This window comes from Pelecanus crispus, chromosome 2, assembly GCF_030463565.1.
Source record: "Pelecanus crispus isolate bPelCri1 chromosome 2, bPelCri1.pri, whole genome shotgun sequence".
NCBI lineage: Eukaryota > Metazoa > Chordata > Aves > Pelecaniformes > Pelecanidae > Pelecanus > Pelecanus crispus.
The window spans coordinates 97,041,398-97,185,576 of record NC_134644.1 but is presented as its reverse complement, the minus strand read 5'-3'; the positions used below and the strand labels follow the sequence as shown (position 1 = coordinate 97,185,576).

General features: G+C 40.3%; 3 protein-coding genes and 1 pseudogene across 3 annotated transcripts; 1 reads left to right on the top strand and 3 right to left on the bottom strand.

Annotated features, from left to right (window-relative positions):
* Nucleotides 1-6,452: 6,452 nt before the first annotated feature.
* Nucleotides 6,453-24,230, bottom strand: SPMIP7 (sperm microtubule inner protein 7). The gene is given in 8 exon segments (XM_075705034.1): nucleotides 6,453-6,576; nucleotides 10,190-10,297; nucleotides 21,026-21,133; nucleotides 21,665-21,706; nucleotides 22,745-22,814; nucleotides 23,271-23,407; nucleotides 24,063-24,136; nucleotides 24,225-24,230. Coding segments are annotated over 8 exon segments (669 nt in total).
* Nucleotides 24,231-29,815: 5,585 nt separating this feature from the next.
* Nucleotides 29,816-30,328, bottom strand: LOC142592878 (protein SPMIP7-like; annotated as a pseudogene).
* Nucleotides 30,329-38,466: 8,138 nt separating this feature from the next.
* On the top strand, nucleotides 38,467-64,308 carry ZPBP (zona pellucida binding protein). Its single transcript, XM_075706254.1, is given in 10 exon segments — nucleotides 38,467-38,505; nucleotides 39,171-39,246; nucleotides 43,272-43,400; nucleotides 49,352-49,495; nucleotides 51,371-51,589; nucleotides 54,283-54,359; nucleotides 56,018-56,187; nucleotides 61,907-61,920; nucleotides 64,224-64,259; nucleotides 64,262-64,308. Coding segments are annotated over 10 exon segments (951 nt in total).
* A 9,013-nt stretch (nucleotides 64,309-73,321) lies between these two features.
* On the bottom strand, nucleotides 73,322-133,090 carry VWC2 (von Willebrand factor C domain containing 2). The gene is made up of 3 exons (XM_075706078.1): nucleotides 132,377-133,090; nucleotides 125,507-125,636; nucleotides 73,322-73,473 (listed from the first exon to the last, which is right to left on the bottom strand). Exons 1-3 carry the CDS (start codon nucleotides 133,088-133,090, stop codon nucleotides 73,322-73,324), a joined length of 996 nt encoding a protein of 331 aa, XP_075562193.1.
* Nucleotides 133,091-144,179: the final 11,089 nt, after the last annotated feature.

The window sequence follows — 144,179 nt, the reverse complement described above, 5'->3', positions numbered from 1 at the left end:
CGTGCCTGGTTGACTGGACTGGACTTCTTTCCAGTCTTGGGTAGGCGTTTTATCCTGAATTGACTGGCAGTTACTGGTGAACTGAAAATGATAGAAATTTTATTAGTAATTTTATTTACCAGCAATTTTATTAGCTGAAAGTTTTACTTTCATCCTGTGCAGAATACATTGGACATTCTTTCTTCAAAAAGCATAGAGGTCCTGTAAGAAACTTAGTTCATTTTTTAAGGAGAAAGTCTAAGAATTCTTTTTTTAACTAAAAGTAATGGACTCACTGAATACTCAAAGGTTCTTGTTGAAGGAAATGCCTGGATTTAATAGATACATCCTTGCTTTACTGAAAAGCTGCAATATTTGCGTATTGTTAGACTCCCTATCAGCAACAAAACAGTTAACTAGTTTAAGTGATGTTAAGTGAGTGATCCATAGGTGTTTTAATGGTCATTGATATAAACAAGAAGGTTTACACCACAGGATTCAGCAAGGTGTATGCTGTTCCAAAATTGAGAGCCAGCAATGTGCTTGTGCCCAGCTTTGTCTGTAAGAACTTTGTTATGTAGGGATAATTTCTTGAATCAAAGGGTGTCCTGGTTTCGGCTGGGATAGAGTTAATTTTCTTCCTAGTAGCAGGCACAGTGCTGTGTTTTGGATTTAGTAGGAGAAGAATGTTGATAACACGCTGATGTTTTTAGTTGTTGCTGAGTACTGCTTATGCTAGTCAAGGACTTTTCAGCTTCCCATGCTCTGCCAGGTGCACAAGAAACTGGGAGGGGGCACAGCCAGAATAGCTGATGCAAACTGACCAAAGGGCTATTCCATACCATATGACGTCATGCTCAGTATATACACTGGGGCAGGTTGGCCGGGGAGTAGCGATCGCTGCTCGGGAGCTGTCTGGGTATCGGTCAGCGGGTGGTGAGCAATTGCATTGTGCATCACTTGCTTTGTACATTATTATTGTTATTATCATTATTATCTTGTTATTCTTATCATTACTATTTTACTTTCTTTCAATTATTAAACTGTTCTTATCTCAACCCAGGAGTGTTTCTCACTCTTACTCCTCCGATTCTCTCCCCCATCCCATCGGGGTAGGGGGAGTGAGCGAGCGGCTGCATGGTGCTGAGTTGCTGGCTGGGGCTAAACCATGACAAAGGGCCACATCAAAGATGAGAGAAGCTGCACAAATGTAATTTTATTAATGTGAATAGTTCCATTGAATTCCTTCACACTGCTACTTGTTTGGTTTAGATCTTTATTACGAAGTCCTGGAAATTTCATTTTGTGTTCCCACTGTGAGAACGCTTAAGAAATTCATAGCAAAATCCTAAATTAATGAGTGTATACATCATTTACTCATACAGATTTGTTTCATGCAGAGTGACAACAAGGAGCCATACAATGCTTTTTATCTAAAGATGGAACCTGATTATTATCTTTTTAATGGTAGCAGAGATAGGACACTGTCAGAGGTTTGTAGTATAAGCCATTTTGAAAAGAACACCACTTACAGTGCTCTAATGTTACCCAGCTGCTGAGTTGGTGATGCTCCAAAGTTGCACATGCAAGCAAACAAAACCACCAGTAAGTGGAACGTGGGTGCCTAAAGACCTTTGACATTTAGGGCGTACATGTCATAAATATACTACCTATTTTCATTACTAGACTAAGTAATGAGAACACAGAAGCAGCAATGGCTTTGTCAGGTCCCATATGCAACTATATTTAGGCCTGATTTCTATTGCTCTGAGAAACCCCCAAAGAAAATCAAATTTAGTAAATGAGGGGATGATTTGGGTGGATATTTTCCTTCTCAGCCTTTACTAAGGCACATTTCCTCCGGCTGATCTCAGAGCTGCTGTTTTCCGGAGAAGACACGAGGCAGTCTTGACTTCTTGCCGTCATTCAGTGTCACACAGCAGTATTTGCAATGGAACGGGTGTCCTCACTCCTTCCTAAAAAGCCAGCAATTATATTTTCTAAGTACAAATGGACCATGGATGAGATTATAAGCAGCTGTCCTGCCTCAGCACAAGATAGGTCAGTATTTTGGGAACAATATCCTCTGCGATGGCTAGATAATACACTTTGTAGGGTTGCTTTGTATTCCCACACACTGGGGAAAACAGAGAGTCCTGTTCTAAAGTGTGAGACAAGGATATCGAGTCCCACATAGCTGGTGAGGGGACAAAAAGCAGTGGCTGAGAGATGCTGAGACCCGAAACAAGGAGCTTTTAGCCACCAGTGGAAGGGAATACCCCACTTAAACATCGTTTTCTCCTCTACTCTGCCAAAGTTCTCCAGGTAAATCATACTTTATCTCTCAAATAATTTCTGAAAGCAGCACAAATTACCTGCTTGGTCATGACGTTTTTCTATTTTTAATTGTATTTTATTAAATGAAAAGCATTTCCATCTACAGCGAAACAAAACAAAGTTTCCAGTTATTATATGCTTTAGGTTTCCGTCTCCTCTATAAGCACCTTATTTTCTCCAGTCATTTTCAAGATTTCAGGCTAGGATCACCACAGCCTCTTATATCACATTATTTTCCTACCATGAAGTTGTTTATGTGTATTGTTTACCCAACAGACATTTCTCTTTCACTTGGTATATTCATTACTAAATAATTCTGTGAGAAGATACAGGCCACTGATTCTTTGCAATTTGCATCCCCATACTCTAAGCTTTGTTGAAAGCAAAGCTTTTTGGTCCTCTTGCTTTGGAAGTACATTAATATTTCTATGACCTTTACTAGATGGCAGATGAGAAGCATTAGGAATAAAATAACAAACAAACCAAAGGAAACCAATTTTTTAAAATGTGTATTTCTAAAAGGAGCAAGAGGGAAAAGAATCTTGTCTAAAAAAATATGAACTTTAGCTAGAGTTATGATAATTGTTCTGTTGTAGCCTATTTTTCCATGTCAAAATATTTCTTTATGATCAATCCATTCAACATAATGCAAAAATGTATTTGAAGGGGTTTAGTAGTTATGCATACAAAAAATATATAGGTATTATTTAGAGATATTTAGAAAGAAATAGAATAGTTTAAGACATGTTTATTTACTGTGTACATTGAAGTGATCATATTAAAAGCACGGTCACTATGCTAACAACTACTTTACACAAAATGACTTCAAATCACTTAACTTCCAAAGCCTGCTGCTTATAAAGAGAAATTCTGCGAAACAAGCTGCAAATGTGAACTTTTGTGTGGTGTAAATGCTCTGCTTTAGAAGACTACACTTTCAGAAGCCTTTAGAAGACTGTAGAAGGAAAACCAGCTAAATTCTACCCAGGAAACCATTTCTCTCACGGCAGCATTGTTTTTCAGTGGTTTTACTACACACCGGAAGCCAACTCTGTTCCTGTTCATCTAGGTGTCGATGCCATAACTCAAAGGAACAGATCCAAAAATGATTTTTAGTGACTTGAAATTTGACTGCTTTATGAACACCGTGTACAGATTAACAACACCTATGATTCAGCAAGGCGTTTAAGAGATGGAAAGCAGAAGTTGTCCCATGAACTAAAGTGTTTGTTCGGTGGTTTCCAAATGGAGGCAAAACTGAGATTCTTTAATAGCAACCCTCTTTCATATACTTTATTATATACTTTATATCATATGCCACAGTATCAAGTGGAAGGATATTCTAGGGTTTTTTTTGTTTCTATTTAGGATAGAGTGGAAGAGTCAGAAAATTTAAAAATAGCAATAACTAGTTCACCATACCACAAATCACATGAATCTAGAAGGGTTCAGATTAAATCAAGTGGTGCTATTTATAGGATTGACATGATGGCAAGAGTCCCCTTCTGTCTTTACTACCAAAAGCAATGCTATTGCAGCCAGCAGAAACAGGAATAGGCCTCATTTTGTATGTCACATACCTATTTTTTAATTATTACTTTTGTAAGTTCTTCTGTCTCAGTACATGAAATTTTCTCTCCTTGAGGTTTCAAGGAATACTATCTTAAAATTTTAGGATCAAAATACTGATTTGTTAAAATCATAAGAACTTCTTCATGGGAAAAACAGTTTGAAAATATGCTTTTTGTTATTTTAATTAGTTTATTTTAAATGAAATGAGGGACTTTATAGTTTGGATACAAGCATTTCCCTTCCTTCTGCTCTTCAAGCCCAAGAGCTTGTTGCTCTTTGTTCAAGTTTTCAGAGAAACTGAAAGTAACCAGAAACTGACTTTAAAAAATACCTTTCCTCCCCACTGCTTATTTGTTTATAAATTTCCTCAGCTTGATCTAGCAGTATGGAGAAGTGGAAATCATCCTTACAATTTTTTTTACAATTTTGATTTATCTAGAGGATTTCTAACACACAGCTGTCACTCATTAGATGTAGAGATTTTTGCTCTTATCTGTAAAGTCAGAGAAAACTATGCTGAGTTATCCAGCTGAGAACCTGCCCCATTTTAAATGTAGCTTCCATCTCCTTAGATTATTGTGCTTTAATTATGCCATGTGTAAAATGTTTTTATACATAAAGCATCCAATCTGAAATTACTCAAGCGATGGCATCTGTCTTTGCAGTCAGTGTTCTCAGCCCACTGCTGGTTTAAAATGTAATCAGTTTTCATCTGCTAGTTTGAATGGAATTTAAGTTGCTGTAGAAGATAGAGCCTGTGACACTGCATTGCATTGCACAAAGGCAGTTCCTACATTCTTACCCAAAGTCAGATCACTCTCTCTGCACTGCAGAGTTGGGGCTCTGAAAGATTTAACCGGCATCCTTCTCAAGCATATAACAACACAGCCTTTGTAACCAGTAACAAATTTGCAAATATTTTTATATGGTACTTAATAATTCAATGGGACATAATAAGCCAAATTCGCAAAAGAGACTATGTTTTCATCTCAAATATTCACTGACTTGTATACATGTGCAGCTCCAAAACGGACAGGCACAAAAGGTAAAGGCAGGTTGCATCCTTCCTGTACCTGCACATAGGCTTTAATTTTGCACGTGTACCCGTTAGTTCCAATTTAATGCATACAGAGAAACTGATTAGATCTCTCTTAAAAAATCAGGTGTCATTGTTTTGTGCATGATGAAAATACAGAGAGCTAAAAGTGATATAGTTTCTATGTTAGGTCAGACATTTCAAGAACTGGAATATTTCCGCTCCACTTTAGGATAGACAATCTTCTACAGTCTTATTAGAGAAATGGTATACCTTCGTGTCAGTGCTTGTCTTGCTTAGCTGTCATCTCACATTCCCTAGGGGCTTGTATATCTTGTATGACTGAGATTTGCACAGCAGCATCAAGGATTTGGATGCTCAGTTCCCATTATTGCTGCTGAGGATCTAACCCCTTTGTTGAGGGATGTTAGTTTTTTCTGGGGATTTGCTGTCTTCTGGCTCTGTGGTTTATATTCCCTACCTTTCAGTATTTCCCATGAGTCTTCAGTCTGCTCTTGAAAAGGCCTTTCACCATGTCTGCATTTTACAATCCTCCACAGAAAGCCCTTAAGTGGATATGGAAAAGCTATTTCTTATAAATGTGTTACACACATATGTACCTCAAAAGCATACTGGAGAAATGCAAGCAGGAGAGGTAACAGAGCACCAATATAGATGATTTGGGTAATACAACTCACCAGAGACCTCAGGGCAGAAACTTCTGAGCAAGCTGCCAGGCTGTCCAAATTAGAATAAACTATTTGGGCTATTTTGGTCCCTGGAGCACAGTAGAACTCCCTGAACTACAAATTCGCATTTGGTTGTCTCTTTCTCAGGGATGCAACTTCCTCGTGATGTCTACACCAACACCAGAAAATAAAACAGTGCTGAGACAAAGGCTTATGTACTGGCCCTCCATCTTCCCCATTTAACTCTTTTCAGTTTAAGCATAAGAGAATTTAAGCAAGGGTGCAAGCCACACAGTCTTAATTAGCCTCCAGACCAGAGAACATAACCTGGCTCCTTTTATTCACTACTACACACAGAGCCAGTACAAGCAAAGATTAAAATATCACTCTGTGACATTTAACCATCTTTGCAAGGCATGTTTAGGACAGCTGGTGAGAAGGGCTGCTGCTCTGTAATGATTTCTTAGTTAATAATACATTTACATATGTGTGTCTGCATGAGTGTGTGTGTATACATATACACACAAAACATTTATGTCAATGGATGGAACAGCTACAGCATTGTTTTCTACCTTAGTTAACAAGGCAATCCAGTACAGAGAGCAAGTCTCAAGGCTTTGACTTATGACTCCTCTTGTTTTTAATATGGTTTTAACTGTCAACACTAGTAAGTCATAAATATGAGAATAATGTAATAAGGACTACCACAAACACACAATTCTATGTTATTTTATTTTTGTTCCGTATTTAAAGTATCCACACATCTTCACACATTTCTTTCCTCCTCACTGTCAGACACTGAGGCTCTCAGTTATGCAGGTAAAAAGGACTGACACTTTCTAAACTAGAATAGTTTCTCGTTCTCTCTTGCTGAAAGAATTCTGAGGACTAACTGGAGTCACCATTTGAGCAAAAGTTCCCTGGTGATTATACCGAGACGAACTTCTGTGTTTTGCTATGTATCTGCAGTCACAAAAACTCAGAGAAGAAAAGGCTTTTAAAACGTGTTCTCATATGGCTAAATATTTCCTCTTCTTCCCTCTCACTGCATTCTTCATAAACAGTTATGCCCATTGGCCTCAGAGAATATTAGTAATTTGCAATATGCCATAGTATTAAAATTAGCCCCCTTAAGAGCAATGGTGACAAATCTTCCTCAGTGTTTTAAATCCTACTTTCTGGATAGATGTAACATGCTGAAAGATAGATCCCTACAGCAGCCAAGAAAGGTGTGTTCTGCCTCTTTTCAGCCTTTCTTGGACACGCACAGTTGCTTCACAACTAACCTGCACACTGTGGCAAATTGCCATGAGCATGCTGAATGCATTCAAACACATAAGGCCCTGTGTTGCCTGGAAGGCTAACTGGTGATGCTGGAGGTTTGGCTTCCAAGCCTAGAAAAAACACTTTGCTGGCACCATGACATGCCTGCTCTAGATGCCCAGTCCTCGTGGTATAGAATACTGGGATGGGGATTAGGAAATATGCTAGGGATTGTCTGGGAGGGAACAATTTATGCTAGCCTTCTGATATTCTTCTAATCTTTTAGAGGAAGAGACACTATAATCTTATACCTAGAACCTAAGTTGGTGTAGCTCCTCTGTTGCAAAACACCTAATCAAAAGCAGGGCTGATACAGAGCTGACCACAGAGTCTTATGTTCACTCACTCTCCAAACAAAAAATAGTTTCTTCTGACCTAAAGATCCCTTTGAAATCTCCAAAGCAACGTGCTGAAAAGGTGCAATCTGTCTCTCTAAAATCCAACTAAATCCAGCACTACCTTGTAGTAACTATGGCAAGGCAAACACATTTCCATACAACTCATGGTGTAAATGGGTAGCAATGGACAGTTCATTTAAACACAAAACAAAATGACACAGAAAGCATTTCCTCCTATGCAAAAGCTAAATAATGCTGCCAGAATTTAATTGCACTTAAAGGACTTCGAAACCTAATTTTCTGACTTCACCTTGAGATTATCTGGAAATAAAAATAGAGTAAAAATACATCAATAAAGCTTGACATATAAAAATACTATTCATATTCGAAGATGAAGAAACCATATTTCTTCTGTTCTATACCCTATACAATCTTGTTGAGTTCAGAGTGCTTAAAACAGGTATAAAGGATTTTGCCCCACATACTGTAGAAGCTCCATGCAATAGAAATACAGTGCAGAAGTGGTTGCATGCTGCCTGGTCTATCTGATATTGCTGATACTTTTGACAGGAACATTTATTAGACCATGTTAGCAGTAGACAAGAGACTCCCTCTGATACCCATAATTGTCTTCAGGAGACTGACCATATATTGTAGACATGTCAAATAAAGCAGCTATAAAAACATCCACTACATGCAATCACTTGCTACTTTCTGAGAAGTTATTATAGTCATGGCTTGAGAATGATCAAAGAGAGAAAAAAAGGGCTCACCATTTTAAAAACAGTTAAGTATGAGATCATGTCCTACATGAAAAGCAGGTGGAGGTGAATTGGGGTAGTCTGACCCCAAATTCCAGGAATAACCTCTCTTCACCTCTCCACTACAGTCTAGCTTGACCTGTGACCACTGAAATCAGCAGGATTTTTATCATTTATTTTACAAAGGGAAGGAATCAAATGTCAAACACCTCTCTTTTCTGGGCATCACTAACTAATGTTGGGGGCAGATTCCCAGCATCCCTAATAGTTTTACACAGCAGTTTCATAGAGGGCTATGATCCTCCATCTTAGGTCAGTGAACACTATCTTACTCCACAAGTAGCCCCAGTGAAAGTAAAATAGGACTGTTACAATTTTGCAACCAGTGGTTAGACCCCTAGGGGAATGCACCACTCAGCTCAGAAAAAGGGTAGCAAAACCTGGTGTACAAAGTCTGAGTATGATTATGCTTGCTATCTGTTTCCTACACATCCTTCTTCAAAAAAGTCAGACAATTCTGTCCCAGTTCTGGAAAGTCTCCAGTAGCACAGAATGAGAACCCTGTTCTTGCTATCCACTAAAAACTATGAAAATTCATCCACTATGAACTATATCCACAGTAACACCTGTAGAAAGTAAAAGGAAGTAGCAGATATGTCTTCCTTTCCTAGATCACAGTGGCGCCTGTCTTTTTGCTCTTGAAATCGGGTGTCTGTCTGAAGTCTGTCAATGATCTTTGCTAAGATGCATTTGCCTTTTTATTTGTCTGTGACATTTACAAGCAAGTTAGTCTTGCATCAGGCTGCTCCAAGTTCAGCTTTATTAGCCTATTGAGACTGTTGCGTATTTTCATTCCCTGTCAACAGCAAACTGTGACTACAGGTGGCTGCCTATTTTCTAAGTATAACCACAAGAGAAAAAGAGCAGAGGTGAATGGATGGAGGGCAGCAGAAATGGAAGGCGGTGCATTTTGCACAACGATGAAACACTTGACAAGGTGAATTCTTTAAAAGCCAGGCAGCTCCCTAAAGCTCCTCAAGCCTTTTCTGGATACTTTTCACTGGCAGTGCTGAAAAAGAAGTGTGATGTGTTGTGAACAGAATTCTAAGGCCAATTAAACAGTTTAATGGAAGATAAATTTCTCAGGAAAATGTGGAAACTTGGGATAGTGTCACCATGTCCTAGATAATTATGGATAACAAAAACTCAGAATCACCATGTCCTAGATAATTATGGATAACAAAAACTCAGAATCTAAAGCACAAAATCATAAATGAGAGGGAAAACAAATAGTTATTAAGCTATTCTGAAGCTTATTAGTTATTAAGCTATTCTGGGAGAAAGGCTAGGTTGGTCCTTTGGCAATGTCAGAAGCTCTTTGTGCTAACAAAAGGAAAACAGTTTTTCAGCTGTTCTGAGGTATCTAGCTCTTTTGAAACCAACAAGAGTGAGACACCTAAATACTTATATTGGCCCATAGTTTTAACAAGCTTTTCATGGAAGAGCAAGGGAGAATAAAGATTATTAACTCACTTCATGAGGTAGCCACAATAGTGATGTGGGGCTATGATGATTTCATAGTCACAGGGTCCTGGGCTGCATCGGTATGGGGCATGGCATGATTTTGCCTCTCTGCCTTCTGAGTAAACCCATCCATTTTTAACAACTACTTTTCTACAGCAAATATCCATTTCATAAGTCTGCCAACACCACTTTGGAAACACACCACCACACATTTTTCTTTTGGGAATTTTTAACTTTGACGTTTGTGGGCCTCTTTCAGAACACACACAGATCAATCAATCAATCAAAAAAAAAAAAAAAAAAGTCATTTAAGCCATGACTTAGTGACCATAGCTAAAGAAAAAATTTCTCAGTGTAGAAATAATTCACATTTAGAAATCATGATTTACCTCAGTGTTAAGGTACCTTCCCAATACATACCTCATGATGTTCCAGAAAAATTCTAAAACCTCAAAAGGATTTCAGATTAGCATGACAATAATGTGGTGGGATCCAACCCAAACTGCTCTGTATTTTTTAAGCCAATGGAATGCCATGCTTACCATTTAATTGTTCTTTAACTGAATAAATGCAATTAGGATTTTCCCTGTAATCTTTCTGAACAAGCTGAGAAATATACCTCATACCTACCCACGCATTCATGCAATTATTGATGGGCTTGTTGATGGAAGATTAGAATTTGCCGGGTGGGTTGCTGACCAATGAACCTTGCCAGTGTATCCAGGGATATTTGGAGTGCTAAAGGAAAAAGTTAAAGGGGAGGTGGGGGGTGGAGAAAGAGTAAATTAAATGACTATAGGCTTGAAATACGACTTACAGGTCAGTTTTAAAATAGCTAGTGTTTATCAAAGATGGATGGGGTAAAAACTCTTCATAATATAATGAGTAGTCCTTAGAATGTATGAACTGGCATAGCTTCTTTAAGATCAGTGAAACAACTTTATGATGATCTAGCTGATGATCTGACCCAAAATCTTTGGTTAGACATGGCAAAAGTGAGTTCTTTAGTGACTTTTTTTTCCCCATTTGCTTAGGTTGAATATCTGTATAAAATTCATGATTACAAACAACATTTAACCTCAAAGAACAAATGGGTCATGTGGTTTGCAAAGAGCACAAAAAGCAACAAAATATTCTTTACAAATGTGATACAGATTTAGCTCATATTTAGGTTCCAGCTTCAAACACGGAATTTAGGTAGCAGGCTTTAGGCCAATGGGTGTGATTTCTCATGGCCTAAACTACAAATGGTTTCCTAAATGATTCTAAAGTTCTCTAATTTTCCCCTAGAATTTATTAAGAATGTATTTACATGTATATTTAATATTATTAACATTGCTTAGACACATCAGCTGAAATTCTAGCTCGAGTACACCAGCGGACTGAGACAGTATGTGCCACACCTTGGAAAACTAAAGCCTTTTTTTAATTCTGATGCTAAGTTTTAATGTGAAATTCAAAAAGAAAGTTCCTTAAAGAGGTGGAGGAAAGAATTCTACTTATCTGAGGTAGCACAACAGAAAATTTTGATAGCAATTGCTGCAAGATGAAGCAGAGATGAACAAAATTAAAGAAGAAAAAAGGTATTAATATGAAGTCAGAGAGATAATCCACAAAGTTTAAAAATAAAACAATCTAAACCCCCAATATGGCAGCTTTTTTACAGCATGAAATTATTCAGAAAGTATCATCAGTACTGTTCTATACTGACAGAACAAAATAGGACACTACTGAATCATATATGTATCCAGACTGCCCATACACATGGAGGTAAAAGCTCATGAGAAGCCATTTCATCCACTGAATCAACTAAGTACTTGGCATTGTTAACCTTGCCGGCATTAGTCCTTTGTGGGTCTTCAGACCGCATGAAAGATAACAGTGCCTCCTTTAAAATAATCTCTGAGGTATTTTTTGGTTCCCCTGTACTCTGGGTAAAAATAAACAGTTCCTTTAATTATGAAGTGCATAGAGCTATTAGTTTCAGTACAGCTGATCAGCTACTTCTCCGCAACTCCGTTCAGCACAGGATACAAAAGTGGACATATGTGTGAGGTGTCGTTTATCAGAAAATTCTTTCACTTGTGTACCAGGAAACTTGGCTCTGAAATTCCTCACCAGAATAGCAGAGGTAATGACAAAAGGCTGTGTCTAACTACCACAGTTATAACAAAGCACTGTGGGTGAACTATACTTGCCACAGGAGCATTGGTCATGTATGTTGTAGTCTTTGTACCCATAATTAGCAGAAAGACCATCTAGTTCTTTGTCTTATTTTGGAATAGCCTTGCACTAACCCATACATTCATATACTGCTTTATTCCCTGGGCTATGCTCCAGTACGTGACCCTGCAGAGAAGATGGCTTTGTAGAATCAGTACACGAGTTTTGTAGCACTTGGGAAGCTGTTACCTATAGGGAATTGCCAAGTTGTTGGCTGAGCAAGTAACAGATCTGCTCTCTGTCTTGATAGCAGCCATGCAGGGGTAGCAAGTAGGCCTGAACATGTAATACAGCAGTGGAACATATTTTCAGAATTGGACAAAATGGCTTGCAGACAAATTTGCTTTTTCATGTCAAAGAAGACAATTATCAGGCTATGTGCAGATGAAGTAACTCTGTGTAGAAAACTTCACCTGCACACGCAGGGATCCCACTGAGGGACACAATGGACCTTGGGTGGGTGTGAGTATAAGCACATGCATTCAGCCAAAACTGAAATGTGATATCACTTTGAAGAAGTCAGTCAGACTATGAACAGAGTTTTATTACCCTGCTGATGTGTGACATACCAAGATACATCTCTCACATATAATAAAGAAATTTCATTGACTTTCTTGAAATTGTACGAGTGTTACAGAGAAGAGAAGGAGATCACAACAAGAAGCCCTGTATTAACTTGCAACATTTTATAAGCCTATTTGGAGTTAACTCACATAATAACTGTACAATTGTGGAGATATTAAAATACATTATGCGCTGTGAGGCATCTGATTTATAAAATCTTCTGACCTTTAAAACTTGCAAAACTAGAAGAAAAGAGAAAAGCATCATAAATGGCTAAACATTATCCAAAAATCAAGCCTGGGGGATGACCCAAGATGAAGATTTGTTCTAGACTGTCTGTTAGAAAGGACTGACAGAAGTTGGTATATTCATAACATGTGGGAAGGATATAGCTCTGAAAGAGAAGATGGGCAGAGAGAAGCTGAAAGTACGAGGATAGTAAGAAAGCTTATGCTGCAGTAAAGCAGCTGCTGTCCTGGGAACCTGCAAAGAAGATGCAAAAATGTGCTGCGGTTATGTATGTGATAAAGCAGAAGAAACTGAGGTTAAAAAAACACCCCTTTGGTTTTTTGTTTTTGGATCATGCTGTCTAGCTCTCATGTGTTTTCTCTAATGAGCTGCTAAACCATATTGTTGCTGCCAAAGAAAACAACTAAGTGCCAAGCTACCACTGGGCAACATACAAAACTCCTCTGTGGTTATGCTGTCGTCATCAAGCTTTCTTACTGTAACCATGACATCTCTCCTGTTCATATGCTTCCTTGTTATCATGCTAGCAGCTCTTAGTCCCAACAATAAGAAACCTACAGTGTTGACAGTTGAATCTGTGCAAGCTCTAAGATTTTCAAATGGAATGTAGTGATTCTGAGTGCCTCTGCTTTGGTGTGCCTCTGTTTCGTATGTCCATCTCGGGATGTCTTTGAAGATTTTTATTTCCTGGTAGTGTTCAGAAAAAACAGTGTGGACTTAATTTATTTGGCTACCCATACTGGCATTTAGAGCTATTTGACACACCTTAAAGTATCTGAAATAACCCTGTATAGCACAGGACCTGCCGGAGACCCATACTGTTCTGAAGCAGCAGCTGAAAGTGATGCTCTAGGGTGTCTCCAGGGCATTGGATGCCCAGGTTTGCCATGTAAATTCCATGTCAGCTGTTTTTATGGAAGCAAAAACAAGGTTCCCACAAGTAATTTCTAATTCTTGAGAACCTTGGATCAAGCACTTCAGATTGAGCAACTGAGGTATCCAAGTTTTTTGTGCAAAAATTCTGTCTAGTGAAAGCAATCCGGTAGATTCTTACCTTGCACTTATGAGCAAAGAGTTCCTAATATCTTACTCTTTTTTAGAAACACTGTTGTATAAATCTCATAGAACTAAATCAGCAGATTAAATCATTAACTAGCTCTTCTGGTTACTGCAATTATAAAACAGGCCTCTCAGGTCTCACTCACAGAACATAAGACTTGCAACTGGCTTCCACCTCAAATTCCCTTCCAGGAAGACTGACATGTCACACGTTCGTGGCCCTTCTTTTACTCCATGATCCTATTTGCCAAGCAGAATAACCTGTGGTAAAAATGCCTCAGATGTGAATCTATGTCAGGAAACTCAATGCATACAGTCTCTTGTGTTGGGGAAGAATATACCTGAGAGAACTTGTGAAGTCTAAACAAGATGCTACAGGCAGAATGAAGAATGGGACTGACAGGATTTTTGAACAGAGCATTTGGGGTTGCATTTTATACCCTTCTCCCTCAGCCAACAAAGCAGGATAGGGGATGGGTATTTACAAATGGATTTGGGGTTTCTAAAAGGATAAAACCATCAAAATGGCAATTCCCCAGAAATAATTTTAATCATGTTGAACTAGAACATTTTGTTTCTACAATTTCAAACAGTTTTATTCCGCTTTCAACCTTTTCAACCCCCTTTTTTAGTAGGGGGTAATATTTTTTCAGAATCAAGAAAGCACTTCAAGCCAACAATAAAATCTCATTTGGAAAAAGTCAAAGTAGGATATTTCAGCATCTCCTTCAACCCCCTGAATGACTCAAACTGGAAAATCACTAAAAAGGCATACATGGTGGACAAGCTGTCAGTTTCTGAAGAAAAGATACATTGTGGGAAACCTCTTAGGCAGCCCATGAAAATGACTATGCAAGGTGCATAGGGTCCTGTCCCCAGCTAATTGTGGCCTGTGAGGTTTCTGTGGTAACTTGAAATGATAAGGGATGCATGCACACAGTCAGTTGGAAGCTGACTACACTGAAGAAATATGACTGAAGTCACTACAGATACACTGATGTGATAGTAGCATTTTGTCCAATGTGCTTGAGAAACCAAGAATAAAGGGCAGTTTCAGAGAACAGCTTTGTGCAAGAATTGCAGGATTTGAAAGACTTAGGACTTTGTCTTCTGAGAAACTGTATGTATTAAGTTCCCATTTCAATCAACTGCTTCCAGAAATGGATTTTGGTCAGATCCTGTCCTCTTTCTGGCACAGACAACTGTGGCCTTAGACAAGACACTTCAGCCTCCTCAGTCTTCATCTTTCAAAAACTTTCAAAAACTAATACTATAATCTACTTTACCAGTGTTATGGCAATTAATTAGTTGATGCTTCAGAAGTGCTGCTAAGTAAACACTTTGTTAGAATGCATAGTAGTTAGTATTGTGTAAGCACTGCCCTCTACTGAGTATTATGACAGCTGATGAATTACGAGCAGCAAGTTTTAAAATGCTAATGACTGCCAGATTTTGACTTAATTCTGGAGGCAGAGGCTTTTAATGTGGAACAAGAAAACATAATCTCTGTCTAACTCCTTTTGTCAAATTTCAAGAGGTAGGTTGCAACAAGTACCACAGTGAGAAATCAGGAAGTTGCTGTGCTATAATACAAAAGACACACAAAAGAGAAAAGCATGAGGCAAACATAATGCTTGATTGATATGAATTGTTGCTGTGTATGCTGGGATGCACTAAGTGTGCTACACTATTACTACACCAAGTACCGCTAACTCACTGAGGGTGTAAGGGAGTTCTAACAATGCCAAGGAGGAGAGTTATTTGTGTCTGTCAGACAGAGCATTTACCAGAGACCTGCCCATGAATGCTACAGAGGAAATCCCCATCACCAGCGTGGGAGGCTTTTTTTCCATTGACCCTTAAAACACCTGCAGAACTAAAATACCACATAAAGCATAACCTTGTTTCAGCAGCTGATTGGGGAAGAGGTCAAGTAAGGAAAAAGCTGGTGACTAGGGGTGGAGGAGAATGATACAAAATTACATACCTATAAAGATGTTTAAAAAAAAGAGAACAGCAGATGATTTTGTGGGGAATCCATATGATGCAGTAAAACCAGTTTCTGTACAGTTTTCAAAATTATTAGGTTCAAAATGCACTTCTGAATAAGAAAGAGATTTTTTTCAAAGTAGTTGTTAATAACAAGAAATAATGAATTGCATCATTACTTATTTTCACTTATTAATAACATGGAGCGTCTCAAAAGTGCCCAGAGAATTTGGCAGTCTGAGCCTTCCTGGAAGTCACTGTAGCGATGCTGCAGAGTTTCGTCCTCTGTGTAACTTGCCTAAGGGAGCTGAAAATACTCCTCGGAATTGAGACTGTCCTCCTCTTCCTTCATACACATTTGGTTTGGAGCAGCAGTTACACACAGGGGATCAGATTTTTTAGAAGTGCTCAGCACCTAAAAGTTTCATTGTGGTGTTTGTGGCCAGATTTTCACAGGAGCTTAGCAATCAACGTGCGCCCAGAATGTGAGCTCTTTCAGAATTCTGGTTTTCATGTGTGGTTGCCAAGCTATTTTTGAAAGCCTGGCTGGCTGCACAAAACATACTCTTTAGCTCTCAGTTGCTTCCCTACCTAGTATATGGTTAGCTATGTGACATATAAAACCAAATGCAGTATTCATCTTCCACAAATAAATAAATATTATAAGCAAATAATTCATAATCAAATCAGTAAGAAACAAAGAAAAAATAACCAAGGAAAACAAAATCGCAGAGGTCTCAGTTCTGCAAAATATATGAACAGATACTCAGTTCTATCCCTCTTCAGGATATCTTGCTAAGCAGATACCCTTAACTCATTGATTCCAATGGCATTTACACTTCATGGGTTTGAAAGAAAAGAAAGCAAATACAGGAAGAGAGTTTAAAGTAGGCAGACAAGTAGAGAAAGTAGGGAAAAAAACCCACAAGAAAAAGAAACTACGCACAAAAAATCAGTAAAATAAAAAATACAACAGAAGTCACTCAATCCACTGGACAATTGTCATCCAGTACACCTAACAAAATTACAAAAGCAACATACGATGAAAATACAAAAATGCACCAGGGCATTCATTTTGGAACCTCGCTAGTTAGTGGCATAAAAAGATGTGATTCAAGACTACAACTCCTGTGCTCTGACAATGTAGTCCACTTGATGGAGCACTGAGTTGTAAAACAGATTATGGTAGGTTTTATAAAAGATTTTTGGAGATCTGTAGGTGAAAAAGGGCTGCATTAGAAAGAGATTTTCAGAGTGCTTTTTCACAACAACTTCCTAATTTTTTGACTGGCTCTTCTTTTTAAAAAATTTGTATGTTGCCCTTGGCAAAGAAATGATAGAAGATTCCAGCTTTGAGGCATGCATTGCAATATAACCATGGATGAAAGAGAGGAACAAGTTCATCCTAAAGCAGATTCACGAGTGCATACACAAACCAAAGATATTAAGATCGATGCTACATTCCAGGGCTGGAACAGACCTCAAAAGATGATGTAATTGATCCCTTCCCCCCAAGACAGGCTTAATGAAAGCCTGGAAAAGAATGAGGGGAACTGAATTACCATCCAGGATCTTTGGTCAAGTGTGAAGATGAAGAGTCTGACCTGAGGAAAGCACTTCCACAGCTCCCTTAGAGAAATGCCCACTGATCATCCTAGACTGTCACCAGATCATGAACATAGTTTTGATTAATAAGTTCAGATTCATAAATTTAGCACTTCTAGATGAGTCACAAAACTTATGACATGGTTTTTTACCTGTGATGAAGGGTCCTACAGCTATTCCATGTCTGAACCACAGAGAAAAACTGGATTAAAAATTACTTAGATTCCTAAGTCTTCACTTGTGTCTCAGCCTAACTTTTAAGGATTAAGGCCATAATTTTGTGCTAATTATACTTCTTAAAACCAAGTTTCAGCAAAGCACCATTTCAATAGCTTAAAGCTCAGAGCTTGGTAAAAAACAAGACACAGGCTAGGGCTCGGGATACATGAAGTTTCATTCCTAACAGGGCTACAGATTCGCAATGGGATTTGGCAAACTACTTAATCCCACTGCACCTGGATTCCCACCTGTAAAACTTCCAAATTGCACGGTAAGGACTTCAGAGTATTATCTAGAGTGCTGGGTATATGCACAGCAGCTTTTCACAATGCTGATCTTATACTAGAGGCTTTTAGGCTCAACTGCAGCATAAGTCATGACTTTTATCTTTTTTCTAATTCCTTAAGAAAAAAGAAGAAAAACAGAAGATGGTTTCCTGTTCTGCCAAAAGGAAGAGAGGGTGGGCGCAAGGGTAACATACAAAACATGCCCAGGTTCACCACTCTTCCTGTTTGTCTCTGCAAAATTACATGACAGATGACTCTTAGCTAGTTTCAGCTTTGCTAATAATTTGAATGGCAACCACTTTCTTGCATGGTCTGGGGAAGAATAGTGTCTCACTCTGGAGTAATGCCTGAGTGCTGATGCTGTGCCCAAGTGCTAGAGGCAGGAAGTGCAACTGCTAGTCCATGAACGAGTGAAAGTGACTATCTACAAAGAGATTTTTACATTTTACAGACTTACAAAGCATATTTAGGCTTCTAAATCCAAAGCATGTATCTAACTTCTCAATGATTTTGGTGGGAGTGTAGCAGCTTTAATACCTTTACACATCTTTCCAGAATTACTGGCAAACACACAAAGTGAAAAAAAAAAATTATACGGATCACTTTTATGTCTTCTTTCTGACTTTCTTCTTTCTTCTGCTTACATTCATAGCAAACTTGATGTCTGACAATCAGAGAGAATAAATACATTTTATGAGGAACTTAATAGAATTTTTCAGGTGGAATTGAGTTTTTCACATCTTTGAGATGTCAGAATCTTTTAGGTCTCAGAGATCTTGGTCTCCTTGTTGCCAGAAATCAATGAAACCCTCAATGGCCTCACTCTCTAAAACCCAGGAAAATGACATGGAGAATACCAGAGGAGGTAATACAGAACCTGTTGCTGAAACTTATATATCCACCATGATACCATATGCTGCAAATAGTTTCAGACAAGATGTCTGTCTGCAGCACAGTGTACACAGCTTCTGTTCTGCAAAGCTCTACAGCAACAGCAGTATGACATGGCAGAACTAAGGATTAATAGCTCTGCTAACTTCCCTTCAAATTCAGAAATTTCTGTTCAGCACTATGTTGTATGCTATGTGTGCTGTATTTTTAAAGCACATTTCTCAATAGTAGTTTTATAGTATTTTATATTCTAATTCAAGCAGAAGTTACAAGTTAGATGAAGGCTGTGAGAAATCAGATGACTTGTGCAAGAGGTGAGATAAAACAATCAGAACGGTACATTATGCACATAAGAGCTCGACATTAATAGGCTTGGTTGCAGTAATATGAGTCAAATTTGACCATCGTACAATGCTTAGCACCTTATTTTGCCTGTGAACCTACTGCTGTAGTGAGTAAGGCTGTGTGAAGAATGATGTGCCGTTCCTCACAAGTGTGGCAGCATGTGATGCATTACAAAAGAATATGAATTCTCCCTGAAACGGATGTAAGAAACAGAAATGAACAGACTTAAGGTGGAGCTCAAAAATACCAGCTACTTCTAAGGCAGCTCCCAGCAACTAGGAATGTTTAGGACATACTTTGCCCTATGGGAATAAGGCCCAGCATTATGCCTTTTCTTCAGAACAGAGAGGGAAATATTTTTACAGTTTCTCTCACTCTGCTTCGCCCAACAAAGTATCCCTTCTGTAGTTTCCTCACAGATGTGGACTGTGCAAGACCACTGAAAGGACAGAAAGGAAAGGCCTATACAAAGAGAAAATCTGATTAAGTAAACAGAACAGACTCTTTCCTCTTTTGTTTTACCATTTTTAGTTCTTACCATTACATTGCTACTTGTACCATTCTACTTGCTCAAAAGTTTGCAAATAAATGCTTAATACCAGCTCAAGCTGCTAAGGAGAACTTTAGGAAAGGTGTAAAGTGAAAACCTTTGCATGTCAAAGTTCGTGCTCTAGCTAAAAGTCAGGAGGTGTTCCTAATGGCATTCAGGGAGCTTTTGCAAACTCAAAGGCCATCTAGTGGCTAAAGTAAAAAATCACACAGTTTTAACAGCAATATTCAAGTCACAGTACCAATCAAAGAATGGCACATGTACTTTTACCCAACAGACCTGTTATTAATACTAAAGAACAGGAAGCGTTTGAAGTATGAAAGTATGTCATAGTTTGAAAATAAACATAGTTTTTTTGGAAGGACTGTATTCAGAATGACATCAGCAGAAATTCCTGGTGATGCTAAGCTCAGAACCTTCTCTTCCATGTCCTCCCCACTTGAGCCTTGAATGTAACACAAATCTATTTTCTGCTGCTGAGCATTTACAGGAATGCCTGTGTTAGGTAGTGTCAGCATCTTTAGGAGCTATGAGTCGAATGTTTTGGGGTATGATCTAGCAGATGAGCTCAGGCTACCTTCACATGCAGCCTTTCTCAATTGATAAAAAGGGCAAGGTGCCTGCTGAGTTCTTAAAACTTGGTTGTGGAATTAGTCTAGCAAGCTTAACAGCAGGAGGGAGAGTATACTCTGATTTTCATCCCAGCCTAGGTCAGAGTCTGCTGATCATGAAGAGTTCATTATACCAAGACAGTATATTGCATTGGCGTTACCACAGGCAGCTTTTAATTCCCAAGATGGGCACAACTAAGGGTAGCTTTTGGTCCGACAGTCAGTTATGGTCAGTCCATTATGACCATTCTGTACTAGATTGATGGCAGGGTCACTTGGGCCACAGAGCAACCCCTGGATGGAAAAAAACCGTAATGAACATTTCTGGTTGAAAAGCGTGGTGCATGGTGTTAGGAGCATAATTTCCCTAAAACTATAACACTAATGTGATACGATAAAGAATCAGGCTTTAATGTTCTATGACAAATTCATACTTAGTCAAAACAGGTTGCATTTAAGCTTACCATAACACAAGTAGATGGATAAAATCTGTTATACCATCATCTCAGTAGACATCTCTCTGCTCATTTTGTATCAGCTTCCTTGACGAATTTTGTATATGTAGGCTGAATGATCCCTTAGATTCATACAGACCTACACTGACCACTGTAGGCAGTTACCACTGTAGGTCATTTACTACTGACTCAGTTATTAGAAAGGACTCTTCAAGTTCAACCTTGAATCTGAAAGTCCACTGTGCTTCCTGTGTTAACAGTCCTCATTCAAATTATTAGTAAGAATAAGGAGCGCCCCCCCCCGCAGTTTTTTTTCATTCTTTTGGCCCAAGACCAGATCTTTAACTGTTTTTTCCCCTTTCCCAAGTAACAAGAACTCAAGAAGCAGTATCAAAATCATGCTAATAGGAGAAACATACTGCGCAGTGTTTGTGTAGCAAGGCTTTGAAGTTTGCACAGAGTTAAGTGGGATTAAATCTACTTTGGCATTGTCAATGTTTTCAAAATTTACTGCACCAACACAGCCACTGTTTGGATAGAAAGGAAATCAAAGATATGTACATTATTCATAAGACAGCTGGTGGAGGCAGCTGAACTATATACTTCATGCTCCAAAATTGTAGTTAGTTATTAAAATGGTCCACAAGAAAAAACACGGAGCTGAACTGCCCTGTGTGCTTGGCACGTCCCAAGGTGAAAACAATCATCTGCTGAACTTGCAGCACATAACAAATGACAGCTCTAGTACATATGTGCAGAGAGGAGGCTTGGGAAGAATGGGAATAAGATAGAAATGTGTCATCTCTTGTCCTTTTGGCTATGCCCATAATCAGACTGGGATAGTCTTCCAAAGAGGACATAATAGATCCTGATTTCTAGTTTACAGGTAAAAGGCTAGAGTCACCCTCAAGCACGTGCTCTCCCTTGGCACCAGAAAACACCTTAAGATTAGATAACGTAGGCCATCTAAAACTCTTGCTTCAGAAAATGAGAGATGGATTGCTTGGGCTTCATCAAAAATGTAGAAAGTAGAAACAACCCAGGGACATTGTACTTACGTATGCAAAGGGATATGACAGGTTCGAGAACTTCGGCTTACACTGTTGAAGACAAAACAGATCAATCACCTTTTTTTCACCAGACAGAATATTCTGATAAAATATTTATGAGGTCTCAAAAGAGAGGTGGTGACAAATCAAGGTTTTGCTCTTGGAATGATGCAATGCTCATTTGAATTTGGTAGAAGACTGTGGTAAATTATTAGACTGGCATATACACTAAATGACCCAGTTCAGCAGGCAGAATCTTATCTTTTAATATTTCATTATCAGATACTGGGACTTCAATTTCCTAGGATAGTATAAGCAAGCATTCTTTAAAAATGAACTACTTCTCTTCTTGTAACACTTCTCTCATTCAATTCTTGAGAACATGGGAAAACTTATCAGGTCTGAATTTCTCTCTTGGTCTGTCCCTGGAAGCTGCTCTCCCTGACCATGTCTATATTCCTTTGAAATAGCAACATTCAAGAAACCATAATGATAGTGTTTTCTATCCCCCTTCCACTCTGCAGAGGTACCTGTCTCTCCCATGGTATGCCTGTGCCCAGTAGCACACCTACCCATTGAGTTTGCCCAAGAAAACCTGCTGGCTCATGGCCTGGAAAGGAGGCAAGTTCTAGCTTTCCTGTCTTGCTTTGACCAACCTTTCCTTCCCTGTCTCTACCTGGCTCTTATCTGAGCCCTTCTGAACCTCTTGTCACCCTTTACTGGGCTCATCTAAAATGCTCCACTCTGACATTGTTTTGGATTCTACAGACAGCAGATAAAACCTTGAGTCTGTACATGTGTATGATTACCATGTTTTCATAAATGTCATGTCTCATTGAAAATATCAGTTGTATGCAGTCATGACAAGCATTCACTTTATAGATTTCTTCTGTTCTGCTTTTTATATTTAACTCTCTCACAGGAGAAGCATGTTAGAGTATGCTTTTCATATAGCTATTGATTAAGCATCTTAACTTCTCTAGTTATAGAATGCTGCTGAGTTTAGTCTTCTGAAATAATTAACTGTATGCAAGCTTCACAAAGGAAGTGTTCAGAGGACCCCAATATTCACAAAAAAATGAAACTTCCAAATCAACAGGTCTCTGTGGAGAGGTAAAAGTTCTTGTCTGAAATCTGTCCCAGAAGCCTCCAACAACCTAAAATCATAATTAGATGCTTCTTGTAAGGCAACATTAGCTAACTAATTTGGCTTAATAGATTTTCATGCACCAGTCGGAACCAATTGCAGGACTGAATTTTAGTTTAGTAAAAATAATAATTATTACAGTTAATAATCACAAGTAAACTAACTTAATGTGAGATTTGTTATGCTACAGCATCATTCCTATCAACCAATTTTTCATCAATATCCTTATCCTCTTTTGGTACTGTGCATGCATATATTCTTCTGTACCAATTTACAGGGGAGGGGGAAGGAAAAATATGAAATCATTTCAAGCAATTACTGGGTGTGCTGATGACCTTAAATGCTCACTTGGTTCTGTTTTTATTTGAAAACACTGCTGCAGGTTTATGTGTATGACCTACACAAAATTTAGGCTACATTTCATTAGCAAAACCTAAAACCAGTTGGCAAGAAATTGTTCACTGGTTTGGCTTATTTCAGGTTCAGGATAGTATCTCCTTTTTGTGAAACACTGGGAAACAGGATCAGCCAACACTTCCACTGTCGATTCTACAGGCTGGATTTTGGAAGGTAAAATATTATCCCAAGGAACTTCTTCATAAGCTCTAGATCAACAATAAAAAAGAAGAGAAAAAAGTTTCCATATAATCATTAGTGAATGACATGGGTAGCTAGATAATAAGGAATTATGTGACAAAGAAGGATGTAGAAAATAACAAAGGTGTATATTTCTAGCTTAAAGGGAAATTAAAAGCCTGGAATTATATGTTGCTTGTTGGGGAACAACTAGTTATGGTACAGTTTCACAGGCTTATCTTCTTTAAAAATTTCTCACTCACTAATTGAAAGAGGTAGTTTATATTCCAATAAGCTTACAGTGATGATGGGGTTTATTTTGTCTAAATTTGAATAATCAGTTAAGTGAGACGAGACATAAATAGAGATTAGACACCAGTCATATCAAGCCTGTGACAGGCGTTGAAGACAGATGTATAGAATGCCCTTTTGGAAACTCCAGTTACTCTTCACTGCCTATAGAGGAAGTGCAGAAGAAAGGCACAGACTGGATGCAAGCTTTTAGATAACTAAAGTTCATGAGATGAATGCTATGCTAAATGCTGTTAAAACACCAGAAGTTCTGAGTGATAGAAAAATTGTAGTCTTATATGTCCTGCTACCTAAAGATGCATAGTAGCAAAAAGATGAAAAAATGAAGCAGAGCAGAAGCAAAAACTGTCTTTAAAAGAAACGTTGTCTCACTTTTGAGTATTTGACTTGTAGAAACAGTCCCTTGCTTTTTCTTCTCTCCACCTTGCAGAAGGATCCCTTGATTCCTAAAAGAAATCAAATACATGGCAGAAAGCAATGCTATCAACATGTATGATACTATGATTGCTTGTTTAAAGAGTGAACTGTATGTACCTGCATTTTCCTAGCTTACTATCTTGTTTTGCATCAGAATGTGAAACATGCAATTTCACATACTTCACCAGCCAGCACTGGAGATCAAGAATGGATCTATTTCTTAGGAGTTTTACTCAGGAAGGAAAATTTAATATAGTGCATACAAGTTTAAAAACTAATACAATGCCCTTGCCTCTCTAGTTCTCAGGAATGTAGCTTTCTATTTGTTATATTATTTATAAAATGGCATAGCAAACACACTTTGCAGTCCCTCACACATGCCTGATGTATTTGTATAATGTTCATTGCTACAAACTGTGTTCCTCAGGGTTCAATTCTAGGGCCAGTTCTGTTCAATATATTCATCAACTATCTGGATGCAGGAGCTGAATGCATCATTAGCAAGTTTGCTGATGATACCAAACTGGGAGGTGCTGTTGACTGTCTTGAGGGACAAGATGCCTTGCAGAGGGATCTAGATAGATTGGAGCATTGGGCAGTGATTAGTGGGATGAAATTTAACAAGTCCAAATGCCACATTGTGCACCTAGGACGGAGTAATACCAGGCACAAGTATAAACTGGGAGAGGAGTGGCTGGAGAGCAGCCCTGCAGAAAGGGATCTGGGGGTGCTGGTCAACAGCAGGTTCATTACGAGTCAGCAATGTGCCTTGGCAGCCAAGAGGGCAAACCACATCCTGGGGTGCATCAAACACAGCATCACCAGCCGGTCAAAAGAGGTGATCATCCCGCTGTATTCAGTGTTGGTGCGGCCTCACCTTGAGTACTGTGCGCAGTTCTGGGCCCCACCATTTAAGAAGGATGTGAGGGTACTTGCATGCATCCAGAGGAGGGCAACAAAGCTGGTGAAGGGGCTGGAAGGAATGTCCTATGAGGAGCGGCTAAGGACTTTGGGCTTGTCTAGTTTGGAGAAGAGGAGGCTGAGGGGTGACCTCCTTGCTGTCTACAGCTTCCTGAGAAGGGAAGTGGAGAGGGAGGTGATGAGCTCTTCTCCCTGGCATCCAGTGATAGGATGCATGGGAACAGTTCAAAGCTGCACTAGGGGAGGTTTAAACTGGACATTAGGAAGCATTTCTTTGCTGAGAGGGTGGTCAAACACTGGAACGGGCTTCCTAGAGAGGTGGTCAATGCCTGTCAGTGTTGAAGAGGCATTTGGACAATGCCCTTAACAACATGCTTTAACTTGGTCAGCCCTGAAGCAGTCAGGCAATTGGACTAGATGATCATTGTAGGTCCCTTCTGACCAAAATATTCTATTCTATTCTATTCTATTCTATTCTATTCTATTCTATTCTATTCTATTCTATTCTATTCTATTCTATTCTATTCTATTCTATTCTAATTTCTAACTATTTAAGCATTTGCAACACTTAAAGGACTATGAACAGTCTCATCAGTGTAGGATGAAGGATGCCATTACATTTTCAGTATGGGAAAGACTTAATTAGACTTGCCCTATGGAATCACTGATGTATTTTGATTTACTTATTTGTGACTTGCACCAAATAAGGCAGTGCCAAAGTATTAAATATATGAGCATTTGTACCAAGTATGAGGTTTTGGTATCTTTTGTACATTCTGGTATTTTTGCTCTAACTCTGTCTCCAGTTACATATAACTGACTGACATTGGTAGTATCAGTCTCACATTACAGTCTTAAATGCCTTAACCAGAGTAACAGTACAAAAAATGAAAATTATTGCAGTAATGGCCACCTTTAAACCCTGATCATGCTAACATACAGCTACCTGAAATATAGCCCTTATTTCAATATAATTAGATGAAGAAATGAAAAAGCCTGATTTCACTACAGTACTGTGATCACTGCCAGAAGTATGTTAAATGGAAAGCAGACTAGAAACAAAATTATTTAAATATGTTTTCTGTCATTCCAAGAAGAGCACCAGACACTTGCCTTGTGATTGGTGGTATCCATACAAAATACAAAAATATGGTTTTGGTCAGGTAGAACACAAGCAACTTTTACTGGAGTTCTTCAACCTGAAAGAAAGGGCTTCCTATTGTGTTAATCAATTTGCAGCAGTCCTTATTGTTTTAAACTGGATGAAAACAACTCATGGCTTCTCATAAAAATTGATGCACCAATGTTCAATTACCTCTTACCACTCTGAATTACAAACTTTCACAAAAATACATTAAATTACATGGAAGATGAAAGTAAGCAATAAATAATATCACAACATATGTTGGTACGGTTTGGCCTACTTCACATATTGTCATGTACAGTACTAACTGTATAAAGGGAAGTATCCAAATTAGCAAACATAATAATAAAAGCTTGTTAATGCAACCCAAACTAGTAATTGCATATTGCATTTCTACAGTTACACAATCTTTGACAACCTGAAAGCAATAAACAAGCTATTCCATAAGCAGTAGGTGACTGATTTCCTAAAGTTATTTCTCCTTCATCCTCCCAACTTCACATTCCAATAATTTGAGCTCTCCCTGACTGGGTCAGGCTTACCCACCAAGAGGCCATATCCTGCAGTTACTGTAGAGTCACATATCTACTGATTGGTGAGCCAGTACACACATGCTGACAACCAAGTGAGCTGCTGCCAAATAGAAAGATGTTATAATGCCTGAGTTTCAGCTCCCTCAAGAGGAACACTCATTTTTGTCTTTCCTCTCCCCAGACTTCAACCTTTAAAAATCTTGCAGGCATGCAATTATCCTTGAGAGATGAATGAAAAACAACTTATCTCCTTAGGGAATCAGGATAAAACCCACAAAATAATCCTATAAATAAGGTAAGGGATATGTATGAGAGTATCATTCAAACTGCTGTGCCATTAAATAGCATTATGCTTTTTGGTGACTTTGGGAAAGATGTATTACTAAATATACAAAGACTAACAGTTGAAAACCACTGTGCAGGATGCAAAATTAGGTCTTGCAGAACTAATCACTCTGACAAAGTTTAAAAGAAAAATCACAGCTTTCAGTAAAAGAGACTAAGTTTAGTATCCTAATGCTATATGTAGGTACTGAAATAATACAACCTGGTTTTTAAAAGAGCTTATTGTTCATTGTGCTATAACTTTAAGTTGCTGCTTTTGAAAAGCTTGACAGAATTCGTGGATCTTTACACTATGAAGAGCTTTTAAACTGAATCACTCTCAAATTATAACAATTCTTTTGGAAAGTGTCTCTTAAACAGGTCACGTGTTTGCAGTAAAGATGGTGGCTGCATCTTCATTGCCTCAGCTTTGTGTAAACTTTAAATGCTATCTGCAAATATACAACTTTCACTCATATGGGAATGCTTCCATTAAGTTTTAGGTCTGAAATGTTGTAATTATTTAATACATATGTATGTACTAGTGCCCTCTACAGTAAAGAGGTAGATGCCTCAACTATATCCATCCATACAACCTAGTAGTTCCATAAAAATAGTCTTCCTCTGGTTCATCGATTAAAGAGCTAAAGGTTACAACTGTTACTCCTTGTGTTGTATGTGTAAAACACTCATGTCAGCTGCAAAGTCCTTAGGAGGACATGTATATAATTTTACATATGCTTTGATAATTGTACATACGCATTTCGTGAGACCTCTGCTTTTGCACTGTATACTGTAATTTGCCATCTTGACACTACGGGCCTGGATGATTAATCTTCTAACATTTACTTCTCCTTTTGCTTTCAGTGGAAAGATCTAGCGTAGAAATGGCAATAATTTTTTCTTTAAGTCAACTTTCTGGAGGTTTCAATGCCCCTAATGATTTGCTCAATCCACAGGACTGAAAATGCCACGATCTGTTCTTGTCCAAGTTGGGAACTCAGTGTCTTGGCCTTATCACTTTTAACTAATGACAAGCTTAATGATACTATCAGTTTCAGTTTATTACTTAAACTAATCTCCTAATCTGACAAAGCAGGATCCAATGACGGATAATGAATTTAGGGAATTTCTGGTTTGGATTCTGAGTCAGAAACTGAAGATGTACACATTCACACTTCTAAGCCGTTTCCCAGAAGCCGTGCAAGCCAGAACATATTTTTGTTCTGTTTTTAAAGGAAAAAGTGAGATTCTTATGTCACTACATAAAGACATATGCAGAGAGGTTTCACAAAACCAGAAGTCTCACAAGCTTCACTGCACCTCACTGTCGTTCGAAAACTGTGCACTGTTTTTGACCTGCTATATTTTAAAATTAGTAGGAGTAGGACTTGATGACAATCAGTTTCAGATTTTTGTCTGTGTTCATTTCAGGTGTGTCTCTATCTGCCAGAGTATCTCTACTCTGTCTCCCCTTTTCTCTGCGTTGGAAAAATTAATGTTCAGATAGAATTGCATCTCTCAAATCTTCTTTCCCCTTCACTTTTCCAGAGGCTTTCAGAAAAAAACAGTTGATCAGTTCTGATTTGTGTCTGAGGTCTAATTTCATATGTAAATGGAGAGCATGGTAACTGACAAATAAGAGTGAAAATTATATGGGATGAGCAGGAAAAAAAAGGAAAATTATGGAGTCTATTTTTTATCCTCTGTGGTTTCTTGGGTTCTTTTGGGTTCTGTTATATGACTGCAGTAAGCTTAAAGTGCTTTAAGATGCAAAGTTCAAAGACAGAAACAAGGAACCAAATACATTGCCTGTATTTATAGCACATAGAGATTTTATGGTGACAATAACACGGATAAAGTATAGCTAACTGTGAAGCGAGAGTGTTACCGCTGTAGAGTAAAATGGAACAAGGAGCTTATTTACATTTCTTTACCATGTTCTAAGAAATGCCTCCCCCCACCTATAAGCAAGTTGCCTGAGTCCTCATAAAAATTTGTTCTAGCTGTAATGAGCATTTCTCTAAGAAAATCATTGGAATTGGCTTAATCTTTATAAAAATTCAACCATATTGCTTACTGTTAATTATGTCTGCCTTTAGAAGCCCTTTCTGCTTTTCAGAATTTTCATCAGAAAATTCTGAATATTAACAACCAACCCAATTTTGCTTCACGTTAAAAAGAGTGAATTTCCATTTTGATGCTGTAATCAATACAAAATGATCAGACCCAACTTTATGTGTAACACATTGCTATAAAATAAGAGGGTAATATGTACTTTGACTAATATGTAATGTCAGTCCTAAAGAACTCCTGTTCTCCGATCAGCTAGACACTGGAATAGGTCTTTAAATGCACTGCACTGCAACTTGTCAGGAAACACTAAAAGACACAGAAATATCCAGGGGATTTCCTGACTCTGGAGTGGTTTGTTATTTTGGTTTACATTAAAACGGGTGCTCACTAGGACTATCATATATAACGTCACAATTTACCTAAATAGATTTTTTTAGAACATTACTTGCCTTCCAAGATTTTTATTTTTTATTTAGCATTAGAATGCTTGTAGAATTTGCTGACTGGTAGCTCTTTGCTACAGCAGGGACAATGAATCATACACTCTACTGCAGTTATTATATTCAGTTCAAATATCCAGGGCAAATATATTTTACGAGGTTGCTCTTTCAGGACCTTGGGGATGGAGTTTAGAAACTAATTGCATTTATTTGTTAAGCATCACCAATTTCTTTGGTGATTAAGAAATAAAAATAGTAGTTTGCTTTACCTCAGAGCCGTGCCCTGACAGAAGCAGCTGACACAGACCCGGAGTTCCATATTCTGTCCTGGCTGATTTCCTCCAGGAGGATCATCTGCCTCCAGTGGGCAGGCTGGCCTCTCTTTCCTGTGATGGGGACCCGCTGGTGAGGTTTTCAGTCACTGTAGTCCACCAGGGATTCAATAGCTCTTCCAGCACTGGGCTGCAGGTCAGCACCTGCTCCTCGACTCACTAAACCTGAGCAGGGATCCACTAAAGGCACATCATCCCTGTGTGGGAATAAAGGGTAACTCGGCTCTACGGGAGAGGTGAATGGATTGAATTTAAGGAAAGAATTACTGTTTTTCTCTTCAAAGCTGGCAAAGCCATGTCTGTTCTCAGGACCTCTCGCAACAGGCACGCACATCTTCTTTAACAGACTTCAATACTGTTGGTGATCCATCTTGTGAACTGGTTCAAGTGACAAGGCAGACTTTTTAAAGCCACTTGCCTGCCTTTCAGCTCCATGGGAAACCACGGGCATTCTCTTCTATCGTCCTTATGTGGCACTAAACTTAAAAGACTCCACTTGCTCCTGTTTCTCCAAGTTTCTGAAGTCCTAGCCAACAAACTGCAGTAAAACTACAGGTCATCCTCCAGAAGATCAGTACATAGAAACCATAAAGAGCAAGGCAGTGGTTTAAGTAGTGAATTCTTTCCTGAAAAGAGATTTATCAAGTATGGTACAAAAAGAACAGAGCCATTGAATGAGCAGAGAGGTTTTTTGTTGCTTGGTAACGATGGAAACCACCTCACAATGAAATGTCTCCTGGTGTGAAATATGGTTCATGCGTACCACAGTAATCTAGTCCTTCAAGTGGATACACATAGCAACTTGAAATGGCACTACCAATTACTTATTCATCTAGTAGAGGCAAAATTAAGAAGTTTTCAATCTTAGTAAGTATTATATGGTGTTTTCATTGAAGTATTTTAAAATAAGCTGTTCTGTTGGCATCTAGATCACAAATATGAATAAAACTGAAACACAGATTTAACACAAGCGAAATTTATCAAACACAACCGCACATAAAAGCAAATCCAGAAAACTTACAATTATTATTTGGAATAAGTAAATCATATTGACACCAGCGTTTTCCACGCAGCTTAATTTCCTCCAGAGTTTTGCCATTTGTTCTATCAGGTTGGCAAATCCATTGATGTCTCAGGTCAGAATACGCAGCACTCATTTCCTAATCCCAAGCTTGACGGTCTTCATTTAGCAATCTGAACAAAAGCAGTCTGATTTATAGAGGTCCTCTCTGCATGAATTCAGTGCCATCTGCAAAGGTCTGGCACTTCGGAAAAATCAAACTACATTTAATTGGAGAGCTCAATTCACACTATGGGGGCCTTTATTTTGTGGCCTTGTCAGGAAAAATTAGGGCACAGAGTCTGATCATTCTTTCGTTAGTCTCACACAGATGTAACTTCCTAACTTGCTCTTGATTAACACGAAATCAGAAATGGGCCTAACATTTATTACAGTACAGGTTTATAGTAACACAAAGTTGTGTTCCATAATGCAGAATCATGTTGGGTTTTTTTTGGAGTAGTTTGCTGATGAAGCAGAAAAAAAAATAAATAAAGCTACTTTATTAAGACAGCTTTCATAGATAGGTCACAAGAACTAAAATGGGTAAAAAGTGACAGCTGAGAACATTGTATATGCAGTGCGAGCATTGTAAGGCTAAGCCAACACTATGAAAACACAGAACTCTCTGTCTGACATATCTTGTGTCCACTTTCTATCATACCTGTACATTGAAGTTGGTGAAAAGATGCTTCCAAAATTTGACGTCTGCCAGTAACAAGCCTTTAAAATGCCACACTAGTGTCTATATTTACTGATACTCAGTAACCTCCATACCAAATATAACCAGTTTTACGCTAGAAATAACATCCAGTGTTGCAGACTGACCTTCTTCCCCACTGCTTACCCTTTCCTGGAAAGCTTTAGAAAGAGACGGCAGGAGAGGCAAAGACATTGGACCCAGGTAAGACACAGGATGGAAGACATTGCAAGGATGACTCATGGTTTGTTGCATTCATTTTGCAGAGTGAAATGCAATTAAAGCTTTATCTTGGATTTTGTTGACAGGGATTCTGTCCAGATTATCCTGGGAAGTAAATTTGCCAAGTAAGGCTGAATTATTTCTACTGTCAGTTTTCAGAAGTGGTCTGTGCCTTAGGGAAGCACATGGATGAGCTGGTCATACGCCTAAGCTAGTCCTCTTTACTAGATGTCTGCCTTTTGTTTTGCCTCAGGATTCCCGTGGAGCGGTCTTCTTGGTTCTTTGATGTAAACAGCTATTTTTCTCCTCTGGCACAGTAAAAACATACCAAATTTTCCAATAGAGTGAAATTTTCCTGCCAGACTTCATTTGCTTCCCAGATAACTCATTTTCTCCCCCTCCATTCTGTCAAAAAATCCCTTCTCTATCCTACTACAAATTTAATACTCTTATGCCACAGAAACCTGCAAATGTCCTGGGATTCCCGACGCTTTCTTAAACGCCTTTTTGTAGCAGGGCAACGAAGACTGAGCAGCACAGCTGTAAATGCTCTCAACAGTGACTGGATCAGCACAGTCCTTTGGTTTTGCAATGGAAACTTCCTTGCTCTCCTTTTTTTTTTTTTTTTTTTTTTTTTTTTTTTGTTTAAGGAACAACTGCAGTGAGAATGAAGCAAGTCCACTGTACGTTTGGCCACCCCCAGGTGCAGTGCGCACCAGCGCAGGCCTGGCTGTTTCAAAGGAGCTGCCCCTGGAGCGGAGGCGCGGGCGCCTTAGGGGATTGACACCAATTATGTACCCCCCGGCGGCTGGACGATGGACGACGGAGCCGCATCGGCGGCAGATGTTTCCCCGGGGTTTGAGGATGTGAAAGCCTCCCTCCCCCCGCCGCCCCTTTCGCCAGAGACGCAAGCGCAGAGCTTGGCGCTGCGGCTGGGAAAGCCCCGCCGCCGACTTCCCCGCGGCGGCTCAGGGCAGGGAAGGCCGGAGGGCGGCGGGGCCGCCTCCACCCTCAGGGCGCCGCGCCGGCCTCGCGCGCCTCCCCCGCCGGCCGTTGGGGCCGGCTAACGGCTGCCGCGCGCCCGAGCGGTGGGAAGGGGCGCCGGGCCCTCGGGCGATGCGGGGCGCGGAGCATGGCGGGGCGCCGGGCAGCGGCCGCCGCCGGCCGCCTCCAGGCCCGCCTCCTCCTCCTCCTCCTCCTGCTCGTCCTGCTGCGGCACCGCCCGCAGGTAGCGTCCCGGGCGGTGGGGTCCGGCGGCCGCCGCCGTGGTGCCACTCGCCCCAGGCCGGTGACACCCGGGGCCTCGGCCAGGTGCCCGGATGGCAGGGGCGAGCCCCTTCCCTGCAAGGCCTGGATGCGCAGCTCAGGAAAGGCGGTGCTGGCAGCTCCAAAACCTCGCTGTCTCTGGTCCCTGCCCTGCCTGGAGCGTCGGGTGTGAATTTTACAGGCTTTCCTGAGTTCACGCCTTGCCTATGCCTTTGTCATAGTATCATAGAATCGTTTAGGTTGGAAAAGACCCTTGAGATCATTGAGTCCAACCGTTAACCTAGCAATGCCAAGTCTACCACTAAACCACGTCCCTAAGCACCACATCCACGTATCTTTTAAATGTCTCCAGGGATGGTGACTCAACCACTTCCCTCAGCAACCTGTTCCAGGGCTTGACAGCCCTTCCAGTGAAAAAGTTTTTCCTAATACCCAATCTAAACCTCCCCTGGCGCAACTTGAGGCCATTTCCTCTGGTCCTATCACTTTTTACTTGGGAGAAGAGCCCAACACCCACCTCACTGCAACCTCCTTTCAGGTAGTTGTAGAGAGCGATAAGGTCTCCCCTCAGCCTCCTCTTCTCCAGGCTAAACAACCCCAGTTCCCTCAGCCGCTCCTCATAGGACTTGCCTTCATGCATTTGTTTACACTGTTCTCCAAAAGCAGATGCACGTGTCACTATATATGTGACCTTCTTTACAGCCTAGTAGTTTTAAGTTTGTGTTGGTATCTGGGGTGTGATGTTCCATAGTACAGGAGCTGTGCCCTTGAACATCCAGCTTTCCCCTGTGGGTTTTGTTAAGCACCTGTCACTGCTTTTGCCTGCCTACACCCACCATATACACCAGTGGGATTAAACTTACTTTCCTCATGTGGAGGTGGGGATGGATGCAGGAAAGCTCAAGGATTATCTAAGTAATCTTTTTTTCCTCAAAAATGATCAGTAAGTGTTGGGGAGAGCAGTGTTTCTCCTTCCTGTGTATCAAAGAAGCTGCATGCCTGAGGGGGTCTAACACCACCTGCGAGTTGCATGGGCCATGAGTAGGTGGTAACTTTGGTACTCAGCTAAAAGAGCTGCATCACTCCGCATCACTTTGTTGAAGGCTCTGAGGTACAGAAATAGTTATGTGGTAGGATACAGATCTGGTGTGCTGATGTTGTATCCACTGTGTGCATAACTGCAGCTGTCACGTATTGGGAAATTCAGTTGTATGGCCTCTCAACTCTAAGACTGGGAATGGCCTGAAATGACAGTCTCTAATTCCTAGTGAAGTTTTGAAATTTGACTGTAGTAAATCACTTAGGCTTTCTGATAGTATTAATTTATATTATTTAATTTATACATTAGTGTGCATATGTGTCAGATCTTCTTATTCCATGAACTGGTTATGATCGAGTTTCACCAATTCCTTTAGAAAGTCAAGGTCTTTTCCAGGAGCAAGATCAGAGGTGAAGTTCAAAGTTCTTCTACTCTCTGGCAAAAAATGGAAACCCATGTGTAGTATTTCAGTATATATTCACTGTAACCTTGCTGTCATAGTACTTCTTCTGTCTTTGGTTTTAGTAGGCATAATAGACATTGTCAACTCAAAAAAGACATTGTCAACTCAAAAAAGACACATTTCAATTTTATTGCACTGGAGTGTTATTTATATAGTCTGACTTCAGACTGAGGTAAAGAATACGAACGTTTTTCTTTCAAGATTTTTCATTTTGTTTTTTGTTTACTAATGCTGACAGTTTTTGCTTATGTGTTTTTCCTTAAGTGAATAATTAAACTTTTTGAGGACAATGTGGAGCATGTTTCTTCAAATGGCTTAATTACATCTGACTTTTCTGAGTCATCTGAAGGAAGTTTCCATCTTACTGAAAAGATACATAATTTTAAACTTTAGCTTGAAATATGATAAAGAAAAAAGTTTCCTTTTAAACTTATGAAATGTGTTAGTGGTGTAATTGTCAGAAAGGAAATATGAAGGCCTACTTGAAAAACATAATATGGTTCATATCTTGCAGGCTTTTTGTCAAAAGGGTTACTTAACTGAGAGATTAGAAACTGAAGTTTGGTTTCTCCTATATGACTTTCATATGACTAGTAACAGAAATGGTAATATTTCTGCACAGCACTTACCATCAATAGGCAGCTTAGAAATGCCAGCTGTAATTAAAATACTTGGATATAGAAAAACACTTGACTATTAGCATGATTGAGCAAAAATAACTTAAGTAAGTAGTGTTGCTATTTATACACTCCTTTGGTGCAGAAATCTCTTTACAAAAATTATCTGAAATCGTAATTACTTTGAAAAAACTTTTAGCAATTACCATAACTTAAATAAATCTTTTCCTATTGCTTCATAGAATTTTCGTTTCTTAATAAATGGATTGAAACTATGCCAATTGAACATTCTGGTTAACACGGTATTTTATTAATTAATAAATTGATTGTTTATTTAAGGCTTATTTTAAACTCTGCTTCCTGCCACTGCAATTTTCAGACCAAATTTAGTTTTCTGATGAATTATTTTGAAGATGATGAATTTTGCAACTGCAATGTTCATTTTAAGGCTAAAAGATTCAGAATAAAATATTTTATGAAATAGTAGAATATGCTTTCTGCAAAACTTTAAGTGGGTGAATGGCATTCCCTTTCAACTCAATGGGCATAAGAATGAATGCTGATTCGGTCTGCACTAACCTGCCCGGATTCCTCCCTTGGGCAGGAGGTGGGAAGGGACCCCTTTTTACCTGGCACTGTTGTAACTCCCTCCGACCAGGGAGGAGCAGGAGGGGTTGTTTGTCTGTGCAGGTACAATCCACCTGCTACTTCTCATCTCAAATCGAGACTCTTCCCCCTGTAGGCAGAACCCTTTAGAAATACATGAGCTCAATTTCTCGCAGCATTAGGGTAGAATTTATACATCTGCCAAGTAGATTTTAAATGCATCAAACGGGGTGTTAGCATTTTACACTTAAATTTAACTCTCTGCAGGATCTTGGGCCTGTTTTGGTGATATAAATTAGTAATAAAGCTGCTGAATTTAAATCCATCAGATTTTAAAGTCACCCAATGAATCCTCAAGTAACATAGCTGCTTTGTATGACAAATGTATCCTTGAATTCCAGTCTTCGGGAATGGCTCTTTAGGCAGCTTGGAAGTTTGAATCACCCTGGACTTGGGGATGAATTACCCTAAACTTCCATGTGTCTGATAGTGATGTAAAACTATTTTTCTTCATCTGTGTTATTCTGCAAAAGAACTGTTTTTCACACCTTGTATTACACCCGTAAGAAGTACAAGACAATGAGGCATCAGACCTTCTGTATTTCTATTGCTTTGGCCTGCTTAAGAATTAAGAAACTTAATTGGGGGAATTAATTCAGAAATCTCACTTATTTTTTCTCAAAAATGAGTGAAACTTAGCTTTTCTCATTGCTTGTTAAGTGCAGGTTCAAACTGAAGGGATGGAATAATATATTTAATGACCTTAAAATGCAGTTCCTTTGTCCTTTATTAGTTTTGTTGCTCTTTCTGTGGGACCTAATGACCTCTTGATACTTTTTTTTTTCTATTAAAAGATGCTTTTTAACCTGATCATATGCACTCTTAAAATATAGAGTGAGAATTGGAAGATCATTTTTGCTAGTAACTGCTGCAGGAAGTGACATTTAAATTCCAGGTGATTAGGAGGAGAGCAAAAGAATTCAAGCAGGAAACCTGAAAAAAAGCTTGAAAAAAATTTAAAAGGAGTGTAGAAAGTGAAGGAAAGAGTGTACAAGGGTTGGGATTCATATGCGGACAGAAACATTTACTGTCTGAAATGGCTGCTATGCAAATGAAACTTGTATACACATGAAAGAGCATTTAAGCTGACTTTCTCAAAATCTAGCATACACTGTCATTGAAGATACCAAAAAAGTAATTCCAGAAGTTTTAGATTATCTTCCTTCAGTAACCATATTGCTTCCACTTTTTCTAGGTCTTTTAAAATAAACAGTTCAAGAGCTCCATCTTTGGGTTTAAATTATTATTGTAAAAAAAATATTACTTTCCTTTTGCATTGATTAAGTAGTGCCTAAACATCCCATAAAGTTATGTACATCTGCTCATATCTTGTCAGTTTGCAATGCTTAACTTTTATAGATGCATTTGTTCAGTTGCCTTCTCATAAACTTTGAATACTTTGTGTATAAGATTCTTGTTTTCAGTTTTTCTCTCATTAATTTGTTTTTGGTGGATTATGTTTTCCCTTTCCAATTATGATACATAAATCAACTTGACAGTTCATAAAATATTTATGGATCCTGTGGACAGATAATAGTGGCAGAAATAATTTTAAAACAGGTTGTTTTTCAGGTAGGATTTATAATTCACTATAAACTAGTATGTTTTTATTAAAATCAAAGCATATGCTGATTTTTGTCAATAGAGAATCTGATCATGTTCTTTGGGGAGCTGAATTTTAGTGAAAAATTAGTTTTGTTTCTGCCAGTGCAGCAGAATTCTAAAAGACCTAATGTAAATATTCCAGTGAGAAAATTTGAATCCATTTTATTTTTCAGTAAAAACTCTCCAATCCTTCTAGGAGGTCTTTGGGGAAAATGAAGTTATATGAAAAATTTTGCTCCTCAAACAAAGTTGTGGAAGTGGTATACAATGAAGAAATATTGTGAAGTAAATTAAACTGTTAATCACAGAAATCCATCATATATGAGACTACTCTTATGATTATCTTCTCTCATTTTTTTTTCTCAAGCAAGGTTTTATTGCTTCCAACTTCTAAGTATTTTCAGAGGCGTACTCTGCTTACATCCTGAAATGACAAGTACAAGCAATTCTTTTAAATTACCTTGATTATCTTGTCCTGATAGTTGAAGAATCTGCCTTGCTTCTGTTTTCCAGAACAACACTGTAGAGAAGTACAATTACCATTTTTATAATAGATGGGGTGAATTGATAATTTCCCATTATTGTTTAAATCATGACAAATCAAAACAAAGCTGAGACTTGACCCCACTCTCATTGCCCCCAACAAATGCCTTAATCTATAACTGGTTTACCAGAGTATTTATTGTTGCTTTTAGTTTTTGAATATTGAACCTGAGTTAGCAACAAGCACTGATACGGTGCCACATAATTATTCTGCCCATCTGCATACAATAATTGCTACTGGTGATATGTTCAGTATTTTATTGCTGTCTTTTGTATTCAAGGCTTTCAGTTCCTTTGTTATATGCTTTCTTTCCCAGATTCCTCGAAAGAATTGGAAATCACAGGCATACCTTAACTCCCAATAGCCCACGTTCTTTCCGAGCAGGAGGTGGAGACAAAGAACACAAAATGCTGAGCGGTCTCATAGTCATCTTTCTCCTGGCTTCAGTTCTGTATCTCTGGAAACTCTGTAAAAGAAACTCAGATCTGACTTGTACTAGAATAACCACCTGAAAGATACTTCAGTTTTCTTTCAGAAGCCTTGTATGTCTTGCAAAGCTTTGCAAACATTATGAACGTGGTTTTAATTTCTGTTTAAAATAGAAGAAATGCAAATTAAAATAGCCATAAAATACCTTATTTTTCTTTTCATGGGGAAGTTAAGAAAATCACAATCATGACAGAACCCCAGCTCATTACTTCATTAATGGTCAGTATACACATTGATTGACATCCTGACAGAGGGTATAGTAATAACACAGCTAAATTTTACCCTTATTTTGGACAGTGCCTATCCCCATTATCCCCATTTTGGATGGTCTTAATTAAAATGTGACAGTTGTTTTGTAAAAGATTAATATATTTCAAACTAAATTCAAACTTAAGTGCTGTTTAGAATAAGGATGCTGTTTCTATATCAGGCCTTTTTCATTGTTTTTTGTTGCCTTAATGAGAGTCATGGATTGTATAACACGTTAGGCAAGTTTTAACTAAATATCCGCTGATGAATAAGTCTATTAAAGGGTGTAGATTAACCTAAAGGATGCTGCTTGCTTTTTCAGATAAATTAAATAGTTGTATTAATGTCATTGTTTTATCTTTTAATAGTTCAGCCCTCAAAGAGATTTTTAAGAAGTGCAGGGCTAAGACACAATAGCTTAAAAATTGTGGGATCTGTCGTATTTCGAGGTATTTTTCTTTAAACATAATGTAACATATTTTAGTGAAAATATTGTTTTTACCAAGAAAAGGCCCTTCTTTATCATATGCCTTGTTGTTGAATTGTTTTAAATGGATTTAGGCAGTTTAATTAATTACAGTTCTGTACTGACTTATGTATACTTAATAGGCTATCCCACAGCATATATTTCCATCACTGGAATTTATTTTTCAGGGTTTTTTTTAATTCTTACTCATAACTTTTATGAAACCAAGATAATTATTTTCTGTAACTATTATAAATATAACAATTTTCTGTGTAGTCTTCCACCTGGCTGTAGGACTCTTGCTCCGAAATGCTGCTTTCTTGCATGGTAGGTGTCCCGATTTAATCTTACTTGTTATGTACACAGAACCTGGGACTCCAAATTTATGTTATATTCTACAACAACAATTAAGAAGAGATAAGAATTAATTGCTTTCTAAGTTAAATCCATCTAACTCCAGAATATAATGTTATCACTTTCTCTTCTCATTAAACAAAACAATTATTGGAAAATCTGAAAATTAAATTAAAGACCAGGCTGTTCTTCATTGCCATATATTTACTCATGTTGCTTTTTCTCTAAATGCATGTTGCTGGCTTCATTTCAATAATACTCTTCCCCACAGTTTTCTCTGTGTCTGTTTTTCAGTTATAGCTTTATTAGTAGCATATTCCCAGGGCTCTGTTTTGGGGCCAGCCTTGTTTAATATCTTTATCGTTGATCTGGATGAGGGAATTGAGTGCACCCTCAGTAAGTTTGCAGACGACACCAAACTGGGTGGGAGTGTCGATCTGCTGGAGGGTAGGATGGCCCTGCAGAGGGACCTGGACAGGCTGGATCGATGGGCCAAGGCCAACTGTATAAGGTTTAACAAGGCCAAGTGCCGGGTCCTGCACTTCGGTCACAACAACCCCATGCAAGGCTACAGGCTTGGGGAGGAGTGGCTGGAAAGCTGCCTGGCCGAAAAGGACCTGGGGGTGTTGGTAGACAGCCGGCTGAACATGAGCCAGCAGTGTGCCCAGGTGGCCAAGAAGGCCAACAGCATCCTGGCTTGTATCAGGAATGGTGTGGCCAGCAGGAGCAGCGAAGTGATTGTTCCCCTGTACTCGGCACTGGTGAGGCCGCACCTGGAATACTGTGTCCAGTTTTGGGCCCCTCAGTACAAGAAAGACATTGAGGTGCTGGAGCGTGTTCAGAGAAGGGCAAGGAAGCTGGTGAAGGGTCTGGAGCACAGGCCTTATGAGGAGTGGCTGAGGGAACTGGGGTTGTTTAGCCTGGAGAAGAGGAGGCTGAGGGGAGACCTTATCGCTCTCTACAACTACCTGAAAGGAGGTTGTGGTGAGTTGGGTGTTGGTCTCTTCTCCCAGGTAGTTAGCGATAGGACGAGAGGAATGGGCTCAAGCTATGCCAGGGGAGGTTTCGGTTGGAAATTAGGAAAAATTTCTTTACGGAAAGGGTGTTCAAGCATTGGAACAGGCTGCCCAGAGAGGTGGTGGAGTCACCATCCCTGGAAGTGTTCAAAAAACATGTAGATGTGGCACTTCGGGACATGGTTTAGTCTAGTCTACCCTTAATTGTTTTAGTGTGGACTTGATAGTGTAGGTTAATGGTTGGACTGGATGATCTTAAAGGTCTTTTCCAACCTAAACGATTCTATGATTCTATAATATCTAGAAGTGATACTTCTGTTTGGGGGAATGCTAAAAGACAACATTTTTTGACCTTTTTTTTGGTACAAATTCTTAGACATATCAATTTTTATCCAAAGGGGAAACAATTCTGGGAAATAATTTGTTTTTAAAGGTTTCTCTTAGTAGTTTAACTTATTATTTAGCATTAATGTTAAATAATGGCTCTGAGTGGTCCTTTTTCTCTCTTCTGATTCTGACTCACGTCTGTAAACATGGCTACTACTTGAATGGCACAGGCCAATTTGAAAGTTAGAAGGCAAGATTAAAATGTTTTGTACCAACTCTGTTTCTAAACAATTTTAGTATTAATAAAGAATGTTTCCACCTTCTCTGGGACATACCATTGTGAATATACTAGACTTGGCTCCAGTGTTCTTTTGAGATGCTGGGCAACTTCTCTGTTTTGAGGGGGGGTTTCACCGAAATTTGGTTAAATACAATGCTACACTATTGAAATCCTGCAGTTTTAAAATGCCTCTTTTTTGGATCTCTATCTAAGGCAAATATTTTTTTTAATGGAGAGAATATGAACAAATAAGAAAAATAGCAAAGAACTTTTAAATTAAAAGAGTAAGACTTTATTTTGAAAGAAGAAGAATAAGGTTATACCTGGTAAATAATTTTTTAGCTATTATTTTCTATCAGATGCCCTTCTGTTATATTATTCCTATGATATATATTTCCAAAACTGTCATGGAAATTTACAGTGGTGGGACAGAATTTACTGTCTTGGCAGGTTATGATAATAATGACACCATAATTTTGTGGCTTCTTTTAAATATTGCTACAAGACAGAACAAAGCAACCTTGAGGAAATAAAAAACAAAATGTGAAGTGGGAGAGATATGCAATGTATACAATTTTGCCCCAACAGACTATTACTAAAGCCAGTCGGTTAGTAAATTTTGAGAAAAAGTATTAAGGATTTGCAATGGAAAAGGACTAATCATATCGGCAGTTGCATTAACATGTAGAATTCATATTAATTTTCATGCTTCGGGATTAAAAACTGAAATACCACCTGCAAATGACATTTATTTCCATGATATAGTATTGTACAATTGAAAATATATACTTTGGTGTTTTCTGCAATATAAGCTAATGTAAAAAACCTATTATTAGCTGGGATGGACATACCTCCTGATCTTAAGACTATCAAAATTCTGAAGTTATTCTTATGTATTAAATGTTATATCTAAGTCTTTATTCTGTTTAAACAACTTAATACTGTAATGTGAATGTAAGTGGCTTTTCATTTTTTAATGAAAGCGAACAATCATACTTGGAGAGGAGAGAAAACTGTGGTGGCATTACCACCAGTTGCCACAATGGAGAAGTGAAAACTGTTTTTCTGAGCATTAATCCCTTCCTGCAACAAATACTTAAACTGTTTTCCAGTTGCAGGGAATCTGAAATAGTTAATGGTAAGATAACATTGTGGTAATTTGCTTATTTGATTCAGTTTTAATTATTAGTCAGATTCTCCAAATCACAAATGTAGTAGCTGCAATATTTTATACCAGTTGTAGCTTTTCAGTGGCATTAGGATAGCCTGATACAGAGCATGGTATATTCAAGTTTATACCTCACTAGAGCATAAATATCTAGCAGTCCTTGCTTCCCAGAATGTCAGTGGGAAGGGAAATAAAACAAATTGTATACACTGAAATCCTGCATATTATGGAAGTGATTATGACTACACCAATGGTAGTTTTTAGAAACAGCCGAAGATCTAGAAGCACCTGTATGCTACAAATTGTGTACAAGACATGCACACCTGCTTTACCATGGGAGATGACTAAGTAAATCCTTACTTAGTTTGCTTCCTATCTCGTTATGTCTGAATGCAACAATAGGCAGCTCACCATTTAGTGAGCTACAACACTAAACCTTTTTTAAGCAAATACATCGTGCAGTGGTAAAAGGCAATTTCTAATAGAACGGAAACAGCAAGCTTTCAAGCCTGAGTATCCTGCAACTTCACCCTGTGTGTGTGTGTTGGAGACCAATTGAGACAGAATGCTGCAGAAGCCCATGCTTGTGAGAACCTACTAAGTGACGTACTCCATTCAGGAGGATGTTACAGTGCACTGTGGTGCTTGCTTACACAACCAGATAAGCCAAGAACTAGAAAGAATTCTTTTAATTTTATTTTCCAGTGAAAACAATCCTGGTCTCTATTTTGTATTTCATTTTGATAGTAGAGATAACAGAACCAGTCCCAAAATTAGAACTCTGTTCAAGGGCATTGCTGAACCACTGTCTTGAAATGTTAGGATACCATTGATAAATACTTGATGCTGATGATAATTTTCAGTTAAAGTTTATGTCAAGCTGCGTCACAACAGTCCACATATTCTATATTGTCTTACAAATCACCTGTGAAACTTAGAACTGATTGATCCAATGTTCCAGTGGAACAGACCAGGTGGTGGTCTGTCTTCAGGTAAGGATTTATTTTCTTACAAATCCCCCAGCCCTTTTCCCTTTCCCCTTGCCCCTCCCCCTACCCCCCCAAAGCAGCATGAGGGTTATAAAGGTGGGAATGTAAATGGAGAAGTAATATCTTTCCAAGTCTGAGCAAGGAACCTGAGTTCTGTTTTTTTGTTTCCTTCTGTGTGTGTCTTACCCTTTAGTGTAATTTCATTTTTAAAAAGGACAATAAGCATTGTGATGAATTTATAAACTTGTTCAACCTCTTGTTTTAGTTTATAATTTAGTTTATTCATCCTTTTACAATGGCAGTGGTTCCAAATCCTATTTGCTTTCCTCTTAGTCTATGCTGCTGTCTATCAGAACTCTGTCCTTGGTCTTATATTTTCAAGTAACTTTTCCTGTTATACAATCTGAAATACCATTTACACCGTTGTGATTCATCATTCTTAATCCTCCTTCATAATGCCAATGCCAACCTTCATAGTAGAACATTTCACATTTATATGACATCTAACACTACACTGTGTTTTTGCTCTGAATCTGATAACAGACTTTACCCTTAGAAAGAATTTTTAGCATTCTTTGCCTCAAAGTGGTATAGGTGGTTTTGCTTATACTTAAGCCTGTGGGCTATGTCATTTTACAGAAAACTGTTAATCTCCCTTGGGATGGATATATTCTGGTTAGCTGAGTGTCCTGCATTGTAACTGATACATTTTGATGCCCAGTCTGTGATGCATGACAGACATAGTGTCAGGTATATTGTCATGTGTTTAAGTACTGAGCTTAATCTGATCAGACAGAAGACAACCTCCTGATTCACAATTAGCAAAAATTGCCTGTTTCACTCCTCTGTCTTCTGTTTACTCAAACTGCAGTTTCAACAGTGGAGAACAGAAAAGCATGGAGACCTCAGACTTCTTCCAGTTGACTGGTTTAAATCTCTTTGGGCAGATTGCTTCAGTAGTATCCCAAGTTGCTATATCAAGCTTGGTTCACTAGCAAAAAAGCTATCGTGGCAGAGGTTCTTGGCTCTGTGGCAACTTCAGGTGTACTAGAATCAACAGCAGACAGGCAAAAAACATTTCAGTAAGAGAAAACTTGTGTTTTCCTCACATAATTTTCTATAGGGATGAGAGATGTTTTAGAAAAATTATTTTAAAAAAGCAGTAATGAAAGGACTTCAGCTTCAGCCACCACAATTTTGGGTCATTACCACAAAGATACTTCTTAGTCTCCTAGGGCTGTTGTGACATTCATTTTTTTTTGACTCACAGAAAAGAAAGTATAAACAGACAAAAAGCTATTTAAAGTTTCTAGCTCATGAAATGTTTGCTGTGTAAAAGAATTTGATCATTTGGCCTCCTTAGAACAGGTGTAAGCCTCTCTAAGTAGTAAAAATTATCTGGTTTTTAGTGTGACTAGTTATTCTTCTAATATCTATCATAACAAATCTCCATAACAGTGGGAAATTAGGGTTCATAAACCTTGCTTGATACACTATTTCACGCTTTTTCAGTGTAGTTGTACGAAAGAATCCTTTCAGTGGAAATGTAGAATTGTGAATCGAGTTTTAGGAAAGACTAACAAAATACTGCTTCTTGGAACGCTTCAAAGTAAATGCAATTATTTAAGCATAAAATCTGTAGGAAGAGAGCCTATCTTTCATTGTACTATCTGTCATAGTTAGAAAAATCGGAGTCTCTTTCAGGCACACCAACCCTTGACACATACCCTAGGAAGGTGTTTTGTGCCCCAAAAGTCTGTCTAGCTATATACATCAAACATCATGACTAAAACATGAGTTTTAGTCATCTAAAACATCATGAGTAAAAAACATACTAAAACATCATGAGTAAAAGCTCACTAAGAGCAGTAAACACTTTTCTTTCTGTAGCTGTTAAAAAACAGTTCTGTTTTTTGAACAAGCAGCTTTCTTCACAGATAGTTCCAGTCCACTTATGGGCAGTTGAGAAAGTAATGAAAAATTAAATACTGCACAAAATGAAATTTAAAATCATTACAACTTTAAAATTAGCAAGTCATTTTTCTTCACTTAGCACAGTGACTCTTTTGTACTGAGATCTGGAAATTGTACTTTGAAATTTTTAAACAACTGTTGGGCTAGTTGAGAATAGGAGTTTTTCAAAATACATTTTAAGTGGAGGAAAAAACTTTAAAATAATTGATTTTTATGTTCTGGATCTTAAACTTTTACTGCACAAACCAGCATTTTTGATGGTGTTCTGAACAGCTAAATAGAACAAAAAAGAGAAAGCATTTCGGTCTTTATTTCCAAATGCAGACATTGGAATAGGCCTGTTCTAGTTTGGTGAAAATGAACCTGGGAATTTGGATTTACAGGAAATCTGCTTCTTTTCATACACATTGCCACCTAATATATGCACAGAAAGAGTATTTGTGTGAGAAGATTGTGACTATTTTTCACAGGACTGAAAAAAGTGTGTACTATATTTTTGTAAAATAAAGGAACTGACAAATTAAATACTGGACTCAGCCTCTCCACTACAGGCTAAACCCCAGTTATTCTAAAACCTACTATTGGTATATCAAACAGTTCCCCTGTGGAGAGGGAAAGAAAGAGAGTGAGACTAAATATGAAGCTGCCTTTAGTAGATGTGTATATCTGTATACTCATGCTATCCTTATAACTGATACATGACTTACATACGTTTTCCTGACAGATTGTCAGAGTCCTGTCTGGACTACAAAAAAGAGTATGTTTTGTTCCTAAGAAACTTTTCAGATGAACTCAAGTTTATTATATACCATGTTAGCTTTTGTTTCTGTACGTGTATAATTCATCACTGAATTTACCTATTTGGACATCTTTAGATATTGCATATTTAATTTTGAACATGCTCAGCAGTTTAATCTGAAGATTAGAATTTATGATCTGGATTGATAGCTGTTTCTAAATGTCTGAAAATTCTGTTTCTGAAAAGTCCATTGGCCTGATTCTGCTGTCATTTACTTTTGTTCTTAATATATAAATTCAAAATACAGAAGTTGCTCTACTGTAAAACTGGTCTGAATAAGACATGGGTGGGAGGATGGGGAGCAACTATTTTTTGCACTGAAAGAACTGGAAGGAGAACTAATCTGTTGGTTTTAAGGTTAGTAAACAGAGAAACTAAAATATAGGAACACTTAGTTTTAAATATAATTATACAAGGGTATGGAAAGTTAAGGGATTTAGTCTCCGTAACATAATTCTCATAGGAATATCTCTGTTTTGCATCCTTCTAATTCCTGAAGATCCTGGAAAATGGTCTAGCTTCCTCTCTTAGCATGAATTAAAAAAGAACTTCTGTTTTAAATCATGCCAGTTTTCACTGACTCCAGGGAACCTCTGAACTTGATCACATTGCTTTTTTGTCCATCATGCATGTGAAATGCCTCCTGTGTAATAGAGGCCTATTAAATCATATAATGTAATTCACATCACAAAATGTTATGTGAAATCCTGCTCGCCTGTCTTACTGAACCTGCTGCATAGGAATAACATGGAAAAAATATTAGATTTAAGAAAAGGGTGAATAGCTTAATCACTTTCAAAATTTCATTTTAAAGCTAACAGTCTCTTTTGTGAACCCAAATTCATCTGAGTAGGCAGCATTCATCCAGATAATTCCATGGAGCAAGACATTTTAAATGTGGTTTCTTTTATAAAATTAGGACACTCCCCCCCCCCCCGCCCCCCGCCCCAACATGACAGGATCCTGATTTCGTGATCCAAAAGGACATTCTTTACACACAGACATACCATTAAAATAATTAATTGTTACTATGTAAACATTCTGATCTTTTCTGATATATGAAGCATTCACTGTTCAAGGTAGGATAAAATTCTATAATAAACTCAGTGACTCAATCCATCAGAAGAACACTTTAATTGTCCATTTCTGATGATGTATTTTGAAAAAATATTTGTGATCAGATCTCTTCACTGGATTTCCAAGCTTTGTCTTTCGCAGACTTGTCATCTTTGCAGTTCAGTAATGCATTCTGTAAGTATAGCAAAGCTGTCTGTGATATATCTTAAATTGCTGCAGCTATCCAGTCAATTAACGGTGGTGTTGCTTTTGGCCCACACAGGGCAGTTGCATATGCCAAATATCAGAACTATAGTTCTTAAATCTATGCTGTTTTCCTGACAATATTAATCTGATAGCTATTCCAGCATACAATAGCAAATGACATCCTAATTTATAGACTTAGCATCCTAAGTAGTTCATCATCAGATTAAAAACCTCTTCATCATCCAAAAAATGAAAGACAGTGTGCCATTAATGTGAGAGCCTAGGCTGATATGGAATTCCATACCATTCTTGCCAAAGAATTTGGACTTTCAGTCTTTTTAATAGTACTCTTTTTTTACCAGCACTTGATTTTTTTTTTTTTAAACACAGTGATATATATGACAAAATTAAGTTAATTAAAAGATTAAATGGTTTCTCGAGGAACAAAGTTGTCCTATACCTTCCTGCCAAGAGTGTAAAAAGATGTACTTCAATCAGGCTATTTTTTCCCAATATCTTTCTTAAAATCGCACACCAGGAAAATCAGCGTGCATCTACAGTAACATGTTAGTTTGAATAGGAGTGTGACTTTGAAGTTAATTACTTGACTGTACCCACTTACCACGTTTTGTTTGGATCATGGTCTGGGCTTTGAGTGCACAAACTGGATTCCTTTTGGATAAAGCTAATTGGAAAGGTTTGCTTGAGAAATAATGTGTGCTCAATCTGTAAAACCACATTAGGACTGGTCTGAAGTAAAAGCCATAAGATGTGTGTAGTATAGATCTCATGTCCTTAGTATTGATTTTTTCAGTCTAAAAATATGCTGCTTTTGCACCACACTAATTTTCTAAGCTTCCATTGTCTACATAAAAGTTCTAAATTATTTAGGATGTTATAAAATTTTTTTTTTTTGGCATCTGAAAATGGAAACAAAAATCCATTCCCAAAATATTTTATCAAAGTATTTTACCTTCAAGTCTATTATAATCGACTCTAATGTAGTGGTTCTCAAGTTTTCTTTGACAGCTGCCAGCAAGATGGGCTGCATATTACTATTTGAGAAACCCATATCTATATTGTTACTTCCTGAGGACTTTTCAAGTCAGGAAAGCCCTCATCAACTGTCGTCATGCACCAGCACCCGCATGCAGGCTACATGGGACGAATGTATGGCTCATTATCAGTGTCCAAATCGGACCTTAAGCAGTGCTTTCCTTTCTCTTTAAAAACCTAGTTAAAGAACCATGCTCATGATTTGTCCTTTGAAGCAGGATCCTACTTCCTCTCTCCCTTGAACTAAGGAGTTGTGTTAAGACTTTGGCCACCGTAACAATACATATCTTTTCATACAGAAGGATTATTTTACAATCTTAAACGTACATGATTCTCATTTGGGCATTACATATAATTTTTTTGGAAGGTCTGTTATAGAATACTTGCTTAACTTGAACTTCCTGTGTTACCTACTTTGGAGTTAATGTTAACAACCACCAGCAGCTAATTCTTGAGGTAGTTACTGAAGACCAAAAGGTTAGTTGTCAGTTTGACTATATAGAAGTATAAAAAGAGATTATTTGCCCACTTTGTCCTTTTTTTTCTGGGAGTTTTTTGCTCTGGAAGTGGTTATTGGAGAGAACAATAGATGTCTGAGATCAAATAAAAACACATTTCTAGGATTGCTTTGTCAACAAATACTTAAATAAAATACTTAAAACCACAGCAGCAATACGTCGTATTTGTGTAATGCTGAACTGAGTGACACCTAATCAGCTTCAGTTTCTGAGTCTTGTGCCACCATCTGGATCCATAATATCACTATTTTGTGCATAGGTTAACAGTAAATAGCATTTGGAGCCTTACTTTCTGCATTTTCTCATGATGACAACTAAATTTATTTCATTTTTGTGTTTACTAGAAAATAGCAGTGTGCAAATATCACCAACAGGAACTTTAATATTGAGACACCTCAATCTGAGTGGAGTTTACACTTGTTCTGTTGTTTATAAGCTAACAGCAGTGCAACCTGATAAAAGCCTTGTAATAAAATATCTTATTTATGGTAAGTTATCAATCCAGGTAAGTGTGTTGTTGCCTTGAAAAAGTTTTATTTTTTAAAATGTGCGTTGCTTTTTTTTTTAATAAGTAGGCTTATTTAGAATTTAATTTGCAGAGATAAAGACACTGTGTTTCTCTGGGAAATTGTTTTTAATATTAGTTACTACCAGGCAGTTGCAGTTCATTTAATGTCATTTACAGAACCTTAAATGAAGCTCAGTGGCTGACTGAGAAACTTATGAATACAGTTATTTTTAAAAAGGCAACATAAACTGTAATGAAACGTAGCAAATTGAACAGGCAGTAAACCTTAATAACATTAAAATAGTATAATTTTAAACTGAGTTATTCTTTATGAGATTAATTTTACACAGCTGTATGGATTTGTTTCACACATGTTAATGCCTTAATTATCACCTAATTGTATTTTTTAAGTATGTATCATTTAATGATGTAATTTTTGTAGCTTATTCTTTCCTGTTCTGATTACATTTCCTTCTGTCAGCAGGTAAAAAGTCTTTGATAAAGTGAAAGATTGTAAAGGCAATGTCATTTATTCATTACTAGCTTTCCTTTTCTTCTTTAATGGGTACTTTGTTCTTGTGGAGATGTAGGCAAGAGCTCCTATTGCCTTCAGCAGGAACTATGTCTGATCATGAATTTAAAATAGTCGCAGTGATTGTTTAGAAACATGGTAGAGCACAATAATCTAAATTAACCTCTAATGTAAATTAATTTTACTTTGGCATAGTAGCCTTCATACAGAAAAACCATGACTTTTAGCAGCTATCTCGTTTGACAGAACTGGAAAGGAAAAAGTTTCTTTAAAACAGTTTTGATGGAAAAGGTTACAGTTTTCAGTAATGCAGATTTACATCCTTTAGTAAGGATCCAATCTGAATGTTAGCATACAAAATTCATTTCATACATATACACAGAAAAATCTGGAATATGCAGCAGCAAGGGAAAGGAAATGGAGGAGGCAAAAGCAAGGTAGAGGATGTAATGAGCTGTCTTAATTTGGTACCATATTTTGGATGTTCTGCTGCTTCTCTCAGCTGGTTCAGTTTCTACTCCTTCATTCATTCTTCCCCACTGTCCCCCTTCTCCTTTCTGTGATTATACCCACACCAAGACCCCTGTTCTTCATTCTTTTACTCCTATTTTCTATTTAATATTGTGCTCTGTTGATGTTCAGCTTTGGGTAAGCACAGTGGTTATCATGAAATAACTAGAAACACACATTTTATGGTATATTGTCTTATTTGTAGAAGATGCCCAGGCATGCATTTAGCTTTGCAGTAAAGGTGAAATAGTTGAACCATACATAAAAGTAAATTTCATAGCAATATGGAAGCTTTTTCAGTTACTTCTGCTCACAGAGAAGGAATTCCTGGTCATCTTATTAGTTGCATCTTCTATTGGTGTCTGGGGAAGAGATTCAGTTTTTAAGCCCATTAAAATACTTTTGTGATAGTTGACTAAAAATATATATAACATACTACTATAACTGGCCATAATGTGTGAGATGAAATATTGTGTCACATACTAAGGGGATTTTGTATGCTTAACCTTGGCTTTCATAATCCTGATCCCTTTACTGTAATCTGTTGGTTTAAAAAATTAAAAATTACAATAATAAAGAGTAAGACTTACCTATGGATATAAATAAGAATGTCTACCTGTAAAAATCTCTTAAGTGTTTCCAACTGGCCCAGCATACACTATTTTATCATTAAAAATTCTCTGGGGGTGCAAAATAGGTTTTGTTTATAAATTAAGGATTTAAATTGGCGATTTTATTTTCAAATACACAGATTACATTTCTTCTTTTTACTTCACATATGTTCCTCATCATCTTCCACATTTTTTTCTGCAGCTTATTCTGATCCTAAAAATTACTATGAGTTCACAACCCGGCATCACGCAGCCCCCTGCAACAGTTATCATAATACTTCTTTTGAGACAGTGTTGCTTCAGACGCTAAGCAAACTTGTTGCTGAACTTTCTTGTGAGGTTACATCAATTACGTCAGGATGTCATCATGTAAAAATCCAGAGAGGTGGTCTACAGAATGAAATCTTCTTTACATTTTCAGGTAAAAATCTGCCTTGCTTTTAAAGAATGGTTAGAATTTTTATAGTTAATAGAATATATTTACAGCTTATATGCAGAAAATATTGTAAGGGTTTAAAACCAAAGTTTCTTGATTGTAAAAATGCTTCAAAGTATTGCATGTGAAATTCATGTCAATATAAAAAAGATTGTTGATCTACTCAAAAGTGCATGTTTTACATTATTTCAGAAAAGATTTAGAACTTTTTATAGCTGTGGATAGATCAGTATGTTTTTAATTTTGTATCATAAATAAACATTATCATATCCCTTGTGGCACACTAACATAGGAAGGAAGGTGATACAGTGTATTCTGTAACTCCCCAGATTACCTTCATCTAGCCACCTACAACAGGTGTATAAATCACCCGATGGATGTGCCTTGGTCTTTATTATAAACAGCTTCCAAATGACAAACTAAGACTGGATGTCCAATTTTCAAGAACTAGAGTTAATTGAGATGAGCCTCAGTACTTTTCCTTCTTTAAGTGGCAACAATAAAAGAGGGAGATTTCATAATTTTCCATTTCTTTAAAACAAAAGGAGCCTAAAGGAGACCTGGGTAAAACTGAGTTGCCAAAAATATTGAGTTGGCTTGATATAAAGCAAATCATTAGGTGGCTTGGGAAGATGTCACCAAATTAGGGAATATTTAAGGCTTCTGAATGAGTGTGATGATGTATTGTAATAATTATAAAACTTTATATCTGAAATTTAGGTATGTTTATACATAAATAAGTTTACATTTATACATAAATGAAGACCTCACAGTGTCTCAGCTACTTATCCTCCTTTGATAAAGTCTAATTATTAAAAATACATTTTCACTTTAGCATGAATTTGTTTGCATAAAATGTTTCCATTACCAGCTTTTCACTAAAGGCATTAACTGTGGAAGTCATAGAATAGAATCACAGAATTGTTTAGGTTGGAAAAGACCTTTAGATCATCAAGTCCAACCACTAACCTAGCAGTGCCAAATCCACCACTAAACCACGTCCCTAAGCGCCACATCCACATATCTTTTAAATACCTCCAGGGATGGTGACTCAACCACTTCCCTGGGCAGCCTGTTCCAATGCTTGACCACCCTTTCCGTAAAGAAATTTTTCCTAATTTCCAACCAAAACCTCCCCTGGCGCAGCTTAAGCCCATTTCCTCTCGTCCTATTGCTTGTTACTTGGGAGAAGAGCCCAACACCCACCTCACTGCAACCTCCTTTCAGGCAGTTGTAGAGAGCGATAAGGTCTCCCCTCAGCCTCCTCTTCTCCAGGCTAAACAACCCCAGTTCCCTCAGCCACCCCTCATAAGGCCTGTGCTCCAGACCCTTCACCAGCTTTGTTGCCCTTCTCTGGACACGCTCCAGCACCTCAATGTCTCCCCCTCACTAGGGGCCCAAAACTGGACACGGTATTTGAGGTGTGGCCTCACCAGTGCCGAATACAGGGGGATGATCACTTCCCTTCTCCTGCTGGCCACACTATTCCTGATACAAGCCAGGATGTCACTATGTATCAAGATACACAATTTGAAAAGATCCCTTTCTGAACAAAGTATACCAATTATGCTTCATTTTCCACTTTCCACTTCCCAATTTTAATTTTCTTGAAAATTAAGTATAATTGCTTATAAAACCAATGACACTGTTAGTCAGTTGTATTTCTCTGAAAATTGTATTTATAGTGGATAGCACTGATGTATCTGAAGAGTCTCATCACTGATAGCATAGCTAGTTAAGGTTAGTTCTAAGGCTATTGAAACTATATAAATGAGATTTAGCTAATGTGCAGGCTTTATAGAATATTTGGGCATTAGGAGGAAAAATTCTCCAGTTATAGAGATTTAGGTGGATGTAAACTTTGATACGACCCAGTGGTAAACTACACGTTCTTAAGTAGCTTGAAGTCTTAGAAAGTACTTTTTGATTTCTAAGTAGCATGTGGTGTTTCAGAATTACTTCCATGACAGAGGTAGGTAAAACTTATAATATAAGGAGTTAAAGTCACATATTAACAGACAATTTTATTCTTAATACGGCAGCTTACTCTAATGTCAGTTCTGGAGAGCAGTTCAGCAGCTTAACTATTTCCCAGGCCTTTACCATAACATGTTAGTACTAGTCAGTTGATAAGGAATGCGGACCCATGCAAATGGATTACTAAAACGTAACTACACTTTTTCTTTAGTCCGTACTTGAAGTCTTCCTTTGGTTCTATGTGTCATAGGCATTCCCACGAGAATGTAAAGGGTTGAGTGGGTGAGGCTCAGGAACTGATGTGTTTGTGCAGGGGAGGGGAGCAGGGAAAATCTTTAAAAGCACAGCGGCAGGCAGGCAATTAGAGAGGGATTAGCTTATTTCTTTCGAAAGGATTCAGATATTTATAAATCTGGGAAGAGTCCAGAATTATACATTTCCTTGCCATTAAAATTTACAAATAAATGGCAGTTCCCATAAACTATTTAGTATACTGAAAATTAGACATAGAAGTATAATATCTATAAGAGGACAAGCTGTATGATTTCTTTAAAACATTGCTAGTTAGTCATCTGAAATATGGTAAAAAGTCCTAAATACTTGCATTAGAACTGACTAGAACCTTAAACCAGTAAATAATTAAAAAAAATGTTGATTTCATTGACTTGGTTCTTCTATAAACAGGTTGTGTTTCGTTACAGTTGCTTCCTTAGACAGAGAAAACCAAAAGAGACTATGTCAGCAAAGGGCTTGTGATGCATCTCATAGACTAAATAAGGTACAGTAGATGGAAGAATAAAAAGGCTACTGACATAAGCTACTCCCACAATAAAGTATAATAGCATAAAAAATGAAACATTTTTTAGTAAATTAGATCGGTATAAAAGTTTTAGTGGATATAAAATTTGTATCAGTTGAAATTGCTAATATTCTGTTGCTGTTATAGATAGGGCAGATCACACTATCAGTCTATATTAAAGACAGTATATTAAGAGCATGAAAAGTGGCAAGACAATCAGGAAACTTTGAGCATGTACTATCTTTTAAATACCGAACACGCTGTTTTGCAATGGGAGTGCCTTTCTATCCGTTCAAAGTGATTTTATTATTGATCTGGCAGAATTTTAGCTGCTTGAAGGTGTTTGGCTTTTACAGTACAGGACCAGAAGCCAGAGTCTTGCTTACTAGGTCAGCTGTTAATTCAGAGGTTCTTAAAGGGGAAAGGAGAAAGGGGAAGAGAAATACAGGAGGAATACCAAGAAATAGCTGGTATGCAAATCAAGCTTTGGAATTCCAGTGGAGGAGTAAGGGAGTCTAAAATAACATTGTACTCATTAAGCAGCTTCCATCCTGTCTGCTGAAAAAAACCCTAAATTGGTGGGGAAAGCTCATGATCAAAGTTCATCTTTTTCATACAGACAAGAGGATCAAATTAAGACAGCATGAATAAATTTGGTTTTGCCAATTTGTATGTGTACTGAACCTTGCAAGCCTATTAGTGGGGTGTTGTTTTGCTTTTTCTTTTTAGCTTTATATACACATAATTAATCCCTGTACGCAAATGAAGCATTGTCTGGATATGAAGCATTGATACTTTTTACTGTTAGACTTTGTCAGATTGCTAATGGGCCTATGTTTTGTTACATATTTTATATATTTTAGGTAGTTAGAAGTCACATTTTTAATTTTAACTACTATGACTTAAAATTTTTAATATTCCAGTGGAAGACACTTCATAAAAAATGATCCAAAATTCCAAAGAAAATAAAGGAATTTTAAAAATAAAACATTGCCTTTGGCTAGGGAGATGGAGTAGATGAGATGGAATAGGGCTCCCTTGTATCCTCACATTTCCGTGATTCTGTGCTGCTGGTTCTGCACTGGTTGAAATGAATGTTTTTCCTATCTGGGACTGTATTTGTGCAAATCTTTTTGAGTAAGGGAATTAGTCTTCTGTGATTATATTTGATTGATATAATAATAATAATAATAATCCCCTTATTTAACTTCAGGAGACCTTTGGCATTTTCTTTTTATTGAACAGAAATAGCTAACAAAGATGGAAAGTATGTCTGAAATACAAGTGGACCTAAATAGTAGTACCTATGTAGATGGGAACGCTGCAAGTCTATTGATGTTGGGCTACAGATGTCTAATGTGGGCAAAATTACCATGGATTAGCTTTTGAAGTTCTATTTGTATAATCCTGAACACTTTCAAAGACATTGCATTAATTGACCAATGTTTATCTAAATTAAAACCAATGTATCCAAGAATATCAGATTGTCCTGTTTCCATTCAGCTACAATCAAAAGATTTAGTGGTACATCCTTTAAATCTTAATCCTAACTCATAGTCACATTCTTTTGCCTTTTCTTGTATTCTGACCTCTTTTCATCAAAGATTCTGAAAAAATATTTTTTTTTTTCAATTTAGGCAAAACACCTTATAGAGAGATTGTTTAAGCAACAAGTGGAAGTTAGCAGGAAAAGTTCTGAACCGTTGCCTGAAATATACTACATTGAAGGTACTCTGCAAATGGTATGGGTTGATCACTGTTATCCAGGGTATGGAATGAATGATCTCATACATCCAGATTGTCCACTGTTGTGGTAAGAGACAAATTCATCTATCAAACAAAGCATTAAAAAGTGTTACAATGTTTTTTGCTCTGATTGAACTCAGTCTTTTGCTATCTAACTTTATAAAATTGTTATGCCATGCTGTTTTGGGCGGTGATCCTGTCAAGTCTGCCAAGGTAACCAGTACTAGAACAGGTTAGTATTTGGGTAGAACTTTCATGAGACCTTGTTGATTTAGATTTTAAGCCAGACCCACAGTTTCTATGGGCTGATTTAAATTAAAATCCATCAGATTAAGTTCAGACCTCTAGACAGCAGTGGGGGTTTTTGGACTTGGCATAGAAAATCTGCAATCTGACAGGGTGTGTTTCAAATGCTGTTTTATGGTGAGACAGACAAGACGATTATTTTTGTTCTTAAATTTATAAAAGGGGGCATAATAATACAATGCTTTCATCTAATTACAAACTTAAATGCTACATTCCAGATCTGAGTAAAATAAGAATAATAGATAAAATAATCACTCTGTATAGTGTCGCAAAATTAAAATAAATTTGTAAATATTTGTGATCCCTTTGGAAGAATAAGGAAATGAGAGGAATGAATTCTGGTAATTTTATTTTCGTCAGTCCTCATATTAAAACGAGTGATATTACCCTCCTTAGATGCTAAGGAGCGGATCAGTTTTTTAAACAGTGGCTTTGCCAGATTGCATTTCGCCCAAGAAAAGGTTATTCATATGATTCCCAAATATTGAGCCTGAGGTCTCAAGGGAAAAATGGAAGACAAGACACATACAGAACAAATCTGTAGTCAAGCTTTTTACAGAGATGATTCCCTATAGACCTAGAAATGGTGAAAGAAAACACTGGATTACATATTGAATGACAGTTTACAGAATGGAATACACTTTGAAAAGAAATAATATGGAAGAAAAGAGAGACAACTCTGAAATTGCAGGACATGCAAAATGTTTCCATATGTGATAGTTTCTCCCAATTTGTTGTCTTCATCAGAAGGAACTTTAATTTTTTGGTCCATGTCTTCCAGTAAAAAGTGACAAATACCTGGAAGGGATATATATAAATATAAAATTTATTACATTTACTGTAATACAGAATATTGTTGCACATGATTTCAAGGAAAGGTACATGAAATCAAGTTTAGAAAAGCTTGTCTCCATGAGGATGATTTGTTTTGTGCGGACTGCAGTTTTATTTTGGGCTTTCCCCCAGAATATCTTAGAATCATAGAATCATAGAATCATAGAATCGTCTAGGTTGGAAAAGACCTTTAAGGTCATCCAGTCCAACCATTAACCCACACTACCAAGCCCACCTAAACCAATCAAGGGTAGACTAGACTAAACCATATCCCGAAGTGCCACATCTACCCGTTTTTTGAACACTTCCAGGGATGGGGACTCCACCACCTCTCTGGGCAGCCTGTTCCAATGCTTGACCACTCTTTCCTTGAAGAAATTTTTCCTAATTTCCAGCCTAAACCTCCCCTGGCGCAGCTTGAGCCCATTTCCTCTTGTCCTATCGCTAGCTACTTGGGAGAAGAGCCCAACACCCACCTCACTCCAACCTCCTTTCATGGAGTTGTAGAGAGCGATAAGGTCTCCCCTCAGCCTCCTCTTCTCCAGGCTAAACAACCCCAGTTCCCTCAGCCGCTCCTCATAAGGCCTGTGCTCCAGACCCTTCACCAGCCTTGTTGCCCGCCTCTGAACACGCTCCAGCCCCTCAATGTCTTTCTTGTACTGAGGGGCCCAAAACTGGACACAGTATTCGAGGTGCGACCCTCAGTTCCCCGCAGGAGGGAGTTGCCCACCACAATTACCCTCCTTTTTTTCTTAACAGGGGCAGTCTTACTCCATTCTAAACTACGTTGTATTCCTTTTTTCTTCAAAACACAACTTTCACCTTAGCTCTGGTGGCTGTTTAACATAAGTAGTAAAAAATAATACTGTTTTCTTAGCTGCCATGCTGCTTTACCTGCTGCACTAGACAGAAACACCACATAGGCCTACACCAGTGTCAACCCAAGCAGCTGATCCCTGTTCAGCTGGGATCGTAACAGACACCTCTTTGGCAGATACAGGGGCAAGCTTTCACATCTGAGGTACCCAAGAATCTGCAACAGTCAGCTCTGAAACTTGACTGATTACTATTCCCATAGTGGAGGATGTCATTCTGTCAGCATGCTCAAACACACACTCTTTTCCTTAGTTGACCTCTTGGTAAAATTAGTAATTTCCTTTCCCAGAATCCAAAACACCGTATCATAGGCAGTAAAACTGAAAGGGTCCTCTGCTTATCATTCCACCTCAAGGCAAGATATGAGCTTGTTATTGCTGATAGATGTATCCTGCATAATCTTGAAAACCTCAGAAGACTACATAGGCTCCCAAGGAAATAAAACTCAGTAGAATCGTAGAATCATAGAATCATAGAATCATCTAGGTTGGAAAAGACCTTTAAGATCATCCAGTCCAACCATTAACCTACACTACCAAGCCCACTCTAGACTAATCAAGGGTAGACCAGACTAAACCATATCCCGAAGTGCCACATCTACCCGTTTTTTAAATGCCTCCAGGGATGGGGACTCCACCACCTCTCTGGGCAGCCTGTTCCAATGCCTGACCACCCTTTCCGTAAAGAAATTTTTCCTAATTTCCAGTCTAAACCTCCCCTGGCGCAGCTTAAGCCCATTTCCTCTTGTCCTATCGCTAGCTACTTGGGAGAAGAGACCAACACCCACCTCACTACAACCTCCTTTCAGGTAGTTGTAGAGAGCAATAAGGTCTCCCCTCAGCCTCCTCTTTTCCAGGCTAAACAACCCCAGTTCCCTCAGCCGCTCCTCATAAGACTTGTTCTCCAGACCCTTCACCAGCTTCGTTGCCCGCCTCTGAACACGCTCCAGCACCTCAATGTCTTTCTTGTAGTGAGGGGCCCAAAACTGGACACAGTATTCCAGGTGCGGCCTCACCAGCGCCGAGTACAGGGGGACAATCACCTCCCTGCTCCTGCTGGCCACAGCATTCCTGATACAAGCCAGGATGCTGTTGGCCTTCTTGGCCACCTGGGCACACTGCTGGCTCATGTTCAGCCGGCTATCTACTAACACCCCCAGGTCCTTTTCGGCCAGGCAGCTTTCCAGCCACTCCTCCCCAAGCCTGTAGCGTTGCATGGGGTTGTTGTGACCGAAGTGCAGGACCCGGCACTTGGCCTTGTTGAACCTCATACAGTTGGCCACGGCCCATCGATCCAGCCTGTCCAGGTCCCTCTGCAGGGCCATCCTACCCTCGAGCAGATCGACACTCCCACCCAATTTGGTGTCGTCTGCAAACTTACTGAGGGTGCACTCGATCCCCTCATCCAGATCATTGATAAAGATATTGAACAAGACTGGCCCTAAAACAGAGTACTACAGTACTACACATCCTCACCATTGGAAAGCTTTTTTTAAGATATTTATGTAATTTCCCTTGATGTAGTTTATACCTGTTACCTCTTCTTCTGTCTCAGTAAATCTGGAAATGATTCTGTTAACTTTATCTTTGAAATAGCTTTTGTGTATCCTAGAAGACTCTGACCATGTTCTTTTTCTGATATTGTCTTTGAACTAAACCACCTCAAGTTCAGTATTTTTGGTCGTGTTTGATAGAACTCTGTTCAGCCTGATTACTGTCCACTATAGGTTCTCTACATTTGTTTTCAATGCCTCAAACTTCATGCAGTAGTTCTCAGGAGACCATGCTAACATGGGAGAATTAGTTGTTATTTGCTAAAATCCCCAGATCTGTTACTTAAATAGAAAATAAAATATTTTCCTTATATCTCTATTAGTGGGGGAGCTTTTTCCAAAACATGCATTTACTCACAGAAACATTTTGATAAACACATTTCCATGGAAGTACAGCAGAGTTCCACTTCTTGGGTTATCCAATAGTTTCCCTTGTAGTTGCAGGAACCATGTCCTGTAATCCAGTTAAAACAGTTTTAAGGTCCATTTTAGAACTATTTGGGGGTTTTGGTCTCTTTAGCTACTCTTGGTTTGTAGTTAGAAGATTAAGCTTTCAATCTAAATTAATTCATGGAAAGTTCATACTCATTTGCCCTGAAGGGGAGAAAGCCCTTTAGCTTAAATAGATTTTTTTTGCCTCCTAGTCTCCTATTTTATAATCAGAACAAGTCAACTACTGTCTGTCTGCTTTTGTAAGAGTTTGCATTCAGCAAACCTATATCTCACTGTTGTGGCATTATTCTCATACGAAATCCAAAACACAGCACTATACCAGCTACTAGGAAGAAAATTAACTCCATCCCAGCCGAAACCAGGACACACACATGCCCTATTTTAATATTCTTGCACAAGGGTGACTAGAATTTAACATGGTATTTCAGATGAGCTCTTACCAGTGCTTTTTATGTCATTAGTGCTTTTCTTTTGGTCCTAAGAACCTCTCTCTCAAATGATGTAACAGTACCATGCTTCACCTTTTCAATGTGACTGATTGTGCTCACAGTCCTCTTTAGTCAAACAAATATACAGGCCCTTCTCGTTCTGTTATTTTTTCCTGCCTATTTAAATCTTGTCCTTATTCACAGCTTCTCCCAGTTTTGTTGTCAGCATAGTTCATTGGGACTTTTTCTGATAATCTTGTTAGTGGAAATATTTAGTAAAGTCTGTCTAAGAGCAAGCGTTCATGAATAATCCGTTTAGCAATTTCTCTCCAACTCTTATTTCCCTTTTAAGCATCATTCAGTACTCTTTTTTAAAATTTCATTATAATCATAGTCTTCTGTAGTTTATTACATTTGTATGTGCTGCCATATCAGGTGCTTTCAAATTGACTACATGTATTCATACAATACATGAAATTGTATTACTTTCCGCTTACCTGCATGTGTTTCAGTGTTCATTCATGAAAACTTTACATAGTATAGAAGTCTGATCAGCTGTTCTGTGGTTTCTTGGATTCTTTTTTCCTTTTCTGAAAAATTTATAATACATTTCTTACAAGTCATAGGCTAGCACCAGTCATAGGGTATCACTGCAGATACATTGCAAACCTCAGATTATTGTCTGTGTTACCGTTTCATTGGCCAGGTCTATTTTGGAACATGGAAACAGATGTTACTCAGACTTTCTAATTTAAGTACATTAAACTTTGAATACTGCAACTGTTTCTAGTCTCTGGGTCTTGATAAGGATGTGACAGAATGGAAAAAGTTATGGAGTAGGCTCAAGAAAATAGAGAAATAAAAAACCCTTTGCATATCCTCTGCAGCTTTCATAAACAAACCTACTCTACTTTTACATACAGCAAAATAGCTTCATGTTCAGTTACACCTGTTCTCTTTCGTCTATTAGTTTTAGAATATCTAGTTTCATGTTCTAGTAGTTCTGGTTCCTCCATGCTGTCGTGCAGTGCTCTGTGAACAATGCATCATTTATTTCACACTGCCATCACACAATTTGTGCACTAAGCATAAGCCTTTCACTTATTGCATCATTTACCAATCTAAATTTCCTGTATTAGAACTTGCATTAATTCTTCCTCATGCTTCAGTCTCATATTCTTTTATATTGTACTATACCCTTATTTGGTTTTCACCTTCTGTTTTTATACTAAAATGGCATTAAATATTGAGCTATTGTCTCACCTTCTACTCCCGTTTTCTAGTCTAAGTCTCTTTCTGAATTAGTCAATTAAACACGTTAACCTGATCAGTCACTGTGTGATGTATCTATCTTTAGAGAAATCTTTTTGGCAGAAAACTGGTAGTAAAAAATATCAAAATTTTGTTCATCAGGTACCAGATAAGCCTCAGGCAGAACCCTTTACTGAGTGATTTTGTGGAGGCAATGACTTAAAGACACAGAGTTACTGCTGATTAATAATTCCATTTAGTCTTCTGCCTCTGTAAAACAGTCTTGAATAAACAGAATAGATGAGTACAAACATCTTAGAAATAATTTCATATGATTTTATCTTAATTTTAATGTTTTTCTGCTTTTAAAGTTGTGTTTTATGTTCAATAAAGCACATTATTCCAGGAGAAGTTAATAAAATATTTTGGTAGCACCTACATGAGGTACGATCCACCATTAAATTTTAGTTAACAGAGGCGATTGAGTAATTTCACATCATCAACATTTTTAAATATAATTTTTCTGCTTTATAAATCTTTTTTTTTTTTAGTTTTTTTTTTTTTTTTAAATCAGATGCAGCTGTGAGATTAATACAGTACAAAATGTCCTATGTTTCTTAGGGCTTCTCTGGAGAGAAAATTTGGTATCATACCCTGTACTAGCTTTATGAAATATTTTTTGTCCTGTATTATTATTCTGCAGAGCTTGATTTCTGTGGTATTTTTAGTAGACTAGATACTGAACAGTCAGCTCTGATTTGGTTTTCTTCAGTTCTTTCTCACAGTATGGTGATTATTTATATTACTGAAACATAGTAACTTGAAAGTTCAAAAGGAAATACATTATTCAAGAGAATATTGAAATAGTCCTAAAAATCAGAAGAAAGTGCAAAATACTAGTTAGCTTATAGGATAAAAGAACAAATTAAGATGTTGCGTGCATTTCAGTTTGTGAGGTGTGAAGGGGCAAGTACATAAAATACGCTGTAAAGATAGAGTATTTTGCTAAGATGTTTATACTTTCAAAGTGAAGGTATACCAATAGGAGTTTTCCATTAGTGAAAAGATTGAAACAAGTTAAGTTTACTGGTTAAAGAAAATTTCCAGCACCTGGCTAAATAAGCTACAGGTCCCTACTTCAGGTTCCTTTCTCTTTTTCATGCTTTCTGCTAGATAGCAAACAGATGTCGCTTCTGAGAAATCAACTTTTTATCCCATTGTAAGAGAAGTCTATCTTGCTTCAATTAAATAAACTGAAAATTCTGAAGGATTTACTAGAAGCCTGCCTATAATCTTCAATAAAAAGAGTAGAATTATTCCTCTGGTACACAAGATGATTGATTTTCCAGACAGAAAGGTTGGAAAATGCCTTTAGTTACATGTATTTGTAAAGCTTTCTCTTTCCCATAAAGCCATCTTGGTCTGCCTATACTAATGTACAAACAAGGCAAGGTTTTGACATCATCTGCAGAGGACTCCTTCTCTCTTACATTTCATAAGACCTCTAAAACCCTCTTCAGTCAATAGCAGTGGCAAAAAATGCTAGGCAAGCTAATAACAGCCACTGGGGATCAAGTGAATCCTGCCAGCCTCAACAAACGAAGATAAACCAAACCAAATACCGAAAATCCTGCTGAAGGTTTGTGCAGTAGTGACTAAGAAATCATTACTAAGCCAGGCAAAACCCAATAACCAGGTAAGCGCCAACTCTGCAAAAGGAAGGAAGGTCTTAATTACCTTTGCATACTGAATACTAATGCTGTTAATTAAAGATCTATCCTAAAGAAAGGCTACCATTGGCAAACTGAAGTATGATTCAGGATAGTCATAACCAAATAGCTCAAATTCTGCTTTTTTTCTGCCAAAAGCATAATGCTGAGTTAGTCTTTTGTGATGAAATAATTTTGCAGATGACTGTACAGACTTTATCAAATGGCATAACATGATCCAATAGGAAAAAAATATTTCATTCAGCACACTTGTTCTGCATCATACACTGATTTCTGGTTTGATGTACTATTTTTGCACTACTTCTTAATAATTATCAGAGCTTAGATTTCAGCTTTATTTTGTCTTGTATTACTCATACAAGCAACTATAGCAGTTTATTTAAAACATTATTGGATATAGGCCATATTAAAATGTAATTGATGGACATATCCCCTGTAAGCAGATGGAGTGAAAAATGAAGAAGAGAAAAATACAGTGTAACAAACAGATGATGTATAAAATATATACAATTTTTTCATCATCAACTAGCAGAATGCTGGAAAAAATCCGCTCTTTTTTTTCAAATAGATAAAGATGCATTCTAAACATTTGAAATGTAAATATTCTTTTATTAATATCACTTAAATTCCACATTTTTTCCTTGTTTTTTTTTGTCCATACTTGTACGCAGCCCAGGATCATACAATCCTAGTAATGGAATTCACTTCTTCGGTGCGACAGCAGTTTGTTATATGGAGCAACAAAGTGCTAATGGCTGAGGGACTTGCACTCTTGCAGTAGGTCTTATGTATTTTAACATGGTAACATTAGTAAATATTTTTAAAATGTGTACAGTTTGCTTTGGTTTCATCAATAGAATACACTTCTTTTTAAGAAGTAATGATTCATCAGCATATGGGTACAATGTTTTAGGCCATACCACTTAGGACTACTTGATTTTTAAGGTCTTTAGAAATCTGCTAGGTTAATACCAGTAGAGACAACTAACTATTTAAATCACAAGAAGAAAATACAAAAGTAGGGGTATTTTGCATACTTAGTCCTTTGCTGATAGACCTCAGCTCCTCTCGACACGGACTGGTGTAAGGAGTCTGTATTGTAGTTTTCAGCTACCTGTCCATTCAGTCATTGGTTAAGAGGATTATAGTGAACAGCTCACGGTGTACATCCAGCACTGAAAGGTCATGAATGTTGCAATGTAGCCACAAATGCAAAAACATCCTAAAAACTTTCTTTCAAGATGAATTACAACTGACCGGTTGGTAACTTCTTCCCAAAGAATGTAAAATTCCGCTTGGGTCAGCCATCTGTTCCACCTTTAAAGATACCACGTTGAGCATAACACTTTTGCTCTTACCTGAAGAAAACAAACAGTAACATAAAATACCATGGTACTTTTTATGACACTCATCTTTACTTTTGTAAGACTGTTGAGAATTACTAAGTGGTTGGCTCAATGCATTCCTTGGCATTGCCATTCATTAACAGCCTTATTTAAGTTGGTATTCAGTAACGGAATCCTGTTTAAAATCCTATTTGTTTTGTATGTGCAGATCATACCCCATGCAAATTGCAAAGTTTTTAATAAATATTAATAAATTTTAATAAATAATATTACAGAGTTTATACTCTTTTTCCTCTTAGCTCTTTTTCCTCTCTAGTTCATGTATAAAAATGAGCTGGATGTGAAGGCCATTTTTAGCGCTTTGTCATATCTGGAAAATGGGGTTTGCAGGTGTTTGTTTTTTGAAGCACAAATATGGACCCCAGGTTTAAATATGTATGTCTTCAGGAACTGTACTCTGAAAAAAGGTATAAAAATAAATACTGTGCTACATCTAAGAAGTAATTTTTCAATATGATGCATTATCTTAAGATACTGTACTATAAGCACCCCACTAATACACTGTTTACGTGATAGAGCCTGAAGCTCCAAATATATTATATTTTGATGTGAAGGACACAAAAAATGAAAACAGTGTTTGAAAGTAACGAGTAAGACTGTATGATTTGCCTTTCCGGTTTGCATGAACTGAAGTGACTTTTATCTAACACATATGCAACTAAAGCATTTGAAAAAAAATGGAAAACAAGCATTATTAGGAGTCTACAGAGTGACACTGTTTATTGCTCAAACACTAGTATAAACAGCATAACTAGCAGAATATATAAAATAGCTCTTTTTATCAAATGCCATTTGAAAATTAATAGCTGGGAAAGAGCATCTTAAAAAATGTTTAGCAGTTAAGAAATTAAACTCTATTTAACTGTAATCCTAGAATGACTAAAGGCTAGCTAATGCTTATTTTTGTGTGGTAACCAGGAATGAACAGACCACTGGGTCGTTACATTAGGCTGAAGCACTGCACGTCCATATGTTATCTCCATAATTTCCCACTCACAACAGCACTAAATTAGTTAGCATTAGTTTTAATTATTAATGGCTAAAGAGAGAGCATAGTATGCAGTATTGTCTTTGTGAAAATACAGGCTTTGTTTTTGTTAAAAAACCACCATACCAAATAATATCAGCACATGGAACTTCCTACAGTATGGAGAGCAAATTAATTTGAGAATTACCCTCTGGGATGAATGCAGCTCTTTAAGGCAATAGCAATATAGATTAAGCAGCATTTTGACATTTTTATATATTTACCTTCCTGTTGCACATCAGAAACAGAAAGCTCTGGTTGGCAGACCATTTCATCAATTAAAGGCATTTGTAGAATTGTATCTATACTTTGAGGGAGAATAATAAAGCTGATGCAGTTTTCACCAGGGTATTATACACACTGGAATATTGACTTTCTTCTCCATGCATACATTTATGGATTTTAGCAGAGTATAGAAACGATGTTTTTTGGTCCTCCTGATAGGCAAATTCAATTCACAAAGTTTGCATGCCCCTTAAGGCTTACTGGAAAAAGTAAGTGGTTATAAACATTTGTCTTTAATTGTGCCTACTATGAACAAAAGCACTTTACATGCATATTTGTGAACGTTTTCTCTCATCCACTGGTTGCATTCAAGTACAGATGCTTTATTACAGGTGCAATCTGTGGAAGAAATCCCGATCTCAGTTAACAGTATTAACCTGGGCTTCTAAATTACTCTTGTTTTTTGCTGACTTAGCCAAGAAAATAATTCTCATTTGTCAATACATACATGCTGTTTATATACAAATATACATCTCTCGTTGCAAAAATATTTACATTTACTCTCTTGTACTGTTGGAGCCTGAAAAAAGAAATTTATTTGCACATAAAACCATGGAAAAAAGTTTTTGTTGTTTACCTATTCCCCAAAATAATTACATGTTAAACATGCTTTCATTTCCTCATGTTACATCCGCTGTGTGTTTGTTATTTTTCCACACTGTGTGTGAATTGATACTTGCATTCCTATTTTCACCATTTTTCAGAAATTCACCTCTTCACCACGGGGTAAAATCTGTGCACACAGAAACACTCAGCACACTCCACTCCTGCAGATGGTCCTGTAGTTTTTTCAAAATCTGCAGCAGTGCTCTATATCCTGCTGGAACTGGAGTGCTTACTGTTTTATGTGATATTTTTCCCTTTTTGCCAAAGAAATACGAAGCAGGCTAACTTCTTGAGTTCTACTAAATTGACAAGATCACTGATGAATGTAAGTGGCAAACTCAACATTTACAACTGATAGATTATACATATTCAACAAGACTAACTTGCTATTCCATTACTATAGTCTGCTTACTCTTTTCAACAGTAGCTTTAATTATGCCATATATTTATTAAAAGCAATGATCTTTTTAATAGCAGGAAACTTAAGTGCTATAGAAATAGCATTACTATTACCTAATAGTCCCAAATGAACTTAACGTGAACAATGTAAGAAATATTTCTGGTAAGTTGAGAGTTGATTGTTTTTAAACATCAGCTTTTGTGCTGCTAATTATGTCAGTGTTTTCCTATTACTATTAATTAATATTCCATATCAGTATTTCCACATAGCCTCAACAGGTGAACAATCAAAACCTCTCTGTAACTGATAATTGACATATGAGTTTGGAGTTTTCCTGTATTTGTTTTAAAAGCATAGAAAATGAATGAGGCACATGTTATATATGAGCAATTGGGAAAACATACTAGGCTATGTTTATTTTTTCTCTGCTATGTGAATTGTTTAATGTGAGAATTCAAAAGACCAAAAATTTACATTTTCAGTGTGTTGAGCATAAGTATTTTCTAAGAGGAAAGAGGATTCTGGGAAGGAGTGGCTGTCTTCTCAAAACTGAACAAGTTATAAACTTTCTGAAGTAGTACTTCTATCAAAAAGTGATGAAAATTGGAACTCTTGGATAACCAGAAAAAATAGTCTGTGATAGTCAGTTCAATGCTGTCTGCCTAGTTTGTGGTTTGTTTTTAATGCAACAGGAATACAGGGCAGAAGGGGTATTGTTGCAGACAGAAACCCCATGGTAACACAGGCTGTGAAGAAAATTCATTGCCTGGTAAGGGGAATAAATGGAGCCTTTAGTGGGATTGCATTAGAATCGTAAATAATATGTGCCTTTCAAAACCTCCTATGTGTTACGGAGCTATCATAGTTTAGCTATGAAAGTTACCATCAAAAGTGACATCAAACACTTCACAATCATGACAGTATAGTTCACATTACACTGTATGAGCACGCAAGAGATTGTTTTCCAAAGTGAGGGAACCTTTCATCGTATCTTTTTCTTTCTTATTTGTATTAAAGACTTTAATTCAATGTCACTTAAACCTGGCTTTCAATTTCACACCTCTGGAGATCATCTGGTCCAATACCTTGCTGAATGCAGGTTCAGCTACAGCAGGCTGCTCAGGGCTGTGTCCAGTTGGGTTTTGACCATCCTCAAGGATGGAGACTCCACGACATCTCTGGGCAACATCCTCCAGTATTCAATCACCCCTACTGTATGGTTTTTTTCACCTCCAACTAGAATTTCCTGTATATCAATTTGTGCCCAAATACATTTCTCTTTTACTTTTCTTATGATATTCTTCAAAAATCTCCCTATGAAATACCCGTATGACATTGTAGCTATGTCTTGCTTTTCTTGAACATTCCCACTGTAACGCTCAGCTCCTGTGTCTCGTATCTCATAGCTTTTCTCTTTTTCCCCTTTTCCCTTGTCCATCTCGCATAAGTATTTAAGTGAATCCCAGCACTTCCATTTTTGTGGTTTAAATGAGTAGTATAAAGAATCCTATTGCACCTAGCCATGCAATTTTATAATTACCTGAAACCATCTAGAATATCAACTCTTCAAGCACCTACTTACATAGGCTTGAAGCCAAATTCATGTATAGTGCACTCCTACAAAAATCGACAAGGCCAAACTGAGAATTAATTTGTCTTCATTTCAACTGGGAAATAAACAGAAGCAAGTGAAGTAGAAGCAGAAATCTCATATTCATGCCAACGCACCTACATAAGAACATCTGAGAAGAATATTCATTATCCACGCAACAGACCTTAAAATACAAAATTATTCATGAGCTCTCAGCATGTCCGGAAATACAGCTTTTATAGACACAACCCACCTGCAAAGCTGAAGAACTCCTCATATGCAGGATGCATAATACTGTTTGCACTGAAGCAAAAACCAGCCGAGTACCTAGGCTTCAGCAGGGAAGCCAATATTCTCTGGAGTTTGGCTCACTGGAAATGATGCAGATGGCTGTTCTCTTATTTTTTAAGATTAAATATAAAGAGATATATTACATGACCAAATCGTAACATTTAGATAAGTACACGTGGCCACCACAGCAGTTCTGCTTTTCTTGCTTAGAGATTAAATTAGTTTAAAGGTGACTGGTTTCCAACTGCATTCCATAACAGCTAATTTTTAACTTTAAATCTTTTAATTTCTACATTTTCATTTTCCACTCCTATAAAGAGAAAGGATGGTTTCTGTTTTAAGCCTCTGTCTATGTGAAGTGACATTACACAGCAAGCTGCAAATCTCGGCTCCCCAAATCCACTGCCGAAGGCCCACACGCTGCTTGGTGCAGTCACCTGTTGGAGTTTGGCTCTCAGAAAGACCCTGTCGGTGTGTTTGCCTCTGTGTTGGGGTGGCTGACGGTATCACCGTGTACTGGGCCTGGCTGGGATGGAGTTATTCTTCGTAGTAGGTGGTAAGGTGCTCTGTTTTAGATTTGTAACCAAAACAATGCTGATAACACACCAATATTTTGGCTATTGCTGAACAGCCTGTGCACAGCATCAAGGTCTTCTCTGTTTCTCACTCACACCCAGCGAGTAGATTGGGGGTGCGCAAGAGCTTGGGAGGGGACGCAACCAGGCAGGTGACCCAAACTAACCAAAGAGATATTCCATGCCATATAATGTCCTGCTCTGCAGTTAAATGGAGAGGAGTGACGTTTAGATAAGGTTAGCTAGCTTTTGCTTGGGAACTGGCTGTCCATTGATCTGCCCATGGGAGGTGGTGAATGATTGCTGTTGCATCACATCTTTCTTTTTTTTTTTTGTTCTTCCACTTCTCCGCTTATTAAATTATTTTCATCTTGACCCAGGAGTTTTCTTGCTTTTACTCTTCCTTGTTTTTCCCCTGTCCCACTGGGGGTGGGTGGTGGGGGAGTAAATGAGAGGCTGTGTGGTGCTGAGCTACTTACCAGGGCTAACCCACAACACACTGCCTGCCAACTGTGGTTCCACAATTGGGCGAGGCTGGTGAGATCTGCCCAAGAAGAGTCACTCAGCCCATTTCCCCATCTCAGGGATAACCAAAGAGCTCTCATGTGGTAATACTACAGGCCAAAGCTGGAGGTGGCCAGTGATCTCAGCATAAAGAAGGTCCAAAGCTCATTATGACTTCTACCTCACTATATTAAAAAAAAAAATAACCCCCAAACTCAAAAGACTTCAAGTTTATTTCTCAAAAAGAAAGATAATTAAATCTCAAAATACAATCTCTTTAAGAAACCACCCACAGAGCTGGATGTCAAGACGAATTTGCCCAGGAAATTCCATATGAAATGGGAAAGGACCAAACTATTACTACAGTAAAGATGACATTAATGTTGGCACCAGGATTGAAAGATGGAAAAATATTTTGCAAAAAATGTGCAATAGAAAATATTTATAAAAGCTACACTAGAAACACACAATAAAATACCCTTTAACTTTGCACTCACTACTTCAGTAAAGACAGAACTTCCCAAAAGAACAGAAATTCAAGCCCTGGGAAACAGGATAAGGCTTAACAAGAACCTCCAGTGAAGGAGAAGCAAAGGGTGACTAGTCCGAGGTGAGATTTCCAAAAACTTAAACATTATGGCCATACATTGAAGGACACACATTCTGAGTCTCTCGTAATTTCACTGAAAACACGTCTCTCTTAAAGGGACACTAAGCAGCCTATTTGGAAAGGTAATCCCACATTGAGTTGCAAGTCCACCTTCTCTGCTCTTACTCATGTCCTACAGCTGCTTCCTATGTGGGCACTTCCACTCATCTCAAGGAGACATGCATGGAAGACCACTGGCAGTCATGGCACTTTCTCAGAGCTGTGCAGATACTTGGTTTCAGTAAGCAGAAGCCTACATAGCCACGAGGCACGGGTCCTACTGATTTAGGAGCTAGCTTTCTGTCATGTGACTACTGAATCTTGTGAAATGGATAGGTATACTTAAAATAATACATTTTTTAGCCAAATCATACCTCCTTTACTCCCCAATAAGCAGCGTCTCACTGTGTTAATGAAAGCTACACAATGAACGAGGTACTCTCTTTATAAAATGGCAAAATCAAGTATTTATGTTTGCATCTGGAAGTGTACTTATGGTTTAGGTACAAATGAGACGTGAAACACTTCTCTCCCTCTTCCAAGAAAAAAAAATAATCTGTACTCTGCGTCACCCTCCACTGCCATCAGCAGACTGAGTGGCAATCCAGGTATAATATTTCCTGTATCCCTGCTAGGAATTCCAGCTACTGGAGAACAGCATTGCCAGTACAATGTTTACATATGTGCACATCCACTTCAGGGAAAGTTGTTATTTACTTTATTGTTGTGTGATTTAAAACTATTTAAATCCAATAATCTGTCTTCCCCTCTCCTGTTCTTCTTGTGACTAGACTAATACCATGCATGACTTTGCCACAGGACTGTCTGTGCAAGAGACAGTTCCTTGATTTCTGATTCTGTCACTCCTCTTCCTCTCCCGTACCACCACTGGGGAAAATAACACCCAGCGACAGACAGACACATGCTCAAAAAACCGGACCTGAGGTGACAACTGAAGTCACTGACAAAATTCCCATGGTCTTCAGAAGTACCAGAAAATCATACTTTGTATGGATGCAAACCTGGTAACCAGGCTACACCACGGCAGTAAGGAGCAAAGGGTAGGTAGGAATTTAAGCAATAGTCTTCTGGTTTTAGATATTGATTCATTAAGTCTTCCCTCTAGCAAAAGCTTAAAGGTAAGCCCATGTTTAAGTGTTTTCTTGAGCTGTTGCCTTAACAGGTGTTCAACGCAGACAAAATGTAGGAGTTGGCGATAAACTAAACTAAAACCAAAATGAATCTAAGCAAAGGCTGTTGGTGGCTGAAGCAGGGAGATGTGATTCATCTCACACGTAGTCGGGGTCAGCTTCTGTGCTAGAAATCCTTTGATGGATTCAAAGAGCTGGTTCAAAACCTTTCTCCTCAACACAGAGTGTCACAGACCCCGTACAGACTGCCAGAAAGAACCAAAAAGTTGACCCAGCACCACCAAGGTGGCAAGAGCAGGGTCTAGGGAATGGTGCAGCTACTAACCAGCTCTCCTACTCATGGATTAACAATGTGGAGCCACATTGGTGGAGGCTTGTTTGGCTGCTCTAGCCCTTCCAAGCCGCACTTCTCCACATCCATTATGCATTGCATTAACGATGCCGTGTCGTTACTTACCATCATTTCCACCAGCTGGGCAATGCGATACTGTATATGTCACAGAGGAATTTGTCTCCCTGAAATGTGTTATGTCTGAACTGAATATTAGGAATGGATTTTGTCTGATTGAATTTTTAGAACAACAGCTATAAGAGACCAGTTTTGTATTACCCACTGCTCCCAGTTATCATGGCTGCGGACCAGTAGATATGCACCAGTAGAACTAAGAGAAGGAGCTGCCCCCCTCTACACTAGGGCAATATTCATAAATAAGCGCATGTTCTCTGCAAGCATATTCTACTTGATTTTTTTCAAAAGCAAGAATGTCACGGCTTTGTCATATGATGGCTCTTTCCTGTCCCACTAAACTGAAAATAAGCAAAAAAACCCCAAACAAACAAACAAACAAAACCCCAAACCAAGAAAACCCTCATATAATGTAACTAAACCAGAAATGTAATGTTTTAGCCATGGTGCATGTACACAACAGGACAGGCAACGATACAGTACTTTAATCTGTATTGTCTATATAAAACATTTATTTTTAAGCTCTATAATGGTATTATAGAAATACATAGAATATTTTATAGAGTGTATTTTAGTGTACTCACTGTGAAAATAACACATTTATTAAGACAGGTATTCTTATGTCCAAGTGTTTTAAATATATGCACTTCTTTGCCTTGCAGAATTATGTTACTTTGAAAAACAAAATATCAATATTTTATTCTTTGCTCCTCGCCAGAATCTTCTCATTCGGATTTCCCTGGGTCATCTCCGGTGCTCACTGCTCTGAGCTATTTTATAAAAACCACGAAAAGTACTTAGATTTGTAGATTTCCTATATTTGTTTGCATTCGTGTCTAGTGCACATAGCTTGCCGTTCAATTCTCCATGTGCCTTCTTCGTAAGTACAGTGACATATAGTGCATTCATCAGTTTTCACCTCCCGGCCTGCTGGAATGACAATGGTTTCTGCAAAGCAGTTTGGGCCTAAAAAAAGGAAAAAGTTTATTATGCCATACCCATAGCACACTGTAGTCCAGCATTGTTCAGTTTTAGTCTCGAGCACAGAAAACCTAATGCAAAGTGAGTAACGCTGGGCACCTGAAACAAACGTGAGCAGCGCGCACGAGGCATAAAAGCAGCAAAGAGAGCAAGGACCCTGCCCCCTGATGTGGCTGGACGTTTGCAGTACGGACTGTCCTGCCCTCCGCAGGGGAAGGTGTAATAAAGCCTTTCTGTGAAACATGCAACTGTGACGGAGGCCTGGGCACAAACTGACAACGCAGATGAATACAGATTTAAGCTAGAAAATGAGCTAGAGGAAAAGCCAGCTATTGTAATGCAACAGTGCTACTGTAGGCTACTAGAGAGCTGATTATAAATGTTATTACTTTTTTCCCATTGGAAACAAACATTGTATTTCGTGTAGTAATCGAAGTATCAGATTAGTTTATTTTCCATTTCTTGAGAATAGTCCTTTTCCAGTAGAATGGAATAGCTCCAGCCTCTTCTGAATGAAGATTTTTTTTGTGTGTAAAATGAAATATTCCATTTTATGTAAGTCAGCAAGTCTACAAACACGCCTTTTCATAGTACATGGAAATAACTTCATTTCCAAGGACAAGGCAGAGCAACCCACCAGCACAATGTTCACAAGACAAATCTGGTTCTTTCAAAAGGTGACATCCTCGCATCTCTCTGCCACAGAAGTTCTGCGAGTGCTGTATTGTCTACAGTTCTGTTAAAAAAGAAGTCTATTTCTGCATTGAAAATCCATATGCGCTTGTAAAGCAGCACTAAACCCTACCAATGATCTCTTATCTATAGACCGCCATGTCCTCAGGGGAACTCGGCCCTTCCGTTCCCTAAGCACACCCAACAGCTGCTCAGGCAGAGCCTGGCCACTCACCAGCACTTTGGTACCACTGTCCCCCAGGGCAGGATGCGCAGTAGGGACCAGCATCTATTGATCGGATACAGCTGAAACTCTTGAAAGAATATGGGTGTGCAGAACACTTATCAACCCCCAACCTGTTCGCCACGCAAGTAAATAAATCACAGATGAGGTTCAGTCTTCCGTTGCCAGCGGTCTACTGTAAGACCCAAGGCAAACAGTATGGCTTCTTCTGCTAAGGCAATGTATTCAAGTGCTTCCTCTGAAAACCAAAGGTAGGTGCACGCTGCACATTTTAAAACACAAACCAAATAGTTCACAAATCAATTTTGTTACCTCTTTTTATGTGTTTGTGTACTGACACTGCAGCCTGAGACTTAGCTGCCAAATTGACAATAACGAAGGCCTTTCCTCAATGAAGAGGAAAGAAGAGACCTGCGAGACTTGCAGAAATTTGCTTCACCAAATCATACCCATTAATCCTCTGAATATTTAAGCCAGTATTTTGGTTTAGGACTGACTGTTGACAAAGATCTCTAATGTCTGGCTTCTTCCCTAGCTTTGGGTGGCTTCTGGCCCATTCAAGGCTTTGGACGCAGAATGGATAGCAAAATACAGCCTATCTCATGTAAAGTTACCCGCTTTACTAACTTAATGCTACTGTGGTATGTTTTTGTTCACAGCCCCCTCAGTCCGTCCATGCAAAGTACCACTGGGTTGGACAACCCAGGAAGGAGGACTGTGGGGTGGAAGACATGCTCCTGGGTCCCACCGCACACTGAGAGGTGCCCTAGCTTTCAGCTGAGATAAAGCAGCGTTATTAACTATGCTGTCCTTGGTGGAACTTTAAAAGATTTCAACTCTAATCTATATAATTCTGTTTCAGTTAAATACAGCATTCTTCTTGCACCTAATAAACTTTCATCCCAAGATGGGTTCACCCGCACATTAGGTAGATACCTGTGTGTTTTGCACGCTGGCCTGTAATAGCCCCATGATTTACAAAGCTATATAGAATCATAGAATCGTTTAGGTTGGAAAAGACCTTTACGATCATCCAGTCCAACTATTAACCTACACTACCAAGTCTACTCTAAACCAATCAAGGGTAGACTAGACTAAACCATATCCCGAAGTGCCACATCTACCCGTTTTTTGAACACTTCCAGGGATGGGGACTCCACTACCTCTCTGGGCAGCCTGTTCCAATGCTTGAACACCCTTTCCATGAAGAAATTTTTCCTAATTTCCAAACGAAACCTCCCCTGGCGCAGCTTAAGCCTATTTCCTCTCGTCCTATCACTAACTACATGGGAGAAGAGCCCAACACCCACCTCACTCCAACCTCCTTTCAGGTAGTTGTAGAGAGCGATAAGGTCTCCCCTCAGCCTCCTCTTCTCCAGACTAAACAACCCCAGTTCCCTCAGCCACCCCTCATAAGGCCTGTGCTCCAGACCCTTCACCAGCCTTGTTGCCCTTCTCTGGACACGCTCCAGCACCTCAATGTCTTTCTTGTATCTTTATACGATATAAAGAGTTAAAATATTAAAAGCGGAATCTACTTTCCATGGAGAATTTGTATGAAACCTACAAGACCACTTGAAATTTAAATACTATGTAAAAGGCACAAGTGGAACAAAAGCGATGTCAATCCCCTGTGCAGGATTTATTTCGTTCTGGGAAAGTAAATGTTACAGGCTATACTTGGTTATAAAAATCAACCAGGGAATGAAGTAAAAACAGTGCAACACACGTAATATAATTCACTAGGATTCGGAATGTAAATGCCTCCATTCACAACTAACAGCACCTTAATACCATGTGTGACTAGTCCTTCTTACATCAGAAAGTTATTAAATGTAAAGATACAAGTTGGCCCTAAATTTTTAAACTATTTAATACGGGGGAAAGTCATTGCGTTGGTAAATGTACAGAAGAGCAATAACCATCTACTTGAGAAAGGGACCCTACAAAAATAAATGACAGCAACAAAGTACGTTCCTGAGCAAGCTAGATTTTTTTTTAGTATCATGCAACTTTTCTACAGAAAATTGCCTATTTTCTGGTTCTGCATTTGCACTCATCATTATGGTAACTGCAAATCCTATATAGCACTTAGAGTGGCCGTAGTCCACTGGCACCCTTGCCTCATCTTTTTCTTTGCAATATTGCATGCGCACAATATTGTGGTTAATGTTACTGAAAAGGTCATCAGTCAAAAGGCTGAACCGACTACATTACAGCAACACCATGCACATAAATGCCAGTACAATATAGTGTCCAAACACAGGAAAATAATTCCACAGCTCTCCTTTTATCATTTCTCCAAATCCTCAGACTGCTTCTAGGGGAAAAAAAAAACCCCGAGCTTCACCCCAAACCTCATTCAATTTTGAAGCTGTATGAGTTAGTCCTGGATCCTGGTGTCCTGTGGCTCCCTTCCTACCAAGCAGGTGATGCTCCTCCCTTTCCTTTTCCTCTGAGGAGCAGTCACAGAAACCAGACACACACGGCTGGTGGGGCCAGAGGAGACCAGCCCGCAGCGACAGCGGACATGTGGGGCGGCAGCGGTGGCACCCGCGCTGCTGGGGCTGCCCGGGCTGCACCTGCGCCTCCCGCAGCCCTTCCCCGGCCCCTGCCAGTGGGACGGACGGTGCTGATGAAGCAGCTAACGATCCGGCTCTCCATCTGCCTAAAAGAACAGCGGGGAAACCGAGGAATCAAAGATTTTAAGCAGGCGGTAGGGCAAGGAGGCAGAGCAGGCACGCAAAGGCTGGTGTTAGACTCCAGAGCGCCATTTGCTCGCTCTCCCTTAGCAGAGGGAGGCAGAAGCGTGTGTCTCCTCCACATTCAGACTGGATGAGCTGCCCTGAAGGCACAGCATTTGCTGAAACTACTGCTTTACTTAAAACTGGCCAGCTTATATTGATTTAGGAAGATTTTCAGCTTCCCATCATACAGGGCGAGACATTTTTGAGTTCCTAAAAAGTTGGCAAAATTACCTGGCTTAGCACGCGAAAAGCATTTCTGAGTAAATGGGGGCTGTTACTCCAAAGTGGTGGTGGGCTTTCTGGCTAGATGTTGCTGTTGCAGGAGCAGTGAATCTCTTCTCCTCGGTCTCCAAAGCAGGCTGCCTGCTTTCTGAGCTCCTGCTTGGTAACACCACCACCACTGCCCAACTTCAGCACCCAGTACTCGTTCAGTGCAGCAGTGGCTTGTTGGAGCTTGTTTGATCTACAGTACAAACCTCCGGGGCCCCATCCCCAGCTGCATACACTTATATAGCTCTAAGGAAGTCAGCAGTGCTGCACATCTTCACAGTAGATGAAGATCTTGCCGTATCACTCTTAAATCTGGCAGAAAATTCAATATGACATATTGTACCAATTCCGAGCGCAGCTTGAAATCTACCATGACATCATTTGTTTTCCTAAAGTATATACTGGCGCTGTCAGACTCCGCTTGAGCCATACCATGCTGGTATCAGCAGAGATTTCTTTCCTAGGGCTAAGGCACAGTTGCTGCCATCTCCGTGATGTCTCGAAGCAGCGAGTTCAGTGCAAGTCCTCAGTTCTCACACTGAGCGCCAGATTGGCACGCAGCCCTCGGCTTCCCCGCGTCCGAAACGGTGAATCCTAGTTTCCAAAAGCAACATTTATACTGGGATCTAAGGAACTAGGAAGGCATATTTGGTGGTTAATTCATTGAGAGTTTATAATGGGATCCTCTCCTCTTAAATGCTTAAAAAATTAAAAAAAAATTAAAAAATATTGGGGTAAATGCTGCTACTGTAATTTTTTTCAAAGTCCTTATGGTGGTCCTGTGAAAAGGTTCCAATGACTTATATGTTACGCTTCGGTGTTGACAAATGCAACAATCTAATTAAAATGCAAATTTTGTTATCTCGGAAGAAAACAGCTGATCCCAATTATCAGCAGAGAATGCCCAAGCCACTCACCTACAGAAGCAACAGCACCTGTAACCTTGACAACCTCGCAAGAGGTTCTCTGAAGCTTCTCCTCTCCTTCCACAAAACCACAGCTCTGCGCTGCAGAGTTGTGCCTGTTCCCTCTGCTGCCAGCCCCTGCTTTTGCATGGGCACGTGTTCCAATCAGTTCAAAAATATAAGATACAGCAATTTGGTAAATTGTGTTTTAATCAACTGTTTTCATCATGTGTTAACCCAAATTACGGACAAAGAAATCTGTTCAACTGCAAGTTAATGTGTTTGCCTGGAGAATAAGTCACGGCAAATTTTCACCAATTAGAACTACAGTGACAACCTCTGTAATGTAACACTTTGATGTAAGAGTGCTTTGGGCTCTGGTTTATACTAAACTCCCTAATAGCTGCCCTTTTAATAGCCGCTTGCAGCAGTCAAACAGGTCACTTCCAAGGTATCTGATAGCAGTTCCATCTACCCCGACAGTTTTATGGCATTTGTCTTTGTGGTATTAGAGCACTTTGTAAATGACATAACCTCAACATTTAGCTTAGCCCCTATTTTTTTTTTTTTTAATTTACTTTTTTTTTCCGATTTCATGGGGAGATTTCCAATGGTTGCAACACGAAAAGACAGATCCTACACTTCGTCCTGGAAGTCTTGAGGACCATGACATTATACAAGAGATAGCTGTGCTGGGTGAGATCTGAGGTCCACCTGCACCTGCAGCAGCCAAAAGGAGATGCGTGGGGAAGTATATGGGGATAGAGCAAGCACACACACTCAGCTTCCAGCACTTTCTGAATCAGAGACTTTGTAAATGGCTCCCGTGTGCTGAGTTAATGGAGTTAACGGATGGAGTTAATAGATTTCTTTATGATTAACCTTCCCAACACCCAGCTGAACACACATAAGCAGCACTTGGTGGCAAGGAGGCCCACAGCTCTTGCACACAGGGTAGAAGAGTTTTCTGTTGTTGTCTGACGCTTTCCACCTGCTACCTAAGCTTGGTATCCCCAAATCCTCACAGCGGAAGAGGCAGTAACAACCACCCCCCCTTTGCCATGCCATTCATGAGCTTATAGACCTGTATCACGCTTCCCTTCCCTCCCATCACCTCGCCTGCAGCCTGAGGAGGTTGGTTCTGCACCCCCACCGTCCCTGCTGACCTTCCCAGACCTCTTCCAGTTCTGCTACCTCTTTTTTGGGTTGTGAGGCCCGGACCTGCACACCACACGCAAACTGTAGAAACACCATGGACTTGTACAGTAGCACAGTGACATATCCTGTTTTGTTTCCCATTTCCCTCCTGCTTCCTGACATTTACCTTTCTGTTGTGACCATGGACCACGGAAAAGTTGAGCTGATGTTTTCATGACACAATGAATTTTATACCAGGTAGAAATCTTATAGAAACAAACGTTTCATTACACTCAAATCAAATCTGCTGCTACCTTTCTGTGTTACAGAAAAGTTTCACTTTCCAGCAATGCTACTTGACAGTTTTCCATGGACAGTAAGTGTGTTCCTGTTGTTCACTAATTCCAGGAACATTCCAGGGAAAGTGAAGCCTTCCCTCGCACCTTTCTGATCTTTCTCCTTTCTGACGTTTCGAGACTTCCTCCAGGATCTATTGCAGATGCCAGAGAGACTAATGAAACAACGAGCTGGAAGAAGAGATGTAGACAACCCCCCTGCCTGCATTTCAAGCTGTCTGCTGCTGCAGATGACCTGGGATGCCACAGCACAAAACCAAGGACTCTTCCGCACCCCAGCTGGAAGTTACACCGGGGAGCTAGGACAGCCAAGGACCAAACTGTGGATAAAGGGTGGCTGCGCCTGCTTCCCAGAGCACTGGGACACAGAGTCCCTTACGTGCCTGCTGAGGTATTTGAGATGGGTTCAAAACGTCCTAATGCAGCATGGCCAGACAAAATAAGGCTGCTTTGCCACATAGCACTGCAGCAGCAAGATTTTTGAGATGCAGGCAGGTATTACCTCCCTCACCCCTCTCAAATCTAATCACTTCTTCCAGAGATGGTATCGGGACCTACTTTGTGCCCTTCCAATCTCTAATCTCTTCTAAAGGGTCTGTATCTCCCTGACTTGATTTTGTTTCCCTCTCATGCAGTTATATATATAATACGTCTATCTCCTGTGAAATGTCAGCTCTGAAGATAAAGCACTAAAAGCAGCTGGCAAAAGTAGTCTGTGACTAGGATTACAGCAGACTTTCATTCTCTCACAAAAATAAGTTCATCACCCCTGCTGCTGTCACAATTCTGACTGCTCCCAATCCAGTGCAACCTTTTACTCGCCTCAGTACCTTTGGATGCTACTGAACCAAGTCCAGAAGAGAGTTTTCAATTACAGAAGAAGGATTCAGGTAGACCCAATTTTAAGAGCAATTTGGGACCCTGAAGAACCATGTACTATTTCTGTGGTTTATCAATGCCTTCAGATACTGGCAGCCAGAGAACCATGGCAAATATCCTAATAGACTTCCAGTAAATGTGTATATAGATATACATGACAGGGAGAGGAAAAATAAAGGTATTCACCCATTTTGCAGTTTTACCTAGCCGCTATGGGAAATAACAAAAAGGCAGTGTGTGCAATGTGCTACCTTTCATGAAAGCAGCGTTTTGTTCATGCTAGATAGAGCCTGGGTGCTTTTAAGAACGATGAAACCCCTCCCTCTGGTAGAGTCATGTTTTGTTAGATGCACAGGGAACTGACAGATTGGAAGAAAATCTGCCAAGGGCAAAACAATTAAAAATAACATTTTGCCTCCTAATTTTGAAGGATGAGCATAGCAGCATCTGCTGTGAGTAGACAGACAGAAGAAAGCTCAGTGAAGTTCTCCTGTAACTAAATGGGGTGATCCCGTCCTCAGTGGCACTGCTGTGACGAAGTGGGTATCAAAGCTCGGGCACTTGCTGTAGTCCAGGTGTGCCTGAGTGTGAGCGCATGTGTGTGTGCAGGTGCTTTAATCCGGAAGATGAAACAAGCTATAATCTTACTTAGAGCTGGCTTTTAATATTCTGCTTATGGGACTCACAAGCCCTATTTACGATTAAGTTGTGTTGGTTGACTTCTGCATTCATCAGATGTGACAGCACTATTGATTAACTTTTTGTTCCGGCTCCAGCCCTAGAAATCGGAGCAGTGTCCAAAAATCCCACAGAACACAAAACAAAGCCACCACAGCCACTGGACCGATCCTTTCCACCACTGCTTTGTCTCAGTTCTGATTCTCCATCACCTTGCACTTTGCGGTGATGCTAGCATCCCTGGAATGACAATGCCAATGCTACCGAAACCAGGGCTGCCCAGTTACTTTTGCACAGATAGAAATTGCTTGCAGGAAGGGAACAGCCCATAATCCTGCCGCTGCCGCTGCCCCTTGGATTTTCGTGTGTATTCAGAGAGCAGAATTTCAGATATCTGCTTTTTGTGTACCGAACAAAAAGAAGCAAAGGAACATCGAACACTACACAATCCAATACCACATGAGCCAAACAAAAAGCCTCAGGGCATAAAAGGGCGCAATTAAATAGGAGGCTCAAGTGCCATAAAAATAAACTAAATCAAACAACTTCTTTTATCAGAGAAAATATAGAAAGACTTGAATACTCTACTTGAAATGATTTTCGAAAGTTCTGCGACTTGTAAAGGGATATTGTGTTCCACCCAGAAATGGCACCAACTAGACATGAGCTGAACATTGTGTGTATCTTACAGGAAATTACAGAAACACTTAGAAGCCAGCAAGCCGTGCATCAATTTTGCGCTCAGCTTTCTTGCAGCTCAGTCAACACCCAGATGAATAGAAAATTAGAGACACTGGGCTTGAACGCATTGGGAGAACGCACACCAGGTGCCTCAGACAGCAGAAACGCTTAGGGGCTGGTGCTGCTCACCTGCAGCCCAGCTCACCGCCGGCCCTGCCTGCTGCGCCCAGGTTTTCACCAACATTACACTGGCAGAAAGGCACCCACTGTCACTCCCCGCCAGCCTGGCCTGGAAAGGAGGAGGGTGGTTTCCGTCCCGGACGTGCCCTGCAGCGCAGCATCCTGCTCACGGTGGAGCAGAGCCCGGCAGCGGCATGGGAGCAGGGGTAGGCAGCAAAAGCATCAGCTCTTTGCTTGGAAACTATTTCTGAAGCCCAGAGAGGGCGGTCACGCCTAAGAAAACAAACCGATGCATCGCTAAATTTTCCCTCAGTTACAGAAACTGCAGAAGCATCGCCAGGCGCCGCGGGGACAGACGGACTGACAACGGTGGTGGGACGTTGTGTGGGCTGCAGCGGGGCGAGTTGCTGCCTGCCCCAGCGCTCGTAGCATGGGCACTTAAAAGCTCTGCTGCTGAGGTTAATGGGGCTAATCCTTCCCTTTCTTAAGCTGTTTATTCATCCCAGTGACCCCGCCGGGCTTGGTGGGGCTACTGGGAGCCTGGTGAAAGACCTGCTCAGCGCTAAGTCATCTTCTTCCCACTGCGAAACATCAGCTTATTCTTCAGACTAAGCAAGCTGTGTGAAATGCCGCTGCTGAAAGATCCTCAACAAGTTATCCTAAACACTATTATGCAAATTTAAATAGACTCTGCACTTCCAAAAGCACGCACTACAGGCCGGTAATTTAACGCATCAGAGACCTGCTGCAAACACTAGAACTAAAAGCACATTTTAATTAGCCAAAACACCGCAGCACTGGTGGGCTGTAGCGTCTATCAGGCAGGTTAGTTACATCGCTGAGAAGTGTGCAGTAACTCAGGCAGTAACACACAGGATTGTATGTGCCCTGAAATGCATACTAAATGCAGGATGCTAATGAAGGAAGAGATTCTGAGAATTATTATGGAAAAATCCCTAAAGACTTCAACTAAATTGAAAGCTAAAGTGGTACCAAAGTACAGTATAATGCTGCTTTGGCAATGAAGTGGAATCTAAATCAGCCTATTTTTCCAGTCACTACAAAACACTGGGTAGCAAGAATATGGAACGCAAGGATGGCTGGTGGCTGCTTACTGCTACAAGGAATTTTTCAATCAAACCGACAAAACATCATCAGGCAAGCATCAGCCATTTTTTCAACCCATTTTAGAATAAATACACTGAATACTGTTAAATCAGAGGTTATCTTTCTTACTGAGAATGATTTATATCAAAATACTGAATGTAGCATCATTCAATTCCAGAAAGACTGTCACAGCAGACAGTGACAACTCTCCCAATTAAATAGTCCACTTGCAAAATCAGGTGTGCTCTAAGAGCTTGGTTTGGCTTTTTTGTTGTTATTTTGGGTTTTGTCATCATAATCGATGCTTTGGGATTTTTGTTTTAGTTATGGTCTTAGGGGCTTGCCTGCAGCAGACAGATTTCTAGCCCCTTACCCAAATTCACTACTTGGCTTGCTCTGGTTGCAGTTGTACAGCTGTACCTAAGAGGGCTCTCTGCAGGTCATCTGCTGCTGAAGTGATACACGCTAACCCAGGAAAAGGCATCTCCACCCCAGCACCAGGGGTTTGGGGTCTCAGACACCCATGTAACCCTCTCATACAGAGAAGCTGGGAGCAGTGCTGTCAACAGCAGGAAAAGGGAACAGAAGTTGAGACTCCTAGAGGGAATAAAACCTGTGCAATAACAGAAATAAGTGGCGGATCCAGCATGTCAGAACTGCTCAGCTCCATACCTGGAGACGTGTCCCATGGTCCTGTGGCAGTTTCTGGATGGCATCTGCACTGTTACGCTTATTTCATCAATTTCCTTTGAGTTACATCACAAAAGGTGAGAACACAGCTGAGACTGATCCCAGCACAACTGCTACTTAATAAAACAGTTTCACAAAGGACTTTCTTTAATATATACTGAAGACTGACCACCTTCTCTTCCTCCTTTTACCTTTTTTTATTTAGAATGTTTCCAAAAATCTGCCTCCTAAAAATAGATCAATAGTACCCTTTATTACAGGGATAGAAGCGACGGGGATCTATGCTGAAAAATGAATTATAATTGTCGGCACGTCATCCATCACTTTAAAATATAATGAATTCTAACAACATCCTTTGCCGTGCATTGTTAGCTTCATTTACTGAAATAAAAAGCTGTATTTCTAAAAAACAGGTGTACTGCATGGGAATCAGAACAGACACTGAAGAACCTGTTTACTCACCAGTCCTAATGAATTACTACTATCTTTAAGTGTGAAAATTTACAAAATACACAGTTGTAATTGCTGGTCATTTTAACACGATACTAATATTATGCGAATATACCTGTAAAGAACAGAGATGTTAAGTTTTCCTAAGAAAAAACTCTTTATCGACTTTAAGATGCACCCAAGTTACTCTGCAACTGAGAAAAATCATAGTATTTTTATGAGCAAAAAAGAGGTTATGCTTTGCTCTGCATGCTGCTGAATCAATAATTCTACCTTTTCTTCCCCTTTAATGATTTTCTCCTGGTGGTTATGAAACACAGCACTGAGACAGCCTGCTTTGGAAAGACTGTATTTTGTACCCGCTCAGGAAGCCAAAACTAGCAGAAAAATGTTGGTGTGAGCACATCCTTCCTGCCCCTGTTACCCCACGCAGCTCTGCTCCCACAGCCAGCCAGGATGTGACCCCGGGAAAGTCTGGCGTCGGTCCCTACTCCAGCGCACTCCTCCTGGACAGCCACAGCCCTGGGGATAAGTCACTCGGCACCCAGCTTTGCCACCTAAAACCGAAGGACCAGGTCCAAGCCAGCCATCTGCAGCCCCCGTGTACGGAGGGAAAGAAGAGGCACCTCCAGGGCGCAAGTCATCGCACCTCCTTCAGATGGGGGCTGCCACAATGGTTCCCGAGCCTGGTCTGCAGGTTGTCCCCTCCACCAGCACGCAAATGCCCTCCTCACATTTCAGCCCAATTTCTGACATGGGCTCGTACCACTTTCTTACCTTATCGAGGTCTTGCACAGAATAAATGCTAAAATAGCACAGCAATTTGGACCATAGACATACTCAGAACAGGAAGGGGTGCACCAAATAATAGCTATTATACTGTTGATCAGAAACTGTCAACAAGTCAGAGCTGCAAATTTAAGACCCCATTCCTGAGGAGACCTCACATACTCCACTTAGCACCATGTCTAAAGACAGCTGTTTAGAAATGCAACCAGGTACCAAGCAAATCTAAATGGAAAATCCATCACCATGAGAAGTTAATTCCCTCTTGTTTCCGTTTGCATCACCCATACACAACTCATGAATCAACAACTGGCTAACAGATGCTCCGGGGTAGGAAGAGTGGGAAAGCCATAGACAGAAGGGTGATTCATTGCAAAGGCAAAACAGCAGGAAGCCGCTGGTGTTGGAAGAGACCAAATTAGTGGGATTGCAAGCAGGAAGGAGAAAGGCAGGAAAGCAGACATGGTGACTGGCAAAATGATTTTAAGGGATCATCTCTTTGTGGAGTTGGAAAGACAGGCGATTTGAAGTGAGACACATGAGTTATGAAAGATATGGGAACCGGTTTTGTTAAATGCAAAGATTGTGTCTGTGAGTTATACAAATCCTTTCATCTCAAAGAAGTGCAGCAGCACAGAAATTGCATGTCACTCACAGGGGCAGACATAAAAGGATATGCACTACCCGAAAGAAATCTTCCACATACTCAACTTCTTAATTTCTGGTGTCTGAATTCAGCACTTATTTTCCCACATGCTGTGAAGTTAAGACCACCATTTAACATTGCAATGCTCTTCTCCTGTGATGTTATTGGTGGGTGCACACTCTTTCTTTCCATTACACAGGCACATGAAACTGGAAAAAGCACAGCAAAGTAGTCCATCCCCTCAGAGCAGCCAGACTGGTATGTACACAAATGTATTTCAGCTGGGTCAGGATCTAGTGAAGGAAACATAAGGTGATGATGATAAGCTGAGTGTTTCCTTCGACGTTCCCACTGAAGCTTTTTAAGAGATATCAATGGATCTGGTTTACATAGTTATCCATGAACTGTAACATCAGAGGGCAGGCTATTTTGGCTAGGAAGAGGCAACAGTTTGTCCCAGTTCGACAGCAGGATACAGACACACCTTCAAAAGACATCAGGGCTCATTTAGAGCCCACTGGTTTTAGTCAGCTTAAGCTCACAATCTAAGCAGCTGAAATTCATATAATGGAGTTTGCAGTGATGTCTGCTCCTCTAAGAAGGAACAGACAAGATACTCTCAGTCAGCAGATGAACTACTTAAATGTCCTACCACCGCTAAGCCAAAAGCACGTGAGGATGCAGGTATTGCCAACATTACTAAAGCTACTGCGCACAGGAGTAGCCATCAAGCTCCAGCAAAGATGCTCTGGGAAAAGTAAGAAATCAGATCAGGCCTTTTATTAAAGTAACAGTCCAGAAAACTCTGTCCTGGCAAAAACCAAATTGGCTTCCAGGCAATGGCTCCCAAGATGGCCAAGCTGGCGTTGGGAGGCTGGGCTGCTTCCTAGATCTCTTTTCTCTTTTTTTTCCCCAACACATCAGACCTCTGGAGCAGTTACTGAAACATGAAGGATAGTCTTTGTATTTACAGTAATAGAATTATTGTAAACCTATTCTTAAGTATTTCCACATATTATATGTTACTTCTTGTAAAATTATCTCCAAAGGCAAGTATTATGGAAATAAGAATTCTGGGGGAAAAACAGCTGGTGCTTTTATGTTTATCTGAAAGCTATGTTTGTTTTCTCTTAGGCAAAACCAGAGCCTTATAAAATTGTAAATGATTCCCAAGGCACTTTGAACTGGTTTTCATAAACCTCAGATTAGTGCACTAGAAAAAGAGTAGTAAATAAAATGAAAGCAGCAAAACTAAAAATTACTTTTTACTTTTCTAATGAAGTTATTACTCCAAAATGTCCTACAAACAACAATTAAGTGCTTGATTTACGATTACAATGTTAGCTACTCCATTTGTCTTTGGGGTATTCTTCTACTATGTGGTAATAAAAATGATCACTGCTCACCTGCCACATACACAGCATAAACATAAGGAAGACCTGGGAAGCTGTTGTGGAATCTAAATTATTAGTTTACAGAAAGCCCCTAGAAGACAAAACCAAAATAAAAGGAGGAACTTTTAATTACAGAGTGGATCAAAGTGTTGTAAAATACATGAGATTCAGAGATCTGGAAAGGGAGTGTTTCCTGGAGAAGAATCCATATCCTAGCGAAGAGGGAATATCAGCCCAAGAGGAAGAAACCACCAGATCCTCCGACTCGTTCCCTTTTGGAAGGTGTGGTTTATTCCTGTCTTGCTCAGGGGCTTAACTTGCAGAGATTCCCATTGGACTTGATATCAGAAGCTTTAGTAGCAAAATATGTACTTTTAGAGTCTACAACCATTGACAGATTAGTAATTTCTTTTCTCATTCTTTATTCCAAGTATCTGTGTAATTTATGCATGTGCCATTGAAATCCATGTATTGACGTGCATAAGAAATGAGTTCTGTAAGGAATCTTTGTGAAACAAAAGCTTTGGATGGGTTTTCAAAAGAGAATGGAGAATGGTCAGGGGAGGAGGAGTTTTAAGGGGTCTCCAACAGCATCCTGGCTTGTATCAGGAATAGTGTGGCCAGCAGGAGCAGGGAAGTGATTGTCCCCCTGTACTTGGCGCTGGTGAGGCCGCACCTGGAATACTGTGTCCAGTTTTGGGCCCCTCACTACAAGAAAGACATTGAGGTGCTGGAGCGTGTCCAGAGAAGGGCAACAAGGCTGGTGAAGGGTCTGGAGCACAGGCCTTATGAGCAGTGGCTGAGGGAACTGGGGTTGTTTAGCTTGGAGAAGAGGAGGCTGAGGGGAGACCTTATCGCTCTCTACAACTACCTGAAAGGAGGTTGGAGTGAGGTGGGTGTTGGGCTCTTCTCCCAAGTAGTTAGCGATAGGACGAGAGGAAATGGGCTCAAGCTGAGCCAGGGGAGGTTTAGATTAGATATTAGGAAAAATTTCTTCACGGAAAGGGTAGTCAAGCATTGGAACAGGCTGCCCAGAGAGGTAGTGGAGTCCCCATCCCTGGAAGTGTTCAAAAAATGGGCAGACGTGGCACTTTGGGACATGGTTTAGTGGGCATGGTGGTGTTGGGTTGATGATTGGAATGATGGTCTTAGAGATCCTTTCCAACCTTAATGATTCCTAGTTTTTACTTTCATTATAAATAATCCAGCCACCAAGCCAGGAAACGTGAAATTGCTACTCTACCCTTAATTGGTTTAGTGGTGGACTTGGTAGTGTAGGTTAATGGTCGGACTGGATGATCTTAAAGGTCTTTTCCAACCTAAACCATTCTATGATTCTATGATTCATTTCCACTACAGTATGCATGAAGACTGGAGGACAGAAGATCCAGTCCACAAACAGCAAACAGCTTAAGAGTCATACGATACCTACACTGATTTCCTTCCCTTTTTATTTGTACCTTTTCTTGCTTATTGCACTGAGGGCTGAGGATGTTTCTTGCAAATCTTTTGGCATACGACCTTGCAAGTTAGAGCCCCAACCCTAATTTGGAAATTAATTACAATAATTATGACCAATATTTTTCTTCCTATAGGACCATTTAGGGCTTTGCCTGACAGTTCAAATACTAAGTGTTAGTTATTCGATATCACTACTAAATCATGAAGTAACAAATCTCATTGAACACTGAGGAAAAGTTAAAACATAAATGCATTCTCTCACAGGTGTGTTAGAGATGAAGGAAACAAAGAATGACCAGAGTCAGAAGAGCTTTCAGGGCCCTAACATTAGTAACACAAACACACCCACACATGCTAATACTCAAAAATCAACAAGGTGGTTCTTCCAAAAGAGCAGCAGCCTTTCCAGTCTCTTCTCATCAGCCAGCCCCATCCCCTCCAGAGTGTTAGCTGCTCATCTCTGCACCTCCTCTACGTCTGCTACAGCCTTCCTCAGGTGCAGAGGCCAGGACTGCACACAGTGCTCACACGTGGGTGCATCGGTGGGGAAAAAATGGCACCCTCTGCCTTATTCTCATTATCCGTCTTGATTATGGACAGTATTTCTGATTATGGGCAATATTTTGTTGGCCTTGTTGCCTGCCACCGCACATTGAGCTGGTGACTTCAGAGACCTCTCAGTGACCACTCCTGAGCTGCAACCACCACTTCCCAGTCTAGCACAGAGGCACCATCTACATTATCTACCCTATGAGCATCACCGTACATGGAACCTTGTCTCTCATCTTTTTACCCACTCCATTTTGTGAGCTGCTTTTGGAGATGTTTGCTACTGGCACAACATCTGACTATCCAAAAGAGCTTTGTACCATCCAAAACTGTGGAAACCAACTGCACGCTCCCTGTTACTGCTTCACTGATGAAGACATCGGTTCCCCCAGGAAAAAAAAAAACAAACCAAGAATGCCTTGGCCTGCATGCTCCTTGCATTTTGCTTTATTGGACTTTCTTTCCATGAATGTGTCTAACCATCTTTCAAATCCATGCAAATTCCTGACAGCCAGGGGAAACCATGGTAATGACTTCCAGAGTCACACTCTGCCATGTACAAAAAAGCACCTATGTCCCCTCGCTTGCTTTGAGCGTTCACCTAATAACGTCACTGAGCTAGGCTAGTTCTTTTAATGTGAGAGACAGCAGAGGTGTTTTCAGAGGATGAACAGCTGAAGTTCTTGATAATAAGGATTTTCTCCTTTACGATGCCTTCCAGCCAAGGATTTCAAACCATATCTTGGGACTTATATGCTGTAAGATTAGCCAAAGGTCTATGAATTTGTATTTTGAGGATCTGTTCACTTTCTTAAGCACAAGAATAGCAATGACTTTTAATACATTCTTTCCCCTTATATTTTGAAAAAGGGAAAATCACCTAAATCCTCTAAAGTGACAGTTTTTCTTAAAATTGCAGTACAGAGAAACTAACCAATTTCTAACAACCATGAAATATATTCTTGCTATCTGAAGTGCATGTGGAAATAGTGTTTCCAGTATTATTATTTTACAGGCTAACAAAAGATCATTTTATTTCTAAATGGCAATCACAAAAAAAACCAGAATAATTTTTAAGGCAAGTCTTGACCATGATGCTGTGAATAAGACCACTTAAATGCTTTCAAATAGGCTAAAGCACTTTGGAATGGAAACTTCTATATAGAATTTGTACCACTCTGGGCAAATGACATCAAGGAATAAAATACATCAAGGAGTCTCTTCCCTCAAGCATGAGTGTCAGTTGATTTCTACTGTATTAGAAACACTGCTCCAGGTAAAAACATCCCAGCAGCAGGGCAAAATAATCCAGTTGCAAAGATAAGTTTCTCTGAGGGAATCATATGCAAACAGAAGCAATGGCTCTTCAAAATGCCTGCAATAAAAAATACAGTTACACACATCTTCATCTATGGCTTATGCTGCAAACACCCGAATTGTCAAAGAATACTGGGACTAAGTCAAAATACCCTAATCATGGTTAAATAATCAGGCTGATAAATTTAGATTCCACATTTCTAGCCTTCTTGCTATGTTGTGTCATTTTCCCTGGGCACAAAGTCTTAGCAAATAAAGCAACTCTACACCTGTAATTACGAGACTCATATTTTAGCTAATTATGGCATATTTATTCATTTTAAATAAAACCGTGTTGACAAGTAATGATTGAACGCAGATACTGACAAGTCGGAAAGAGGCAAACTCTTAAAATAGGATAAAATGTCAGATATAATGGAAGGCAGCAAGAAAAACTTTGCTTTTTATCCCTTTGGCACTTCCCCTCCTCAGCCTTCACTTCCTTTCAAAGTGGAGCTTTTAAAAGCTGCACTCAGTCACTTATTTTTCACAATAACTAATCTATCGCAAGTCCTTCCTGCATACGACATTGCTTTTAAAAGACCATTTCTAACACAGGATTCTGGTTAAAAGCCAGATTCCACTTCCAGGCTGTTAAAAAGTAAGAAAAAATGTCTAAAAGAGAGGGCTGGCCTGACTAGCCATATTTGACCACATTCGACTCCCATTACAGACAGACTTCCTATGGCTTGGTTTCTTATTTATTTGCTTTCTATTAAAAGACAATTTTAAGAAAAGCTTCCACCCGCACCACATTTATTTTTCCCTTTAAAATGCTCCTCTGCCCTGTGTTGAGTTTTCAAATGTGAGCTCCGTGAAAAAAATTGCAGGAAGATTGTGCAGGGCATTCAACCATACAGACTTAGGAGAATAGAGCACCTTGGCCACATGGCAACAGAAGAGGAATGGGGATGGTAAAAGAAATTGTGGAAAAATAAGAGAGTGAGGAAATTAAACAAACAAGAAAGCAAGGTTCCCATGCAGAAATGTGCACATCTGCACGTTCAGGAAGCCAGGCCCAAGGCATTAGAAAGATTTCAGAAGAGCTCATGTAATATAAATCAAGCTTAAGAGCATCCTTTCTTCCTCCAGCTATTGGGGCACGAGCACCTCCCACCTGAATGAGTTTTCTCAAATCTACCCCACTGCCAAGTCTATGTGCATCGTGGTCCCCAGCGTTGCCCTTGGCACATTATTTTTCTTACTACCCAAGTCCCCCCCACCTTCCACATACACGCAAGAAGCAACATCTTGTATGCAATTTTCCTACCTTTTAATACCTGCGTTCTGTAAAATAAAATTACTGTAATCAAAGAGCTCCAAGTTCTTGTTCCATTTATCTTTCCGTCTTCACCCCTAGACTTTCCATCTCTTCCTACCCGAGTCAGATTTACCTTCTTTTCTTTCTCACCCTTAACCCCTCCTGATTTCTGAGACAGTTCCAGGACCCCACCTGTTGCACAATAACACAACTTCATGCTGCCTGTTCAAGTATGGGCAGTAGACCTGGCCAGAAAGGTGCACCGTATCACGTTCTCACAGACAGGCACTGCAAGCATATCGATTTCAGGAATACCACGTCCTCATGAGGGATTTGCTTCTCATCGTGGATGCTGCAATTTCCATTAGAGGAGCGCAAGTTGCATGAAGTCACCTACACATCTCCTGAACTCCTGCAGAACACTGATAAAAAAGCTAGTCCCGACATCTTGGCTGTCCCTAACATACTGAGGTATGTTCAAGGCAGACTCAAAAATACTGCTACCACTTTGGTGCTTTCACAGTGTGCATCTCACAGAGGTGGGGCTTTTTTTTTTTTGGTCTTTCTTCCCCCAGCACAAACCGGAGTCATATTAAGATTCTAATGGAAATCTAGAAAAATATGCAGTATATATTGTCTATTGTTTTTTCAGGAAAGCTTTGGGTTCTTCAAATTTCCAGGTTTCTAATCTGGGCTAGACATGGGCTTCATTTCATAGCACTGGGGTAATACAGAGTTTCTTCATATAATTTCTTTTTGATCATTAACATTTTCTTTTAAAGGCTTACCCAATACGTAGCATATGGAATACCTTAAAGTTTAAAATATTTTTTTTCTCCATCCGATATACTATATCACTTCACAGTTGCAGGTGTCCCTCCCTCTTTGACTTTTTGCCCTACAGTTATTACAGTTTTTGAGAGTGAGCTGCTAGTTTAGGCACTAAATGTCTGGTGACCATCCACATTTTTGCTCATGTTTTTCCTATCTTTCGATAGACTTTTCTAAACCATCCAAAGCCTAAAGATTCCCTATAGGTTTTAACAAAAAAAGCTGCACATGCAACTTCCAAACCAAAACACTGATGTCACGTTGCTGAAAACGGCTGTATTCGTGCACCTGTGCACACACTCATAGAAACTAAAATATTAACTCCAAAGAAGTTCAGCCAGCTGAGGAGGACTCAAATCTCCTCTCCCAGAAAGAATGACACCAAGAAAACACAGTGAATAATTACAGGCATTTGGGCACTGCTAATCTACGATTTTAGTATATTATAAATATATTTATTTGGATGTTCCCTAATTCGCACTTCTAGAGCAATGGTACTTGCAGAAATTGTAGACCAAGCAGATTGTAAAGCATCTTTCAGAGCAGTTTTGCATTAATTGCCGCCTGTTAACTTTTAAGGAGGAGACAAACAGATACCTGTAATCTTTTAATAGAAATGCTTCAAGTTCCTTTTGGCATAGATTTAATGCACATAAGAAAGCAAAATGTATGCTCAGTTGGAGTACCAAAAACACTGGGGATGAACTTGAGTAAGACCCAAGTTTACCCATCTAAATTTGGACGGGGAACCATCCTTCTGTCTGAAGGATCTTTCCTAAAGGGAGTGGCAGGACACAGCTGGGGCTCGCTCTTTCCTTCCAGTATAACCAGGGGATGGGAAGGTTAATTCTTCTGATAATGGAATTAACTCCCTTTACCTATGCCCCAAACTGCCACCTATTGCAAAGGTAATACAGAACTGTTCCAGAACTATCTAACTGTGTGACAGGGATTGCTCCCCTGTGCAGGAATACATCAGAACATACTTAGTAGCAAGTTCTTAGGGCGGCGGCGAACCTGCCCTGGCTACTTTCCTGATTTTTGGTTTGTAAAAGCTTTACTGAGCTGTTGAAGGATTTGGAAAGTTCTTTAATCAAAAAAAGACCAGGTTTTCAGACCATTTCCGTTCCAGAGATTCCTATGAAGATCATTTCATCCGATACTGAAATACACGTGCCCGTAGGGTAGAGCAAAGCAGACACAATGACATCAGCAAAACTGTACCAATACTTCAGGAACAAAAACCACTCAAGACAAAATTTGGTAAACAAATGGGGATGAACACACGAGGTGTTACCATGCACACACACCTTCCCAAAGAAAGAGCCCATGGTCATCCAAATGCTTCCTAAATCCCCCTCTTGTTCAATGACAGCGACCCCACTGCAGAACCAGTATCTTTCTGCATTACCTCCACTTATCCTGCATGCCTCTCAGGTTAAGTCGGCACTCCAACTTCTGCTGCCATACAGAACCTTCTGAAGTCCCCACATGGAATGGCTTTATACTGTAAAATGACAAAGGACTGTGACAAAGGTCACTTTGACAGGAATTACAGCAATTTCATGTATGTTTAACCACAAGGCGCTGACAGGTTGGAAAATCATCGTGTCATGTCCAATCTGAATTTCCTGGTGCTCTAAACTTCCAGAGATCCCTCAAAGGGCATGTTATTTTCTGTGTAGGATTTTGCTTAGCTGCTTTAACAGTGTGAAGGATGAAACCTTTTGCTCTGGGAGCCATTTCAGGTAGCTGTAGCTTATGGGACTGCTGTGCGGTATGCTGTGTCCCAAGGACCCCGTTCCCTACTCATCCCGAACAGCCTTACACCTGGGGTGTACCATGGACCCCATCACCATGCAGAGGGGCATCTGTCCCCCCCATTAATGCTGGACACTGGACTTCTCTTGACAAGACCATGTGGCACAAGAAACCTGTCCTCCTGCTGACCATAGTGCAGTATGTGCAATGCTGATGATTCAGAAGACCAAACATGATGTCAGACTTAGGATGCATCTACACATTCAGTCAATAGGACACAGGACGAAAGGAAGGAAGGGTTTTTTAATGAGGGTGGGAAGAAGGGGAGAACATAATAACCTGCCTTCCCAGACTCATGCCATCAAAGCTTTTTTACTTCACCAATATGTTACATATGGCTATGATAATTAAAAACCTGATCAACTGCAAATAGAAATATTTACTACTGGTTAATATAATAATTTCTTTATGTATTTGAAACTTGCATTTGCAATGAACATATCAAGTCAATAAATTCCACCTAGGCTTTGCACTGGTGAGAATATAGTGGAGTCACATTCAAACGTGCCACTCAGAAGACAGATCCGGCCCCCCCCAAACTTCTGTTCAATAAAAAATTAGTCTTAGATAATACATATAACTTATATTGTTGTTTCTGCATTAAGGTGGCATGCACAGAGACACACATGCTCACATTATTAGGAAATTTAAAATTACTTATCTGTGCAATGTGAAATGAAGCACCTACTCCCACATATATATGGACAGAGGACCAGCATGAAAAGCAACTGAAAAGCAAGAACTGTTGCTTAACTGAAAATTACAGAGCATTAAATGTTACTATTCTATTTCAGAGACCCTAATTGTGATAAAATGCTACTGTATAATAAAACTTGTTCTGCCATAATTCACTCTCAAGCAAGAAAAAATGGATGAGGGAAAAGAAAGGGGTTTCCATTCACATAATTTTAAGCATAAGGAAGTTCTAAAACCTAATTTTTTCGAAGTCACAAGCAAATTCTGTGGCAAAGCAGAGGTTTGTAGGAACGTGTTTTGCATTGTTCACAGCACGTGAAAAATGAGCCAGATTCATGGTTATTATACACCAGATTATCTCCATTGACTTTCAAGTATGAGCTTGAGTGACTTGCATTCATTGAGCCCTGCTGAGAATGTGGACCAATGCTATTCAGCTGTGTAGTTGTTAACTACATGATTATGAATGAGGGCAGGAGTTTAAGTATTCTCTTTTTGAAGGCAAGGTTAAACTTTCAGCACACAACCAGGACCTTTCCAAATAGAAAAGCAGTAAAGCTAACCATGCCCAGCCTGAAGGATATAAATCTGCTAGGCGCAAAGATGCCTAACTGGTACACGGGGTGTGTATTTCTGAACAGTCACAGACACACAGCAAGGCACAGCGGGAAATGTCCGATGTGGAGATACTCATTTTGTGTTACAAGATAATCTAGGGGGAACGACTGGATGAGCCTTTGAAAGCGATCCATCAGGGTGAGACACGCAGTGACTAGGTCTGTGGTTAAGAACACTTCTGGAACATCTGAAATGGGCTCAAACACGAGTCTGCACCAGACCCAGCTGAAAGCTCTTCATGGACTCACGTGCGCCAAGGACATCCTCCAGTCCTTTCCAGTGACCACTGCCTCTGAAAGGGAAGAACCAGACTGGGGCTCATGGTAGGCATCTTACAAGGCACAGCTGGAGGAATCTGAACTAAAAAATAGAAATGTGCAGGGGCCTCAGAGAGCTCCCCCAGGGCAAAGGGGCAGCTGGTGACACAGAGGCTACACGCAGACCAGCTACTGCATCTCTCTCATCTTTCTGCGCAGCCCAGAACAGCATGGGACAAGCACTGGGTACCAGGAGCCATCCTAGACTCAGGGTGAAGCTTTCAGATATTTTGGACCATCTGCAGAAATGAGAGCAGCTCGCAGGCTGACTGACTTCAGCTTTGCCCACAGCGGCTGCAGACAGGATTTGCAAAGAATTCTTCTAGCATCTGCAGCTGACAATTTTCATCAAGTATGTATCTGGGATGTTTGTCTTGCTAGTACTTATATATTTCAAGGGAGTAAACTTCTGAAGCCCTGGTTTATTATTAGAATGATTTTCTGCAAAAACATATACTTTTTTTTTTAAAAAAAGAACCTCCCAAAAAAATCACTTCCCTCTTGCCATCAGAGCTTTACACTGCCTGCAGAAATTACATTAATTAGCACTAGATTCTACAAAGACAGGCAGGAGTTTAGGGGAAAAGTAGTAATCACTGAGGACCTCATCTCTGGACATGCTTTGCTTCTCAGTGCCTGCTCTCTTGGTAGGTGATGCAAATAGGCACAGATGCCAAATCGTTCTAGCCACTGACTATAAACAAAAAGAAATCTTTTGAAAATATGTTTGTTTGAAGGACTAAAAGAGAAAGATTGTTTGAAGGATTAGAAGACAAACAGTAGCAGGTCTGAAGTAGTGTCATATCCCCAAAGCTGTATGAGTCTAAGCATGGGCCAGGGACTTCCAAAACTTGAGGAAAGTTTTACCCAGCTAGAGGTGTAATTACACATGACTGGAGAGCACACTTAAAAAGCACCTGAACGACTGCTCTTGGCCGTGTGAGTTTTGTCCGTCTTGCTCAAAACATGGAACTTGTCCAAGCCCTTTCAGGAAAACACAGCCGGCGATCAGTCTGCTCCACAGGTCCGGCAGGTACTCACAGGTCTCCTCAATGTGCCAGCTTGTAACTGCCCGAATCGCCACTCTGTGCTGGTCACGCTCTCACAACAGAATACACACAGTGAAGTTCCTTGCAGTGAAAAAAACCTGGTACTGAAAGCCAACGTCCCTCAGCCTCACGCTCTTCTGCTGATACCTGGGTACTTGGTCCTGCTACCACTGCACAGGCTGATGAGAAACCAGAGAAAGGAAGAATCTGCCTGTGTCTAGGGCAAAAGACTCTTCTTATTGAAGAAATTTTCAGAGCGCAACAGATTCTTGTAACAAAAAGCATAAAAAAGATACCTTATGTGAGAACGTAGTCCATCAGTTAGAAACCCCATTTTGTCATTTACTGCAGAATAGGTCACTCTGCATGGATGTCTTACCTTTGCAAAATCAGATATTACTGGTTCGTTCATTATGAGGCAATTCTGAGTTCAATACTAGGAGCAAATTCCAAAACAAGTTAAAAAAAGACAGCAATAAAAGACAGGTTTTGATTCCAAACCGCCAAAATCATTGGGAGCTATGACCAACCCAAAGTCACAGTGGCAACTAAAACATAGTAACAGGAGTATAGAAATCAAGCACGAACCATTTGTGCAACATGATAACAACCCTACTTTTTCTCCCACTGAATAGCACTAACTCTGTGTTATAGCCACGCACTTATTCCATGTCCCCACCTCTCAGTCATGGAGGAGAGAGGAACTGTTATGACCTGAGCTGCAAAATATAAATCAGGCAAGTTTCAGTTGCACAGCAGAATTTTCTTTCTATACAAGACTGACTTGCCACAAGGGTACCTTTTCAAGATGGTCACCAAGATGAAAGCTGAATGCCATAGTGTCAATTTTCTTTGTACTTCAGTTACTACCAGTCCGCAGGCTGTTGGGACGTTTTTGTGCCATTTTAAAAAAAAGAAAAAAAAAGATCTGCTTGAATTGCATCACATATTTGTTCTGCAGCTAAGTTCTCAAAAAAATTTTTCAAGCATACAGGACAGTACAATGCACACTACAGAAGATGTAAATTTCAGCTGGTGTCACTACAGGACATACCTTCATGGATATTCTTCTATAAGTTGCCCAGATCTGCATGCAAAGTGCAATTCCAGCTCCTGGCAAAACCTTGAATTAAGGTGAAATATTAGTGAATAAGGATGCTGGTATTGCCTTGGGAATTTATACAGATATACCATAGTTTTTTGGCGGTCAAGCACTTGTCCAAGACTGCTGAGGGACATGTTGTAACTGAACAATCCCAAAGGACAGATAAAAGTTGGGCAGATATTTAGTATCCAAAAAGACCACTCGGATACTGAGGCCTTTTTCTTGCAGTTCTTAGCACTTTAGAAAAAATCCAGCAAACACTGCTCAAGCAGGTCCTGCTAGTCTGTTGATGCATCAGTTAATTCTGCCAGATGTTGCTGGTGATACACTGACTGCACAGAGTAGAAAAACAAACATTCAATAACTTCACTAAGAATCACCTTGAAAGCCATTTTCCTTCACTTCAATATTATGGTCAGGTGTCTCAACAGAAAATACATTTTCAGAGCTCTGCAGAAAGAGTTCTGCAAAGATTTCAAGAAATTAATTCAGATCTATAAATAATACTCAAAACAGAAAGAGCTGGACATAAGAGGGTCTCTGACACACTTGCCTTGGCCCCTTTTCCTACCATGCTGGTAACAGTAGATGGGACTCTACAGAAAACAAAATGGTCAATTTTATTTGGAAGAACATTACAGCAGAAGCCCTACTGAAAACCTTCCAAGGCCATCTATCTTAATTATTGACAAATTGAACATGATCCAAAGAATTGATGCTGTTAACAAAACCTCTATAATGTTTGTGGAATGTGTTCAACATCTTCAAAGTTCGTATCTTTGAGCTTAAATCACGCTTTATGTTAAAAGGAGAGTTCCTAAAACGTTCTAACATAAAACACAGGATGGAGCAAAACCATTCATTTGGAGCAAATAGCTGCACGTTACAACAGAAGAAAAAAACCTATCACTTCATCAACATTTACTGAAGGCTCATGAACCTGTGGGTCAATGAAAGCTAGCCCAACTATCTAACAACAGAGAGCTCCTGCAGAACAAGTGTCTCCATGTCTTTGGTTAATTATTCTTCAGCTAACCAAAAACCCTGCAAGAAAATTCCACTTCTCAAATCACCTCTACACCACAAACAAATGGCTTTGCTTGTGCTTTATCCTACACACAACGGACCCAAGTCAATCCTAATAGTGCTAAATGCATACATGCATGGCATTCTGCTTGGGCTCTGCAATGATGTAACATGTCCAGAATTTAGAACATGCAACACTAATTAACCAAAGATTTATCAAGTTGTTCACATATGGGCTCAAAATCTGCAAAACACTGACAAATCAAAATGCTTTTTTGGTGTGATACTTGATTAATGCACTTGTAAGCAAAGAAAATTGGGAAATTAAACATTTGGACAAATGTTTGTTGGGGAATATACTCGTGTGTGTGAATGCACACAGCACTTTCTCTGTTCTCTTGCAGAAAATTCAGGAATTCATATGCCACCTCCACATCCCTAAAAGCACAATGACTGTTACCAGTTAACACTGCTACAAAATCCCCCTTGCCAAAACAAAACCTGATTCACTCTCTACTCATCCGGCATACAGGAGAAGGAAAGTATCAGTTGGAGACAGCTCCTGCAATGCAAACATCTCCTGCAAGGACCAACAAGTTATGGATGGGTAACTAATACTAAAAGGAAGACTGGAAATTCAGTGGATCCCAAAGTAGCCTGGAGCTCTTGAAATGAGTTTGCATCCTTTCTCGCCAAATCAGTCATAGAATTATTTAGTTCCCCTCTGGTATTTCAAAGGTATTATCCATGGATACTTATAGTAAACCTTTTTTTTTTTTTTTGACTTAAATAAAAATGTCTCTAGCATATATATTGATGGGTGCCATCATGAAGAATGTATTCATCACTGCTGGGCTACCACTGAGAGGTGATCGTCAAGGCCAAACCAGAATCTACAAACAGGCACTTCAAAAAAAACAAAAAAAAACCAAAACAAAACCCAAAAGTTTGTTACCTTGTTGTTTTTGATGACAGTTGAAATTTCAGATTGCCGCTCAATAACTAAAACAGACTCGTGGAGGATGCCTACTTATTTAGAAGCATGGGTTGGAATATATTTACCATGTATTATGGCAGCCTTTCAGTGGCATTTTCTGCTCAGGAAAGCTGGGAGATAGACCAATCAAAGCAATTACAGAGTACGTACCAGGGATATCACTAACGGAACTAAGTGACAATCCTGCCATTAGCTTGTTATAAGTATATGATTTTATACATAACTTATACCCTGTCCTTGTCAATAAGGTACTGAAATTACACCAAAACTCACTGCAGGAGCAGGGTTTTCTAAATTAAGAATATGTATGAATTCACATGCACACGTGTGCGCGCATATGTAACGCACACATATATAATGTTGTGTACATTATATAGTACATTATTATATAATGTATATAACACCATATATCTACATTGCAGAAAATGTAAGGAGAAAGATAGTATTCTACTTAATATTCGAAATCAGAGATAAAATACATGCATATGATCAGAATATTAAAATATTGTAGTAAATAGAAGACTGCCAATGAAAACAATTTCTTCTTTTACATACTTGCCAAGATCTGGGTTTGGTGTACTATGCTTCTTAAGAAGCAACTGAATTTTTTTCTAACACTAAGGCGGCATACGAAGTTGCAGGGATATACATGTGCTTTAGCTGTCCACTAACCAGCCTGAGAAGAGGAACACCAGACTCCAGGGGAAGGGCGTTCAGGCCACCGGCTCTGCACGGTTCACTTTTAAGTCTTTACTGCAAGAGAGCTCAGCTCTGTCAGCATTCACCTGTCCACGGCGCAAGCTGGATACTTGATCCCAGGAGTAAACAGCCTTGGTTCATTTGGAAAGACTGACAAAGTCTTTGTTCTACAAGATGAAATTTAAAGTTATAGGCTTCATCATGACTCATTGGGGTTTTTTGCTTGTTTTGTTTTTTAGAAAACACTGTGCTATCCAGAAAACACCAAACAAGAGCTCAGCCTCCCTTACAAAATAAAATAAAAGCGCACAAGCACAGACTTCTTTTTCCACGTAGCTAGCACAGCCGTCTTATCCACACCGTGTCGGGTACCTCCGTTTCGACAGCGTTGTACTGGAGCAAAAAGAACTGCACACAAGACCACAACAGGAGGACAATTTAGATGAACTCGTTCTTAGTTCTGTAGCCCCTTCTCTTGAACCTTTGCCTAAAAGAGAAACTGCAGCTGTTTTAAGGAGCAGCAAGTCCACCTGGTTCAAGACAGTATCTTACAGGTCTGACTGAGGCTCAGGACTTTCTTGGGCTGTCATGCCAGGCAGCTAGGAGCAGCGGTGGAGTCTGAACCCTGCAATGAATAGAGCTGCTTGCTCCTCAAAACTCAAAAAAAGGGATAAACTACTTCAGAGTATTATTACTATTGGCCACGTGCTTACGGGCAATTATTACAGAGGAGATGATCTCTGTAACATCACTTGTCCAGAATCACTATCATCCCCGAAAGACTATTAGCAGAGTCTGTGGTCATCTTACACTAATTATAAAATATCCATTTTAATTCCCTCCTCCCCTTTTAAGGAGGTAATGAGAAACTATAATAATCAAATTAAAGAAAATAAAGAATAGTGCAACTGTGACAGCATCCTGTACAGGAAAACACCAGTTTGTAGTTCCTTGCCTCTGAAAGACTGAAAATTATTCACTGATGTTTAAACCACCTTAACCATGACCTTCGCACAGGATTTGAATGTAATAATGCCATTTGAAGAAAACTGCAAGGAAAGAAATAATTACTCACAGGCTTCCAATTTTAATTAATGCTTCCTGTTGCAACAAGAATAGGGTATGATTAAAGGGTGCCTGGGCAATGGAATTTCATATGGCATGCTTATTTCTTACAGTAGCTTTTACCAAGTTGTAAAACTGAAATCATTAATGTAAACCCTTAAAATATCGACATGATATGTTTACTACCAAGTCTTAAAAATAATTGGGTCATTATCATTAAAAGCTCCTTAACTGACTCCAACTTGAAAGTGCTTGCAATGGTGGAGATATGATGTATAAGATGAACACGTTTTTAAATCCCATTTTCAATGCTATGTGATCTAAACAACCAAGACATCAAAGACTGCACACTTTCTAACAGAGGATTTTTCAGTTTAATGACATCCAGTTTTCCGCTGCACTTTCGCCTTTGTCCCATGCCCTTCAATCTCCCCATTTATTTTAAATTACATTAAACCCGCAGCAAAGACAGACGTGCAGTCCTAAACCTACGGCTGGGTGCATGATTCCTGCCGTGGCAGGCTCCCGTTCAGAGCAGCCAGCACCGCCTCACTCGGAGGTCACTTTACTACCTTTTCAAATAATCATTAGCTTCAAAGCAGAGGCAAATGAGTCAACATATCCTCTAATTATCAGTAATCCAAAGATGACTTACAGAGAAAACGAATGACAACTCTGGCGCACCGGCTCTCCGCTGCTGTTTTTGTCCTGATCTCCACCAGAGCCTAAGAAAGTTGTTACCGACCGGTCTGCCAGCACACCTGACTACCACGCTGCTGCATACAGATACACATCCTTCAAACTGCAAAGCGCTTTATAGATGATGTGCTTCTACCCTGCACCGTGTGACGGCGGTTTCCCGGTGCCGCGGCTGCTGCTCAGCGAGCGCTGCCGGCCGGCTCGGCTCCCCCTGGCACGGCAGCGGCTCACGCCTTCAGCTCCAGCCATATGTGCAAACGCTCTCTGCAGTCCTGTTAGATTTCTCTCAGGCACTGGTTTCTCCATTGCCAGTTGTTTCATGCTACACAAGCTGCTAGGGCTAGGGTTTACCCTGTTGTGCTAGCTGGGACACCTGGAAGCCAGAAGAAGAGGTAGCAGCGATCCACGTGTGAAGAGCTGTAGGGAAGGGATTTCCTGCCCCCAAAAACCCACCGCATCTTTGTGGGCGAGCAGAAGCTTGAAAAGTGCAGAAACCTGCAGGCCAAAGATAGGAAACGGAGAGGCCTGAACGTCTTGGGGAAGACTGAGCAGCACTGTAGGGAATCTGAAACCCTGCTCGAAGGAAGGGTGCCAGGACCTCTCCTCCGTGAAACATTTCCAAGCCATCTATGTCATCTCAGCTTGGGAGACACAGAAAAACGCTGCTATCTGCCATGGTGCGACACTCTCCAAGTGTCCATGGGCTCAAGCTGCGCCAGGGGAGGCTTAGGTTGGAAATTAGGAAAAATTTCTTCACGGAAAGGGTAGTCAAGCATTGGAACAGGCTGCCCAGAGAGGTGGTGGAGTCCCCATCCCTGGAAGTGTTCAAAAAACGGGTAGATGTGGCACTTCAGGACATGGTTTAGTCTAGTCTACCCTTGATTGGTTTAGTGTGGACTTGGTAGTGTAGGTTAATGGTTGGACTGGATGACCTTAAAGGTCTTTTCCAACCTAAACGATTCTATGATTCTATGATTCTAAGTCAGCTGTTGACACGTAGGACACCAGCTTGGTAGAGAGTTAAACTCACAGGTGGCAGAGGTGAAAAAGAGACCTTCCGAACAGTTCAATACCTTGAAAACTTTCAGCACTAAGAAGTGCTGAGTTACAAAGCACCTTCACATACCGAGACGGTGTGTGCGCAAGCTCAGTGTCACCCTCCTCCTCCTCCCATCCTCCTTAGGCTTGCACAATTATTTATTTAAGGTATGAGCTGTTCAGAGTAGGGGCTGTCTGCTTTCTCACCTCACAGCTGCCTTTCCATTATCAATAAACACAAAATAAAATAACACAACTCTTTTCTGTAAAGTGAGTGTAATATATACAGTAATGTGGGTCATTTAATATTTTTTTCCTATGGGGAAATGCAACTGTTGACATTTACTATGAGCAGCGACAGAGGACCTTGTCCTAGATCAGGAACCTGCTGCAGTGCTGTTGTACTGTCTTGGTGTTTTCTTCTTTGGGTTTGGGTTTTTTTGGGTTTTTTTTTCTTTTTTTCTCCAGAGATAAGTTTAGAAAACAGTCTATCCTAATTTCAAATGGTTAGGACTGCATGACCACCAACCATGTAACACAGCCAAATCAGTCGTGGTAACTCAAAGCTCTATCACTGTATCTACAAGTCTATATACAGGACAAAGAACTCCTTCCTCACAGTTGTGCTAAATGAAATCTGTAAGATTGTGACAATGGCAATCTGAATTCTCCCGTACTGCACAACTGCACATAGCAGAAGCACACAGGAAACATTTATAAGCATACACACAAGTCAACACCTCCACTGCCTATTTTGAAAACACTATAAATAGGCAATGACCCAAATCTAACCTGGCTACAGTCCAAACCAGTGAGTCAAAAGGTTGGCAATTAAAATTATGCTAAACAAGAAAACAACCTGAGATACACTTCACCTTCATTTGGATGTAAATCCTTAGCTAAGAATACCTCTTATACTTTTTTTTCCAAAGAAACCAGGCAGCAAGGCAATATTGATGGCACTAACACATGCCTGAGTACACATATTCTTAATAAATAGATTGGACAAAGAAGTGGAAAGTTCCTAATTTACTTAAACATTTACACCTTCTTTGTGACTTAATGAAAGCAATTAAAAAAACTGAAGTCAAGGTCAAATAAGCAAGCTTATTAGACTGGAATAAGCATGTTAATGAATAATAATTACTTTTAAAGGTGTCCTGAAGGTTCCTTGCTTCGTTCACTGGCCAAGCTTCCAGATCAATGATTGATGCTATTCTGTTATTTTTTCAGTACTTTCAAACTCCATGTCGGTGCAGGATTACCAATGTACTGTACTGAGTTGTCCCATTCATGAATAATACTAATGATCAGATTTTTTCCTTCCATACTTGACACACACCCTTCAGCACTAGCCAAATCCCCGATGTTTTGTGGCTGTCGAAGGTGGTGTGTCAGGGTGAGAAAACCACTGTTTGTACAGGATAGGCAATTGATAGTTTAGGAATTGACAGTTTGGGAACTGTGGCATTGAGAATTGCATTTACGAAAAATAACAACATACTTCTTATGACAAATATGCATTTAGACTGTAAGTTTGTTAAAGCAGGGATTTACTTTTTATTCTTTATTCACATAACACTTACTACCTAATCTTGTCTTAGTTCCTGGATTTAGAGTCTTTAGTGCTGTTGCCAACATAAACAAACCAATCGCAGACCTGGTAAAAGCTGCCCTGAGACTGGAAGTCTCTCTAAGCAAGAGACTTTATTGACCACATGGTTTGAGGGAGGAGGCATTGAGAAGTCATGATAAGTTGCTTGATCTGGTCAAGAAATCTATGCTATAAATCCTTTTTGATTTACTTATGCAAGCAAATATAAAACCACACAAAGGCAGCTGGGAGGGAGTCATTTTAGCCAAGCAATGAATCCATTATCACTGCCAAAAACTTCATATGAGCCACAGGTGTCACCACACAGATCAGAAATGCTCATTTCAGCACTTCCCATTTGAAACGAACGTTGTCTCCTTAAAATGAAAGAGGAAGAAAAAGCACATCATTCCTCAAACATCAAATATATTTTTCCAGCCATCACCAGCTTTCACGGTGACAAAGAGAACTGGGCATCACGGTCTTCCCTCAAACAACAGAGCGTAGGGATGTGATGGACTCACACTGGATGAGATGCTCTTGGGTCCCCATTGCCTGAGTTTCTCACACTCAGGATGCTTGCCCTGGACACTGAAAATCTGGGAGTCCGTTAAGTACATCACACAGAATTTGCATATGATATTGAGCTTAGAGGATACTTTACATGTAGGGCTGCATCTTACAGCTTCTCCTCCTTCCTCCACTCTCCTAAAAAAAAAAAAAAGAAACCCAACTTCCCTGTGATTTTTGTGCTTGCAAAAGACAAAATGGTATCTTTACAGCCTGCAGCACTGAAACCTTTTGCCAACAACGAAAAACACCATGTCTGTTTTCCCAGGAAAAACAACTCAGAAGCTAAATCATTCAAACTTTCCCAGGAAAAACAACTCAGAAGTTAAATCATTCAAACTTTCCTTAAGTTCCTTTGCTGCTCACAATTAGTTCCAAGGCCATGAAAAAAAAATCTATTATGACTAAAGGCAATAACTAATTAAAAAAAAAAAAAACCCAAACCAAAAAGACCCTACAAATTTTCAGCTAATAGTTCTGTTTTTGAATACCCCAGTGCCTCTACTGACTACAGACTCTACCATCGACTTCCCTTTTTTTTTTTAATAAACATTTAGCTATGCCAAGCCCCCCCTTTGTTTCATACATTTTAGATAAAATTCTCCTGCCAAAGCAACAGAACCGTGCTGTGATGAAAGCCAGTGTCAGACGCATATAACATCTCAATAAGCTCATCAATAAAATGGCTGCTTAGCTCCTATCCTAGGAGGAAAGTTTTAAGACGCTGATGGATCACTTTGTTGAGGATGATTAAAACAATGAAATAAATCTGGTGCTCGCAGGAGTGCAGGATGGATCCAGGGAAGACAGAGACGCATGCACCATGCAGTTTGCTCCTGTCTGCCTTGCAGGGTTGTAGCCAGCCAAGCAGATGCGGGGTCTGTGCAGAATATACGGCCACCACAGCTCTGCTTTCCATGCCTCACACTCCCAAATGCTTTACTTGGAAACATTTGGACTTGACCCTGTGGCCAAGTATATTCTTCTCCCCCAAACACAGATAACAAGAACATACATCAGACTCAAATAAAAGCACCTCTCGCCTGCCTCACTATGGGTACACAACCTTTTTCTTCAGCGTGCCATAGTCTAATTCTCCCTCTCCCATCTTCCTCGACTCCTTCCCCACCCTTTCTTCCTCTTCATTCTTCTCTCTCATTTTTTCCTCATTCCCATACCTTCCATGTCCTTTCCTTAAATCACTTAAGCACTATTTGAACTAAGATGTTAGCAGAATTAAAGATCAGCTTAGGCTATCAAGAAATATCTGCAATTACAATTGCTTCAAGCAATTATAATTGCTTACCAGACCAGTGTACCAAATCAAATCTATCAGGAAAGGAAACAATGTTACTTTGTTCCGCACAGACAAGGTATCCCGGACTTTTCCTGAGTTATCTTCCAAACAAAGAAATGATAAGCTTTTTGTTGAAACATTTCACATTTCAATGATTATACTAGAAAAAGCACCCACATTTTCACTGCAGCACCAGAAGAGACGAGTTTGCTCCCTCTACAAGTCTGCATGTTTGCAAACACAGACATAACAAGGGCTAGCACACTGTGTTTTACTCATTTATGAAATGATTCTAGACAGAGGGGAGGAAAGGAAAAAAAACAAGTTTTTCCTTCGAGTTTTCCCTCCTTTATTACAGTTTTTCAAAACCTCTATACATCAGCACGTTCCCGGGATACAATAATATTTTGTTTTCTTTTATCGTTCTAGTGCATATAATCTTTATCACAGTTTGGCACAGCTTTGCTCTGTGCTTCTGCTAATAGGTATAGTTCATACTAGTGGGAAGAGGGCCAGAGACAGAATTCAAGCTGCAAACCTGACAGCTACAGACCTATCTCAATCCGGTCACTGGTCTCAAAGCTCACAGAGAAAATACATAGACTGCACACCTGTTTCTGGTTAAACAAAGAAAACTGGATTTTTATCAGTTTGACTGTCACCTTTTACATGGCACTGTTTTGTCAAGAGCCGCTAATGAAAGAGTTTAGCAGCAGATAAAGGACATACAGTTTTGACCGAATTCATAGATTTATCTAAAACATTTTCCAGCAAGAATTATATTACATTCCTTCCAGAGCTGAAATAGGATTTCAAAGCATGGAAATGGATGTCTTAAAATATATATCTATATTATTGCATATGACTGAGCAGCTTCGTTAATAATGATGTCTGAAGATTTCGGTTTTGCACATAGTCTTGGTGAAAGTTTAAATATACTGACTGTCTGTAATCCATATTAATTTTGGCTGGCAATTTGAATGGATGCCCTAGGAATGAATGGAGGGGTTTAGCAGTTTGTATGCTAATATATAACCCACGAGTTAACACGTTCATTTCCTTTTTTGTCCATGTCTTGTGTGACCATGACATGGTCTTGGATGTGGTACTTGCTCCACCAGCATTCTTCCCCAACACTACTTATACGCATTACAGAGGCACAGTGCAGCTGAACTGCATTGGAGATGGTTGGGCTGACTGCATACTGTGCTCTTGGAGGTCTGTATAAAGACTTGAAATAGACAACGCTACCTGCATGATGCTGCAGCTTGAAGACCTGGAGGTCTTTCTGAAAAGTCCATCTAACATTTCAGTGGTACCAGAAGAATGAAAGAAACTTCTGAAAAACTGAAAAGAAATTCTGAATCAACACACAGCTTTTAACCGTAAGCTCTGAGACCATTAAAAGAATGAGTTAAAAAAAACAGGATGAAAACAAGAGTCCCAATAGCAGAGCAGTAGAAGAAGCTCTCCCCATAAAGCTGGAGATGCAAACTCAAGTCCTTTCCCAGAGTCTAAGGCTACCCTGGGCAATGCAGCTGCCAGCAGATACCTTTCCGTTCAGCTGAGGAGTCAGAGCTGAATAAATAACATGCTAACCACATTGTTTCTTTGTGCACATGAACTGCAGGAAACTTGTGTGCCTCAAGCATACTCGCCAGATGGGATAATTAGGCTCAGACAGATCACTGACCTTCCTAATAAAAATACCCCAGCAATGGAGGCTGACTGAATAAATCTGTGTCATGTTATCAAACTCCCAAACAATCCCTGGAAACCCATCTATACTGACTCATCCAGCAGCTTGGTATTCCTGTGGGTGCATCTTGTAAGGGCTGAAATAATTGGGGTTTGGGTATTCTTAATTATTTCTTGAATTTTCTTTATGGAAAACAGGCACTGGGAGTTCACTGCTGGGAACTACTCAGCTGTCTTTCTATGAAAATGATGAAAGCACATATATATGAATTTATGTTAAGCTATTCTCTCTTTAATTGTCACTGAGGCGGGTTTGTCACACTAAAATGATTTGGGGAAGTCAAGGCTTTGAGACAGCACAAAACGCAAATGCCATTTCACCTTCCAAAAATGGAAGGCATGACACCCATTTAAATAACACTATTTTATCTGGAATTATAAAGGTAAATATAAGCAAATAATCTTATATTTGAAAAGAAGTTCATTATTTTAGAGTTACAAAGGCTATATAAGACACAAGGCTCTCCCTGAAATTGGGGAGGTTTCCTTCCTTTCCCCACCAAGTCTGTTTTTCCTTCCTTGGTGTGTAACACAGTGTTCAAATGCACACTGATGAATAATAACATTTACACGAGGCTACTCGGTTATTTTCCAGACATTATCACGTCATATAATTCTTTTCCTTGCCAATATGCCCTAAACCAGGAAGGGTCAGATGCAGTGCCAATTATTGCTAAGTGCAATCTGCTACGAACAAAGCACACACCACAACCCCAAAGACAAGCAGCTCTGGAAGTTCACAGGCAGAAGATAACACCAACTCCTCAAGAGTCCCGTCGCTCCCATGGAGATAAGGGCTGGCTCAGTGAGCTGCAGTGACTGGCAGCATCTTTTCCTGTACCCCCGTGGCCTGGCATTCTCAGCCAGCCAGAAATTTAGTTTATCCAGAAGCTTTCTATGAGCACAGCCTACAAACATATTACATACCCCAGCACAGACATGCAGCTCCACTTGGCCATACGCTGGATATTCTTGCATGAACAGATCCATCTTGCTATTTGAGACTTCTGTCTATATACACGATTTCCACATGGAAAAACTGGGGATCAAAAGCTAGTCCTTATTTTAATAAAACACATATATTATAAAAATCAAAATAACTAAATACTCAAATTCAACTTGCAGCAAGATCTGCCTATTACATACAGTTCTTCTTTAGCTGGGATATTCAAAGGTTATTGAAGGGACCTATGCCAAAGAGCTGGGGCTTTGGTGAGGAAGTTTTATGTCTCCGATTCCACACAAGATGCACTCACCCACGTGGACACCACCTCCTATATAATCAGCTGCCAATGTGCAAAAACCAGTGAATCATAACAGAATTGTAACAGTATCTGTATATCTAACTTCTGCTCCCAAACGGCGGCTGAAAATTATTTTAACAGCTATTCAATTGGACCTCTTCTAATGAACTAACCCACAAATTTAAAAAGGAACACAGATATTTAATTATAAAGCAGGCAAGTAAGCAGGGAGGGAAAACAAAAGATAACCGATCAAATCATCTTGTCATTAATCTGGAGGTAAATCAGCAGTCACTCCATCAAAACAACAGGGGTTACAAGAATGTATGAAACGACTCAACCCAACTATTTAAGCTCAGTATTTTACTCATTTCATGCGAGTCCCTTCTGTGCCACAACCACCCACAGCCTGAATTCACAATCCACTACATGGCAAGAAGAGATTTGGCCTTAAAATTACTTTAACACTGACCTCTAGTGACAACAGGTGGGAATTTACCTTTTTATGCAGCTGCCCAGTTGGGAACGCACCTTTGGGCCATTCTAATTACGGAGCTTGCTCTTGCATCTCCATTCCATAGCTACCCCCACCATAAAGAGCCTGCAGCCAAGGAGGGACCTCCAACTCGTGTGTGTTAGTTATGGTCACAGGTGAATTATGGGTGATGCATTACAGTCTGTAGAAATCTTATGATTAAATCCAAACCTCTGTTTTCAATTATTAAAAAAGGAAAAGGCAACAAAAAGAAAACACACACACTAGATTTCAAGCCTCATAACTGTAACAAATGTATTACAGCATAAGCTAGGCACAACTAATGACAGGACAACTGCCCACATCTTTAGGCAGCAAACCAAAATGTCATCTTTCATCTCAAGGACTGTAATACCAAGGCAACCTCTTTTCCTCTAATGCTCTGTAGCAAAAGTAGGCTTGCAGTTCTTGGTACAGTACTCCTGCAGCTTTCTCTGCAAAATGAGGGTGTGATGGTCTATGCGCCCACAGAAGCAGGTGTTGTGCCCATGCATCCATTTCAATATAGTCCAGATGGAAGGATGAGCATGTTACAGCAAGTTGCCAACCACCCTGTCTCAAGAAAGTGGTGAGGAAGCTACAGCTGCTACTCCAGTACACAGCCCACCTTACTGTCTTTGCATGTAGAATCACAGAATCATAGAATAGCTCAGGTTGGAAGGGACCTTTAAAGGTCATCTAGTCCAACCCCCCTGCAATAAACAGGGACATCCTCAACTAGATCAGGTTGCTCAGAGCTCCATCCAGCCTGACCTTGAACACTTCCAGTGATGGGGCACTGACAAGTTCTCTAGGCAACCTGTTTCAGTGTTTCACACCCTCATCATAAAAAATTTCTTCCTTATATCTAATCTAAATCTACCTTCTTTAAGTTTAAAACCATTACCCCTTGTCCTATTGCTACAGGCCCTACTAAAAAGTTTGTCCCCAATGTCTGGGAGGTGAAGTAAGAGGGTGATGGCCACGGCCCACTGCAGGGAAGCATTTTGAGAGGGAGTTTAAAAAGTGGGAAGTGCTTTCACTAAGCATGGTGTCTGATGGCCCCTGTAGCATATGTATATATACATATGTGTACACATATGCACGTATAGAGAACATGCTTAGTCAGGAGGCTAGAAACCTGCAAGCTGAACCTCAAAGGGTGAGAACCATCTTTGGAGCTGATCCCAGCTTGGGGTAAATATGAGTGGGTTTTATGTCATCTGAATCCATAAAGTTCCCTTTTGCATTGTCCAGGTGTCGTAATGCATGTATTTCATTTACACTAACATGACTTGTACCAGGGGAGATTTTAATTTTCTGTCAACTATCCATCCCAAATATTTGTCTCTGGTAGCAGTCCTCAGAAACAGAGTCCAGAAAACTTCTCCTGCTCTCCCCGAAACTTGCTTCGAGAACTGTAAAGGTTTCCAGACTGCTCCTCCACTTAACTTATACCACAGGGATTTTCATGAAAGCATCTTGAGGTGCACAGCTGTAGCCAGGTGACTGCACAGCCAGCAGCAGAGCCAGGGGGAGAGCGCCAGGGCCCTGAGGGAGCACAACAGACCTCAGAGCCAAAGCCAAATCAGTCATACCTAGGCACAAATACAAACCCACGTATTTCAAGATAACTGATGTGACTCTCCAGTCATTTTGACTGGAAAGAATCAGCTGTCAGAACAAACTTAACTAAGACGACTGAAGATTAAACACTCGAGTGATGTGAAATTAAGAAGTCCTCTCATACTGACAAATACATCACCTGCTTGTAATGAAAACTACGCAACCAATAAAACTTCTCTGCTGAATAAGCTGCCAGCAAGAAAAATCAAGGAAGAGGATATTTTTCAGCACCACAGGCATATAAAATGGTGCACTTGACAAACGCCTGCTTACCAGCAAGCCATGCAGCCTTTAGCAACACACCTGGACCTTACTTCCCCCAATGCTTGGACCTGACTCTTCCATGTCTTAGCAGCTTACCTAATCACAGCAAAATATGACAGCCATGGGAGAACGAAAACATACCTTATTTAAACACAATGAAATCAAAACCCAACCTGCAGATTTAATGTTTAGGCTACAAACTAGGTAATGAGACTTCCCCACATATTCCAGCTGTATGTATGAGTGCTTAGGGATGTACATGTATAATGAGATGTAAATATCTATGGAAAAAAGAGAGAGAGAAATATATACCTAAATAATGGATGCAGAATTGCCTCCAAGTTGTCATAATCATTACCTGGCTTGGCCCTCAGCATCAGTATGAACTGGTCTCAAAAACAATCATTCGCTTATGTTAATGCCTGCCAAACCTCCATCTAATCCATTCATTAGCAATATAACAGGTTAGCAAGCTGCCATGGCAGGAAAATAATTAGCTTTCCATTTTGGGGTGGCACATTCTCTATTGCATTGACATAACAAATAACTCCATATACTGCTATAATTTATTTGCTTCTGAGCCTTTTTTTCCTTAATTAGCCCTTCAGTAGATTGTATTAAACACACACGAACTATAACTCAATCAATTGGTCAACTATAACTATTGACCAATCTCAGAAGTCTAAAACAGTATGAATAGCTATTACACAATCAATTTATGAGTGACCTACCTTTAGGTCATTTAAATAAAACTCAACAGAACGGCTGAAAGTGGACCAAGCCAAAAGGCATCCTCATTAGGTCTCTTCTCCATCATCTGCATGTACTGAGTAACGTGCTATTGTGTCCCAGCACACACCACAATGATTGTGCAATAGTTGTATGGGGAAAGGATTGCTGCTGTTCTAAACATTAATTAAATTAGGTCTGTCTTCTTGCCTTAACAAGAAGGTACATGTACTTCCAGGATGGGTTTGGTTGGGCTAAAGTCAAGATAGCCTAACCACTTTTCTGCAAAGTGCTTTAAAAAGATGCAGTTCGAAAAGGAAATTCTAAAATGTGGACATTCGGAAACAAGGTCAAGGTAGATTTTCCATCCCGCTTCCTCATGTCAAAAGGGTCCAAAAAACAGGTGGACGTGGCACTTTGGGACATGGTTTAGTGGGCATGGTGGTGTTGGGCTGATGATTGGAATCATGATCTTAGAGGTCTTTTCCAATCTTAATGATTCCTAGTTTTTACTTTCATTATAAACCAGCCACCAAGCCAGGAGGCGTGGGGTTGCTACTCTGCCCTTAATTGATTTAGTGGTGGACATGGCAATGTTAGGTTACTGGTTGGACTGGATGATCTTAAAGGTCTTTTCCAACCTAAATGATTCAATGATTCTATGAATAATGTTACATTTCTGCTCATGTAAAAATGAACTCCTATAAGCAGGCTTCTACTAGGCTCTATAGCATGTCACCGCAAGCAGTTTCACTGCAGCTAGGTTAAGGTATTTTATTCTTTCCGTCAAAGATACAATCTTTATTTTAATCCTAGGAAACTGTGTGTCAGCACTATCTTCTGCAGTGTGTTCATGGGTTAGTTACACAGTGCATTAAAGACCTTATTACGTACAATGCCTTTTGATTTTCTTGCTTCTCCCTTGTCTTTGTATTGTGAGCACAGGGAAGATTTTCATTGGTACTATCCTTCTCCCCCAGTACCGCACTTTATCATGTGATTTTTAATTCATGTGCTATCACTACTAGAGACCTCAACTATTCTCACAGGGGAATATTCAGTTTTCTTGACGCTCTTCTCTGTACTTCTGCAACCTCTTCTTGCTGAGTGCTCAGCAAACATGGAAGACTACACAAATCAGGTGGGAGGAACCCGTCAATGTAATAGCATACTTCTAATAAATGCAAGCCTTCCTTAATGAAGCCTGACAAATGTTTACATACAGCATTTCACATTAGTATTTAACTAAAACCACTTGGCAGAAATCTTAACAAGAGGTCATCAAAATATCCAAGCAATTTCTTTCACTATCTGACATATGGTTCTGCTGAATTTCATTTACCATTGTGCTGTCTTGTTACTTGGCTTCATAAGATATCATGAACAGTCACTACTCCTTTCTCTTCTGTCTTGAATAGGACTCACTAACTGTGTATCTCCCTCAATTGCCCAGCTTAACCAATGATTTCCCCTTTGAAGTCAAAGTGTTTGAGAGGGTTTGAGATCATACTATCAGAAAGGAATAGGAACTATTTTGGAGCGTAAGAAGTAATACCTTTGCTTTTTCTGAGAAAAGCAATTAACACCACACTCTTGTGGAACTACCTTTGAGAAAGGAGATTGTGACCAAGTATTTCAAACACAAGAGGCCAAAACCCAATTGCTTGGATGCAGATCTTCTTTATTCAATGATATTCACCAAATAGTATTTTGAGTCATGTTACAGTGCATCATTTGTTCTTTTCTTCTTGCCACTGCTCCATCTGATCAATTCCATTGGAAAAGAAAAAAAATTAAATCACATGTTGGGTGAGCATGCAGTGAAGATACACATCTTTTCTGTGGGTGATAAAGAGAGTGTGACTTACTGCTTGCAAGTACTTCAAGGAAAGGTGGTCAGTAACCAGTGTGCAACAGCAATGTGTTGCAACGCAAGAAGAAATGATGCAGGAGAAAAATGCTCATCATCCACAAGACTGTAAAGTAAGTTGGATTTATGCATGCAATTTTTTAATAGGCCCCCCCACCCAAGGACGACTGGCACAGAAACAAGCAAACAGAGCTGAAGACTCAGCAAAAGTTCGGGGCATTTAGAAGAAAGTGATGTTTTCAAGTAGGAAGTCACTCCTCTAATGAAAATTTAACTAGCACCAGTGTTGGCAGCAAAAAACCCAACCCCAACATTAGAGGGTTTTCCTAAATGAAAAGAGCAATCAAAGTTTTTGGTTGCTTGTCAGCTTTGGAATGCTAATCATTATGGTAACTGTGCTGGTGAAGGTAAGGAATTACTTAAAAACTGTTATTTTCTTTTTTTTTTTTAAATCACTGTTGTACAGCTGAACATGCTCAAGGAAGCACAACTGTGTGGATAATTACCCCCATGGAAGCAATCCAAGTAAAAGCTGATTCCAACTTAAAGATCAAGGTTTTACATTAGGAAAGCATTTGAGTCTCCAGCTGATAAAAAGATGTTTGACCTGCTGGGCAAAGGTAATCAACATGGACTTAAATCCTGGAACTCACATTGTGCCCCCTTCCTCCTCTACATGCTGCTCCCAGTGGTCATTCAAAGAAAGTTCAGAAAACTAACATCAAGGGAGTTGAAGTTTTTCCTACGTCCAGTCTTGTTCTTTATGCTGTTCATTAGAGAAAGTATTCCCAGTGTTAATTTTGCTCCCCCATTCTGCTATCAGATGGCTATTCTAATTTTGTATGTGTCACAAATTGAAATTGTGGCAAACAGTTTTGGGGGTGTGTACGATTCCAAGGTCTGAAATACTTTTGTGCCTCTTGCTGTGTGCTATATCCTTGCAATAATATTTCCTATCAGTAGAACATGATACTACTTGATTAAATTATGAGCTCTTAGATTCTAAAACGATGCCTTGCCCCACATTGAGTTACCATAGGTTAATGCATTACCCAGTGTTAGCTGAGCCACTGTCACTGTCCACCTGAGCTCTCAGCTGTATTCTTTGCAGATAATCCTGTTTGTAAATAGAAGGTATTTACTAGCTGGGTGCTGCAGTGATAGAGTAATAGGAGTACATGGCTGATTAGTATTTTGCAGTGTGATTAAAAGGAGCAATGAAGAAAGATATATACCTTGTTTGTTTTGCTTTATATTCTTTTGGGTTTTTTCATTGCTATTTCATTATGTTAAATGAGACATCCAAGAGTTTGCCTGGCTTTGAGGGGAGGTGCGTGGAAAGGCCATTGTGGTTGCAAAGTACAAGCCATACAAGATCAAAGTGTTAAGAAATGAAGTTTAACGAGGAGCAGCTGAGGGAACTGGGACTGTTTAGCCTAGAGAAGAGGAGGCTGAGGGGAGACCTTATCGCTCTCTACAGCTACCTGAAAGGAGGTTGGAGTGAGGTGGGTGTTGGTCTCTTCTCCCAAGTAATGATAGGACGAGAGGAAATAGCCTCAAACTGCATCAGGGGAGGTTTACATTGGATATTAGGAAAAATTTCTTCACAGAAAGGGTAGTCAAGCATTGGAACAGGCTGCCTAGAAAGGTGGTGGAGTCACCATCCCTGGAAGTGTTCAAAAAACATGTAGATGTGGCACTTCGGTACATGGTTTAGTGGGCATGGTGGTGCTGGGTTGATGGTTGGACTGATGATCTTAGAGGTCCTTTCCAACCTTAATGATTCCTAGTTTTCACTTTCATTAAAAAATAATCCAGCCACCAAGCCAGGAAACATGAAATTACTACTCTACCCTTAATTGGTTTAGTGTGGACTTGGTAGTGTTAGGTTAATGGTTGGACTGGATGATCTTAAAGGTCTTTTCCAACCTAAACCATTCTATGATTGTATGAAATCAGCCAATTCCCTGCTTCCATCAATCAGTAAGTCACCTGGATCAATTCACAACTTCCTTAACACCTAAACCTTAACTTCCTGTGAAAAATAAGCAGAGAAAATTACACTGCACTTAGAAGTAAAAGGATATTTTTAATATATCATTTATCATCAGAGGGATGCACTGCCAATATACTAACATACCACAACACATTAATATAAGCCTCCACCTCCCCTCAAAGCCAGGCAAACTCTTGGATGTCTCATTTAACATAATGAAATAGCAATGAAAAAACCCAAAAGAATATAAAGCAAAACAAACAAGGTATATATCTTTCTTCATTGCTCCTTTTAATCACACTGCAAAATACTAATCAGCCATGTACTCCTATTACTCTATCACTGCAGCACCCAGCTAGTAAATACCTTCTATTTACAAACAGGATTATCTGCAAAGAATACAGCTGAGAGCTCAGGTGGACAGTGACAGTGGCTCAGCTAACACTGGGTAATGCATTAACCTATGGTAACTCAATGTGGGGCAAGGCATCGTTTTAGAATCTAAGAGCTCATAATTTAATCAAGTAGTATCATGTTCTACTGATAGGAAATATTATTGCAAGGATATAGCACACAGCAAGAGGCACAAAAGTATTTCAGACCTTGGAATCGTACACACCCCCAAAACTGTTTGCCACAATTTCAATTTGTGACACATACAAAATTAGAATAGCCATCTGATAGCAGAATGGGGGAGCAAAATTAACACTGGGAATACTTTCTCTAATGAACAGCATAAAGAACAAGACTGGACGTAGGAAAAACTTCAACTCCCTTGATGTTAGTTTTCTGAACTTTCTTTGAACAGGAAAGAATGAACGCTAGGGGCAGCATGTAGAGGAGGAAGGGGGCACAGTGTGAGCTCCAGGATTTTTTTTTTAAACATCTTACCTATATCCATATATATGCATAAATAAAACTGCAATACAAACTCAGAAAATTCTTATATGAAGAACTTAAAAACCAAAACAAACAAACAAAACCCCAAAGCAACTAATGAGGAGCTCCTTGACATTTTGAGGAGCGCGGGTTAGCTGTTTCACTAGAAAACAAGCAAATCCCCAAATGCATCTCTATGTAAAAGAGAAGCTGTCAGGGAAGACAAATCAAGCAACAGTCACTGTTTACTCCAATACCCTGGTGGATATTAGCACGAAGGCACTTTCCTGTCTGAACCAGAACCAGCATCCAGGACTACACAGGATGGCAGACATGTGAAACCACCATGGCAAGCAGCATAAGGTACATCAGACCTCTCTCACTCTTTTTTGTGTTATTTGTTTGCTTGTTTTAAATACATTAAAGTTGCCAGAAAAGTTATTCTTTTCCCCGCCATCCAAGGATTTCAGTGTTTCTTTTTTTTTATGAGCACAGAGAGCATTTTCACCTCTCCACTCCTGGAGCTGAAGCAAAACATCTGTTAAGAACCGAGGAACCGCGATGCACTGAAGTTCTGACTCCACCACGAGGAGCTGGCAGCTTGTTTCCCATACTCACCTGGGACCATCACTGCTAAGCAACTGTTTGGGGCACATCATCATCGACTTTTGCTTCAACCCACAGTAAAGCGACACCCCCTGCAAGAAGGTGCCATGAAAGTGACTGATACAGCAGAATTTATCTGTGATATACGAGTTAAGCCTGCAGTATCAGGTAAGAGGAGAAAAACTGACTGCTGAAGAAACACTTTTCAGGCTCACTGTAGCAGCCTGTAATGAGAAAATACTGCAAAGTGAGTTCTGGAAAGCTTACAGGATACACTGCTTTTATATTTTAATAGGCTCTTCTACATCCTCCTACTTAAGCATAAAGCACTACTTTAAATACCAAACACTAGTATAACTGCTGATTGTCCTCCTATGTCTGAGCAAAATGACAGGATGTTATACACTCAAGGACACCTACTGCTGCCTTTTGGGAGCAGAACTCCCAACTGAAAGCATTTTGGCTTCTTGCTGGGGGAAAAAAAAAAAAAATATACACACACAATATGTATATGCAATAAATACATATACACTATATAAACAGATTTGTCCTGGTAACCGATTTAGGCTCAGTGTAACTGGGTATTTTTGCCATGTCTTCAGACAGATCCTTCTCATCCTCTGACAGCTTTCTGTCATTAGGAAAAAAAGTCATATACCCTGGAAGTCAACGTAACTTGTACACTAAATAAAAACCCTTAGAAGAAATAACAACACCTACCACTACTTAGCCAGCTCAGCATGAAAATACCAAGTCAGCACTGGATCCCATATGTGTGTGCATGCATGCACATGTATGTGAGTTGGAAACGAGGCCTGTGTGGTTTTGGCAGAAGCTTTTGCTCAGCCCAGTTTGCAGCGGTAATCCATGCACATTTAAACAGGTTCTGATCTAAGTGGAAAAAATGGCACAAGAAGAAAATTCAGTGATTTCTGCACAGGAAGCACACGTAGCTGGTGTAGCCACCAACTCTCCCAGAGTAGAGAGAGAAAATGAGAGAAGCGAGCAGAGAGATGACAGGGGGTTAAACGAATTCCTTGAATTAAGATGACATAGACCGAACTTCCTCTCATCAACAGCAGAAACCACCAACAAAAACTACTGCAACTAGTTTACTGACTACCTACCAGATTTGGAAGCCACTCTAAATGCCCAACGCAGCCAAAAAGAAGCAAGTCAGATATTTCTTTGTTTTAAAGAAATAGCTGCCAAAGTATCTGCTAGTTTTTCAACCTACCTGCATATTCACTAGGCAATTTTAATCACATACAGCTGTTCATGCAACTTTAATGGTGTTTTTCCCCCTGAAACATTAATATTTCCTGGTTAACAGTCCCGTATTATAAATCATTTTGTGAAATACAGCCTATTAAAGTGGGAAGTTTGCGTAGAAGTTTTTGCTAAGCGACGCACGCACACAGAGACATGGAACAAATACCGCCCTGCATCCACAGGCAGTGCGTATGCCTGAACTAAACACATCAGAGGGGAACAAATCACATTGGCGCATACAGTATGGGTGGAACTGGGACTAGTTTGAAGTGATTTCTTGTTAAGTCGGTTATTGTTTTTTAATGTAAATTCCTTTTTTTATAAATGAAATGCTGTTTCAATCTTAGAAACTAGACTTTACAATCAATTTATGATTCCTGTATTTTACATCTAGAAGAGACCACCATGACCACCTGATTTGATCCCCACCATGACCACCTGACTCGATCCCTTCCTTAATGTAGACTGAAGAACTACTCTCGAGCTTTAAAACTTCTGAGTCTTCTTCGCTATATATAAATTAGCTGCCAAAGCACAGCTGAAAAATGTATTTAAAATGAAAATAGAAAGAGGAAGAGAGGACAAGCAAAGGCACTGTTTATTTAAATTTCACAGCAGCTAAATTCCTGATGTTTGCAATAGTCCTGCCTTGACCTCTACCTGGACAGCATTATGATACTTTCTTCATTGCTGAGATTGAGGCATATACGGTCGAAGGAATATCATATTTTATTTAAACACACTGCAGAAGGACATTAAATTTTACAGGTCAGATTCTCCATGGTGCTTGAGCAAAGCTGGGGCTGCAGGGAAGAGCAAAGAGCCAGCTTGCTGCCAAGGTGCAGCTTCCCTTTATCCGCCCAGAATAAACATCCTCAGCCTTCCTATGGCCAGACAGGTCCCTCAGCCCAACAAACCCTCTCTCCACCTGGATTTTACAGGGATGACAGCTCATGGGGGCTATGGTACTGCCTTGACCAGCACCATTTTTTAACAGACCCAAGTCCCGCAGTGAGACAAAGCCCCGTTGTACCAACAATCGCAGAAGGGGATGGCAGCTCTGCCAGCCTGTATCAGGTTTTTGCCCCCCTTGAGAGCTCCTTCACACAGACGGAGGTCCCCACCTGCCATTCAGAGGCACTCCCAAGTCACCCCATGCCTAAACATTGTAATTGTACATAAAGGTACTAAAGCAAGTTTCAGTGAGTCAACCTCACAGTACAGGTACGCAAAACCATGACCATTTACCCTCTTCAGCCACATCACGTTACACCTGCACCTTACTAGTGGCAACCATTTCAACCACGTGATGCACATATTTCAACCATAACTATGAATCCAAATATGAAATGATGTCCTGACTCTTCCCACCTAAGGCACCTGAAATGACTACACCCAGAGTAAAGTCTCACTGTTGCACAGCCCGTGAGAACAGACATCTGTGGACGTTCCAGCCCTGAGAGCACGTGCGACGCCCTGAGCATCAGCGCTTGTATTTTTGACTGCGCAGCTATGAGCCTTCGCTGACAGGAGAAACTCAGCTCTCCCTGCTGCAGGCACAGAAACAACACTGCCGCACAGACAGATAAATGCCAGGAAGGCACCAGGATCAGCTTCATCTTATCTGGGGCAATCTTTTAGCCATATAATGAAATAAAAATCTCTCAGGGACCTTAGAACAAAATGCTTTTTGGTCTAGCAGCCCTGCCTCCCCCTCCAGGGTCCATGTGGGCTGCGGGTTTAATCTCATCCTCCTGCAAAGACACCAGCAGGAGCAGGGCCACCCTTAACTCCATCGACTGCTCTGCGGCTGCACGCTTCAGGCAAAATGCCGTTCAGGTGTGTACGCCTATTAGGGCTCTAATACTGGAAATAGAAGTGGAACAGACAACCAAGGTAATTTAATCTAGCAAGATAATTCACTTTCAGTATTACACCCCCCCACCACCACCACCCCAAATGAATCAGTGAAAAGTGCCCAGCGTTTTCCTAATGGAAAGGGAATTGTATGCCTATTATCTTTACCCTTCACTCCATATGAACTGTAGAAATGTCTGTACCCGACTCTGAGCTTATTGGTATCGCTGTGAACAGGGACAGCTTCCACAGAAGTAACTACATTGCTAGTACTGTACTGTAAAGCGGGATGGAGATCTGAATTGGGCACCTGTTACTTAATGCAACTCTCTCAAGTCAGATTTAACTTTCTGCATGTTTTTTCTTGTTGCTGCTGTCAATTAACAGAAATATGAAGCTTAACATGTCAACCCACACAAGAAGAAAGCCTCTCCTTCATTCCCCTCTGTCCCCCACCCTGCTTCATTGCAGGGCATGTATAAGATAAACACAAAACAGCTCCCTTAGCTGTAGTGGCTTGAGACATAAAAAGCAGGAAAATTCCCTTCACTCCAAGATTTTCTCAGTGAGGTGTCACTTTTTATCCCTTCTATAGACTACTTTTCAGAGCAGATACTTCTTTAAAGTACTCCCTGTCCCTGCCCACAAAGAAAAAAAATAACATCTTCGGCTATGGAAGTATCTAGGTTCGTTCTTGAAAGTCAGGATGTGGTATTTAAGTCAGGATGTGATTATTAAGTCCTACACATAAGACTGTTCTTTGCTCTGTGAGTTTTCCATTTATTACTTCTTACATTCAAAATAAGTCTGTACCTATACATGCGTGCAGTTGTGTAAGCCTGATGGGCAGTTACCTACCCATCCCTCATCTGAAGGGTTTGCCAGCACTTTTGTGAAATCAGGTTGGGGAAGTCAACTACACCAGCTCCTTCCCACAAGGGATAACGCACAGTGTCTCACGCCTGCCAAGAGACTGAATTCATTCATTTCAAATAACGGCAGGCTTTCACTAGATCCACTCCATAATTCTTAATCAGGCATTTGTATGTGGTCTTACCAGTGATGGATGTAGTTCCTTAGCCCTGATTCTGTTGGTTCACTGCCAGCAATCCGCAGGCCAGGCAAATTGGGAAAGTCTTGTATGTTATGAAGTGCCAGGAAAGGAAGGGAAATCTGAGTTGGATTTTGTGCGTTTTTAACGCACAAATGTTAGTAAATGTGGAGAACCCAAACTTCACCTCCCACCCCTTCTTGCTCTACCAAGGGCGGAATGCAGAGCATGACAGCACTCACCCCACTTACATGCTTTCCACAACTCCACCTTCCCCACCACTCAGGTTCTGCGGCTGAGCTCCCTGTACATCACCCAAGCTCTTTTGGGTCACTAACACGATGTCATTGATGTCATCACTGCAACGATCAACCCTGAAGCACACCACGATGACTGTTTCCCCAAATCACAATTATAGCGCATTTGTTCCAGCAGGCTTGAAAATGAGGGGATGAGGCAGCCTAGGTTTTCCTGCTCAATAGGTTTTCACTCCAATCTAATTAAAAACATTCAGTGATTCACTGAAGTTCCTTGCAAACTGTGCGTGTCCCGTGCTTTAATATAAGCTCTGAAAGCAAATGGCCTGATGCTTTTTTTTTCACATTAACTCCCCAGACGGAGAGGATTCCTCAGAAATTTCTTTGTGATACTGTACCGAAGCCACCGAACCAGAAAAGTCGAGCTGCTTCTGAACTATCTTGTTTTTGTTGTTATTGTTAATGGCTTTTTTCCTCATCTAAAAGCTAACAAGGAAAGCCCCTCTTGGTTCTCTGACATGCAGAGAAGTGACAGTACAGCTCACTGCAAACAGTCAGCTCTGCTCACCTTGGTCTGAAACTGGGTCAGGGATGCCAGCTTCTGGGTATACACAAGGAATATGCAATTAATATTGGGGATTGAGATGCTGAGGAACAAGAGCACCCTTCTCTTGCAGGCAGAACTTGAGTAGTTCAGCTTTAGCACTCAGAGGGGGCAGCCTCCTCACAACTAAGGCATGTTTACATATGATTTTTGTAAAGAGGGCCCATTTCTGGGAAACACGTCAAGGGATCTATGCGAGCAGCCAAGCCAAGCGCTGCACTGCTGTACCACCTTAATCCAAAGGCAAGCCACTGCTCAGAGATGGCCCCTGCAGTGCATTATGTTGGTGCTTGTGGGAGAACGTGCACCAATGGAGAATTGATCCAGCTCCAAATAGTGTTAACACCACTGGAGAAATTCAGTGGGAAAGACTACACAGACATCATGAATTATGCTTGTAACTCCATCCCCAATACTGAAAATAGACCTTTTGCCTGCCAGGAGTCAGCCCAACCTGGGGAACTGCCACAGAGCATGGTGCACACAAAAAGCCTGTAAGCATGTCAGAAGGCTTTTGCCATCAAACAAGTGCTAAAGGATCCTGCAGACCGGCTAGCTATCACACCACCAGCTCCCAAATTCAGCCTTTCCCTAAATGCCTCAAAAAATGCTTGTCTTCATCTCCATAAGCAGAGTGCCCTTAAGCTGTACAGCCGCGAACAAATTCCTTCAGGGTTGTAACAACCAATTAAGGGATGTGAAGCAATTACTTTTATACCCATACAAATGAAACTCCTCCAATGCAATTAACTATCCCTTATCATCTACTGTTGAATTTGTGGAAAGCATATGCTATACACTCTCTCCTCCCCTAGCTTTTCCACAATTTTAATCAGTTTGTTTTAGCTAATGTAATGGAACCCACCTATTCTAGAGAAATAATATATGGCTGCAAATTATCTGAATATTTTTAAATATCTTTTTTCATTTTAAATATAATTTCATTTGAGATTTTGCAGCTTTCATTTCTATTAATAAATTATCATTTCTTCTGTACAAGTGATGAGCTAGTGTGTCATGTAATTTTTTCCTCTAAATAGACCAAGACTTTGATCTAATGCAAGCCCTTGCTGGGAGTAGAGAGACTTTCTGTCTAATTTAGTTATGAAAAATATTCAATTAAACTTGGGAGTTTAATTCATTTAGTTATGAAAATTAAATGAGCTCAATAAGGTACATTTGATTTGCCTCAGGAAATAAAAAAAAGAAGAGAAGAATCTCTGAAAGGGGAACAAATAAGAAGGGAGAACAAAAGTAACTTTTACTGCTCACGTTGAGAGGTGGATAACATGAAGAGCCTGAGTTCTGTTTTGTGTGCCTATATGAAACATATCCACAATGAGTTCATGCGAAATTTGTATTCAGAAGCCACATGAGTATCTGGTATTAACATCCTAATTGTCTACTGGGTAACAAAAATCCCTGCAGGTCATAACTGAGTCCATCCCCGTCAAGGGAAGATCTGGCTCCTCACACTGGGAAGACACCACCCAAAGAAAACTCTTCTCCATCTCCGTTTGGGGAAAAAGGAAAATATTGGAATTCTTTTCCAAAACCAGAACAGAGCAACGTGGGTCTCTCCAACAGAAGCCCCCTTCTAGTTTTGCAGCCGTCACTTACCATTTTTGCAGATAGGACAGCACTGATCAGGCTCATACACGGGATCCACGCACTCTGTCTGGGGACAAGCTGAGACAGTGCACAGCACTTCACCATTGGCTTCACAGCGACACTTCTCACACGGAGAAACCTGAAACACAAATCCAGTCATCTTTCAGCTCTTTCACTTAATGCCCTCCTGGAGTACGCAACGCCTACCTTCCCATCTGCACTGTTCTTTCCTTCACCTCCTTTTCCTCCCCGCTTGAAAAAAAATGCTTTTTGTGGTCTGAATAATGTGGAGAGTGAAGCTGGGCTCCTGCAAAATTACAGAACCACAGCAGAAAAAAACCACAGGTTCTGCCCTGAACTGTGCCCCAAATGGGAAAGTCAAAGGGATGCTGGGAAGAAGAACACTTTAGACTTTTAACACAAACAAAGCGAAAATTTCCCTACCACATTTGTAATGAACTTCCAGCAAATTAAGTTCATAATTTATATGAAATCTGGTTTAATTCTATTAGAGGTTCAAAAAGTAATTCAGCAAAAGATATTGTATTTAAAGAAGAAAAATTTTGCTAAATGAAATAGGAAACTTCCTTTAATGGAAATCCTTATTGCAATTTTTCCAGGTTTGAAAGCTTTCTTGGTAGCAAGAAGCTGCATTTTATTGAAAAGTATCATTTTCAAAGAGAAATCAGGAAAAAAACCATCCTTTGAATTCAGGTATTTCCTATAGGTTAATTGTATTTGGACCATTCTTGTAATAGTTGTAACTTTCTGAAAAGAAACTGCAATTTGAAGAAAGGGGTGAAACAAAATACAGGTCAGCCTTTTTACCTACCAAAATGTTACTGGTTTTGAAGAACTCTACAGAATACGAGTACTGTGACATAATTACTTGAATGGCCTACTTCAATGAAATTATTTCAAAACAAAACAGCATCAAGGCCCAATTTAGAAAAATTGGACTTTAAAATGTCTGCATTTGTCACGTGTACAATTCCAGCTGTCCTCTTCAGCGTTCCTGATCAGGCACCGCACATTACATCGCTCATGTCCTCTTACCACACAAGGAGCTGGGGGTAGAGGGAAGCAAGGGTGCTGAAGAGCAATAAATGGTATACTGTAGACCTCATTGCTGTACTCCAAAAAAACCCACACTGGCATCCATGCTCAGAGCGCAGGATGAAAACGCAGCTGAATGTTATTACCAGTGACCATCTAAATCCACAGTCTGTGCAGATTCTAGGTTTACTTAAGGATGAGGTCATTTTTATAGACCCTTTTTCATTGCAGATGCCAGTTGATGCCAAACAACCACCTGTTGCATTTCTCCAATAAAAGCAGAGTAACCTCAAATCTAAAACAACTTATTCTTTGTGAAGAATCATCCAGATGTCTAACTTGCAGATCATCTGGTTCCTTCTCCCTATTTCTTAGGCAGCCCATCACATTTTCCCTCAAATCCATTCGCTGCTTGCTTCCCTCTTTCACATCCTTCTCACTTCCAAAGTTCAAACATGCTGACGCTTGCACAGCATCATCTCCAACTAAATGCTCATCCATGCTTTGCCACTTCTCTTCCCACCTCCCAGGGCTGTTATTTGCTTATGCACTCACATATCTTTTCACACCATCCCCTCTGCTTAGAAAGCCTAAATAGGGTCTCTTGCTGTGTTGCTTTCTGCTTTTATTACTATTATTTATTTCAGGCTTCCTTTGCCAGCTACTCACTTCCAATATTCTCTTTGCTTTATACTCTACCCAGGATAACACCACACCGTACATTTATAAAATGCTACAAGGAGGCTGACAGCCCAGTACTGCAGATTTTTATTGCAGGCTTTGAGACAAGAACTTTGTCCTGTAATTGTTTATAAACTGCCACATTCACTTGCAGAGCTGGAGCGTCAGTAGATGAGGAGGTTTCTGATCCAGTGTTCAGAGTCAAGAGGCTGAGGTATTCCAGGTAATCACTTGAACCGCATATGAAATTTTGAGTGTCAGCAAACCTGAGCTCCTAACTATCTTCAAGTCAATAGTAAGAATCCCTCCCTCTTGAGTTATATCCAGAAACAATACTTACTAAGTTATGAAAACATGCTGTTTGGGGAGGACTGATTTTTTTTTTTTTCTTTTAAATTAATCCTACTTGATGAACGCTACTAGAACTCCACTCCAAGGATCAGGGCCAACAAGGCAAACCTATAGCTTTCAATTGGTTTCAACATTTTTTACCATCACTTGAAAAAGATGCAAACTTGCTAATGATCACAGTTCAATGAGACCAGTAAATACAACAGATATTCCCTCTCTCAGGACTCCACTTAGTAGCTGCGCCATCCAATATTAGAAGTGATGTAAAAACTAGAGTATCTGATTATAATCAGGAAACAAGACAGCATACAGATGTGAATCCTAAAACATCTCTTCTGTAAAATTTAAACATATTCTAATTAAGTAGGTTGTTTACTAGAATTCAAAATTTGACAGAAGCCTAAAATTCCTAGAACAAGAAGCCATTTAAGGAAGCATTGAAAATACTGTTGAATGACAAACAACACCGATCTAATCTTTACCTAATAATGATGATTCAAAATAATGCATTTCCATCCTATACAGCACATACACTTGAAGACTACATCTCTCATAAATGGAGTACACTGTTAATGTGATACTGCAGTCACGAATACCCTTCCTGTGTAACAGATCATGGGATTTCAGGGGAATAACTATAGTACACCTTTAAGAAGTACTGTCGTCTGTACAACCCACCAATATGACTAATGGTAGCAGAGTTAAGGAAGGTCTCCGTGTGCTTATTTCTACAAAGCTCTTTTCAGGCAGGTAAGTGAGCCACAGTGGCTGCTAAAATGGTATTAGCGTCAACCTTTATCTGTTCCTCTTTGGACTAAACGGTAGCGTATTGCTTTTTATACATCATCAGGATGTAGCAGCAACTGTAGAAAAACCCCACTTCTTTCCGCATCTTAATGGCAGCTTAATACTTGGAGACATATTCACCACTAGAGAGAGAATAAGACAGTGTGTGTATATAACAACAGCTAAATAAATCAGAATGAAAAGACACATTTGGTCCTTCATTTCCTCTCCTCTACTCCTATAATGTAAGCGCATTACCTGCAGCGCCGTTCCTAGTGGCAGCCAACGCAACGAGCATCCCACTTGTTCATCTGGGAAACAACCAGCCCAGCAGCACTCAGGCTTAGCACAGCTGACATAACTGGGCTGGACTGGAAAGAATACGACCTATCCACCTCTCTCTGAAGACTAATGATGCCACGTCTCTGTGGTCTACAGATGAAGCTATTAACTCTACAGCAGCAGTAGTTCTGCCCAAGCAAAAACTGTGGGAAGACAACGAGGCACACAAGTCTTAAATATTCACCAGGCAGCTGTAAAACCTGTAGAAAATAGAGTACAGATGGCAAAAAAAAAGTAACTTCTTTAGAATTGTTTAAAGGGAAGTTTGTGAGCAGATGTATAAATGGAGTTGCAGATGTTGTAAAAAAGCAAACACACAGTTGTGTAAACAGGTAGATTTCCCACTAGTGGGGCACGAAGAAAACTGTAGCTTACTAGGGGTAGGAGGTTTATCCAGCAACTTAGTGTAAATTGTCATAACTGAGAAGTGACAAATCATTTACACTCATTGAAGTTCTGGTCCAAAGTAATTTGAGATTTCTCTTCCCCCTTTCCACATGCCAAACTTTAATTAAAAAACCAAACCAAACCAACAAAAAAAATCTGAATTTAAAAACCCCACATTTATTACCTACATTTGGTGCCTTGAAAACATCTAAGTTTAAAAAAAAAAAAAATCAATCATAATCCCAAAATGATTTGCTATTGTGTTGGAATTTTTATTAATATTTCCTCGCCACTTATACAACTCAGGAGAACATGAATGGGGTTAGGCTGACAAGAATAAACACATCAGCCTCGTGTTTACTTCTCCATGCCTTCAAAATACCACAGATGTTTCAAAATCCATTTGGGCTTGTTGACTTCCAGATTTCCAAATTATTCACAAATACATACAAATTTTGGTAGCAGAGAAATTCTAAACAAAACACATGAAGCAGCAACTTTCAAAAAATGTAGATCTTTCCCAAACCATATTACACTTCTGAAGAGAATTTATGGTCCTTGTAAGGCTATTACTTAGTAAGTCAGCCCGCATTTTGAAAATTTTCTTACTGGAAGATTGAAAAACATCTAGTGGAGCGCATGCTCAACGATCTCCAGCCCCAGTGCAGAATTTTATCCTCACTGCATTTCACCAACTGAGGCTTCTGCTCCCACTTCCACTTGTATGGATGCTGTGATCGCTCTGCCATTCTGCCTCATGATACCCACAGGAGAGTAGAGTGGTGCTGATGGAAACAGCTTGATGAGACCTCATCCTTCCCCCACACCTGTGCTGTGTTTTGTGTCAACATCCACGTCCTTTTTGAAAAGAGAAAAACGCGTGCATACACACACACAAGCAAAGCCTGCAGGAAGGACTGTGAATCAAAGAAGAAATGCATCAAACCTCCCATTCTCTGGCACACTCAGCTTCTGAGTTAGCACTGGCTCCCGTCAGGGCAATTTTTTGCCATACCAAGCCATATACTAATTTTATAGAAGCAAACTCCCAAACTTGCATGCGTATTTAGACATCTATACATAAATGTTTGTGCAGATAATGTCACTTAAAAGTTAGGAGGTCACATTTTCCTTCTTCCAGTGATGGCTGGCACTCTTTGCCATAAAAAGCAGGTGCAGACAAGAGAAAAATCAGATTGCTATCCATTTATAACTCCTTCCCTGACCTTAATCAAGAAATAGCATATTAGTAACCCCTCAAAGACCATCAACTTTAAACTTCTAAAATGGCCTTTGAAACCATGTGCAATTACTTGCAAATGCAATTGCCTCCACTGAGCAGCGGCAATGTGACCACATCTGTGCCTTACCTCGCCAGACATCTCCACTGATTGCAGTGGCATGGGCAAACAGCTACCTTTACAGTTTTGTGCTCACAATATTGGAGCTAACATTGAAGCCCAACTGAAAACCAATGTCCTCACACGTCAAAATAAACAGGCTGCAGTTCCACTGCCTAACTGTGTCAGTAACTTTCTTTGCACATCCCGAGCAGCCATCCCTTCTCACTCGCGTTTCCAAAGCTGGCTAACACAAAGCAGTTTCATGACAGGAAGGTATCAACACAACGGCTGAAGGCTGAATGGGGTTAAAAAGAAAGCTGAAAGCCAAAGCCTTTTCAGAGCATTTCTGTAAATGTCACCGTTCAGCACTCCCTTTTTACCAAGGCTGCCAGACATGTTCAAATGTAACAGGGAGCGCTACGGTTTTATCTTCTCACTACACGCTTAACACAATAAGGTATTTTAGGCTTGCTTTACAGCCATTAATACACCACCATTATATAAAGACAAAGAAATGCAACTCATTAGAAGAGCATGGGGGAGAAGCCTTTAAAACTTTGATACAGAGACCTACACAGACCATGTGCAGAAGCATCACTGTTTTGACCGCTCCTCAGAATTAACTTCTCTGGAAAAGGAAGGATCTCACAATCCATCTCCAAAAAGGTCACGCCAATTGGCTGCCATTACAAGTACCTTCTCCCTCTTAAAATGGAAAGCTGCCACCCTGAAGCTGAATGCAATCCTTGAGGGTGACATGGAAAAAGGGAGGATGATATGACGCTTTCTGCCATGCTTTGAAAAATCACTGGTGATCTACACATTACTGCCTAAAGAGAACAAGGGGAAACACTGTGATTTATTCTAGAGGGAGTAATTCTGCTCCTTTATTTATTTGTTTATTTTTCAAGAAGTTGAAAAATGTGGAAAGACATTATGAATTGAAGTTTCCAAGAACACACAAATACCACAGAGAGGTGGCAACTTATTTACAGCCTTCACAAATACATTTTCTTTTTCTCCATCCTGAGAGAGGCTCGAGCTGCCAGAACCCCGAACTGGATTTCATATTCCCCTCAACAGATTCAGCTCAAAAATCTCAGGTGTGTTCAGAAATGGGTTTTGAACCAGCCCTGTACCTAACAGTCATTTGCAAGCAAATTCTTAGAGCCTGCTCGCAGATCTCAGCCACAATAAAATACTAAAGCGAAAAAGGCAAGGTAAACAACCAGGGAATTGGCCTCAACTCCAAAACTTTCCAGTGCACTGTAATAAGTTGCATTTTCAATGATAATGACCTTGCACAGTGGTGCTAAAAAGGCCCTACTCTAAAAGGATTTCCCTAAACATAAAGCTTTTCAAGTCCGTTGTTTAGGTATCACTGTAATTCAGACTGCAAGCCATGGTCTTATTAAAAAGAAGGCCCACAGTCATTCTCAGAAAGCAAACATTATGCAACCTTGGCAGCACAGTTTAAACAGCAAAAAAGGAAAAGAGAAATGACTGTTAGAAGAAAGGTATCATCACAGCCGGATTACTAGGAATAGAAGTCAGCCCACAACACCTTGCTTGATCCCTGCAAGGCAAAAGTTTCACAGCTAACAGTTAAATAAGGAAGCAAATGTAATGCTGGAAATTCTCATAAAATCCACATCACCACCCAAGTAGTATCCTTTCAAGTAGCATTTTTTACTGTAAATACCAAAGGAATTAATAAAGATCAGCCCCCTCATTTAAAAATGCTACAGTATCATAGAGCAGGAAAGGTCATGTTTAAGGGGAATATTTTACAGCACTGCTCAAGCAGTATTAACACAGAAATGAAAAGGGGAGGGGGAGACCCAGAACACCCCCTGAGAAAGCACGTGAAGAACAGAACGCCCCTTTAAAGGACAGAAGGGCCGACAAAAGGACTTTTGGCTTCAGCCCTTACCATGAACTCCTCTAGGGTCTGGTAGGTTTTCCCTCGAAACTCGCAGTAGTTCTTCCTCTCCTTGCACTGCGGGCAGCACTGCGTGGTGTCCACATGGACGCACCGAGGGTGGAGCCTGGGGCACTCGGGCTGGATGCACAGCGGACCCTCTTCAGTGCAGAGGCAGGGGCAGGCGGAGGGGCCCGGCGCAAACTTCTCCCCGATGGCATAGACAAAGCCGCTCTCGTCCACGCAGCCTTTCCCACGGTAGTCCGGATAGGCGTACTCCTCCGGAGGCTCGGGAGTGACGCTCGCGACAGCTTCTGGGAGAGGCAAATCTTCAGCCACCTGAGGTTCCTCAGGAACGGCGTCCCTTTGCTCTTGCACTTGAATGCTCCCGGATTTACTGCTCGTCCCCTGGCTGTTCCAAGCCTGCTTTTGCTTAGTCCAAGATTCCTTGTTCGAGTAGTTCCTGTTTCCTTTGCTCTTCCAGTCCCTGCTACCCTCCTCCCTCCCGCTCCTGCCGATCTCATTCATTTTCCCCGGGCCTGTCTGGCTGTCCCTTGTAGACGTGTGATCCCTCTTTTCCTGGCTTGCCTTTATCTCCTGTTTGTCTTGAGCCTTGGCCAGCTTTTGTACAGGTATGGTGGAGCTACAGAGGGCAACCATGAGGCAGCAGGTTACGAGAAGAGAACTAGAGAGAGCTCCAATTGCCATTGCAGTAGAGCTGGGCATCACCTACTGCATCCCACAGGGGACACTGCATTCACATCGGAGGGAAGCGCTTCACAGATCCACAGTCCCTAGGAAGAGAAGGATTAGGAACACTTCAGCTTCGGCACTTCTTCCCTCCCTCCCCCCCCCAGCCTCCACCGATGCAACATCTCAAACAATATGCAACCTGTCTCGGTAGTTTATGCAAAAGGCAAACAACAGCCTGGTGCTGCATCCCTCCTCCTCCTCCCCCGCTCTGCCAAGTCTTAAAAATAGCAGGGCTCTGGACACGGACCGGGCGTCTTCAGCTCGGTGAGAGCGCCACGCAGAACTCCGGGGAGTTCGCATTTGCAAAGGCAGGTGCATGTAACAACCAGACCATTTGGGGGTTATTTTTCCTTTCAGATGACAACACGTGAAGAGGACGGACGCACGCTGAATTAAATGGCGCTCCCCAAAACACGGCAGAGTCCGGAACAGAAATCACCCAATTGAGTCCTATTCGCTGACTGCATGCACGGTGATTTTCATTAACCTCTTATGCAGTCTGAAGTGTGTTGGTGTTTTGGTTTCTTTTTTTTTTTTTTTTAATGCCTACCAGTGAGCACGTTTCTGTTAAAGACAACTAAAACCAAGCACGTTAAAGCGAGCAGAGCCGAACTACCTCTCTTCCGAACTGCCTAACCAAGCACACACCACCTCTTTCTCCCCGTGGTTTAAAGGCAGAGCAGAGCCATTAAGAGTTTCCGCAGCAGGGGCTCGTTTAACCCACGTCCTCCAGGAGTTCAGCAGCGTTCCCGGCTCCTGCCCTTAAAACACCGCACGCTAAATCGGAAAAAAAAAAAACCCAAACCCAGATACGTACGCTACTCCGGCCACGGCAAGCCAAGGCGCTCCAGCCTCCCGCCACGGCCCCACCTCCGAGGTACCGCTCCTCGGAGCCATTTAAAAGCCTCCCCTCTCTGCCCGCCCGCCCGCCTCCCCCGGCCCTCACCGGCGGCCCGGCGGGGCAACGCGCTCCGCCCGCCTGGCGCTGCCCGGCCGCCGCGGGGGAGCCGGGGCGCCGCGCCCCTGCCCAAACTTTCCGGCGGGCCGGGCAGCGCCGCCGACCCCCTCCCGGTGGGGTGGGGGGGAGCCGGGGCCAGCCCCTTCCCCAGCCCGGCGGCCTCGTTGCCCGTGGCCCGGCCCGGCGCCTCCCTACCTGCGCTGGAGCCGGGCTCAGCCCCGCCGGCGGCTCGGGGCGGCGGCACTCGCCCCCCGCCCGGCTCCCATGGCGGGGCCGCGGCCGGCCGGCGTCGGCTTCTTGCTGCCTGCCCGCCCGCCGCCGCCGCCTCCTCCTCCTCCTCCTCGGCGGACCCGCAAAGCCTGCAGCGCAGCGCGGCGGCCAGCGATCCGGCCCCGCCGCCCCGGGGGCGGGCTCCGCCGCGGCCCCCGCTTCTCTCACATGGCGGCCGTGCGCACCCGTCCCCGCGGGCGGCGGCGGCAACGGGGCAGGACGCGGCGCACCCCCCCGGCCCCCGCTCCCTCCCTCCCTCCCTCCCTCCGCCGCCGGGCCGGGCGCAGGGCGGGGAGGGGAGCCGCCGCTCGCCGGGGGGGGCAGCGCCTGGTGCGGGGGGGCAGCGCCTCGGCCGCCCCTCCCCGCCGGCGGAGGGGGCTGGGGGGGGGGGTGTGCGGGGCGAGGGGGAGCCCCCTGGCCCCGCAGGGCCCCAGGGCGGGCACGCAGCGGGGAGCCTCAGGCAGCAGCGGAATGGCGAGCGGGGCAAGGCGGGCTGGTCTGGGGTCAGCCCCGCACGCCGACGCTTGAAACTTTTGCCGGTGCGGAAGGGGCCGGCTCGGGACGTGAGCCGCCGGCGGCCCGATGCGGCGGGGATGGGCGCTCTCCCCGCGGCGTACGGGCTGCCGGGGCTCTCCCCTCCCCTCCCGGCCCGGCCCGGCCGCACCTGCGGGCCCCAGCTGCAAACCCGCGCTATAGGCGAGCCCTGGGCGCGGGCGGGGGCGGGGGCGGCCCCCGCAGCGTTGAAGCGGGGCGGCGCAGGCTGTGCCCCTCTCTGCCGGTCCCCGCTGCAGCCCCCCGTAACTCCGCTGTACCGCTCCCGCTGGCCTGTTCCAGCGGTGGAGCGGTACGTGATTTACTGGCTGAAATATTTTACTTATGCTTTTGAATGGCTGATGGACGCTTTGGTGCTGAAATATAATTGTATTTTTCTCCTTTATGCTTTTTGGCACAGAAACAGGGACAGAACGGGCTGTTATAATGGCTGAAACACAGATAGACTTGGGACAAATGCAGAAGAAAAGCTAAAGGTGCTTTTGTTCTGGAGATCAGGAAGGGCTTGGAACCCAAAAGCCTACTTATTTCTGTATTTGTCATCTAACACAGCTTAAAAATAAATATACCTGTACAATCTTCTTCTGTGAGTTTTGCTTTACAGGTGTTCCAGAGCAGCCCCAGCTGTACTCACCCTTCTGCTGCAGTAGCTCTTTAGCAGCCTGCTGTGCCCTACTCATGGCTAGGGCTGGATTTCCCAAAGTACTTGGCACTATAACTGAAATTTTCAGGCTAGGTAAAACTTTCAGGGTTGTTCTTTTTTTCTTTCTTTTTTTTTTTTCTTTTCATTAAAATGGTAGCACTGTAATATCAGTACTCGGGAGAGCAATGAAAATCTGCTGGATACTAATGTTTCACTGTTAAGTACCTTCATGAGCGCCTGTTATTTGTGAAAACCCAGACACTTAAACTCCTCCACAGGAGGATGCAGGTGCTAAACTCTTCTGGCTGCTGAGTTCTCTCTATAAACATCTATGAGCCCTGTCTAGTTTACAAAATTATTTCTATTGACACCATCTCATATCTCTCAGTCAGATATTTACCAGCTAAATAGCGCTTTAATAGTTCTGAAACTTTAAAATGCAAGACTAAAGTTTTGAAGGATACAAAGAAGTCAAATGTTTCCACTGGTTGCAGTAGTACAATGAAATTCCAGGTTGCTGTGGGGTTTCTAGACAAAGTCTGATAGAGTTAAGCTAGACCATTCTCATTACCTGACTAATAATCGTTAAGAAGTGTACTTGCCTTCAAATTATCATCTCATTACCTCTGAATAAAGAATCTTTGCCTTTTCCAAAACCAGTAATTTTATGCCTTATAAAGCTTAAACCCTGCCATGCGGTGGGCAACCAGTACGGCATGTGGCTAATTCTAGAAGAACAGCTGGAAGGACCCTCCTTGCTTTGCGTTCACAAGCCTGCAAGCGTTGCTGTCAAGCAGCAGCTGGTTGTGGCTGCTGCAAGAGAGAAGGAAATAGGGGGCTTGGGAAGGCGATGCTGCGTCTGTGATAAAGAGGAGAGAGAAGCCAGTTTATGGTTCTGACATTTTCACATGTTCCCAAGTGAAACTTTGGTACAAAATTTGAAATCTTTGGCATCCAGGACTCTCTTTGTAGGAGCTCTGCCTCTCCCAGACTTAGCTACATGGGGCACAGATCAGCCGGGGCTGAAGGTTCAAGATATCGCTGTGTAACAAGAAGGGCAAAGCTTCAGAGCACTTCATAGCAACAAATTGCAGCTCATCCTAGCTTTCCTGGCAAAGAAAGAGGTAAAGACCCTTGTTTCTTTTCCTAAAAGATTTCTCATTGGACTTCAGCCTCTGTTTATTCAGATTCATAGGTATATTAAGTGATGGACTGTACCTGACATTAGGACCCTTGCAGAACTGACACCTGACCGCTTCATTAGTGTCACAGTATCAAATTGCAATATGTTGTAGTCCAAACGGTCAAAGAGCAGATGTGTAAGAAATGTTTAGTGTTTTCTTCAGTGTGAATTCTGAACTAGAAGAAGAGAGAAACATGAAAATCTGTTGTTTGAAGGCCGCTTTGAACAATGTCTTTAATGTGAGTTTTATACTTCTGGTGTAACGTACAAGGCCCTGGAGACTGAAGTCCTGTTTACTCACAGGATAGACACAGCATAAAAACACGGGTCCAAGTCTCCCCACTGTGCTCTCCCCCTAGGCAACAGTAGCAAGGACAGCTGCGTCTCTGGATGAGCATCAAATTCTGCATCCAGTTCAAGACGCTTTCCCTTCTGCTGGGTCTTGTCTGCATGATGAGAACTTTGCATTAGCTATTATCAGAGCTGTCATGTGCACAAAATGGTTTTAGCTTAATTTTATTTGGAATTAGCTTAATTTTACTAGGAAGCAGTTGAATGGAAACCGAAAAGGAACTCAGCAGCTGAAATAAAAATGGTGCTGGCGAGGAATGACTTAAGTTAAACTGGTGTGATGACCACCTCCATTGGACCAGGCTCAAGACAGTGAGAGTGGACATCCATGCTGAAGATAGCTGGCTGTTAGTCAGAAAAACTCAATTGAACATCTACTGCATGAGATTAGGGGGACTGAAATTTTGAAAAGTATTTTTTTGGAGTGGCCTCGGTGTGAATGACAAGAACCCAAATGTAGGATGTATCTTTTACCAAGTTAAAATTGGTTGTCTGCCTGGTTAATAACAATATAGCAAGGAGCAGGGAGGTGATTGTTCCCCTGTACTCGGCACTGGTGAGGCCGCACCTGGAATACTGTGTCCAGTTTTGGGCCCCTTAATGCAAGAAAGACATTGAGGTGCTGGAGCGTGTTCAGAGAAGGGCAACGAAGCTGGTGAAGGGTCTGGAGCACAGGCCTTATGAGGAGCGGCTGAGGGAACTGGGGTTGTTTAGCCTGGAGAAGAGGAGGCTGAGGGGAGACCTCATCGCTCTCTACAACTACCTGAAAGGAGGTTGTAGTGAGGTGGGTGTTGGGCTCTTCTCCCAAGTAGTTAGCGATAGGATGAGAGGAAATGGGCTCAAGCTGCGCCAGGGGAGGTTTCGGTTGGAAATTAGGAAAAATTTCTTTACGGAAAGGGTGTTCAAGCATTGGAACAGGCTGCCCAGAGAGGTGGTGGAGTCCCCATCCCTGGAAGTGTTCAAAAAACGGGTAGATGTGGCACTTTGGGACATGGTTTAGTCTAGTCTACCCTTGATTGGCTTAGAGTAGACTTGGTAGTGTAGGTTAATGGTTGGACTGGATGACCTTAAAGGTCTTTTCCAACCTAAATGATTCTATGATTCTAATATAAAAACAAAACCTCACAGCTATGCAGACCCTTCATCTGGACATCTAAGAACACTTAAGACAACCACTTTTAGCCTAATATATGGATGAAGTGAGGCTTGGGATATGCACACACGCACCCCAACGTAGGCATGCAGCCCCCACGCACCAGGGGATCACCGAACACATGCATCCCCTCACATGACCTCATGCAGGGAGCGTGCCCCATCATTCCTACTTTGATGAAAGAAGTGTCCCCTGTCTTCAGTGAGAAGATAGGGAGAGAAAAGAGGAGGAAGCTCCATGAGAGCCTGCAGAGCTGGGCTGGGCAGGGCAGGGCAGGGCAGGGGGGGCAGAAGAGGAGCCCCAGTGCAATTGGGGAGCAGGGTGGGGTGTGTTTAGAAAACCCCACACAATAGCGAGATTGGCTTTGGTGACAGGGTGTCTGCTGAGCCCTCGGAGAGGGCAGGGCGTGCTCAGGGGGAACAGTGCGGCAGGAGGTGTGCACCGCATGTGCCTGTCTCAGCTCAGCGGCGCTCAAACTCCAGAAGTTGAGAAGGGAGAAAATGTCCCCAAAGCGTGACTCCCCTGGGAAAATGGACAGTCGTGCCTTTTTATTTTGCTTCGTTTCATTATTCCTCCTGAAAGGAAGAGACTTGTTATATGAAAGGTATTTTTTATTGTGGTGCTAAAGTGGCAGTTGTTCAGGCAGGTTCACATCACAGCCTTCGAAAGGTAGCAATTTGTGCAATAGTATTAGTCCAGCCATATGAAATAAGGCCTTCAAATAACAGTCAGTCTGAAGATGGAAAGAGAGAGACAAAGCAAGGTACATATTACTCTAACAAATCATGTGGATTTGAAAGGCTCGATTATAAATAAGCAGTTTAAGCAACTCTTAAAAAAAAAGAAACACGCTTCCATAACTATTTTAAACTAGGTTAGCTTTCATCTTTCAATTTTTATTTCTTCTATTTTCTTTATGCCACTTGTCAAAGGATACTGAACATGTACTGCTCTGGTTCTTTCTTCTTTCACTAGTCTGACGTCTCTTTAGTTGACTGATAAGTAGTTATTGAAGATGTATTACACAAGCTGTAGTTACAATCATGTTTTCATTAATTGTTTTTAAATTATTCAGTTTTTCACAGATAATGGTATGTTACAACATTATTTTTTCCGCTTTGCATGTGTGAAAACAACCCTCTGTCATTTAGAGTTTAGGATCATCAGTACAAGGACTCTCTTTGCACTTCTGTAAATCACAATTTGCATGCTGGGAAATAAATAATGATTTTTTTTTTTTTTAATTTTGTTTATTACTTGTAATACCAAAACAAAATATTTCTGTAGACCAGTGGGAGGTTTAAACTTTAAAAGTCATAAGTTTATGCAACATCTTTTAAAGGAGATTTTTGCTGCTACTGGTTGATGTTCTAAGAACTTCCCCTTTAGCTTACGATTTCTCTCATTATTAAGCAAAATGTAAATATAATGGTGTGCTAGTTTTGGCTGGCATAGAGTTAATTTTTCTCCATAGTAGCTAGTCTGGGGCTATGTTTTGGATTTGAAACAGCATTGATAACACAGGGATGTTTTTGTTATTGCTGAGCAGTGCTTACACAGAGTCAAGGCCTTCTCTGCTCCTCACCCCACCCCACCAGTGAGCAGGCTGGGGGTGCAAGGAAGCTGGGAGGGGACACAGCCGGGACAGCTGACCCCAACTGACCAAAGGGATATTCCATGCCATGTGACATCATGCTCAGCATATAAAGCTGGGGGAAGAAGAAGGAAGGAGTGGGGGGGGCATTTGCAGTGATGGTGTTTGTCTTCCCAAGTAACCATTACGCGTGATGGAGCCCTGCTTTCCTGGAGATGGCTGAACAGCTGCCTGCCCATGGGAAGCAGTGAATGGATTCCTTGTTTTGCTTTGCTTGCGTGCACGGCTTTTGTTTTACCTATTAAACTGTGGTTTTCTCAACCCATGAGTTTTCTCACTTTTACTCTTCTGATTCTCTCCCCCTTCCCTCCGGGGGGTAGTAAGCGAGTGGCTGTGTGGTGCTTAGTTGCCAGCTGGGATTAAACCATGACAAATGGAAACAAAATACTTAATATTTTTTAAATTTAAAATATCCTAATTAAAAGTATTCATAACGAGGCTTGTTCCAAAATGTGGGAAAGAAGACTGGTTTTCTTTAAAATAACTCAGAAAAGCTCTCTTTCTGTAACAAGATCAGTTTCTCTGCCCTCTAAGCTCTGAGGAGACTCTAATGCACGTATTCCACCTCAGTAATGGTTCCCTTCTAGGTCCATGAAAGAGAGAGGGAAATATATGCTGCCTTTTTGTATCCGAGATGTCTACAAGTTCTACCGATTTAAATCACTTTTCTATTCATACATGCCTGTTGCATCTCTAATGGAGGTTTTGCCAATATAAAGTTCAGAAAAGTGTTATTACTGTCTTAATCACAATAGTTAAATAATGTTAAAAATTGCATAGTGAAACCTTTGGAGAGCGTGGAGGATTTAATTCAGGACCTGTGCCTATGGGCTCATTCTGAGGAAAAAATAATTGTCTATTCAAAGCACAGTATTTTGTGCTTGTAATTACAGGATGCAAGAGTGATTATAAATGGATTTTGATGCACCTATTTTCACCATAATTTCAGTAGTCTGGGGAAATTGGATGTTAATCATGGCTCATAATGGTATTTGATATATGTGCCTTTTTCGTTGAAAAGAGGCAACAAAATTGCATGTACATACACATGGACATGCACAAAATAACATGAAATATTTAAATACACAATCTTTCATATAAATATCTTTCATATGGAGTCTTAATACTATACCTTGTTCTTCCCTTTTGCAAAGCCAAAGGATATGCACCATCCACATTTTTAGTTTTTACATTGTCATTGTGTTGGAAAACTGAACAAAGTATTTCTTAAGACTGTGTTTAGCTCTTTTCAGATAGAATCTGAAATTCAGTTGAAAGTACAGATCAGTATTACGTTTCTCTTTATTATTTATAATTACACTCTATTTATAATATTTAAGTTTTTCTAGATACATTTGTGTTTACAGTAAATTTCTTCAATAAAGGTGACATCAACTGTCACAAGTTTTATGACAAAAATATCTGTTCCTGTACTGTTCCACATTTTAAGTTAATAGATCTCATCCTTTCACTGCTCTTTAATATTACTGGAGGAAGAAGACACCACCCCCCCCCCCCCACCCCCCCTGCAAAACAAAACCCCAGCTTTGCTTTCTCCATTTCTCACAGGATTTCTTGACTTTTATTATATTAAACATTGAATTAAACTTAATGAATAAATGGAATTGAACAAAAAAATTCCTATGTGCCTCACAGGAAGATAGGAAAACCCAAAAGCTATGATTGTCAAAACTGATTTAGCACTGTAACTCACACCAATATTTACTTCCATTCTCTAACTTTCTTTAAAACTTCCATAACAGGAATTGTACTGTTTATTATTTGTTTTTCTTTAAATTATTTGAAAAAACAACATAGGTTGTTTTCTGAATGATATATATATATATGAAATAAAAATGTTTTAAAATACATTGTTCTTATGCAAATATTCTTTTAATATTATTAGTGTAGAGTAAAAAAAATTATTATATGGTTGATAATTATAAACTCTTGTCTCTCATGAAGACAAGCCCTTAAAAATAATTTTAAAAATGTCTTCTACAGTTTTTGCATCATCAAACATGCAAAATGCTTTATATCACAACTAAACCTTTTTTTTTTCATTTTTTCATTTTTTGTTGGAGAAGCTTATGAAATATATGTTGAAATTATGTTTGCCAAGTCAAGAATTGGAAAGTTAAGGAATTCACAGTATGTGTGCAAAAGCCTGCGTTCTTCCCCTGCTTTATAGAATTGGAGTATAACCACCAGACTTGTGATCCTGTAACATAACTGTTTGCAGACTCAGAGAACCATCGTGCCTCTTACGGGATGTTCTCCAAAACTTACTGAGCATAAACCCATAGATACGAAGCCTTCAGTGATAGGCTTTCCACAACACATCTTCAAACTTTTCCTATTCTTTGCCCTCCTTTTCTCTCATTGTTACTATCCATTTTGTAAAAATTGAAGCTTTTGCAATGACACCTCATGCATAATGCACACACAACTTATCCTGCTGCCCTCCTTACTTTTTGAACCTGCTGGCTACGTTCAACCAAACTTGATGAAGGAATTGAATTCTTAAAGCTTCACAAAAAGAGGTGGATTGGTAAAGAAGAGCAACCTTATCCTGGTTGTCACTGAAGATGCGTTGTGACCATGTCCCTTGTTAGGCACCAGTGACTCCACATGAGACAGTACCCATATAAATGCCCAGGCTATGGTAGACGTGTAGAGCTTACATCTTTTTGGATGCTGGCATTAACTGATTTGAAGACACCAATCTATAAGAAAATTCTGCCAATGCTGGTGTTCAAATCCTTTTGCTTTCCTGTTGTTACCATTCACTACAGTACTGCAGAAGTCCCTCTGTCCCTTAGCAAATGCTTCTGATGCTGTACCAGGTAAGCAATGGATTATTTTGTTGCTCTTTTAAAATTAGCGGCTCAGTGAGGCCTTTACATTAATTCATTTGCATTTGATAATGCCATTGTTTTAAAAACTGGGCAAATTATGATTTGTAACATATGGAAAGCTTCATGAATTGCAGATTCCCAAGTGTTCTGCCTTTAGATCTAATTACTGGAGACGATTACATTCAGGACCTTCTGTAATCACAGAGGCTGGTGATGCAGTTTTCTCTCTAATGAAAAAAGTTACATGGCTCAGAAATCATGATTTAGGCTACAAGCTATCAGACCAGAGCAAAAAAAAAGTCAAAATAAACAATCTTTGGGCTAGAACTTGAATTGGGAAACAGACAAACAGAAGAAATATTTTTCTGTGTTTGCACACAGGACCTAGACACCTCAGATGCAACTGGGTCCCCCCTATGTAGGCACTACACAAATGATTAATGCATTGGATGGTATCCCTAGAACTGTACATCCTCCAGGGACCAGGAAAGAAGGGAAAGGAGAGCAGAAACAAGTGGCCTGAAGTCATACAGCAGGTCAGTAACTGAGCTGAGAAGTTAATGTAAAGCTCCTGGTTCTCGCTCATCTTCCCTTTCCAATGCACTGTTTACTAGTCCATGTTGATTTTATTCCCTACTAAGATATTGAGTGCATAGCTGAATAGCTGGTATACTACATCCTTATATGAGTATAAAAATTTAGGGGTTCATTTGTGCAAAAACTTGGTGCCTTGTTCGGTGTTACCACCAGGCCTTGACGTACTGATGTCCTTAGGACCACTGTAGCAAGCAGGATGCTCAAGCACCACGGTACAGGGGCCTAACATGAAAGAGAGATGTTTTGTAATTGTGATAATGAATGCAAGCTGGTCATGCTGGCTGCATTTACTGTTTGTTGGAAGAAGATTACAGGGAACAATGCCATGTCCCTGGCTACCCACACTACTGCTTGAGAGTTATTACAGGCAGGGCCTGGTAAATAATTGACTTTTCGGATTAGGTGCTTGCAAGATCAATGAAGAAAGTGACAGCTTAGATGGTCACAAAAACTCCCCTGTGACACTAGTGACCAAACACCATGCAGAGCTACAAGTTTCCTCCCTCCCCTGCCATAGTCCTACCTTCCCTAACCACCAGGCTGCTGGTGATTAATTTCTCACTTAATACTGTTCTGCTTTATACATATGAAACGTTTTGTTGGAGAAGAGACCAGGACTCAGTCATCACCACTGTCAAGGCAGAACAACTCCAGCAGGAAAACATAAGCAAACCTCATCTAACGCTGGTCTACAGCTCTGCTCAGAGCTTAGAAACAGATTGGATTTGAGACATATTTTCTTCTAGTAGTTCTGTGAAATTTAACCCCAACCAGAAAATATTCCATAAACATGACCCAAATAAATTTTCATGTGAACAGGGCCTTGTGCTCTAAGGTGTCAGC

What these genes read in the sequence shown, in the direction of transcription:
- VWC2 (XM_075706078.1), bottom strand. Translation starts at nt 133,090, where the DNA reads ATGCCCAGCTCTACTGCAATGGCAATTGGAGCTCTCTCTAGTTCTCTT. An exon ending in AGACCCTAGAGGAGTTCATG is followed by an intron (nt 125,637 to 132,376) that starts GTAAGGGCTGAA and finishes TTTGTGTTTCAG; the next exon opens with GTTTCTCCGTGTGAGAAGTG. An exon ending in CTGTCCTATCTGCAAAAATG is followed by an intron (nt 73,474 to 125,506) that starts GTAAGTGACGGC and finishes TCCTTTTTTTAG; the next exon opens with GCCCAAACTGCTTTGCAGAA.